Genomic DNA, 144,179 nt, shown 5'->3' with positions numbered 1-144,179 from the left:
TATGTGCAGTGTGCATAGGGATTTGTTCATAGTTTTTTTTATAGTCCGGCCCTCCAATGGTCTGAGGGACAGTGAACTGGCCCCCTGTGTAAAAAGTTTGGGGACCCCTGTTTTTAGATAAGCTGGATTATGAAGACAGTTAGTAGTTTTAACAAATAATAGTACAGATGCTCAGAATTCCAGGCATTGGTTTGCAATTGAGCTGTTTCTCACAGGGGCAACTTTGCTGCCTACTCAAGGACTAATTGCAGAATTTTGGCAAGGATTTTAAACACACACACATACACAAATCATTGTTAATGATTTTCCTAAGAAAAGTTGGAAAGTGCAGCTAAGAGAAAATATACCTGTTATTCAGCATTTAAAATACTGACCTCACCCACATCTTGCTTTCGCCATCAACACGTCAAACTGGTGTGACTCTTGCCCTTCGGACTGTTGACTTTGTCTTGGATGGGCTACAACAGAGGCATTTTAAAAAGCCTCTTAAGAACCTCCTGGTCATCCTCCGCCAGCCATGGTGGTGGCCAGGAGAGGCTGGGGTCTCACCATCAGGCAGCCCAGTGCTTTCTTCTTGGGTTCTACTCCCGCAGCTGGTGTTATGGCTGCTGGGTGTGGGGGGGGGAGCGCACAGAGTCAGGCTGGAGCTCTGGGCTGCAGGCAGCATTCATGTTCTCTTGGCTGGATGGTGGAGCACTGGCCCTGCCCTCGTGGGTGGATGGTGGAGCGCCGGCCCGGGAAGCTGGGTCAGATGGTGAAGCACTGGCACAGGGGGCTGGGCCGTATGGTGGAGCTCTGGCCCGGCACTTGGGGCTGGATGGTAGAGCGCTGGCCCAGGACTTGGGGCTGGATGGTAGAGCGTTGGCCCGGCACTTGGGGCTGGATGGTGGAGTGCTGAGCCAGGACTTGGGACTGGATGGTGGAGTGCTAAGCCAGGACTTGGGGCTGGGTGGTGGAGTGCTGACCCAGGAGGCTGGGCCAGATGGTGGAGCACTGACTCGAGAGGCTAGGCTAGATGGTGGAGTGCTGGCCCAGGAGGCAGGGCCAGATGGTGGAGCACTGGCCCGGGACTTGGGGCTGGCTGGTGGAGTGCTGAACCAGGACTTGGGGCTGGGTGGTGGAGCGCTGACCCGGGAGTCTGGGCTGGATGGTGGAGTGCTAGCCCAGGAGGTGGGGCCAGGTGATGGAGTGCTGGCCTGGGAATCTGGGCCAGATGGTGGAGCACTAGCCCGGGAGGTGGGGCCAGAAGGTGAAGTGCTGGCTCGGGACTCTGGGTTGGACATACCTTCTCCTGAGATACTGGCAGAGTTCTCCTCCACTGAAACCTGGGCTGAGGGAAGGACAATGTCAAGAGTCTGAGGGCAGGGCCTTAAGGTTTCAGTGCTCCCCTTCCTCTTATATTTCCTGGCCTCCAAGAGGAGGTAGGTCCCCATTATGTGGTCGTATGACTGTCCCATCAGCGCCTTTCGTATCTTAGGGTGCTGGAAGCCAATGCAGTTCATTTCTGCTACAATTTCGGGGTCCAGGTTGCCCCGGGGCACGTCTCTGTATGGCTCTAGTTGTTCCTTTTGGCTGTTAATTACCCATGGATGTTGGAAGAGTTCATCAGCAGCTGACCTCTCACTGGGATTGAGAGCCATTAAGTTCTTGAGTAAGGCTTGACATTCCACTGACAAATAACCTGGTATTCTGAAGTTCCCAGTCATGATGTTCTTTTTCACTTTACTTAAGTCCTGGCCCCTAAATGGTGACCATCCCATTACCATGTGAAACAGAATTACACCGAGGCCCCAGATATCCACCTTCCGGCCCTCATAAGTTTGCTCCAGCAGCATCTCAGGCGCCATACAGTTCACAGTCCCACAGTATGTTTTCAGTTTGTCCCTTTGCACCTTCCTCCCTAAACCAAAATCTGTTATTCTGATATTTTTATCCGCATTGACCAGGATGTTCTCCAGCTTCAGGTCCCTGTGCACGATATTCAGCCTGTGGCAGTACTGAAGTGCTGAAAGGAGCTGTCTAAAAATGCATCATGCTTCTGCCTCAGTGATCGGGTGGTCCCTTAGTAAATAGTCAAAGAGGTCACCACCACTGACATACTCCATGATGATGTATAGTTTGGAGTTTCTGACAATCACCTCCACCAGCTTGACCACATTTGAATGGTTTAATGCTTTAAGGAACACAACCTCCTGGATGGCGTTTGGGCAGTCCTTTAAACTTACAATTTTTATGGTGACATATATGCTCGTTAGGATGTGCTGGGCCAGCTTAACTGTGCCAAAGTCCCCTGTGCCCAGGGTACAAACAAAGACATGATTCCCCACATCGCCCATCATCCACCAACTTGTTGCTCCATAGTCACCAAACATGGTGACTTGGTGATGTTGTAAATTCATGCTTTAACCAAATCAAGATCCAGATAGACTAGTCCAAGTCACAGTCCGAGTTCCAAATACAATACAATAAATCCAAGTCCACAAATCAAAATCCAAAGAGAATTGTCCAAAACAGTCCAAATCCAAATCACAGTCCAAATGTGTCTAAAACCTCAGGTCACTGTAATGCTCCCTGGGCCATAACAGACAAAATGCTCAGCCCAGCCAGGGCCTTATATAGGTTACTTTGTAATTCCATCATAATGGTGCCCTTATGAGGTCAGAGCCAATCACGGCCAATCATGGCTAAGCATAAACCACAGTGTTTTTTCTCCCTTTTGTGTTCCATGACCCTTTTACTAAAAAAAATAAAGAACCCCCAAAAAGCTTTCTGTTTATGTGAGATAGTAAATAATGATTAATATTGACTATATTGAAAATAAAAATCTATGATGCAAAAAAGTAAAATAAAATAAATAAAAGTAAAAAGTCTGGCCCTTGCCTTTGGGGCATTGAGGACAGTTGTTCCAGCCCAAGGACATCAGTTCCAATATGAGGTTGCCAGTTTGACCTTGGAATCATCCATGCTGAGGTCATTAGCTCTAACCCTGTGGCACTGGCTAGAGCCCCAGTCAGGGCACATATGAGAAGCGATCAATGACACAACACAGTGGAACAATCAGTTCATGCTGTAGTGTTCCCTGTGTCTAGCACAGTGAGTGGCAACACAGTACAAAATACTGTGTTTCCCCATGTATACAACATACCTATGTATAAGATGCACCTTAATTTTGGGGCCCAAAATTTGAAAAAAAATGTATTACATAAAGTTATTGAACTCAAGTTTTATTCATTATAAAATTTATACAATTACTTATCACTGTCAAAACTCCCGTCTATTAGCTTGTCCTCATTTGTGTCTGATGACGAATCACTGTCTTCTTATATTGCCTCGTCCTCAGTTCACTCTTCCATTTCACGGAAAGCCCGGGTCCACATTTCAGGGACAGAGGTCGAGAGATTCCATCATGTTGGAAACCAAAGGGCTTTTTATTTTGGGCTTGAATGTTTCCTATTTTGAATCTTACAGTTTTCATATTATTTATCTGGTGTTTAAGTTGGCTTCTAGTGGTGGCACCCTTTGAAGAGAATACAATATGACTGTTCTTACTCTGTCCCTTCTCAGAGGAAACTTCAGGATACAGATAGCAGAGTATGGCTCTCACATCCCCACTTCCCATATCCGTGCCCAAAGCAGACATCCCTGATCAATCACAGCAGTCTTTGTCCCAGGTAAGACCAACATGGGACCCCACACAGACCATAACAATCCATCTGAGTTCCCAGGGCCAGAGAAATGCACTTGTCACCCTGCCCAAGGGAAACATGGAAAATAGCAGACACTTCATAAATTCCTGCTGTGCAGGAAAGCAAGAGAGAGGCTGCATTTTCAACCAAAACTCTCTCTCATACAACAAACCCAGGATGTTTCATTCCTGGACAGACCCACCTGGTCTTCCCATAGTTGTCTAAGAATTAGACATCTCGACTTTCCCAGAAAGTCTGTTTTTCCTCCAAAATCCAGTAAAACTCTAAGAGCAAGCTTTAGCTCTGTCCCCATGTCCATGTATGGCAGACATTCCTGGGCCATCATTCCCATTTGGAGTTCTTGATTTCTGGCCCAGATGCTGCCATCTTTCCTTCTGCGTCACCATCCTTTACCCTACGGATTTAAAATTCTAGCTCCACCTTATTGCTCTCCTGCTTAAAAGTCTCTCGATGATTTTGTTCTCCACAGAATAAAGACCCAGTGCTTTAGCATGACAGAAAAGTTCACCTATTATCCGACTTCTGACCACCTCACAAATACCCCTTCTTGCCACTTTCACTCAATAGAATCAAACTTGATTTACCTACAACTTAACTGACTTCATGATGGGATGACATTTTCAAAAGGTCTCTCAAGGTGCAGAGTAGAGAACAGGTATTTTGGGGGGAAGAATGCAGGAAAGAGGATCAGGGGAGTCTGTTGCCATAGTCCTTGCATGAAAGGACAAGGGTCTGAATGGAGATGGAAGGTGTGGTTATGAGGAGGAAGAATTAGAAGCAGTATCAATAAGGTGGCAATGACAGAGCTGGGGACTGAGGTGGAGGCTTAGAGGGGGCAAGTACTGAGTAAATGACACCCCGAGCGCCAGCTGGGCATCCATGTGCTGGTGGCATGTGCTCAGAGAGACAGGCACACAGAGGAGGGGCGGGTGTGGGGGGGAGATGGAGGTGAGCTCGGACAGGAGGAACTTCAGGGCTGCAAGGATGTCACCATGCAGATGTCCAGGTGCAGTTACTCTTCTTTTTTAAAACTTTCTTTATTTTTATTCATTTTAGAAAGGGGGGGTGGAGAGAGAGAGAGGAGAGAGAGAAGAGGAGGAGGAGCAGGAAGCATCAACTCCCATAGGTGCCTTGACCAGGCAAGCCCAGGGTTTTGAACCGGTGACCTCAGCATTTTAGGTCAACGCTTTATCCACTGCACCACCACAGGTCAGGCCGGCAGTTACTTTTCAGGATCAGAAGTTCAAGAAAAATTCATGTCATTGTAGCTCTGATGGTGGATGAGATCATTTAGAGAGGATGAGAGGGCCAGGGAGGAAGGCAAGGGGGAAGAATTTTTGGAAACCAAGCTAAGGAGGAGAAACCGAGACTGAAGAATGAGGTGGCCCTAGTGGGGAGAAAAAAGGAGTTACAGTGGCAGAGGGGGTGTGGAAGTCACAGTAGGAAGGACTCATGCAAGCCTCACCTGATCGGTGATGGTGAGCACCTTCTCATGCATCTGTTGGCCATGAAGATGTTTTCTTTGGGGAGAAAGATACCTATTCAAATTCTCTGTCCAGTTTTAAATCAGCTGTCAGTGTTTTTGCTATTGAGTTTTAGGAGGTTTTTATATGTTTTGGATATTAACCTATGATCAGATGTACGATTTGCAAATATTCTCTCAATTGAGTAGGTCTCCCTTTCACTGAGTTGGTGGTGTCCTTTGCCAGGCAGCCCCTAAACGATACTATTTTCTGTGTAGTAGCCCTACTCTGTGCCGCACAGACAGCTGGTTATGGCTGCTGGGGAAAGGGGGCCAGTACAATTTTCCCTCCACTAATGACACTGTTGACACTTGCACTGTCCCCTAGGTGTATCCCTGAGTCCCCAAGATGGCTAATCTCCCAGAACAAGAATGCTCAAGCCATGAGGGTCATTAAGTACATCTCAAGGAAAAACAGTAAGTCAATACCTGCATGCCTTCAGGTGAGCCAGCAGTTGCAATGTCAAGTCCTGTGCCATGAGGAGGAAGATGCAGAAAACCTGGTCCTGTCACCAAGGGCTGGTCCTGTCACCGAGGGGCCGCCACGTGCCGCAGGGTGCTTCTGTGGTACAAGATTCGTGGTTCTCAGGTCAAATGTCTTACATAGGTGGACAACATAAACCTGAAAGGAAACCCCCCCAAAATCATTTAAAAGTCAAATAAGGAGCCTCCGGACTGCCCAGGCCCCTGTGCCTGACGATCAACATCTGGTTTACCTGCATGTCTTCCAGCGGCCCCGTGGATGGAGGTCTAATTCAGAGGGAAGAGTCCGATCAGGGGACAGACTTTCCAACAGAATCACATCTTAGAATTCAAACACTGGGGATAGAAACTGTTCCGAGAATTATTCAGCACCCCTTCCCTTCCAGAACAGAAGGCCACCGAGAGGTCCGTTCTCTGGGCTGTGCATGGTTTGTCCTCAGTAGACCTCCCTGCTTTAACTTAAAGCTTCTCATCTGGCAGGGGCTGGAAAAGAGAAAATCAGGCTTATTGGGAAAGCATGTTGCAATCAGAGTAAATCATTTCTGACCAAGGAGCTAAGATGGATAAACAGTGGGAATCTGAGATTTTATGCGACACTCAGATTGAGGATTTGGGAGCTCAGAGGACTCTTTTCTTCACTCCCTCTCTGGTTTCCTGGGGGGCATGAGGAGGGGGCTGGAATACACATTCTATTCCAGTAATTACTGGCAATAGCACTGGTTCTTAGGTTTTAGATTTCTGCAGACATTAGTCAGAGAAAAAAGCAGGCAAGGGCCATTGTCAGGCCAGAGGTCACCGCTCAATTACTGGTGATAAGTCTGGTCAGTGCTGGACCTGCTGGAGGTTTGCTCCTGATTCCTCGGTCTCTCACACACCATCCTGTGAGGCTCGACCACCCCATCATGCTTTCCCTATATAGGGTCACTTTAAATGTGTGTGTGGGTTACCCCACCACCCTGAGTCCGGCTTCCTCACCTAGGAAACAGGCAGCCCTGTGTGTGCAGGGCTCTGCTCAGTCCTGGCACATTACCAGCGTGCAAGGGACTATGATTACTCCCTGTATGACCCAGGGACACCATCACTGAATATAAAAAGTGGTTCTTATTGTTTCTACTCTTAGATCCTCAGAGCAGATGAAGAAGTTGGCAAGAAGTTGAAGCCTTTGTTTCTCAACCTGGTCAGAACCCCTCAGATAAGGAAACACACTTTAATCTTGATGTACAACTGGTAATGAACACTTTTTACTTTAAACCCTTCCCAATGCCTTCAACCCCTACCATCCACTTTGGGGAAGGGAAAGCCATAGCCCAGTTCCAGTTTTGGCAGTGATGGTGGAGAGCCGGGTGGGCTTATGGACAGCAGGCTTCTTGATACCATATTTGTCAGGCAGACGCTGAAAGCAGCTTCCAGGTCTAAACATCAGCCAGTGTGTTCTCAACCTTGGCTGCACCTTGCAATCACCTGGGAGATTTTTAAATATTAAGGCTGGACCCATTCCCGCCAAGGATATTGTTTAATTAATTGAGAGGAGGACCCAGGAACCAATATTATTAAAATATACAGCCAAAATTTGAGAGCGAGTGGTATAGATTAATTGATGATGGGTGTGGAGATCTCCTGATTGTGTAGGGCTGGCAATGAAACACCCTTTTTTTTCTCTTTTCTACCTGGAGAAACAACTTTTGAACAAGAATAAACCACAAGAATAAGCCAGAGCCTCAGCAATCCAGCAACTTCAGCTTGAAGGCATCTGTGGTCTGAGAGCTCTGAGCAGCAGCCCTGTGCTGAGCCCTCCTCCCAAGGTCGACAGGGGGACAGGGGTGGGGACAGGGGCGAGGACAGGGGTGGGGACAGCTCACACCAGCCAAGGGAATGTCTGAACCCCTGGCAGAGGCAAAGCTTCTCAAAAATTAATTAAGCAACCATCACAAATCACATAGATTGGCCTCCATGTTCTTCCTTTCTTGCCTGGATAAATTGTGACCCTTGAAAATGATCCTCATGTTGTCCATTACAGACAATGCACACTTTCAGCCCACATACTAGACATGTTGTCAAACTTTGGTTAAGAAGAGAAGCCTTAACCATTGGCTCACCTGGTTTCACAAAATCCGAATTAAGTAGTCAATTTTTGAGTCTCAACGGCAGGAGCAGACCTTCGAAAAATCATGGACAACCACCGACTGTCTGGTTTTATTAAAGCAATCACTCTATTAAGACATTTCTTCTTGCCTTTCAAAGTTGACCAGGGAATGATACCTTTTTCATTAGACAGGAGCTAGAAAAGAGAAACTCTGGCTAATACCGTATTTCCCCATGTGTAAGTCGCGCCTTTTTAAAAAAAATTTGGGGTCTAAAAACTGGGCATGTTTTATACAGTTGTTGTAGTTTCCTTTTTTTTTTTTTTTTGCATTTCCCACTTTTTCACATGGATGAAGAGTGGTATGAATTTTATGATGAATAAAACTTGAGTTAAATAACTTTATGTAATACATTTTTTTTTCAAATTTTGGGCTCCAAAATTAAGGTGCATCTTATACATGGAAAATATGGTATATTGGGAACTCAGAGTAAGTCATTTCTGACTGAGGGACTAACGGAACCCATGAGAATGTGAGATTTTACATGATATTTAGATTGAGGATTTGGGAGTTCAGCCATTTTTCTTCACTTCCTCTCTGGTTTCCTGGAGGGTATGGGGAGGGAGCTGGGATACACATTCTTTTCCAGTAATGACTGGCGTAGCACTAGTTCTTAGGTTTTAGATCCCTGCAGAGATTAGTCAGAGAACAAAGCAGGCGTGGGCCACTGTCTGGCCAGAGGTCACCGCTCACGTACTGGCAATAAGTCTGGTCAGTGCTGGTCCTGCTGGAGGTTTGCTCCCGATTCCTCTGTCTCTCACACACCAACTTGTGAGGCTCGACCACCCTGCTGTGCTGTGTCTACACTGCTCACAAAAATTAGGGGATATTTTATAGCTTCATATTCATGTTGAAATATCCCCTAATTCTTGCGAGCAGGATATATGTAAATATATATATAGCATCGCTTTATATTTGTGCATAGTTTCTTCGCCTCTCCTGGTTCTGAAGTAACAGCCAGCCACCGCAGTGGGTCAGATGGTGTAAAAGCAGTGGATAGAGGGAACAGCAGTAATAAGATGACAACGAAAGGTGACTACAGCCAACCCTTGTTTTTCCAGAAGTCTCCTTGCGCCAGTGACTTGCTCTCAGAGCCAGCCCAGTCCTGAGCTCTCCTCCCTGTGCAGGTTCTCGGGCTCTGCCCTTTACCAGGGCCTCATCATGCATACAGGCCTCACGGGGGCAGTGTCTAGCTGGACTTCTTTATCTTGGCCCTGATGGAATTCCCAGATACCCTCATCATCATCCTCTCCATCGACCGCGTGGGTCGCCACTATCCATGGGCTGGATCAAATCTGGTGGCGTGGGCAGCCTGTCTGGCCTCGGTTATTATTCCCGATGGTAAGTGTCAGGCCCAGCTATGGTCTTGTTCTCCAAGATCCTAAGAAGAGGGGTGTCACAGCCCTTTGATAGAAAGACCATGTCATTTACCATCCAAAGTAGTTTGGAAAAAATAAAAAAATATCTAGGACCTTTTTGACACACTCATTGGCCTTTGAGAACAATCGCAGCCAATGGCTGCCTGATGTCACACGATAACACCCAATTGCTACAAGCCATCCAGCTGGCCCAGAGCAGAGAGCATGGGCTTTGGTGTGCAGCTGGCTCAGAGTTCAAGTCCTTTTCCAGCACAGCACTTATAAGATATTATTTATGCAACTCCCTTGGCCTCCCCACATTGTCCTGCAGAATTAATGAGAAAATGGCATCAATGAATAATTATTCAGCTCCTTTCCTTTCTTGTAAAATACTTTCTCAGTGAAGGGGAGTGAAACTGTTACAACAGAATTCTCTTAGCAACATGGAGCTTTGCTTGAATCCTTCAGTTATTAGCAACTATTTTGAATATGCCCATATGTTGCTATTTCTTTAGTGTGACTAACAGACTCAAGTTGGCCCAGCTTTGGAAACTGATATAATTCTGTTGTCATTAATGGCCGAGGTCTCAGGTTAAAGGAGTATTAAAATTGTGTCTAAAGTTCAAACTAAACAGATGTGTAGAATTTGCTGGCATTGTCCTGACTGTGAGAAGAACGAACTTCACTGTCTTGTCCCAATCTGGAACCTGGGGTTTCCCCTTGCAAAGGCCCCTGGAGCACAGTTTGAAAACCAGGGATCATGCAGTGCATGAAGTGCTGTGTTTCCCTCAGATCCCCAATGGCTAAGAGTGACAGTTGCTTGCTTGGGTTGAATGGGGGTTACACTGGCCTACGAAATGATCTGCCTGGTAAATGCGGAACTGTATCCCACGTTCATCAGGTGAGCACATCTTCCTCCACAGGAAGAGGGTGGGGAGGAGGGGCATTTGCTCCTTGGCTAGAACACCACAGGCGCCGGTAGAAGACACTTGACTTTTCAAAACACAGGTGCAGGAAGATGAGAACATTGAAAGGCAGTAGGAAGGTCACATCTCACACTTACAGGCTGGGGTAAAGCACAGAAGATGAGTGGAGAGTGCAGGAAATCTGAGCGGTAGGAGAGGACCAGCAGAGGCCGCAGGCAGAAACAGCGTGAATGGGACCCCAGACACAGGAAAGGCGGGGATGACAGTGCAGGGAAAAATCAGCCCCCAGCGTTTCCATGGGAATGAATATAAAACCAACCTCACAGAATAGAAATGAGAGGTAGACCATGTATCGTTCACGTGTACTGAAAATAACACAAACATGTTTCTCAGTTCACGTACATCGTACTTACTGATTTGGGGCATCATTTACTGGAGGTGGGATGAGACATCACACTACACTGTGATAGGTTAAAAGGTTAAATCGGCCCCCTGCCTTTCAGGAATCAGGGTGTCCTAGTCTGCTCCTCCGTGTGTGACATTGGCGGCATCATCACCCCGTTCCTGGTATACCAGCTCACTGAGGTCTGGCATGAGCTCCCTCTGGTAGTTTGTGGTAAGAAATCCTAAGAGATGTTGAATGAAAATCTATTTTTCCAGGGAGATTCCATTCTTCTACCTCAACAGAGGTGCCTGTTAGTAACTACTCAGTACGACTAGTAAGTAGTAATACCGTCAATGTCAGTAATACTAGTTTTAGTAATCGTGTCAATAGCTCCTGATGCTCAGGTATGGGAATCATTAGGACCCCTGCCCGGAGAGGTGTGAAGCCAGAGAAGAATGCGGTGGAAGGAAGTGTCCCTGAAGAAGCCCCTCGCTCTCTCCTCCCTGGTTTCCACCCTCCTCGGATCTCTTTGTCAAAGAGCTCATTCGCTCTGTCTGCCTCCTCCAGAGCCAGACATAGAAAAGTACAGACCTTCACTTCACTGCTTTAAGAAAAGGCTGTGGAACTTGACAAAGAGGAGCTGCAAACCCAGCAGAAACAGAGACCGTGCACGAGCACTCGGAGCCCCTGTGGGGGTTGGGGCACCGCCTTCAGCTCCCTCCAGCAGTGAGGTCGAAAGGGGTATGTGCTTCTCCCCAGGCTGCACGAAAGCACCACACAGAGCCCTCCCTTCCCCTGCCAGCCTGCCGGACAGACAGTGCCAGGGACATATCTAATGATCAGGAAGGAACACACAGAGGCCTTTGTTGACACAAAGTCCACAGACTGTGAGAGGGGGCTGGGCACCTTGGCAATTCCATTCCTTTACACCCACAGCCTTCACCCACAGCTGTAGATGATGGGACAGTCCTCCTCTCGGTGGCCACCGAGATGCGGCCTCAGATTCACACACAGCACATTCACCTTTGCACGCCAGCCGGGACTTCTCAGCACCCTCTCTTGTCCCATTTAAGACTCATTCTGAGCCAGTTCCCATGTGACAAAAACATGCCACTTGTCACTGCATGTGGGAGGAAGAAGGGACCATTGCTTTTCTCCTCACTCTGACGTTGTCACACACAAGTGTCCCTGCTCCTTCCTCTACTCAGGGGATCTGTGAGGGGACATTCTCACTGCTGTTGTCCTGCCAGTTAAAGCTCCAGGCCATATGAATGCCACCCCATTCCAGCTTAACAAGATGGCCAAGGTTGGGAGCTCTTATCCTGAGATAACCACAACGTGGTCACAGAATGTCTGGCACTGTTTACGGCAGGGGTCCCCAAACTTTTTACACAGGGGGCCAGTTCACTGTCCCTCAGACCATTGAAGGGCCATACTATAAAAAAAACTATGAACAAATCTCTATGCACACTGCACATATCTTATTTTAAAGTAAAAAAACAAAACGGTAACAAATACAATATTTAAAATAAAGAACAAGTAAATTTAAATCAACAAACCAACCAGTATTTCAATGGGAACTATGCTTCTCTCACTGACCACCAATGAAAGAGGTGCCCCTTCTGGAAGTGCGGTGAGGGCCGGATAAATGGCCTCAGGGGGCCGCATGCGGCCCGTGGGCCATAGTTTGGGGAACCCTGGTTTACAAGATGTGCATGCCCCAGATGCCTTCCTCCCCCAGCACCATCTGAGGGACCTGTCCCCAGAGCCCCCTTCCATCTTGAGAAAGTGCCATCCCACCCTCGAGACTCCTTCCCTTCTGGGAGGACACTGGAATGAGCTCCCTCTCAACCACTCCCTTAGGTGGGCAGCAAGTCGTCCATGGGTACCTGGGATATTTCTGGGCAGAGAATGGCTACTTTGAGTGTCCTTAAGTTATTTAAGAAAGCAACGCAAAGCCCAGACCCAGGGGATCCACTGGTAGGTTGTAGCTGCATTTCAACACTTACAGTAACTCTGTGATGACTCTCCATTTTATTTTTGCTAGTACAGTAGTTTCATCTTCTTCCCTCACCAGCTTTTAATCTGAGTTGCTAATGGGAGTCAAAACTAATGGTTTTACATTTCAACTTCTTTCCCTTCCTTTTCCACACAATCATAGTGTACCAATCCCGGTCTTGAAACGACCAGAAATGAAAACCTAGAAGCCTGAAAATCGGCAAACTGGCACATTTGGATAATTGTCATGAAAGAGCAGGGGGAAGGGGATAAGGGGAGCACTGGTGAACTAGGCTGATCTTTGCAAATACAAAATACTAAGTGGATGGTAACAACTAGAGTGTCTTATCTTCATAATTCAGGCCAGAGACTCAGAGCGGCTGAGTAAGTTCACTGTTTGTGCGAGTTACAACCAAGTGCGTCTTCAGAGGTTTGGAGAGGTGTTTGAGGGGCTGGCTATTTAGTTCACTCTATGCGGCAGGCACTGTTCTAAGTACTTAACAAATTGAGCCTCAGACTGGGAGGAGGGCATGTCTCCCCATTCTCTGGAAAGGAGTCCGGAGCCTCGGGGAGTGGGCAGAGCTTCCCAGAGCACGAGGACCAGTCAGCAGGTGCCCAACTGGAGGCAGGCCCCCAGACCACTGAGCTCTGGGGCCTCTACCCCCACCATTTCCTAAGGACCCAGAAGTGGGAGTCCAACATGCCTCTTTCTGAAACTCTGAGACTAGTGAAGCACCTACATCCCACTTCCTGCATTCATAACAAAAAAACATATAAAAATGTAAGCTTAATATCTCAAACCTTTAATGAGAATTTAAGAAACAGAAACACAATGTTTGCTATTATGCCCCCCCCATATACCAAAAATTAGCGATAGAGACAAAAAAAATTAGGAATTTATTAAACACCTGAACTCGAGATCAAAGTCCTGGCTATACTTTTTAACACTGTCTAACAGTAACACTTTAAAATTGACTCATTACTTCTACTTGCCAGTGATGATAAAAGTTTCTGACGCAGTTTTCCTTTCTAAATGCTTTATGTTGGCAAGGTTATGTTCTTTCTTTTCTTAGAGTTGATTTTCTTTTCCACAGTTATTTCTAACTCCAAAGTTCCTTACTCTTATGGCAAGGTCTTCCAGCCCAGAATAACTTGACTCAAAATGTGAAGTATTTCATCTCCCTATAAGGCAGTGTCATCCAACGGAGTTTGGGATCAGCCAAATATTTATTGGTGGAGAGTAGGGTTGTCAGGTAGCAAAGAAATTTGTTAAGTATAAAAAAATTACACACACAAAAAGGGTTTTTTTTAGAAATAAGGGGAGTTCTAACTATAGACCCCACTGCTTCCCTGCTTAACGTGCTGCGCCTCTGTGTGGCTTCCAGCTGTGGTTGGCTTGGTGGCCGGAGGACTGGTGCTGCTGCTGCCAGAGACCAGAGGGAAGACCTTGCCCGACACTGTCGATGAGGTTGAAAACATGCGGAGGTACGGAGCTGGAAGTCCCTCCTGAACTAACTCACGTGTGTGTTCTGCCTGCGCGGAGGCCGGTCAGAAGGAAAGAGGAGGGAGACCCTCTCTCCTATCACACACGTTGAGATCAATCCCAGCAGAATCAGGCTTGTGAGTACAAATGAAGAAACAGAAAAATAATAAAGAAACTGTAGGAGAAGACCTTTCTTCCACCTTTGTAGTGGGGGAGGTCTTTGTAAATACGGCCAAAAATCCAGGACCCGTTAAAAAACATGATCAGTAAGTTGTAAGTTCGCTTTCACAAAAAAATGTTAAAATCTGCATTAAAAAGTTACTCTAAGCTTTCAAATACAGCAGACTTTAAAATATACAGCAAACTTAGATAAAATATTTACTCCTCTCTCCAAAGGACTAATTTCCACAATTTGTAAAGAGCTCTAACAAAATCAAAAGAGTAACCACTCAATAGAAAAAAAAAAAGAATAAATGAGCAAAGGATTTGAACAGATAATTCAGTGAAAAAGAACTTTTTTTTATTTTTTAAATAATTTTATTTTTTTTAATTGGGTGACATCAATAAATCAGGATACATATATTTAAAGATAACATGTCCAGGTTATCTTGTCATTCAATTATGTTGCATACCCATCACCCAAAGTCAGATTGTCCTCTGTCACCTTCTATCTAGTTTTCTTTGTGCCCCTCCCCCTCCCCCTTTCTCTCTCCCTCTCCCCCCTCCCCCCGTAACCACCACACTCTTATCAATGTCTCTTAGTCTCACTTTTATGTCCCACCTACGTATGGAATAATGCAGTTCCTGGTTTTTTTCTGATTTACTTATTTCACTTCGTATCATGTTATCAAGATCCCACCATTTTGCTGTAAATGATCCGATGTCATCATTTCTTATGGCTGAGTAGTATTCCATAGTGTATATGTGCCACATCTTCTTTATCCAGTCATCTATTGATGGGCTTTTTGGTTGTTTCCATGTCCTAGCCATTGTGAACAATGCTGCAATGAACATAAGGCTGCATGTGTCTTTATGTATCAATGTTTCTGAGTTTTTGGGGTATATACCCAGTAGAGGGATTGCTGGGTCATACGGTAGTTCTATTTTCAGTTTTTTGAGGAACCACCATACTTTCTTCCATAATGGTTATACTAGAAAAAGAACTTCTAAACATATGAATATATGCTCCCCTTCCTGAATCAGAGACGTGCAAATGCACACCGCATTAGGGTCCCCTCGGATGCTTGATGACCAAGCTGCTTGGGGACACACTGTGGCGGGAAAGACTGTGGAGCAAATGTCTTCAATGGCCAGCAGGGGGACAGGCTGGAAAAGTCTACAAGGGGCAATCTGACCACAGTATAAAAATTGCCAATGTCCATACCCTCTTACCTCGCAATTCCACAAGTCTAGGAGTCTGGGTGGGCAAACTAGCAGAGGCTCAGGACTGTTCTTTAAGGCAGTTTGTTAATATGTAACAAAATTCTGTCCATTGATCTGGAGACCAGTTATATAAGTTATAGTAGATCATTCAATAAAATATCATACAGCTATTGAAAAGACTAAAGCAGCTTTGTAGACACTCAGAAGGCAAGTTCTCCAAGACATGTTATTAATGAAAAAGGCAAAAAATACAAAGTATAAATTCTACAGTTTGTGGGGAAAAGAGGAAAAATGCACATGGAGTAAATAGATAAGCATATTTACTTGTATCTTTGGATACAAGACCCATAACACTGGCTGTCACAGGATTGGGTGACTGTGGGACAGAGGGGGAGGGAGACTTGTCAATGTATACTTTTTGCACTTCCTGAATTTGAAGCCATATCAACCTATTCAAAAAGTAAACTTAAAAAAATGCAGAGAAACATATAGGAGACACTCCCTGCAGGTTTTTTCATGCAGTAGGCTTAGATATCTTCATTTTGTCCATTCTCCATTTCTGGCCTCCTGGTGCCATGAACTGACCTGAATATCATCAGCTCTACAAAGTGTTTCTATTGAACGCGTTCAGTATTTGGGCAAATCTTGCGGTGAAGGATCGCCAGGGTTTGAGGCTTCCCCTTGGGCTCGAAGCTTAGGGTTGGGAGAGGCCTTTGAATCCATCCAGAGGTCACATGGGCAACTCGCCAGAGCAGGGTCTCAAGGGCTTTGCTTGGCCCACTAGGTACTTTTTAAAGTGGGAAATTCCACATGAACTGGATTTCCAGGATCTGTTCACATAAATAAACCACCAGAAGATGGGTAACCCCGAGAAGGCACTTCCTCTTGCGAACAAGTTGCAGGAGCTGCGTGATGGCTCAGCAGTTGGAGTGTGTGCCCACGGGAGTCGGCCCCTACCCCCCAGGCCCTGTTCTCCTGTGCCTGGTGTGTGTGCACTTTCTGCCTGGCACATGGTAACATTTGAGTGTGAGATCCTCGATCTAGACAATCCTTCCCCCGCACCCTGATCTCAATGAAGTGTCCCCTGCACACAGGCCCCTCCCCTTGAGGACAGACTGTATAATGTGTAATGTCCTATCCCAGAGTGTAGCCCTGAGCAGGTGCTCACCAATAGTTCCAGAATCAATGCTGAGTTCCTTCCTGAGTCCCTGACTGAGGTCCCTGTGGCCAGCTCTCATTTCAGGAAGGAGGAGCCGGGCCCTCAGGACAGGCCTTCCCGTTTCCTGTCCCTGTGGTCTTGCCTCCTCCAAGCCTCAATTCTTCATCCGTAAATGGGACAATAGTTCCTGCTCCTTGGATTTTTGTAATGACTAGGTGAGGTAACACAGACAAAGTACCTGGCTGGTACACATCTAATAACCACTGTTATTAGTCATTAAATTTTAGTAGCTGTTGTATAAAACAGAGAATATGCACCTAGATGTTTTATTGGAAATCCATTTTAAAACATGTTCTGCATATTTTGAGACACATACACCTGTACTTACAAGGGTTTTCCATTTTACAAGGTGGTTCAAAGAGGCTAAAGAGTTATTTTGAAGATTAACTCTGTTATTTTTCAGTCTGTCTATTTCTGTGATTAACACATACTTCTATGAAGACTTTCACTTTCCTTTTTCTGCATTACTGCACTCAGCTTCCTTTTCAAAGATAGAATATGGACCTGCAGAGACCTCGGGGAACTGCAGAGGGGCGTGGGTGAGGCAGGGTTGGGAGGGTACCTGCAGACAGACGAGGACAGCCTGAGTGAGAATGGATGTCTGGGAACAGCAGGCAGACCGCACGTGGCACCTGGGGGTTGGCATCTGGGATACCTCACTCAGGAGAGCTGACACCAGGCAGAGTGTCACACACTGAGAGAGACCCAGCAAGAACATCATCTGTTGGAAGCCCCTGCCCACCACCCAAGTCATTCGGTTCCTAAGGGCACTAAGCCCGTCCTAGTTACAAAGATAGACTGACTTTTAATGTGTTCTGTATTTCATCTCATGAGCATGTTTTCTTTTCTGTAAAATTGGGAGCAATAGCTAATATTTACTAAGTGCTTTCCACCAGTGCCTCCCAAGGCCTCTCGTTCAACTGTTGCAACAAACAACCTTTGCAACAGGCATTAGTAGTGACTCCATTTGACAACTGAGAAAACTAAGGCAAGAGAGATTAAAAGACTTTTCCAGGGTCACACAGCCAGTAAGTGACAAAGCCAAGGTTCTAGTTCTGGCAGCCGAGTCCAGGGCCCATGCACACGTAGGGCTGGGCAGGTGGGACAATGACAGTGAGGTGCCCAGTGCCAGGCCGCACTTAGTTACCAGCCAGTCAACATGGTGGCTGTTGTTGCTGCAGATACTTTTATTGGCTACTGTTGTTTCTTCTATTGTGGTTCCTGTTGTTGAGGCTGTTATTGCTTTTGTTGCTGTTTTCACTTCTGTTGTTTCTGCAGCTGTTACTGCTGTTATTGTCCCTGTTTTTGTTGTTTCTGCTCTTGTTATTGTCGCTGTTGTTATTGCTATTATTGCTATTTTTTCTGCCACTGTTTCTAATGTTTTTGCTGCTATTGTTATTCCTGTTATTGCTGCTTTTGTTCCTGCTGTTATTGCTGCTATTGATGTTGTTACTGCTCTTATTCTTGCTGTTGTCATTCCTGCTGTTGTTGCTGCTGCTACTGTTGTTGTTTCCACTGCTGGACTTGCTGCTGCTGTTCCTGCTGCTGCTACTATTGTTATTATCTCAGCTATTATTATTGCCACTATTGTTGCTGCTGCTGCTGCTGATGTTATTGCTATTGCTGCTGCAGTTGTTTCTGTTGCTGTCATTACTGCTGTCACTGCTGTTGTTGCTGCTGCGACTGCTGTTACTTCTATTGCTGCTGCCATTATTTCTCTTGCTGTCCTTCCTGCTGTCATTGCTGTTCAAGTTGCTGTCATTGTCGCCACTATTGTTGCTGCTGCTATTATTGATGCCGCTGCTATTATTGTTACTGCTGCTGCTATTGTTCCTCTTGTTGCTGCTATTGTTGCTGTCATTGTCCCCAATATTGTTGCTACTACTATTGTTCCTGTTGTTGTCCCCACCATTGTTGCTGTTGCTATTATTATTACTGCTGCTGCTATTGTTCCTCTTGTTGCTGCTATTGTTGCTGTTATTGTCCCCACTATTGTTGCTGTGGCTGTTATTGTGACTGTTGTTCCTGCTACTATTGTTTCTGCTATTATTGCTGCTGCTACTGTTCCTGTTGTTGTTGCTGCTATTGTTGCTGTTGCTGCTGCTATTGTTGCTGTCATTGTCCCAAATATTTTTGCTGCTGCTATTGTTGCTGCCATTGTCCTCACTATTTTTGTTGCTGCTATATGACACATTCCAGCCGCAACGAGTCTATAACTGGGTCCCAAACGGAAAAAGAAATGAAATTCAATAAATTATACACAGAAACTTAAAGATATACACACACACAGAGATGTGTTCCAGAGGACGCCACGGCAAACAGTCTCTACTGTTCCTCAACCATAAGGTAACTGCTCCCAAAAGTGCATCCACCTTTATTCATGAAAAAAACATGGTCCATTCAATTAAGTTTCCAAGGCAACCTAAAGACAACCCCACCATACCATTCAAGTCCAACTTTACACTAATAAGAAATGAGCTTCCAGCCTCTTCTGGAGAACATGAATGAGACAAATGAAAATCAGGGATAGCTCTTTGTTCACTAGGAAGTTGAGGTGGGGGTTGGGCCCAGCACCTCTATCCAGATTTGCAAAAATACCCTGCTTATTTATTCAGTCCCCCAAAAAGAATCATAAATCCATGTTAGATTTATATATTTATATCTTCCCACAGTGGAAGACATGCTCAACTGATGAACGTGGGGTACAGTTCCGCATTGACCAGGCAGACCATTTTGTAGGCCAGTGTAACCCCCATTCAACCCAAGCATGCAACTGTCACTCTTAGCCATTGGGGATCTGAGGGAAACACAGCACTTCATGCACTGCATGATCCCTGGTTTTCAAACTGTGCTCCAGGGGCCTTTGCAAGGGGAAACCCCAGGTTCCAGATTGGGACAAGACAGTGAAGTTCGTTCTTCTCACAGTCAGGACAATGCCAGCAAATTCTACACATCTGTTTAGTTTGAACTTTAGACACAATTTTAATACTCCTTTAACCTGAGACCTCGGCCATTAATGACAACAGAATTATATCAGTTTCCAAAGCTGGGCCAACTTGAGTCTGTTAGTCACACTAAAGAAATAGCAACATATGGGCATATTCAAAATAGTTGCTAATAACTGAAGGATTCAAGCAAAGCTCCATGTTGCTAAGAGAATTCTGTTGTAACAGTTTCACTCCCCTTCACTGAGAAAGTATTTTACAAGAAAGGAAAGGAGCTGCATAATTATTCATTGATGCCATTTTCTCATTAATTCTGCAGGACAATGTGGGGAGGTCAAGGGAGTTGCCTAAATAACATCTGAGAAATGCCATGCTGGAAAAGGACTTGAACTCTGAGCCAGCTGCACGCCAAAGCCCATGCTCTCTGCTCTGGGCCAGCTGGATGGCTTGTAGCAATTGGGTGTTATCGTGTGACATCAGGCAGCCATTGGCTGCGATTGTTCTCAAAGGCCAATGAGTGTGTCAGAAAGGTCCTAGATATTTTGTTTATTTTTTCCAAACTACTTTGGATGGCAAATGGCATGGTCTTTCTATCAAAGGGCTGTGACGCCCCTCTTCTTAGGATCTTGGAGAACAAGACCATAGCTGGGCCTGACACTTACCATTGGGGATAATAACTGAGGCTAGACAGGCTGCCCACGGCACCAGATTTGATCCAGCCCATGGATAGCGGTGACCCACGCGGTCGATGGAGAAGATGATGATGAGGGTATCTGGGAATTCCAACAGGGCCAAGATAAAGAAGTCCAGCTAGACACTGCCCCCATGAGGCCTGTATGCATGATGAGGCCCTGGTAGAGGGCGGAGACCGAGAACCTGGACAGGGAGGAGAGCTCAGGTCTGGGCCGGCTCTGAGAGCAAGCCACTGGCACAGGGAGACTTCTGGAAAAACTAGGGTTGGCTGTAGTCACCTTTTGTTGTCATCTTATTACTGCTATTCCCTCTATTCATTGCTTTTACACCATCTGACCCACTGCGGTGGCTGGCTGTGACTTCAGAACCAAGACAGGCAAAGAAATTATGCTCACATATAAAGCTATGCTATATATATCCTGCTCACAAGTATTAGAGGACATTTCAAAATGAAAATGAAGCTATAAAATATCCCCTAATTTTTGTGAGCAGTGTAGACACAGCACAGCAGGGTGTTCGAGCCTCACATGATGGTGTGTGAGAGACAGAGGAATCGGGAGCAAACCTCCAGCAGGACCAGCACTGACCAGACTTATCGCCAGTACCTGAGCGGTGACCTCTGGCCAGACAGTGGCACATGCCTGCTTTGTTCTCTGACTAATCTCTGCAGGGATCTAAAATGTAAGAACCAGGGAGAAGGGAAGGGGGATTGGGAGGGGCACAAAGAAAACCATATAGAAGGTGACAGAGGACAATCTGACTTTGGGTGATGAGTATGCAACATAATTGAATGACAAGATAACCTGGAGATGTTTTCTTTGAATATATCTACCCTGATTTATAGATTTCACCCCATTAAAATTAATAAAAACTTATAATAAAAAAAGAACCAGTGTTACACCAGTCATTCCTGGAAAAGAATGTGTATTCCAGCCCCCTCCTAATGCCCCCCAGGAAACCAGAGAGGAAGTGAAGAAAAAGGAGGCCTCTGAGCTCCCAAATCCTCAATCTGAGTGTCACGTAAAATCTCAGATTCCCACTATTTTCCATCTTAGCTCTTTGGTCAGAAATGATTTACTCTGATTGCAACATGCTTTCCCAATAAGCCTGATTTTCTCTTTTCCAGCTCCTGCCAGATTAGAAGCTTTAAGTTAAAGGGGGGAGGTTTACAGAGGCAAACCACGCACAGCCCAGAAAACAGACTACCTCGGTGCCTTCTGTTCTGGAAGGGAAGGGATGCTGAATAACTCTCGGAACAGTTTCTATTCCCAGTGTTTGAATTCTAAGACATGATTGTGTTGAAGAGTTGTCCCCCTGATCAGACTCTTCCCTCTGACTTAGACCTCCATCCAAGGGGCTGCTGGCGGACACGCAGGTAAACCAGACCTTGGTGGTCAGGCGCAGGGGCCTGGGCAGTCCTGAGGCCCCTCATTTGACTTTTACATAATTTTGCGGGGGTTCCTTTCAGGTTTATGTTGTCCACCTATTTAAGACATTTGACCCAGGTCCATGAATCTTGTATGACAGAAGCACCTTGGGCACATGGCGGCCACTCCGTGACAAGACCATCCCCTCAGTCACAGGACCCACCCTTTGGTGACAGGACCAGCCCCTCGGTGACAGGACCAGCCCCTTGGTGACAGAACCGGGTTTTGCGCATCTTCCTCCTCACAGCCCTGGACTTGACATCACAGCTGCTGGCTCACCTGAAGGGATGCAAGTACTGACTTTCTGTTTTTCCTCAAGATATATGTAATGACCCTCATGGCTTGAGCATTCTTGTCCTGGGAGATTAGCCATTTCGGGGACTCAGGGATACATCTAGGCGACAGTGGAAGTATAAACAGTGTCATCAGTGGAGGGAAAATTGTATTGGCCCCCTTTCCCAGTGGCCATAACCAGCTGTCTGTGAGGCACACAATAGGTCTACTACACAGGCAATAGAATTGTCCAGGGGCTGCCCGGCAAAGGACACCATCAACTCAGTGAAAGGGAGACCTACTCAATCGAGAGAATATTTGCAAACCGTACATCTGATCATAGGTTAATATCCAAAACATATAAGGAACTCCTACAACTCAATAGCAAAAACACCGACATCTGATTTAAAACTGGACAGAGAATTTGAATAGGTATCTTTCTCCCCAAAGAAGACATCTCCATGACCAACAGGTGCATGAGAAGGTGCTCAACATCACCATTCAGTGGGGACATGCAAACTAACCATGGCGAGGGACACCTGTTAGAACAGCTACTCACCAAAAGACAGGAAATAACAAATGCTGGTGAGGATGTGGAAAAAAGACAACCCTTGTGCACTGTTGGTAGAAATAAAAAGTGGTGCAGCTACTAACAAAAACAGTGTAAAGTGTCCTCAAAAATTTTCAAAACAGAGCTACCGTATGATCTAGCAATTTCACTTCTGGGAATATATCTGAAGAAAACAAAAACATTAATTCAGAAAGATACGTGAAACCTCCCATTCATTGTAGCATTATTTCCAACAGCCAAGATAGGGAAACAACCCATGTGTCCATCGGTGAATGAACGGACAAAGAAAATGTTACACACACACACACACACACACACACACACACACACACACAATGGCATATTATTCAGCCATAAAAAGAGAACAAAATCTTGCCATTTCTGACAATATGGAGGGACCTGAGGGACATTACAATGAGTGAAATAAATCAGACACAGAAAGACAGTTGTATTATGATTTCACATAGATGTGGGATCTAAGGGGAAGAACAAGTTCACTGATACAAGGAACAGATTGGTGATTCCCAGAGGGAGGGGATGGGGGTGCGTGAAATGGGTGAAGGGGGTCAAAATCGACAAATTTCTGTTTAAAATAAATAAGTTGTGGGGATGTCGTGTATAGCGTGATGACTATAGTTCACAATACTGTGTTGCATATTGAAAAGTTGAAAGGGAGTAGGTCTTTAAATTCCTCATCACAAGAAAAAAATTCTGTGAAATCGTGCAGGGGAATGTAGAATACTTTTCTCCTTCTAATGCGTACTTCTACTCAGCCCTGTGCAGGAAGCCGCAGGTCTCCTCTCCAGAGAGTCCCCACGGACACCCTGGGGAGCAAACTGCACAGAGGGTGCAGGTGAATACCCAGGTCTGAGACACAGGTCAGCTCAGGGGGGCTCCAGGCCTTCTATTTGTGAGAACTGGTGGGAGGTGGGAGGTGGGAGTATGTGGACCATCTCAGGGAAAGTGGACATGTTATCTATGTATCATTCTGAGAGCTGACTTCTTAATGGAATGAGCTGAGAGTGTGAGATTGGAGGGCAGGAGAGCTGATATGCCAGACTGCACAGAGTGCACCTGCCTAGAGAACATGGGCACCTGTGCACATCAGAACTAGAGCCACTTGGGTCTATGTCTGCAGAGGATTCTGATCGGCTGGGCCAAGGGTGATGGGAGGAGGGGCCGTCTGGACTGCTCTGGGTCATTCCTCAGGGACAGAGGGTGGCTCTGCGAGGCTGGGCTCGGGTTGGAAGTTTTTGTAGGAGCGCGATGGAGAGAGGAACCAAGGATGATTCCTGGGCTAAGACCTGATATCAGAGACAAAAGGCTAGCTTGCTCAGTAACAGTCAAGCCACAGCTCCCAGCATGGTCCTCTTCACTGTGACATTACCGGGAAATTTTCTAGATCACACGGGTCTCGCGTTCAGCTCTGGCCACTCACACTTCAGGAAGCATAGTCGGTTTGGCCAACTGCTGTCTGAGCTGGAGGACCAAGAAAGTGGAGGATGTGGAAACTGGGTCCGAGAAGGCAGGAACTGGAAATGGCTAGCCCAGAGGTGGTGTGTCTGGACACGCTTTGAGGGCGTATCCAAACAGTCAGAGGACTGACTGGTGGAAGAGCAAGGAAAGTAACTTATTTGAAACTCTAAGTGCAAAGTTAGTAGTACTGGGTTAACTCGACAGGGGTGTGAATTCTGGCTCAGTGAGCAGTCTCCTGGACCCGAGCTTTGGGTTCCGATGTAAAAGGGCTCACTCGATGTGGACTCAGTGTTAGCCATGATGGTGTTCTGGCAGAGGCTGGGAGGTCATTTGTTAGGGGCACTGCTATGGAACCCTGGACCACAAGAAGGACAAGAGGGCCACTAACATTACCTGATGTCAAAGAGCTGAGAGTCTTCAGGGACATACAGTCAGGTCACACAATGTCACGTCAACAGTTGACCCCAACAAGCAGTGAGATGTGAGAATTACAGAGATGTATGCGTAATGCCACCTGGTTGGCTTCAGGGAAGGTGAGGCTTGCACGGGTTCTTCCTCTGTGACTTCCACACCCCCTCGGCCCCTGCACCTCCTTTTTTCTCCCCACTGGGGCCACCTCATTCTTCAGCCCCGGTTTCTTGTACTTAGCTTGGTTTCCAAAATTCTGCCCCCTTGACATCCTCCCCTGGCCCTCTCATCCTCTCTAAATGATCTCATCCACCATCATAGCAACATGATGTGAATTTTTCTTGAACTTCTAATTCTGAAGAGTAACTGCCCCTGGACATCTGCATGGTGACGTCCTTGCAGCCCCGAAGTTCCTCCTGTCCGAGCTCACCTCCATTTCCCCCCCACACCCGCCCCTCCTCTGTGTGCTTGTCTCTCTGAGCACATGCCACCAGCACACGGACACCCAGCCGGTGCTCGGCGTGTCATCCACTCGGTACCTGCCCCCTCTAAGATTCAACCTCAGTCCCCAGCTCTGTCATTGCCGCCTTATTGATACTGCTTCTAATTCTTCCTCTCATACCTACACATTCAGTCTCCATTCAGACTCTTGTTCTTTCCTGCAAGGATTATGGCAACAGACTCCCCTGAACCTCTTTCCTGTGTTCTTCCCCCCAAAACACCTGTTTCCTACTCTGCACCGAGAGTGACCTTTTGAAAATGTCATCCCATCATGAAGTCAGTTAAGTTGTAGGTAAATCAAGTTTGATTGTATTGAGTGTAAGTGGCAAGAAGGAGTATTTGCGAGGTGGTCAGAAGTCAGATAATAGGTGGGCTTTTCTGTCACGCTAAAGTACTGGGTCTTTATTCTGTGGAGAACAAAATCATCGAGAGACATTTAAGCAGGAGAGCAACAAGGTGGAGCTAGAATTTTAAATGCGTGGGGTAGAGGATGGTGATGCGGAAGGAAAGATGGCAGCATCCGGGCCAGAAATCAAGAACTCCAAATGGGAATGGTGGCCCAAGGGTGTCTGCCGTACATGGACACGGGGACAGAGCTAAGGCTTGCTCTTAGAGTTTTGCTGGATTTTGGAGGAAAAACAGACATTCTGGGAAAGTCAAGATGTCTAATTCTTAGACAACTATGGGAAGACCAGGTGGGTCTGTCCAGGAATGAAGCATCCTGGGTTTGTTGCATGGGAGAGAGTTTTGGTTGAAAATGCAGCCTCTCTCATGCTTTCCTGCACAGCGGGAATTTCTGACGTGTCTGCTATTTTCCATGTTTCCCTTGGGCAGGGTGACAAGTGCTTTTCTCTGGCCCTGGGAACTCGGATGGATTGTTACAGTCTGTGTGGGGTCCCTTGTTGGCCTTATCTGGGACAAAGACTGCTGTGATTGAGCAGGGATGTCTGCTTTGGGCACGGATATGGGAAGTGGGGATGTGAGAGCCATACTCTGCTTCAGGGGTCCCCAAACTTTTTAAATATATTATTTCAATTTCAACATGATCACCTCCTTGTGTGGGCGTCTTGGAGTGTAGCTGAAAGGAATGTTGGGGTACATCCCCAAGATCTAATTATGATGCTATTTTTTTATGTTGCTTTAAAGATGCTATGCTGTTAGAGTCCAAAAATCCTCCTCTACTCCAGGGATCTGACGCCTGACTCTGGCTACCAATGAGCAGGGTGGAGAGGACATGCCTGGTCCTACAAAAGGCTGAGGAACTGAGCCTGACCAAGCACTGGCCTTCTTGGTTTTCTTGTATCTAATTTGGGGCACACCTTTGGTTTCCCATGGGTTTATGCAATGTACTAAAGCCCCTTGTGACTCTGACCTCTCTTTCGTCATTGAATTTTCTCTGTATATAGCCTTGTTGGGCAGATTTCTCTCTCTGTGTAATACCCCTGGGTCAGAAACCCTGACTTTCTTAAGAGCTATATAAGAATCTGGATGGTGTGATGTTTACCTCATTCCTGACTTCACTGTTTTCTGTACAAAAGGAATGCAGAATGAACTGATTGAAAAGATGACACAAGGTCTTCAGAAACAGAATAAATATGCCTCTTACCATGGTCTTGAAGCCAAGTTCACTGTTCTGTGTGGCTACCCCTGCCTCACTCTATTTGGGCAGTGTGACCTCTGTTACCCCAGCTGCAATCACAAGCATTCTTACTCAGGATGTAGCCTATTAACCAGCCTGCCTTGCTGACCAGCCCTTGGGTCAAGCGAAAAACTAACATCCATGTATAGGTAGTGGAAATGGCCATGAGAACTCCAGATGTTGCATTGATGAGGATTTTAACCAAGAGGCAGAGCCTACGGCCAAACCTGCAGGGTGAAAAACAGAGGGAAGAGCATTAGGTCCAATGCATGAATGCTGCAGAAACTCCATGGAAGTTACGGAAATCTAACTTCTGAGGGACAGAATTCGGGAGGCACACATTAATAGCCACCAGGAGAGTCCGACTTCAGGTCAGCCTGTTCAAAACTTTTCCTCAGTGCACTCTGCATACATTTTAGACACAGGAGCCCCATTCACTGCAAGACATCACCCTCTCAGTCCCACACTGAAGGGTATGGAGGGAGAGGAGGGCTCTTCCAGGCCACACGGAGCTGAGTGCCCTGGGGGCCTGCTGAGGCCTTCCATTATCTGTGAGCTGGGGCCCATCAACCAGCTGCCCACCTGGGAGTTCCTGCTTTGGAGAAAGCAAAATTTTTTGCTCAGTGTATTTGCCACACATTTTTAAACTTTTATTTTTCCTTTTTGCACTTTGTGGTATGTGCACGTCTCCATAGAAATCTGTCTTGTATGCGTGAGTTACTTCATGTATTGCCATCCTTAGGCCCCTGTGAATGAGCACCCCAGAAGGAGAGCTCCCACACCTCAGTGCAGGGCCCTGGGGGCTCAAGTGTCTGTACACAGAGCAGAGGGACACTCGGAAACCTGGGGTGATCCAAGCCTCACCACATGCTATGATGTGTGAGTTAGTCAACTTTTCTCGGTGCCCTCACTTGGAAAAGACCTGACCTGGCTTACAAGGGTTAAGTGAATGTCTCTACATTGAACGAGAAGATGCCTAGGGTCCTTGTCCCATTGGTCTTCAACAACACTAGTCAACACTGCACATCTTCCAGACAAGGAATTAAAGTGTTGCCTCTGAAGTAAGTGATTGGCACAATTGTATTTGGAGAAATGACCTTCCATAACCACCAAAATGTCATCCCTCAAAGAATCCTACTGTGAAGACCTTCAATCAGAAGCCTGTGTCTCTGTCACAAACACGCACACAAACTGGCACAGAGCTCCCAATCAGCTTTCCAGAGCCTCCTTCTTAAAAAATAATTAACACTGTTTTCAATTACTGTTTACAGTCAGTATCATTTTGCATTATTTCCCCATGTACAGTGTAGTGCTTAGACAATCAGACATTTTACAAAATGATCCCATACTTTGTCCAGTATCCACCCTATGCCCAACATAGTTATTAAGCTCTAATTGACTCTGAAGGTGTGAACAGGCGAGTAAGGAGCATCAGGCACTTCAGAAATGCCTCCGATGGGATATGTATCTAAACCAAGCGGAGGGCAGGAGTAAATATCTTTTCATGAGAGGTTTCCGAGTGTTTGCACAAATGGACATGAACCAGCATCATCGTCGCTTTTCTCCACAGACATGGTTCTTTAAGTAACATGGAAGTTTACCTACACAACCTACTCAAGGTCACCTGAGAAGTCCTTTGTGTAATTTGGAAATAGATATTCAAAGTGTGTACCTTGTAGCCTCACTGCAGATCTGAATTTACAGCATCCTTTGGCGAGTGCTGGAGGGAACAGTCATCTTCAATGTTCACAGAGAAGCTCCAATCAGCTGGCCGTCCCTCAGCCTCTGCAGGTGCTCACAGGCCTGCAAACCCAGGCTTCAGCCCTTTTCTTTTCTAGCATATCTGCCCCAGAAGCTGAGTGAGGACAGAACAAGGATGTGTGTTGTAAGGTGTTTTCCCCGCCGAGAAAGAAGGGCATAGCCACCAAGTGTGGAACAGCAAAAGCTTTACTTAGTAGAGCGCTTCATGGACAAGGTTCTCTGGTCTGGGGGACTGGGGCCAGAGAGTCACGTGGAATATTCCACATGGGGGTAACTTATAGGGTCGATAGGGTGGTCAGGTTAATATGACCTGGTGAAATTTCATTGGCTGACGGACAGTCACTCTTTTTCAAAGGGCTCCTGGGAAGTTTCATTTGTCAGGCATGGGTGTGGGTGGTTCCAGCCAAAGTTCCTGAGCCTGGTTCATCACGTGACCTTCCCTCATTGCCAACCAGCCTCACATTTCGACCTTTTATGTGAGATAGGGGTGCCACTATTCATCTGGCTACTTCCTGCTGATTAAGGGTGTCGTGGGGAAGGGAGGTCGGAAGGTGGTGATTCTGAGGGGAGTCACATGTACAGTTTAAGGAACATCTGTTAGACCGTGACTTGAGAAACTTCATGGATGGGGTCCTGTAAGAATCTAAAAAAGAGGAGCAAATATGAGTGATATGCTGATAATTAGAAGAGGATCAAGGACAGGGTCATCCCAGGTGAGAATGGGTGGCTGTCATTAGGAGTTAAGCAGGTTGTAGAAGGAGAGGTCCTTCTGCAGTTTCTCTTACAGATGGTGGAGGACCCCAATACTTTCTTCCATTGGCCAATCTCATTGAACAGCATTGCTTTCTGCTTTAGCTCACTCTGGTGGCAGGTTCCCGGTGGGAGGGACAGGAGCAACAGGAGGGTCTGCAGGGCGCAACCTTTTGGTGAGCAGGAGACAGGTAGGGCCCAGTGGTTCTGACTGCCAGCGGTCCTGCATGGGGACAAGTTTGAGGCGAGAGACATGGTTAGAAATGAGGGTAGTATTGAGTATGGGGGAACCCTTGGTAGTGAGGAAGGTGTTGTCAGCTGGATAGTGGCTCTGAGACTTTGTAAAATGTCCCGACACAGAAGGGGTACAGGGCATGATTGCATAACTAAGAAGGAGTGTGAAAAGGGGGTTCAGTTCAAACTGCATGTCAGGGGTGGTGTGTGAAGAGAAAAAGAAGGGGTCCCATCCACTCCCATAACCTCAGCCTGTGAGGGAACTAGAGGTCCAGAGTGTGATGGCAAACCAGAGAAGGTAGCCCCCGTGTCCACAAGAAATGAGATGGACTTACCTGCTATTTGCTGCATTACCCTGGGTTCAGTGAGGGTGATGGGGTCTTTGAGTTTGAACCCTGTCAGTCATCCATGAGGACTAGGAGTTCAAGTGGTGGGCCTTCCTGGCTGGCCAGGCCTCCTATTGGGGTGGATTTTCCTCCACATAGAGGACTGAGGAAAAGCCTGTTGCTCAAAAGAGGCAATAGCTCCTCCAGTGACTGGGCTGCTTGCAATTAGGGCAGGGCTTACTGGGGGGTCTGGGGCAGGGTCACTGTTGGGACCAGTGACCCTCCTTTCCACATTTAAAGCAAGCTTCTGGTGGGATTCCTCTTTGTGGTATGGACTTGGTGGGGCACCTCCCGTGCCTTGCCCCTGGTGCTCTGCTGGCCTCAGGGTTGCCACAAGAGCCTGGATTTGGAGTGTTAACTTCTACTGCATGTGGGCCTGACCGACAGCCTCGTTCTTTTCCTCCCATTAAAAACCTTAAATGCCATGTTTATCAGGTCTCAGATAGGGGTTTGGGGTCCCTCTTCCGCCTTTTCAAGTTTCCTCTGAATATCTGGGGCAGATAGGGAAATGAAGTGTGCAGCTTTTACAGTGGGCCTGGCACTGGAAGTAGGATCTGTATGAGTATGGAGGACCATAGCATCAGTGAGGTGATTTAAGAAGATAGCCAGATTTTCCTCAGGTCTCTGAGTAATTTCCCTTAATTTGTCATAGATAACTACCTTTTGAGCTGCGTCTTGCAAGCCAGCTCTAAGACAGTAAATCATTTGGTCTCATTGTCTCCTGCCTGTTTCTCCCGTGTGGTAATCCCAGGTGGGGTCCATGTCAGGGACTGCCTCTGGGCCTGTTGGCATTTGAGGGTTTGAGATGTGGACCTTATCTGCATGAGCCCTTGCTGCCATCTGGATCTGGTCCCGTTCATTGGAGGTAAGGGTAGAAGACATAATAACATAGAGATCATGCCAAGTGAGATCATATTCCTGAGTGAGATATTGGAATTCCCTGGTATTGGCGGTAGAATTAGTAAAGTAGGAGCCTAAATGCGATTTGATTTCAGGCAGATCAGAGACAGAGAAGGGGACATAAACCCTTACAACTCCTTCTGTTCCAGCCACCTTGCGGAAAGGGCATAGGAGGTTGGCTCCCTCCAGTGGCCTGGAGCGGGATCTGGTGTGAGCGCTGACTGGGGAAAAGAGATAGAGACTATTATTTGCAACCAGATGAACAACTGGATCTGACAAAGGGAGAGAAGGAATCTGATAGGACTGAAGGATTCGTGCATGTGGGAAAGAGAGTTCCTCAGGGAAGTCAGCAAAGCAAGAAAGACCTGAAGCAGAGGCTTTAGCTGAGGTTTCTCTGGACAAAATGACCTGTGCTGTAGTACAGCCAGCACAGAGATGAGGAGAAGAGCACCAATGCCAGAAGCCCTGACTGTAAGGGATCTCTGACCATTTCCCAGTTTCTTGGCAATAGTTCCATAAATCAATCAGGGTATTAAAATTGAAAGTCCCTTCAGGAGGCCACTTTGTCTGGTTATCTAGTGGGTATTGTGGCCAGGGTACATTGCAGAAGAAAATAAGTTTCATTTTTAGGGAGGGATCAATGTTTGAGAGATTCTGGATAAGGCACCCTAGGGGTGTTTTAGGGTCAGGTTTGGATTGTTTTGCTCCCATGGCCACCCTCAGACCTCAGAGTGGTCAGAGAGGAGAATTGGCATCCCGCAACTCAAGCTCTGGCCACCGACGATTAGGTAGAGTGGATGTGTCTAGGACATCATGGGCTAACATGCACTTGAAACATAAAAGAAGTCCCTGATTCAGCTGCAATTAGGGACAGGGAGCCTTGGTGGAAAGAACTGAGGGGAGGCTGGAGGCAAGCACTTACTGCATCATGTGCAGAAGTGGGTAGAATGTCAGAAGTCCTGGTTCTTCCTCAGAAGGGAAGGTGATTTGGATTCACATTGAGACTTCGACTATTCTTTTTGGATTTTGATTTGGTTTAGGCACCTTAGATTTGGTTAGATTCAATTTTTAACATCGTCACATCACCATGTCTGGTTACTCTGGATTAACCACTTGGTAGAAGAGAGGCAATGTGGGAAATTATCTGTTTGTTCACACCCTGGGTAAGGGGGTCTTTGGCATGGTTAACCTGTGTTGGCACATCCCAGCAGGCTTATAAGTTGCTGTAAAAATTGTAAGCATAAGGGTCTTCCCCAATGCCTTTTGGGAGGATGACTTCCTTAAAGCATTAAACCATCCTAATGTAATAAAGTTGGTGGAGCTGATTGTCACAGACTTTAAACTATACATCATTATTTAGGATGTGAGTGGCGTGACCTATTTGATTATTTATGTAGGAACTGCCCCATGCACCGAGGCAGAAGCACCACACATTTTCAGTAGCTCCTTTCAGCACTACAATACTGCCATAGGCTGTGTATCATCCACAGGGACCTAAAGCTGGAAAATGTCCTGGTCGATGCAGACAAAAACATCAGAGTAACATACTTTTGTTTAGGGAATAAGTTGAAAAAGGACAAACTGAAAACCTACTGTGTGGGATGTGTAGTATATATGGCGCCCAAGATGCTGCAGAGCTGAACTTATGAGGGATGGAAGGTGAATATCTGGGACCTCGGTGTAATCCTATTTCACATGGTGAAAGGATGATTGCCATTTAGGGACCAGGATTTAACAAAAGTAAAAAAGAACATTATGACTGGGAAATTCACAATACCAGGTTTTTTGTCACTGGAGTGTCAAGCCTTACTAAAGAACTTAATGGCTCTCAACCCCCACGAGAGATCAACCCTTGACGAAATCCTCAAAGATCGTGGGTAAATAATGGCCAAAAGGAACAACTAGAGCCATACGGCAATGTGACCTGGGGGAACCTGGACCCCAAAATTGTAGCAGAGATGAACTGCCAAGGCTTCAATCATGACAACATCCAGAAGACACTGAGCGAGCCTTCAGTGGTACAGTCACATCCTGGGGCACTGTCTCTTCTTAGAGTCCAGAAAGCAGAAGAGGAAGGACCACCCAGTCCCCACAAGGACCTACTGGCTGTCTTCACATCATCCTTCCTTCAGCTCAGTTATGGGGGAAGAAGACTCTGCCAGCGCCCCAGGAGAGGAGTGTCAGACAACCTGTCAGGGTCCAGCGATCCAGGATCTGGCCTAACGTTCCTAACCTGCAACCCAGGCTTCAGCCCTGCTTGCCAGGCCAGCACTCCAACATCGGCCCAATGTCCCTAACCTGCGACCCAGCCTCCTGCCCTGCCTGCTGGGCTGCCACTCCAGCATTCAGTCCAATGTTCCAGGCCACACTCCACAACCCGACCCAACATCCAGGGCTGGTGCTTCAGCAACCAGCCTGCCTTCCGGCTGTCACTCAATTTCAGGTCCAATGTCCCTAATCAGCTCTTCAGCCTCTGGCCCTGCCTCCTGGCTGTCATTCAACATCAGGTCCAATGTCCCTGGCCAGCACTCCACTATCTGGCCCCACCTCCTGGGCTGTCATTCAAGCATCTGGCCCAATGTCCCTAACGGGCGCTCCAGCCTCTGGCCCCGCCTCCTGGCTGTCACTCAGCATCAGGTCCAACATCTCTAGCCAGCGCTCCACTATCTGGCCCTGCCTCCTTGGGGGTGATTCCAGCAGCCACCCAACGTCCCTAACTGGCGCTGCCTCCAGCCCCGCCTCCTGGCTGTCACTCAACATCAGGTCCAATGTCCTTAGCCAGCTCTCCACTATCCGGCCCCACCTCCTGGGCTGTCATTCAAGCATCCGTCCCAAGGTCCCTAAGCAGCGCTCCAGCATCCGGCCCTGCCTCCAGTCCCGCCTCCTGGCTGTCACTCAGCATCAGGTCCAATGTCCTTAGCGAGCACTCCACCATCCAGCCCCGCCTTCTGGGCTGTCACTCCACCACCTGACCCAGTATTCCTAGCCAGCACTTCAGCAATGGCCCTGCCATCCTGGCCAGTGCTCCAGCATCAAGCCCAACACACCAGCCAACACTTCGGCATCCAGTCCCGCCTCCCGGGCCAGTGCTCCAGAATCCAGCCCCAGGACCACTGCTCTATGATCCAATCGGGCCCCAGGACCAGCACTCAGCCTCCTGGCCCAGAACCCAAGGACTCCACCTGCAGCCCAGCCCTCCAGCCTGACCCCACCCACAGCAGTGGGAGTAAAACCCCAGGAAGGGCCTCTGAGCTGCTTGATGGGGGGACTCCAGCCTCTCCAGGCCATTGCCAGGCTTGGTGGAGGGTGACGAGGGGAGTGCTAAGAGGGCTTTAAAAATGTTTTGCTGCATCCCAACAGATGCACAGTCATCAGTCAATAGAAAGCAAGTCATGCCTGCATGACAAACTTGTTGAGGCCCAGGCAAGATGCGGGTGAGGTCAGTATTTTAAATGCTGGAATGGGAGGTGCTGTGTTCCAGGAGGTCCACCCATGCTGCAGGAGAAGAGCCAGGGGCTGGAAGCCACCAGACTATTTATTCTCTTTGGACGCTGACTTGGCTCAGACAACTTGGATTCAACATAGGGATAGTTTTAGGACTTACACCTTTGTGTTTTCATTTAGTTATTTTCATTATTTAGAACAAGTCACCATGTCTGATTACTCTAGTTATAGTCACCCCTAGTGGAAGAGGTGCAGGATGGGAAATTACCCTGAGCACAGGGAGCTTTGCCTCGGTAAAGCTGGCCCAATGTCCCTACAGGCACATTTGTCGCAGTGAAAATTGTTAAGTACAAGGGACTGCCCTTATGCATTCAGGGAGGCTGACTTCCACAAGGTTTTAAATGATCCAAATGTGATCAAGTTAGTGGTGGCGCGGACTCAGAATCATTCATCATTATGGAGTATGTCAGCGGTGGGGATGAATGACTACTGAGACAACACAGGCTGGAGGAGCGAGATGGCAGCGCGGTGCATCTTTTGGCAGCTGTTTCAGCTCTCCGGTACTGTCACCCGCATGGCATCATCCACAGGACCAAAACCAGAGGATGTCCTGGTGGATGAAGATTTCAACGTGAAGGTAACAGACTTCGGGTTAGGGAGGGAGGTGACAAGGGAAGAACTGACAGCTTACTGTGGGACTGTGTGCTACATGGCACCCGAGATGCCGCTGGGCTGAAGGGATGAGGGCTAGAAACTGGACGCCTGAATCCTTGATATTATACTCTACCAGGTGGTGACTGGATAGCTGCCATTCACAGGTCAAGACTTAAAATATAGAGGAAAGTTATGACTGGGCAATCCATGATACCAGGTATTCTGTTGGAGGAATGTCAAGCCTTATTAAAGAACTTCATGGCTCTAAACCCCAGCGAGGTCAGCCTTTGATTAAACCCTCAAAGATCTGTGGGTAAATAATGGCCAAAAGGAACAACCTGAGCCATCCTGCGATGTGCTCTGGGGGGACATGGACCTCGAAGTGGTAGCAGAGATTAACTGCCTCAGCTCAATCATGACAACATCCGGATGGCACTGAGCGAGCCTTCAGTGGTACAGTCACATCCTGGGGCCCTGTCTCCTTCTAGAGTCCAGGAAGCTAAAGAGGAAAGACTGCCCTGTACCCACAAGGACCTACTGGCTGTCTTCACATCATCCTTCCCTCCGCTCAGTTATGGGGGAAGAGGACTCTGCCAGCACCTCAGGAGAGGAGTGTCAGACTCCCAGTTGTGGTCTAGCACTCCAGGATCTGGTCCAATGTCCCCTAATCTGCGACCCAAACTTTGGCCTCGCCTGCCGGGCTGGCCCTCTAGCATCCGGTCTAATGAACTGGGCTGGCACTCTATGACCCGACCTAACATCCAGGGCTGGCACTTCAGCAACCTGCCCTGCCTCCCGGCTGTCACTCCAGCATCCGGTCCAACATACCATCTAGGACTTCAGCATCCAGTCCCACCTCCCAGCCTGTGCTCCAGCATCCAGCACCAGGACCACCGCTCTATGATCCGATCCAGCCCCAAGACCAGCACTCAGCCTCCCAGCCCAGAACCCAAGGACTCCACCTGCAGCCCAGCCCTCCAGCCTGACTACACCCACAGCAGTGGGATTAAAACCCCAAGAAGGGCCTCTGAGCTGCCTGATGGGGTACTCCAGCCTCTCCAGGCCATTGCCAGGGCTGGCTGAGGGTGACGAGGTGAGTGCTAAGCATATTTTTAAAATGTTTTTGCTGCATTCCAACCGATGCACAGTCATCCGTTCAAAGGAAGCATGTCATGCCTGCATGACAAACTTGTTGAGGTCAAGGCAAGATGCGGGTGAGGTCAGTATTTTAAATGCTGGAGTGGGAGGTGCTGTATGCCAGGAGGTCCACCCATGCTGCGGGTGGGAGCCAGGGGCTGGAAGCTACCAGCTGCAGGTGAGGGTGATGCAGAAATGCATGCGGTGTGTGCAAGGGAGAGGACTTACTGGTCCTTTTCTATCGCAACATATTGTAGACTGCAGCAGGCAGGGTGGGTTTCTTCTCATCACTGCCTGTGAGTTAAGAACTGTATGTGTTTTTCCCACTTGAATCCCTGAGGCCAACAGGATGGTAGAGGTGTGCACCTGCCAACAATCGCGCATCTCCATGGACGTCAGGAGCAGGTTATTGAGAACCCTTCCTGTGTCTAATGACAGCCTGGAGCCCCTGAGGGTCAAGAAGAGAGTCTGCCCTCACAGTGCGTCCACCCCTCCACCCTGTCTGAATTCAACTGGACAGTTTTCCTGAGGTCCTTCTTCCCGACCTTGATCGTTATTCCCATGTTTGTGGGGTTATTAAAATATATTATCTTCTCAAAATTTGTCATAAACTCTTTTTGGTTTTTTTGGTCGTATTTGTTGAATTCTCTGTTTTTCATCCCCTATGCACAGAATTGGAGTCTGGCTCCTGTAGTTGGAGAAGCGTGGAGTAATGTCATACTTGGACTTTGGTACAGGAACTCCACCTCATAATGACTGCAGTTGTGAAGGGAAAAGGCCATTGCTCGGCATGCAGGGCTGGTTCTAGATGTGCAGGTCAAGGGTGAGTCAGGAGCATTCTCGTCCTGCTGTCTTGTGGTCCTAGACATTTCTGCCTGTGGTCAGGGTGCCCCGTCAGCATGGTGTTGGGTGCGCCCAGATGCCAGGGAAACAGATGACCCATCTTCCTGGGGGGCGAAAGGATTCTGGCTGCATGGGGGACCTGCCCTGTGAAGGTGGCCTGTTGGTACCTCTACATGTGAGAACAGCAGATGTCGAATCCACTTTTCTTTCCTCCTTTTCTTCTGCTGACCAGTCAGTGGACAGCAGCATGCTCAGAGCACTAACCTGGAGGTCCTCCTTTCCATCGGCACTGCTGCTTCCTGTTTTCTTAAAGAAGTGGGGAGCAGGGGGCCCGGGGAGACCGGCAGGCCTGCGGCACACTTGCCTGGCTCACACAGGTGCCATGCTCAGGGCTTCCAGGACATGATGGGGGAACTTCTGCCCCTGCGTGGGCCGGTTTACCTCACCTCAATGAGTGGGTTCAGGAGACAGGGCCGCCCTTTGGGGGAAGCATTTCTGGAACAGAAGTTGTAGTTACAAAGGTCATCCAGGCAATGATACCCCTGACTATTCAGTACAGAAAGGCAAATGCACGAGAACGAGGTTAAATTCCTGGGTGTACGGTAAGTCCTCCCTCCATATCCTCAGTAGGTTCTGCTACTTGAAGCAAAATGACGGGCAACAAAACCGACTTCACCTGAGGGTGATTGATAGGAACAAGAGTGACGTTCTTACAGCATCTCACCAACCTTATAAAGGAACCATGTTGAACAAAACAGTGCTATTCAAGGGACCTGCTGTACTGTGACCAGCCAAGGCCAAGAGTAGGCAGCAGGGGACAGGGGTTTCTGATTTGAAAGTAACAAACCATTGGCAGCGCTGCCGGCTGACTTGGGGAGACTGAGGTGGTCTCTGGTTTCTTCTAAGAGTTCAACGTGCCCATCCCCAGCTTTGGTCTTAGCGCCACAGCCTCCACCTCCAGCCTGTTCTCAGATCCCAGGCCCTAATGGCCCAAACCAGAGGAGGACATCAAGGGCACCACTGCCCATGACAGACAGCATGGCAGGAAGGGGGCATGGAAGAACGCTCACACCTGCTGAGCTGTGCTCAGTCCCAGGTGGCTTTGAGGAGCTGCGTCCCTGTGGGGTGGCTGCGGCTGCTCCCATGTCACAGATGAGGACACCGAGGAGCAGAGCCAGTTGAGGGCTTCCTCAGTGCCAGCTGACAGGTAAGAATGAGTGAGAACCTGAGGGGTGGTTGTCCCCACACTTCCCCTGCCTTCTGTCCTTTGCCAGAGGTGCTGTGGGGGGCCGCTTAAAAGTGGCCAAGGTCATAAAACCTGAGCTGGTCCTGGGGCCCAGAGCTGGTCCTGGCTGCCTCTCACTGGGAAGCTTTACACACCTGCACCCTGGGTTTGACTCTGTTTCTAGACACCAGGACAGCATGCCCCGAGCAAGGGGGCACCAGGTGAGAGGCAAGGAGAGTGTCGCTTGCCAAAGAGAAATGATGTTGGAATCTATTGGGGATTACTTATGAAAATGATCAGCTAAGGGGGTGGTGAGACTGCAGATCACTTACAGCGCTGAGTCTGCCTAGTCATTCTGTGCTTTTCCATCCACGAACTCACACAGGAGCAAAGCCCGCCATGGGGCTGCCACGAGCCTCTCCTCCTCAGTTGACCCACAGAAGCAGTGCGCCCCTGGGGGGAGATGCCGCAGAGATGGGGGGGGCTCACGTGGAGCTGCCTTACAGTATGAATCCGTCTCTCAGGCACGGATCACTGCACTGTGGGGAGTGGGTGCTTGCGTGTTCAGGAGTGTGACCAGAGGCTGATCCGATCCAGGGCTCCATGGTCATTTAATCCACCTAATTGCATGAGTCACTGTAATTCATGTCGGAAGTACTTCTCAATCGTTTATCGGGTTAATTTGTGCTGTAAGTCAATACTGCCCCCAGAATACTCTCTTCTGGTAGCACGGAGGAAGCAGACCAGTTGTGCCTAGACTAACTTTCTTAGGTCCCCCAGCAGAGGACAGGGAGTGGTTCAGGTGGGCAGCTGTGAAGCCTGCCCAATGACAAGCCAGGCATCCATTCGGCTGAACAGAAGCAGGTGACCCATCAGCAAAGCAGAGGGGGTTTTGCCACCATGTACTATGCAGGATGATGTTAGCACTAGGTACCTGGATTAGAGAAAGAGCACTGTGCAGCCTCAGATGCTGGTGCTCAGATAAGTTTCAGGCCATCAAAAACGTGGATGATGGCACGCAGACTGGCTCAGAGTGAGGTGTCTTATAGGGTCCCTAGGCAGCTCACGGGGATCATGGCCACTGGCCAGGCAGGACTGGGGGAGAGTCCACACAGCCAGACTGTAGTCCAGCCCTGCCCGAGAGCATCCATCTCACCTGGGCAAGCGCCTTACTTCTTTTGTAAATGGCAACGCTACTCAAATTAGAGCTGATGTGGAACACCATGCAGAATGCCTGAGCACGTGACTCACGATATTCAGTTGTCACTCAGAAGACAGCCCTCAGTCCCTCCCTCCCTCCCTTTCTGCCTTTTCCCTCTTCCCACCCTGTCTGCTTCAGTTCTTCACTGTCACCCCCAGGTGTTTGAGTGCCGGGCCCTGTGGCCGTGCATCGCAGGAGGAGATGGGCCTCCACCCAGAGCTGTGGACACCTGGGCGGAGGCGACCTCAGAGGACGTTAAGCCACTGTCTGAATGCCTCAATTCCTCAACAACGTCGGTGCCATGTGGTCGAACACAAGCGCGTGTCCCCTCAGATGAGCCTGCTTCCTTATGGACCTGACTGGTCGCTGGGAAGAGCTTCCTCATGTCGCATCGGGATTCATCTTCCAGAACCTGGCACACACTTGGACGTTATTCTCTCTCTTAGGGTCAGATAGGTTAAGTTAAAATTTTTCTGGACAGAACTTGAGGTATTTGAAGATAGGCTTGCTTTGACCTTAAACTCTTCTCCTTGCAAGCAAACGTCCCAGCTCCACACAGAGCAACCATTCCATGCCCTGACCAGCTGGGGGACGATGCCGGGCTCTGGTTCCCCTCCCCTCCCTGGGAGTGATCCAGGTCCCACACACCGTGCAGGGTGGGCAGCACATGCATGCAGTGGAGCTGGGTGGTGGCCTTCTCAGGCAGGGATGGGACTGGAGCCAGCAGAGGAGGCCACGTCTCGTCAGCCCATGGCAGTGCCCAGCGGGCTGAGGGAGGCTGAGGAAGTGCTGACTGCAACACCCTATGGGCTTCCTCTATGCACAACATATCTCATTTTTCCTTACCTTTCTCACCCAGCCCCCCAACCCCTCCCCTCTGTCACCCATTAGTCTGTGTTTTGTATTTATGTGTCTGTTTCTATTTTGTTTGTGCTTTTTTGTTTTTTAGAGTCCACATATAAGAGAAATCCTATGGCACTTATCTTTCTCTGTCTGATTTATTTCACTTAGTGTAACACCCTCTAGGTCCATCTGTGCTGTTGTAAATGGTAAGAATTCATTCTCTTTTCAGAGCTGAGCAATATTTCACTGTATGTACCACAGCTTTTTATCCACTCGTCTGTTGACGGACTCTTGGGCCACTTCCATGTCTTGGCTATTGTAAATCATGCTTCAATAAGCATTGGGGTGCAGATATTCTTTCAAATTAGTGTTTTGTGTTTCTTCAGATATATTGCCTTAAGTGGACTTGATGGGTCATAAGGCAATCCCATTTTTTAAAAAATTTTGAGGAAACTACACTTTTTCATGGTATCTACACTAATATGCATTCCCACAAAATGTATACAAGGATTTCCTTTCTCCACATTCTGACCAACACTTGTTTGCTGACTTATTGATGAGAGCCATTCTGACAGCTGTGAGGTGATGTCTCGTTGAGGCTTTGATGTGCATTTCTATGATGTTAGCGATGTTGAGCAAGTTTTCATATGTCTGTTGGCCATCTGTATGCTGTCTTTGGTTAAGTGTATATTCAGGTCTTCGGCTCACATTTGAACTGGGTCCTTCATTTTTCTGGTGTTGAGTTGTCTGAGTCCTTCATAAATTTTGGATAGTGACCCCTTATCTGAATCCTCCTTAGTGAATATCTTTGTCCATTCAGCAGGTTGTCTTTCTATTTTGCTGATGGTTTTCCCTCTTCTTTGCTTTCATCACTTCTGTTTTCCCTGCAAGATGATGGCTCTGTGCTTGTCTCTCTGAAGCCAGGATATAAGAGGGAGACTGGTCAAGGCATTGGGAGGCCTTTGTTAGGAGGGGAGGGGAGGACCCAGTGCTGTTGGGTCAGGGTCCCTCCCTGCAGATGGCACTGCCTCTCTCCTCCAACAGGCTGAGTCTCCTCACCCAGGCTAGATGGGCTGGCAGTCACAGAAGGCCCCCACACTGTGCTTTAACATTCAAGCCTCGTGCCGGCCACCAGAACACAGGCAGCCCAGCCGACCTCACAGGCTTCATTTGAAGAGCTGCAGAAAAAATCAGCTTGTAATGGAACTGGAGAGTAATTCCTGTTTTCTTCCTCATGGATAGCACTTGTCTTTAAAGACTATTATTTCTTATGTAGAAGCCAGAGCAGAGCGCTTGGCCTGGCCTTAGGCTTCCACGCCAGCTTGGACATGCAGCACACACAGATGTGCAGGGCACATGGGTGTGCAGCACACATGGGTGTGCAGCCTTCAGTGTTCAGAGCTCTTTGATCCAGCAGTTCGAGGCATTCATGCAGTTCTGTTTGTCAAGCAAATGCCTTATTAATATCCGAATATACTAAGAACTTTTCTGGGCATTTAACTTCTCCAAACCATGGGGCGAGTCAACTTGATTGAACTGCTTTCCTTCAAGACATAGTGAACCCAGTAGGGATAGGAGGAGTGTTAAAGGGAGTACTACTAGGGAATTAGAAGAATATTTTTTTTTTCTTTTTAACATTTTTATGTCCATACTTCTCAGTCTTTTTTTAAACTTTGGATTAATGACCAATTGCCTCCTTTGCAGAGTGATTCTCTCCTAAGACTGTTTGTCCAGAGCACGGAGGGTAACAGGAGTCCTCTCACTGGCCATGTTGCCAGGATTCCTGCTCAGGTGTGTGGGTCAGAGTCACAGGGATACAGGACTCCAATGTTCATTAATCCCAAACTGACTGAAAAAGAAAATACACAGGTGTCAGGAACAGTTTGTCATTCACAGCAAAGCTGTTAGCTTAGTCACTGGAGCACAGTGTTTGAGGTCAAGGAAATCTGGTGAGACAGGAAGGGAGGAAGGACCCTGATGGTTTAAATTTCCTGTGACCTCAGCTCCTTGCAGGGGTGCTGTGGATGAAGAGGGCTCCTCGCTAGACAAATCACTGATTCCAGATCAACATGGTGAGCCGGGACAGTTTGTTGGGCCAGAAAATATAAAAACTAAGACTTCTGGTCATGTCAAAAGGACAGAGGGGCCCCCTGAAGATGCTCCCATTGGCCTCACTTGGGACAGTTGGGCTTCAAAAAGGAGAATGATGGCAAGTGACTTAAAACAATGGAGCATGTTTTTAAAATCTACGAGTTCATACTGATTTTTAAATATCCCGTGAAACAATAAACCTAAGCGTCGATCTTCAATAAGCACTACACTAGTTATGTGAACTGATGATGAGGAGTTGCAGATGGAGGGGTGATGCTGACACCACCTAACGCCGTGGACCAATCTTACCATCACAGTGTGCCACGTGTTGTCATGTAGTAAACGGTACATGGCGCAGAGCCTGAATCGTCAGCTGGAGTCCCAGCAAGCCTCTAGGCCTGCAGTCTGCAGGAAGTGTCAGCATCAGTAACACATGAAGTGACAGCAGAAGGGACCAAATCAGCCAAATCCAGGAGGCAGAGTATTCTCCAATGACCCAGTTTTCCCCTCCACCCCCCAAATCATGAAAGAACAGTCGAGAGAGGGACTGATGAAGAACCAATGAGACAGCAGAGACGTGGAACCAGGTATAAGGAGTGGAACTTCAGGCCGACCCAAGTGTAAAAACAATCTTGAGACCGTTCGGGAAACTTGAACAGGGGCTGAGTGCATATTTGGTGATGAAGAATGATTTCAGTTTCGTTAGGTGTGACCATGGCATTGTGATGATGCTGAGGAAGGAGGTCTTGCTGAGGAGGAGACAGCAGGCTTGTGTACTCACGGAGGACATGGCGGGCTGTCTACTGTTTGCTTTAACACTTTGAAATCTGGAAGGAAATGGAGAGAACCAGACCAGCACAGTTAAAGCCACTGGTGTCATGCTGACTGCTACAGAGCACATCAGCGAGCCACTATGGGCTGCCACATTCTTCTGTCGGCAGCACCATCCTTGGCCAACTTCCTATGGCTTTCATGATTGTTATTATTGTTGTTACTTTCAAAGACCTTCGTCAAGGCCGCCACATTTTCTTTATGTTTTTGCAACCCGACCGCCCGCGGCGGCTTTGGGTCTCCTCTTTGCACCCCGATGGGCCATCTTGCGTATTCCTTTTTTTTCTGCTCAGGAATCTCTGTCTGAAGGTATTAAGCCTAATCATCACAGCAAGAGGCATCAAGAGGTTATTGATATGTTTTCCCCAAAATCTATACTGACGTCCTAACCACCAGCACCTCAGCATGTGACCTTATTTGGATGTAAGACTATTGCCAATGTCATTAGTAAAGATGCAGCCACGTTGAAGTAGGGTGGCCCCTAATCCAATATGACCGGAGTCCCTGCAAGAAGAAGACACATGGAGGGGAGAGGCCATGGGAGACAGAAGCGCAGACTGAGCACTACAGCGGCAAACCAAGGCTGGAGGGCCATCCTCAGAAGCTGGGAGCCAGGGAGGACCCTGCCTTGCAGGTTGCAGAGCAATCGTGGCCCGACCGATGCCTCTATTTTGGACTTCTGGCTGCCAAAACTAGGATATAATACATTTCAATTGGTTTAAGCCACCCAGGCTATGGCCCTTTGTCATGTCAGCCCTAGAAAACACGCAGCTGCCACACGGAGATCTGGTGGTTCTTTCCGGTCTACTCCACATGCAGGAAGGAGCCTCTGTTCTGACCGGCTTCCCAGGATCTCTGGACCCTCCTGGTCTCACGCTGGTTTTTGGTGATGGGCCCATGCTGACACTTCCGTCCCTGGCTTGCTCCACTCCAGCCTTGAGTCATCTGTCTCTAGATGGAGAAATGCAAAGAGGGAGATGAGGGATGACCAAGTGGCCCTGGACTGTTGTGGGTGATGTGGATCAGGGAACTGAGCCAAGCCCTCCCTGGGCCTCCCAGGCCCACCAGAACTGCTCTACCCTGCTGTCCCTGGTCTCTCTCCTTCTCTGGCCTCCACCTTTGCATGGGTGGGGCCCCGCTGGTGTGTGTGAAGCCTATGGTTTCTGGGTCCACAGCTGCCACCTGCCTAAATTAATTGAAAAAATCACCAAGCACATTACTGACATCATTCCTCCAGAAACGCTTCACTTTCTTACAAAAGGCAAATTCAAGTAGAAAGACAACTAGGAGCTGACTTGCAGACTTCAGGGTGACATGAGAGACATTCAATGCTACCACTATTGTGGGGTTCTATAGAAGCCCCCAGGAGGGAGCCCCTGACTTGGGCTTTAGGGGAAGGGCAGGGTCAGTGAAGAGAATGCGGGTTTTTCTGAACAAAGCCCCTGTTGGAAAAGATGAATGTGAAAGGTCACGTGGGGAAAATGGTTTCTGCTTTATTTTGTCTTTAAAATCCGTGTGCGGGCCCCACACCCACGGTCAGATCCAGAAGTCCTTCCTACGTTGTTCCCACAGTTGGGGACTTTCACAAGCTTCGCGTTTCTTTCAGCACCAAGGATGTTATTTGATGAACCACTGATTTCACAGACGTCACCCAAACAGCTACTAAGGAAGCCTCCTAAAAGAGATGAAGTTTTCCCTCCGGCATGTGTATTTACACTTTGGAAATCCCTGAGCCCGTCTCAACCACCATCGCGCATGTCCATGAAGAAGCCATTCCCGAAGACTTAGGTGCTTCATTCCGTTGGTGTTGTTCTAAACATTTTTAAAAAGTGCTTATTACTTGCATATTTTTGGTAATACGTGAAAATGTTAATTTATATGGAAGATAAATAATTTGGGATAGTTTAAAAATAAGGGAGCCGGAGTGGAGGAAAGACATTGCAATACTCGCTATGGAACTGGCGGAGACTGGCGGCGGTGGTCACCTTGTTGAAATCTAGTCCAATCTAGTTGAAACCAGGTTCCGCAACACAGCGGCATCCTGGTCTCTACCCATGAGGTGCCAGTAACACCCCTGTCCCCCTTTGTATTGTGACAAAAACATCCCGGACACTGATGACTGCCCCCAGGTGAGAAGTAGTGTTGCAAACCCTTTCTTTCAAAGATGAGGAACTGAGGCACAGAGAGGTATGAGATGTGCCTTAGGCTGCACATCTAGTCAGGGCAGACCCTGGAATAAATACCATCCCTGTTTCACTGCTGCCTCTTTCCAGCTCTTCTCACACAAACTGCACCAGAGCTTTCTGGCAAACACACGATTCTGTTTGCACCAGAGGCTTGGGCTCAGGCTCCCGACATAATGAAGCTTCTGTTGGAAACCTCAGGCTTGGCAAGCCTGTGCTGAGTTGCCTCCAATTAATTTGAGAACCAAGATTTTTGTGCAATTTCAATGACACTCACTGAGCCGACTCTAAGTAACCAGCAGGTTCCTCCCAAGCTCACATTTTCTGTTCGGGAAGGTGTCTGTTTCTCTTCCCATCCCCTTTCCTCGTGACGTACACATGCCTGAGCCCGTCCCAGCGGTGGTTGTACATTTGATCATTTTCTATGGCACTGGTGATTGGGGACCCTGTGCTTGCCAAGTCATAAATAAATCCATACACAGTATTTATTCATTTGATAGTTGGGTGCAGTAAATGCAAAGTTGAAATTCCCTGCATGAAAACCTCTGGTTTTATTTGGGATCTTTTCTTCTGCTCTGTTCAGACTCCATTCTGCTCTGCACATTCAGATGCTTGGGGAGGGGGGAGAAAAGAAAAAGAAAAAGGAAACCCAGATAATTCACAATTTTGAAAACCTGTGGTCCTGTCATTCGCCTCTTATTCACCATGTTGACAGGTAAGTAAAGGAAACAGCAAAGGGACAGTGAAGCCAGGCTCCAGAATGTTCTTTCCCAGGGACTGTACCACAGAGAAGCAGCCCTTCCTGGCTGGCTGGAGGCTCACTCCCTTCCAGGTTGCTCCAGGTTACTTGGCGGGCCTGGCGTGGGCTCTGTCCAGCTGCCTGTGGTTGGAAAAGACCCCCCCCCCCCGCGATCCAGCAAACGGCCGGTGACATTCAATCCCGACTCCAATTTATGTCAGTGTGCCAGTGACGAAGTTCGCGGCTCTCCTGCAGAAGCGTGGCGTGTCTGTCTGATGGGCAAGCCCTCCTGGGGACCAGTGCCAGTGGCCTCAGCAGGTGCTCCTCCCTGCCATTTGTTGCAAGTGACCCGGAGCTTGGGAGATCGACCAGGAATGCTGCTGACACCATGCGGAGCTCAGCACGCCACCTGCTTATGCTCCCGCTCTGCCAGCGGGTAAGAGGACCTGTGCCCTGTGTTGCCAGATGTCCTCAGTGCCCCAGAGGATGAACTCGGTGCTGGCTGTGTGCAGAGCCCAGAAACGTCCACAGCCAATGGGGTGGACACGTGTCGTGTGAACGCGGCACTGTCGGATCGCCGTCTCCTGCCTCTGAGCCGTGATGGCTTCTGCATGGCTCCCACACTGAGCTGTGATGAAGCCAGAAGCCTGGTGAGCAAGGCCTGCCTCCTGGTCCCTTGTCACATGCAGCGCACTGTCCAAGGAGGCCACGTGGGACCCAGGGAGGCCCTGACAGAAGTGAGTCTGCAGAGAGATCCGGGTTCTGACGGCTGTCAGAGGGGCGGGGGTCCGGGGCTGGGTGGGGAAGGTGACAGGGTTATGCAAAGAACAAACTTCTAGGTACAGACAACAGTGTGGGGACTACCCTGAGGAAAAGGGGGGCGACAGCAGAGGGGAAGGGGGTACATGGTGATGGAAGGAGACTCAGCTTGGGCTGGTGAACAACAACAACAAGACTGGGTGCCACCCATGCCGGCAGTTATGAGTTTTGGTGAGCGGCTCAGCAGCTGGGACCTCATTTTCCCACAATTCTCTGCAACTGCAGCTTCCCACTGCCCATGAGGGTTGAGTGTGCAAGCTCACACATTTCCTCCTAACCTGGCCCACACTGAGTCACTTGGCTCCCAGACACTTGCTAGCTCAGACAGTCACAGGTTCCCCAAGGGCTAACCTGGCCATCCTCCCTCACAGCTGAAGGAGCTAACTGAATCCCAGGTGACCCACTCAGGGTCATGTCACCCGTGTCCTGAGGACACGGTCCCGCACACGCAGCTTGTCTACTTTACATGCCACATATATCCAACACGTGGTTGAGGCATGGTGTAGAAACACAAAGCTTCACAGTGAACTCAGATTCAGAAGATGTAAGTCTTTTGGCAGAATGACCTATTTTCTGGGGATTCCCAAACGGGGCCCCATGAATATAATTCTGTGAATGTAGAGTGAGGACAAGGGGGCCCCAACCGGTCATCTCTTTAGTTCTCTGGGACGCTCCCAGCATGTCCATCATGATGATGTGTCTCAGGTTGGGGACCATCTCATCAGAGGTCACAAGGTCACTAGAACACACATGGAATGGAGCAGCTGGTCTCTCCTGCCTGGGCAGAGCAGGCAGCGGAAGCCTACAGCAGCTGTCCAATGAACTGTCTACCTTGATGGACGTGCTCTGCGTGAGAGCTGCCCACGATGGTAGCAAGATGTGAATGTGGCTACAGAGCCTTGGAATGTGGCCAGTGCATTTTCCAATTTGCTTCAATTTTAACAAATTTAAATGTAAAGTTACACAGCCACGAGGGGTGAGTGGCCACTGTCTTAGACAGTGCTTAGGGAAACCCCTCACCTGGGCTCCTCCGGGGGCTCTGGTGGTTAGCTGGGGCATGCCAGGTGCCATTCAACTAACACCACAGGCCCTGGTCTTGACCATGCCTCAGTCTGAGCATCTGTCCTCCTTGGGCTCCCAGTTGTCACTCACTCACTCACTCACTGCCCAGCATGAATGCACGATCCCTGTTCCTGAGAATAAACTTTATGCCTGGGGGGGGCAGTTGGCACCTCTTTTCTCTCTGTCCAGCCTCTACCTATGAGGACCAGCAGCTCCTGCCTTCTCGGGGTCAAGTCCTTGCCCCTTCTTCCCCCAAAGGCCTCTGCTTCCCCCTCCACTCTCCCCATCTCAGCTGCTCCCCTAGGGACATGGTGACAACCTGTGGCCCTGCGGCTCGGTTTTACATGGGGGACAGAAGCCATGAGTGAATGAAGAGGAAGTGATACGATGCAGAACTCCTCAAAGTATCCGTCTGCAAAGCACTGTCCCTGCGCAGACCAGATCCATTCCGGCTGCAGCTGAGACCAGCTCTGTGTTAACATAATGACCAGAAAAAAGAGCGTTTCAGTTTCAGATGTTTCACTAGCAAGTTCTCTCCTTTGATGTGACCGGTAGCAATGCTCAAGCAGAGAGCGAGTCAAGTAGCAAAGGAGCTAGTTTCATGTTTAAGGTTGAACTATTGCTATCAACAACCTGAAAAAAAAAAAGCTAGCTCAGATTTTCCATTCTTCGAAAAAAGTTGTGAAGCCGCCCACAAACAGAGACACCCGAATTCTGCGTTAGCTGCAGGTTCATCCTTCCGGTCACTCAGGCCAAGGCCTTGATGTCCATCTGGACCTCTTCCTTTGGAGCACACAGGCAGGCATCAGCGCCACCTTCACCAAATATGCAGATGGGGCACTTCCTCATCTTCACTGTCCCTGCTCTGGGTGCAGCCACCGCCGCCTCTCACAGGGTTACCACACACAGTCCCTCAGCCATGTCTCCCTGCTTCCCGGGCCCTAGACAGTGTCCATCCAGCCCAGCAAAGGAAGGGGTCCCGTTCCTCTGCTCTAGCTTCATCCCATTCAGAATAAGTCCAGCATGACCTCCCCCTCTCCCATCCCAAACACTCATCCTCCCCCCCACACACCCCTGCGGGGCTTCCTGCCTGCTTCCAACTTCCCCATGCAGGCCCGCCTCATACACGCCTAGCCTGTCCCTCCACTCTGTCAGGGCTCCGTGCTCCCTCAGCAGGCCTGCCCACTCTTATCTGAGGTGAAAGCATGGCCCCACCCCAACGCACAACGCAGACACACAGTCCCTGCTTCTTTCTGCAGTCATTCTCCAAGGCAGGGATTTGCAACCTGTGTGCCCACAAGAGTCTTAAAAATGCTCAAGACTATTTAGTCAGGGTCACTGACCTCTTTCCCCTTAAACCAGGAGTCCCCAAACTTTTTACAAAGGGGGCCAGTTCACTGTCCCTCAGACTGTTGGAGAGCCGGACTATAAAAAAAAACTATGAACAAATCCCTATGCACACTGCACACATCTTATTTTAAAGTAAAAAACAAAACAGGAACAAATACAATACTTAAAATAAAAAACAAGTAAATTTAAATCAACAAACTGATCAGTATTTCAATGGGAACTATGGGCCTGCTTTTGGCTAATGAGATGGTCAATGTGCTCCTCTCACTGACCGCCAATGAAAGAGGTGCCCCTTCTGGAAGTGCGGCAGGGACTGGATAAATGGCCTCAGGGGGCCGCCTGCAGCCCACGGGCCAGGCCGTATCTTGGGGCCCCTGATCTAGCATACAATTATAGTTATAACTGTTTTATGTCCTTGTCTGCTAATTCTAACATTTGGTCAGGTCTGGGTTGATTTCAATTGGTTGACTGTTCTCTCCTTTATGGATGTTTCCCTGTTTCTTTGCATGCTTGCTGTACTTCACTCCATTTGATGCTGGGTATTTTTGTGTATCTATAAATACTCTTGAGCTTTGTTCTGGGATGCGGTTAACTAACTTGGAAAAAGTCTGGCCTTCTGGGTTTTTGCTTTTAAGGATTTAGTAGGAACAGAGCAGGGTGTGGTCTCGGACTCACTATTCCACACTCTGGACAAAATACGACTGTGAGTACCCTCCCCAGTGACATGAACCGCGATGCTTTCTGGTCGCGCTGTGGGGACTGGCACTCTTCCTCTAATTCTCGCAGGCAGTTCCTTCGCAGCCTCGGTGTCATCACATGCGTCTGCCTCTTGGTTCTCTGCTGAATTCTTTTTTTTTTGTATTTTTCTGAAGTTAGAAGCAGGGAGGCAGTCAGATTCCTCCATGCGCCCGACTGGGATCCACCCAGCATGCCCACCAGGAGGCAATACTCTGCCCATGTTGTGGCCGGAGCCATTCTAGCACCTGAGGTGGAGGCACCAATCATTGGCAGAATCTATACCAGTGGTAGTCAACCTGGTTCCTACCGCCCACTAGTGGGCGTTCCAGCTTTCATGGTGGGCAGTAGTGGAGCAACCAAAGTATAAATAAAAAGATAGATTTAACTATAGTAAGTTGTTTTATAAAGATTTATTCTGCCAAACAGCAAAAGTCCAACATAAAGTACTTGGTAAGTAATTATTACTATATGCTTTAACTTGCTGTAACTCTGCTTTATAAATTTTATAAAGTAAAGTTACTTCCCTACTTTGTAAATCACCATTACTGTGGAACCGGTGGGCGGTTAGAAAATGTTACTACTAACAGAGATACAAAAGTGGGCAGTAGGTATGAAAAGGTTGACTGCCCTGGTCTACAGTGTTGAGACTGCACTGAAGGGCTAAACGGAGAGACCCGGCCTAGAGGTCAGGCAGTAATCTGGGTGGGAAAAATGGTCAGTCCTGGTGCTATTTCAAAGGCACAGCCGCCAAGGCCAGCTGGATTGGACATGGGAGTTACACACATGAGGCCAGGAGGTCATCCAGGCTAGAAGCCCTAACCCCCATTGCCCCGAGGACCTGCCTACTGAAAGCCAGGGGGCTGAGCTCTCTGGAGAGCACACCCCAAGCTGTGCCAATAGCTGTGCACCTGAGCGCGTTGCTGTAGCAACACCTCTCTGAGTGCCAGGGTCCTGCCTACAGAGCAGGTTGGAGCAAGGCTTCTGTGCCTCCAGGTTGCTGCAGGGCCAGGTCAGCTGTCTCCATTCTCACGCATCCAGTGCCGTGGGCCAGAGGCCGCAGAAAGCCAACTCGACCCGTCTTAACGTTTTCCATCGCCCTAGAAATGGAGGAGCTGCACCTGACCTTCCCAGAAGGCGACCCCGCCCCACCCGGACCCCTCCTCCCGACAGCGCCATCCCTGGGCCTTCTCTGGCCTCAGACCTCACCTCTCTTCTCACCCTTAGCCTGAGAGCCCGGGAGGAGGGCGGGGGGACTACCCAGAGGCACTGGCTTGACTTCAGCTGACCTTGATCCCTAGAAGGGAAGGTCTGTGAAACCCAGAGCTAAGCAGGGTCCCATCTGCCTCCTTTCCCCTCAAGTTCAGTGCTGGAATCAGCTGGAGGGAAAAGAAGGAAGGGCCTGAAATTGGACAGCCTTGGGTCTGAGGGCAGCCCCCAACCTTAGCCCAGCCCAGAGGGAGGATACGGAGGGGGTGGTGGGGGTGATAGAGAGTGCCACTAAGCCGCAAGCTCCTTCAAGACAGGGACCTGAGCCCTGGCTGGTTGGCTCAGTGGTAGAGTGTCAGCTTGGCATGTGGAAGTCCTGGGTTTGATTCCCAGTCAGGACACACAGGAAAAGCACCCAAATGCTTCCCCACCCTTCCCCCTCTCCTTTCTCTCTATCTCTTTCTTCCCCTCCCACAGCCAAGGCTCCATTAGAGCAAAGTTGGCCTGGGCACTGAAGATGGCTCCGTGGCCTCCAACTCAGGTGCTAGAATGGCTCTGGCTGTAATGGAGCATCACCCCCTAGTGGGCTTTCTGGGTGGATCCCAGTCCGGCATATGCAGGAGTCTGTCTCTCTGCCTGTTATCTCCGCCTTGCAGAGCCGGCCCAAGGCATCCGCTGCCTAAGGAGGAAGGAATAAAAATGTGAATGTGCAACTGTGTGAATGTGAGAGCGAGGATTCTGACTCAAAGGAAAGTTACTGCAGCTGGGGAGGAGCACAGTTGGCTGGAGAATGTAGTTTTAAAATAAATAAAATTTAAATTATGTAATGTGTTCAGTGCAAAAAAATTGGAAAACACAGGAAAGTATGAAAGTCCTTGATCCCATCTCAAGATCTAACTACCATTAACATTTCAGAATATTTTGTTCAAATCTTCAGTGCCTTTATATTGCCTACTTTTATTTCAAATAAAATTTATAAGCATGCTCCATCCCCCATGGACCCCTATACATGAATGGGAGTGGAGGGTACTGATATAATTGAGCAGTTCAATTTTGTCCCCAACACACACACACACACACACACACAAACACACACACACACACACACACACTAGCAGCCTCAGGACTCAAGTTCACACAAAAGTGCAGTGATGCAGGTGATACAGGTGGAGCCTAAGGTTCCCAAAAGTCTACCTTACTCATGCTTAGGGGTTTCTCTCTCCTCCATGTTCTTTTTTACTTTTTTTTTAATAATTGGCTTAAAATTTTTATTTTATCTTTTCTCTCTTTTTTTTAATAATTTTATTTTTTTAATGGGGCAACATCAATAAATCAGGATACATATATTCAAAGATAACAAGTCCAGGTTATCTTGTCATTCAATTATGTTGATTACCCATCACCCAAAGTCAGATTGTCCTCTGTCACCTTCTATCTAGTTTTCTTTGTGCCCCTCCCCCTCCCCCTTTCCCTCTCCCTTTCCCCCCTCCACCCATAACCACCACACTCTTATCAATGTCTCTTAGTTTCACTTTTATGTCTCAGCTACGTATGGAATAATGCAGTTCCTGGTTTTTTCTGATTTACTTATTTCACTTTGTATCATGTTATCAAGATCCCACCATTTTGCTGTAAATGATCCGATGTCATCATTTCTTATGGCTGAGTAGTATTCCATAGTGTATATGTGCCACATCTTCTTTATCCAGTCATCTATTGACGGGCTTTTTGGTAGTTTCCATGTCCTGGCCACTGTGAACAATACTGCAATGAACATGGGGCTGCATGTGTCTTTACGTATCCATGTTTCTGAGTTTTTGGGGTGTATACCCAGTAGAGGGATTGCTGGGTCATAAGGTAGTTCTATTTTCAGTTTTTTGAGGAACCACCATACTTTCTTCCATAATGGCTGTACTACTTTACATTCCCACCAACAGTGTATGAGGGTTCCTTTTTCTCCACAGCCTCTCCAACATTTGCTATTACCTGTCTTGTTAATAATAGCTAATCTAACAGGTGTGAGGTGGTATCTTATTGCAGTTTTGATTTGCATTTCTCTAATAGCTAAAAAAGATGAGCATTTTTTCATATATCTGTTGGCCATTTGTATTTCTTCCTGGGAGAAGTGTCTGTTCATGTCCTCTTCCCATTTTTTTATTGGTTTGTTTGTTTGTTGTTGAGTTTTATGAGTTCTTTGTATATTTTGGATATTAGGCCCTTATCTGAGCTGTTGTTTGAAAATATCATTTCCCATTTACTTGGCTTTCTGTTTATTTTGTTATCAGTTTCTTTTGCTGAGCAAAAACTTCTTAGTCTGATATAGTCCCATTCACTAATTTTTTCCTTCACTTCTCCTGCCTGTGGAGTCAAATTCATAAAATGCTCTTTAAAACCCAGGTCCATGGCCCTGGCCGGTTGGCTCAGCGGTAGAGCGTCGGCCTAGCGTGCAGAGGACCCGGGTTCGATTCCCGGCCAGGGCACACAGGAGAAGCGCCCATTTGCTTCTCCACCCCTCCGCCGCGCCTTCCTCTCTGTCTCTCTCTTCCCCTCCCGCAGCCAAGGATCCATTGGAGCAAAGATGGCACGGGCACTGGGGATGGCTCTGTGGCCTCTGCCCCAGGCGCTAGAGTGGCTCTGGTCGCAACATGGCGACACCCAGGATGGGCAGAGCATCGCCCCCTGGTGGGCAGAGCGTCGCCCCTGGTGGGCGTGCCGGGTGGATCCCGATCGGGCGCATGCGGGAGTCTGTCTGACTGTCTCTCCCTGTTTCCAGCTTCAGAAAAATGCAAAATAAATAAATAAATAAATAAATAAATAAATAAATAAATAAAACCCAGCTCCATGAGTTGAGTACCTATGTCTTCTTCTATGTACTTAATTTTTCAGGTCTTATGTTTAGATCTTTGATCCATTTTGAGTTAATTTTAGTACAGGGGGACAAACTGTAGTCAAGTTTCATTCTTTGGCATGTAGCTTTCCAGTTTTCCCAGCACCATTTATTGAAGAGGCTTTCTTTTTTCCATTGTGTGTTGTTGGCCCCTTTATCAAAAATTATTTGACTATATATATATATGTGGTTTTATTTCTGGACTTTCTATTCTGTTCCATTGGTCTGAGTGTCTATTTTTCTACCAATACCATGCTGTTTTGATTGTCGTGGCCCTATAATAGAGTTTGAAGTCAGGTATTGTAATGCCCCCAGCTTCATTCTTTTTCTTTAGGATTGCTTTGGCTATTCGGGGTTTTTTATAGTTCCATATAAATCTGATGATATTTTGCTCTATTTCTTTAAAAATGTCATTGAAAGTTTGAAGGGAATTGCATTAAATTTGTATATTGCTTTGGGTAATATAGCCATCTTGATTATATTTATTCTTCCTAGCCAAGAACATGGTATATTCTTCCATCTCATTATATCTTTTTCGATTTCCCTTAACAATGGTTTATAGTTTTCATTATATAAGCCCTTTACATTCTTTGTTATGTTTATTCCTAAGTATTTTATTTTTTTTTGTTGCAATCGTGAAGGGGATTATTCTTTTGAGTTTGTTCTCAATTGTTTCATTGTTGGCATATAGAAAGGCTATTGACTTCTCTATGTTAATTTTGTATCCTGCAACCTTACTGTATTGACTTATTGTTTCTAGTAGTCTTTTTGTGGATTCTTTGGGGTTTTTGATGTATAGGATCATATCATCTGCAAAAGTGATACCTTTACTTCTTCTTTTCCGATATGGGTGCCTTTTATTTCTTTGTCTTGTCTGATTGCTCTGGCTAGAACCTCTAGTACCACATTAATTAAGAGTGGAGAGAGTGGACAACCCTGTCTTGTTCCTGATTTAAGGGGGAAAGCCTTCAGTTTAATGCCATTTAATATGATGTTAGCTGATGGTTTATCATATATGGCCTTTATCATGTTGAGATATTTTCCTTCTATACCCATTGTGTTGTATTTTATCAAAAGCCTTTGCTGAGTCTATTGATAAGATCATGTGGTTTTTGTTCTTTGTTTTGTTGATATGGTGTATTTACGTTAACCGTTTTACGTATGTTGAATCATCCTTGAGATTCTGGGATGAATCCCATTTGATCACGATGTATTATTTTTTTAATATGTTGTTGTATTCGATTTGCTATTATTTTGTTTAGTATTTTAGCATCTGTATTCATTAGAGATATTGGTCTGTAGTTTTCTTTTTTTGTGCCATCCTTGCCTGGTTTTGGTATGAGGGTTATGTTGGTCTCAAAAATGTGTTTGGAAGGATTGCTTCTTCTTCAATTTTTTGGAAGACTTTGAGTAGAATAGGAACCAAGTCTCCTTTGAATGTTTGATAAAATTTACTGGTATAGCCGTCAGGGCCTGGACTTTTATTTTTGGGGAGGTTTTTAATGGTTTTTTCTATTTCTTCTCTACTAATAGGTCTGTTTATGCTTTCTGCTTCTTCTTGACTCAGTCTAGGAAGGTTGTATTGTTCTAGGAATTTATCCATTTCCTCTAGGTTGTTGAATTTAGTGGCATAAAGTTTTTCACAGTATTCTACAATAATTTTTTGTATATCTACGGTGTCCATGGTGATTTCTCCTCTTTCATTTTGGATTTTGTTTATATGAGTTCTTTCTCTTTTTTCCTTGGTAAGTCTTGCCAAGGGTTTGTCAATTTTGTTGATCTTTTCAAAGAACCAGCTCCTTGTTCTATTTATTTTTTCTATAGTTTTTCTGTTCTCTATTTCATTTATTTCTGATCTGATTTTTATTATCTCCTTTCTTCGGCTGGTTTTGGGTTGTCTTTGTTCTTCTTTTTCTAGTTCCTTAAGGTGGGAAGTTAAGTGGTTCACTTGGGCTCTCTCTTGTTTGTTCATATATGCCTGAAGTGATATGAACTTTCCTCTTATCACTGCTTTTGCTGCATCCCATAGATTCTGATATGTCGTATTGTCATTTTCATTAGGCTGTATATATCTTTTGATCTCTGCACTTATTTCTTCTTTGATCCATTCATTTTTTAAAAACATGTTGTTTAGTTCCCACATTTTTGTGGGTTTTTCCCCCTCTTTTTTGCAGTTGAATTCTAGTTTCAAGGCTTTATGATCAGAAAATATGCTTGGTACAACATCGATTTTTCTGAATTTGCTGATGTTGTTTTTGTGGCCCAACATATGGTCAATTCTTGAGAATGATCCATGTACACTGGAGAAAAATGTATACTCAGTCACTTTGGGATGAAATGTCCTGTAGATGTCTATCATATCCAGGTGCTCTAGTGTTTTGTTTAAGGCCACTATGTCTTTGTTGATTCTCTGTTTGGATGACTGATCTAGAGCCATCAGCGGTGTATTGAGGTCTCCAAGTATGATTGTATTTTTGTCAGTTTTTGTTTTAAGATCAATAAGTAGCTGTCTTATATATTTTGGTGCTCCTTGGTTTGGTGCATATATATTAAGAATTGTTAAGTCTTCTTGATTCAGTGTCCCCTTAGCCATTATGAAATGGCCATTTTTGTCTCTGAGTACTTTTGCTGTCTTGTAGTCAGCATTATCCGATATGAGTATTGCTACACCTGCTTTTTTTTGGATGTTATTTGTTTGAGTATTGTTTTCCAGCCTTTCACTTTGAATTTGTTTTTATCCTTGTTACTTAGATAAGTTTCTTGTAGGCAGCATACAGTTGGATTTTCTTTTATAATCCATTCTGCTACTCTGTGCCTTTTTATTGGTGAGTTTAATCCGTTTACATTTAGTGTAATTATTGACACTTGTGAGTTCCCTATTGCCATTTTATAGATTGCTTTCTGTTAGTTTTGTGTCTTGTTTGATCCTTCTTTTTCGTTTTTCTATCTTTTGTTTTTATTTGCTTTTATTCCATACATCTTTCCTCTGTTGCTATCTTTTTTATCTCATGTGCTTCTGTGGTGGTTTTTTCAATGGTGGTTACCTTTGAGTAATGAAAAGTGTCCCTACCCTGTTCATTGTAGCAAACTATTTTGTGATTACTTTTGCCCTCCATCGTCCTTTGCTACTGTTAATCTCCATCTTCTCCCCCCCCCTTTCTTTTTGTTTTTGTCACAGTTTAAATTTGGTTTTATTGTGTTCTTCTTGGAGCTTTTCTTGTGGCTCTGTTTTTTTTTGTTGTTGTTGTTCTTTGTATCTGATTGGAGAACCCCCTTTAGTAATTCCTGGAGTGGGGGTTTTCTGATGATAAATTCCCTCATCTTTTCTGTATCTGTGAATGTTTTTATTTCTCCTTCATATTTGAAGGATAGCTTTGATAGGTATAGTATTCATGGCTGAAAGTTCCTCTCTTTCAGGTCTTTAAATATTGGGGTCAACTCTCTTCTAGCTTGTAGAGTTTCTGCTGAGAAATCTGATGATAATCTAATGGGCCTTCCTTTATATGTTGTATTCTTCTTTTCCCTGGCTGCCTTGAGAATTTTTTCTTTGCTGTTGGTTTGTCAATTTTATTATGATATGCCTTGGAATAGGTTTGTTGGGGTTAAGAAAACTCGGAGATCTCTTTGCTTCTTGAACTTGAGGCTTTAGTTCTTTCCACAGGCTTGGGAAGTTCTCATCTATTATTTGTTTGAGTATGTTCTCCATTCCATTTTCTCTCTCTTCTCCCTCTGATATACCTATTATTCTTATGTTATTCTTTTTGATGGAGTCAGATAATTCTTGTCGGGCTATCTCATTTTTTTCTAATTTTTGAGTCTCTTTCTTCTTCTCTCTGTTGTGCCTCAAGTTGCTTTTCTTCTATTTCACTAATCCTCTCTTCTATCTGACCTGTTCTATTAGCTAAGCTTGTTATTTCGTTTTTCAGCTCGTGAATTGAGTTTTTCATCTCTGTTTGATTTGTTTTTATAGTTTCAATTTCCTTGGATATATATTCTTTGTGTTTATTGAGTTGTTTTCTGAGCTCCTTAAATGGCCTTTCTGTGTTTTCTTGTATATCTCGGAGGATTTTTAGGATTTCTATCTTGAATTCTCTGTCATTTAGCTCCAAGGTTTCCAATATATTAAATTTTTTCTCCATAGATTTTTCCTCATTTATCTGTGTTACCTCTTTTTCTTTTGTATCCATGATATTCGATTTTCTCTTCCTTAATGGCATCTGAGGGTGGTTTTGTTGATAGTATTAATGAGATTTAGTAAGGAATAAAAAGTTAAAAAAATAAGAAATTGAAAAGAGTTGTTTTTTTCAAAAAAATTAATAATGAAATAAAGAAAAATAAAATAAAATATAAATTTTAAAAAAAGGAAATTATCCCCCCTCCTTTTTCCTCTCCTCTCTTCTCCCCTCTTTCTTGAGAAAATCTTGTGGTGAATTGTGAATTATAACAAACAATGCCTGTAATGGAGGGCCTGAATTGGTGAAAAGTAATAATGGGGCAAAAAAAAAGAAAAAAAGAAAAGAAAAAAGAAGGGGGTATGGACCCACAAAAAGGAAATAAGGAAAAAAATTGTGTCAAAAATAAAATGATTTGCTTTTAGGTGTTGGTTGACTAAGAGTTATGATGAGAGGAATAAGAGGAATACAGAAAAATGGGGGGAGAAATTAAAAAATACTATTGTATTTAGTGGAACAAGAACTAGATAAAATGGAGAACCAGGGATGGGAGCACTGCTAGTGAGTTAAAAAGGTGAAGTAAAAACCCCCCAAAATGCCACAAACATAAGTTTGGGTCCCAGATAAGATAATTTTTTTGTTATTGAGGTTTGAATGAGAGGAGATGTAAAGGAGAAAGGAAGAAACTAATATAGAGGGAGAAAAGAAAGAGAGAGAGAGAAAAAAAGAGGGAACCACTAAAAGAAGAAAAAAGAGGAGAGAGAGAGAGAGAGTTAAGGGCTTTGGAGTTCAACCCTCATAGAGAGAAAGGAAGAGGAGAGAAAAGATAATGGGAGATGTAACACTTATGGGTAGTGTAGTTCAAAAAGAGGAGAGAGTAAGACTGGAAGAGAGTTAATCGGCCAAATTGGAGGAGGAAAATAATATCAAGAATGAAGATAATAGAAACAAACGAACAAATATAATAAAATGGGATAGGTTATAAAGTCTGCGGATTATTCTTGATTTTGAGAGGTTATCTTCTTGCTTTTTCTTTTCTCTCCCTCTTCCTGGTTGGTGACTCTGTACCCCGGGGTCTGCCCCTTTGGCATGCTCAGGTATAGGTTTGCAGTTGATAAGTCTCTATGGCAATGTCATGTATTGTGCTTTAGTCTCGTTGGCAGTCAAGGCTCATTAGCATTTATAGGCTCCAACAGTGAGAGAGTCCGTGTTCCTGGAGACTTTCTCCTAGTCTTTCCTTCCTCAATTAGTAGCCTGATAATCCAGCTATGGGGTTGCTGCGGCCTCTGCCTGGATACTAAGAGGCTCAAAAGCTGGCAACTCCCCACTCTATTTCCACTCAGCACAGGGCTCTGGGTAAGGTTCAGTCAGTCAGAGCTGCTAGCATAATCAGGCGGGGTTTCTGCCCACTCAAAGACCTCTGGCTCTGCCACTCTGTCCGGTAACACAGGCGGGCGCCCACTTCCGGGGCACTTCGAGGAAACTCTCGCTCACTATCTGTGCGCGCAGACCAGGATATCCGGCCAGCAGTCTCACACTCTGAGTGAAATCCCCAACTGCATGGAAAAGTTGAAGCGTTGGAATTGGCTCTCGCTCCATCCCCATGCGTGGCTTTTGCAAGGCGCTGGGGCAGTCCAAGATTCCGCTTTGGCCCACACAAAGGCCCCTGACTCTGCCCCTCTGTGCGATAACACGGGCGCACACTGCCGAAGCACTCGGAAGGATCTCTCGCTCACTATCTGTGCGTGCAGACCAGGATATGAGGCTGGCCGCGTTTCCCTCTGAGTGAATCCCCTACCAGCATGGAAAAGTTCCACCGTTGGAATTTGTTCTTGCTCCCTCCCATGCGCTGCTTTCCCAGGGTGCTAGGGCTGCCCAGAGATTCTGCTTTAGGCCCACACAAAGGCCTTTGACTCTGCCTCTCTGTGGGGTAACACGGGCACCCACTCCCGGGTCTTAGGAAGAAATCTCTCACCCACTATCTGCACGTGCTGACCATGAGATTGGGTAAAATGGCTGCCCTGCTTGTCTTTCTTTGTTTGGGTTTGGCGTGAGTGTTATCTTGTATTGCCCAGGTTGCCATAGGATCAGTTTTTCCTCGGCTTGGATCTCCATGCCACAGCCTGGTTCGGCCGTTTGTGCCGCGGCCTGGATCTATTCACCCCCTTTGCCCACCTCAGTTTCTATATTCACGGATCCCAGAGAAAGCCTTTCTGTTTAGGTTAGTGAGAAAGGTGGAGCATTTCTTACTTCCTATTTCCTTCGGGGTTTGGTTATATATTTAGCCAATTTTTCGCTCGACCATACCTTCGGGTGTATTGCGAAACATCTGGAGGCTCCAAGGATAGGTTTTTCTGTTTCTGGTTGAAGATCTTGTTGAGTTTTCGGGGAGACTTATCGGTATTGCTTCCTACCCCACCATTACTCTGACGTCATCCACCTACTTTTTTTTTAATTGACTATTTATTTATTTATTACAGAGACAGAGAGAGAGTCAGAGAGAGGGACAGATAGGGACAGACAGACAGGAACAAAGAGAGATGAGAAGCATCAATCATCAGTTTTTCGTTGTGACACCTCAGTTGTTCATTTATTGCTTTCTCATACATGCCTTGACTGTGGGCCTTCAGCAGACTGAGTAACCCCTTGCTCGAGTCAGTGACCTTGGGTCCAAGCTGGTGAGCTTTTTACTCAAACCAGATGAGCCTGCGCTCAAGCTGGTGACCTCGGGTTCTCGAACCTGGGTCCTTCCGCATCCCAGTCGAATGCTCCATCTACTGCACCACTGCCTGGTCAGGCTCCTCCATGTTATTTTCTAGGGTTCCCAGTTTTCTTGACCTTCTCCTTCTAGGTAAGGGTGGGGGACATGGTCAGGATGAGACTTGAGGAATCTTCCAGTCCAGGTGAGGGAGATGGAGTGCATGGGTGGCTTTGACCAGACAGATCCTCAGCCTCCCCTTTCTCTGGGGCCAGCAGCAATGGTGACCCCTGAGCCCTACAGAACAAGGAAGCTGGAGCTCAGAATCCTGTCTGCCCTCCTCTCTGCCCAAGGAAGGTCCAGCTCTTTGCCTCAGGACCCAGGCGCCACCTGGTGTTCCCAATTTTCCAGCCTCAGGGACTTCCTTTCCTTTGTGACTAAAATAGAAGGACTTTAGCCTCTTTATTAGTTTCTTGGGCTGTCATAATGAAATGCCACAAACTGGGGGTGAGGTGCTTAAAACAATAGAAATATATTCTCTCTCAGTTCTAGAGACCATAAATCTGAAATCATGTTGTCTTGGTTCCTTCTGGAGGATTTGAGAGAGAATCTGTTTCATAACTTTCTTGTGGCTTCTGGTGGCTGTGAGAAATCCTTGGTGTCCCTTGGCTTGTAGACGAATCACTTCAGTCTCTGGCTCTGTCTTCACATTGCCTTCTCTCTGGGTCACTGCACCTTTGATCAAATTCCTCTCTTCTTATAAAGACACCAGTCACTGGATTAGAGCCCACTAATTCAGTATGACACATCTTAACTAATCACACTTGCAAAGCCCCTATTTCCAAATAACATGGAATTCATAGGATCCTGGTGGACATGAATGTGGAGGGATACTGTTGAACCCAGTACAGCCTCCATCTGTATCTGGTGGAAAACCCACTGTCCTGTGAGGGTTTTCATGTTTCTCCTGCTCATCCCTCCTTCACTTGCCTGCTTCTGCTGCATACTTCATGGGTGGTCTATGCACTGGACACCATCCAACTCGGTCATTCTGGGCAGCTGGCATTCACTCATGGTTACAGTGACCGAGAAGCATATTACAGATGACAACATAGGGCATTTCTCTTTTTTTTTTGTATTTTTCTGAAGTTGTAAACGGGGAGGCAGTCAGACAAACTCCTGCATGTGCCCGACTGGGATCCACCCGGCATGCCCACCAGGGGGCAATATTCTGCCCATCTCGGGCATCGCTCCATCACAACCAGAGCCATTCTAGTGCCTGAGGCAGAGGCCATGGAGCCATTCTCAGTGCCCAGGCCAACTTTGCTCCAATGGAGCCTTGGCTGCAAGAGGGGAAGAGAGAGACAGAAGGAAGAAGAGGGGGAGGGGTGGAGAAGCATATGGGCGCTTCTCCTGTGTGCCCTGGCTGGGAATCGAACCATGGACTCCTGCACACCAGGCTGATACTCTACCACTAAGCCAACCAGCCAGGGCCCACAGGGCACTTCTTGGCAGCTGGGTGCTCCACCTCTAGCCCGTCTTCTCTTCCAGAATGCCTGTGAGAATTTTAGTCCCTCCAACTTGTGCAAGTAGTTCAGCATTCTCCTCTTGTCACCTTTTTTCTTCTTGCTAGACCCCTGGAAGCCTACTTTCCAGACCCACAAAAGCACTGGGTATTTTCCTAACTGAGTCAAGGTGGCCTATGAGTTATGCTGGCCCCTAGTATGTAAAAGCAGTCAGTGCTCATTTTTTTTTAAATAAATTTTTATTAATGGTAATGGGATGACATTAATAAATCAGGGTACATATATTCAAAGAAAACATGTCTAGGTTATTTTGTCATTAGATTATGTTGCATACCCCTCGCCCAAAGTCAGATTGTCCTTCGCCATCCTCTATCTAGTTCTCTGTGCCCCTTACCCCTCCCCCTAACTCTCCCCCTGTCCTCCCTCCCCCCACCCCTGGTAACCACCACACTCTTGTCCATGTCTCTTAGTCTCATTTTTATGTTCCACCAATGTATGGAATCATGTAGTTCTTGTTTTTTTCTGATTTACTTATTTCACTCCTTATAATGTTATCAAGATCCCACCATTTTGCTGTAAATGATCTGATGTCATCATTTCTTATGGCTGAGTAGTATTCCATAGTGTATATGTGCCACATCTTCTTTATCCAGTCTTCTATTGAAGGGCTTTTTGGTTGTTTCCATGTCTTGGCCACTGTGAACAGTGCTGCAATGAACATGGGGCTACATGTGTCTTCACGTATCAATGTTTCTGAGGTTTTGGAGTATATACCCAGTAGAGGGATTGCTGGGTCATAAGGTAGTTCTATTTGCAGTTTTTTGAGGAACCACCATACTTTCCTCCATAATGGTTGTACTACTTTACAGTCCCACCAACAGTGAATGAGGGTTCCTTTTTCTCCACAGCCTCTCCAACATTTGCTATTACCCGTCTTGTTGATAATAGCTAATCTAACAGGGGTGAGGTGGTATCTCATTGTAGTTTTGATTTGCATTTCCCTAATAACTAATGAAGCTGAGCATCTTTTCATATATCTGTTGGCCATTTGTATCTCTTCCTGGGAGAAGTGTCTATTCATGTCCTCTTCCCATTTTTTTATTGGATTGTTTGTTTGTTTGTTGTTGAGTTTTATAAGTTCTTTGTAAATTTTGGAAATTAGGCCCTTATCTGAGCTGTTGTTTGAAAATATCATTTCCCATTTAGTTGGCTGTCTGTTTATTTTTATATCAGTTTCTCTTGCTGAGCAAAAACTTTTTATTCTGATGTAGTCCCATTCATTTATCTTTGCCTTCACTTCTCTTGCCATTGGAGTCAAGTTCATAAAATGTTCTTTAAAACCCAGGTCCATGAGTTTAGTATCTATGTCTTCTTCTATGTACTTTATTGTTTCAGGTCTTATATTTAGGTCTTTGATCCATTTTGAATTAATTTTAGTACACGGGGACAGGCTGTAGTCGAGTTTCATTCTTTTGCATGTGGCTTTCCAGTTTTCCCAACACCATTTGTTGAAGAGGCTTTCTTTTCTCCATTTTGTGTTGTTGGCCCCTTTATCAAAGATTATTTGACCATATATATGTGGTTTTATTTCTGGGCTTTCTATTCTGTTCCATTGGTCTGAGTGTCTATTTTTCTGCCAATACCATGCTGTTTTGATTATTGTGGCCCTATAATATAGTTTGAAGTCAGGTATTGTAATGCCCCCAGCTTCATTCTTTTTCCTTAGGATTGTTTTGGCTATTCGGGGTTTTTTATAGTTCCATATAAATCTGATGATTTTTTGTTCCATTTCTTTAAAAAATCTCATAGGGATTTTGATGGGAATTGCATTAAATTTGTATATTGCTTTGGGTAATATGGCCATTTTGATTATATTTATTCTTCCTATCCAAGAACAAGGAATATTTTTCCATCTCATTGTATCTTTTTCGATTTCCCTTAACAATGCTTTGTAATTTTCATTATATAGGTCCTTTACATTCTTTGTTATGTTTATTCCTAGGTATTTTATTTTTTTTGTTGCAATCGTGAAGGGGATTATTTTTTTGAGTTCGTTTTCTAATATTTCATTGTTGGCATAAAGAAAGGCTATGGACTTCTGTATGTTAATTTTGTATCCTGCGACCTTACTGTATTGGTTTATTGTTTCTAATAATCTTTTTGTGGAGTCCTTCGGGTTTTCGATGTATAGGATCATATCATCAGCAAAAAGTGATACCTTTACTTCTTCTTTTCCGATATGGATGCTTTTTGTTTCTTTGTCTTGTCTGATTGCTCTGGCCAGAACTTCTAGCACCACGTTAAATAAGAGTGGAGAGAGTGGACAACCCTGTCTTGTTCCTGATTTAAGGTAGAAAGTCCTCACTTTTATGCCGTTTAAAATGATGTTGGCTGATGGTTTATCATATATGGCCTTTATCATGTTGGGATATTTTCCTTCTATACCCATTTTGTTGAGAGTCTTAAACATAAAATTGTGTTGTATTTCATCAAAAGCCTTTTCTGCATCTATTGATAAGATCATGTGGTTTTTGTTCTTTGTTTTGTTGATATGGTGTATTACGTTAACCGTTTTGCGTATGTTGAACCATCCTTGAGATTCTGGGATGAATCCCACTTGATCATGATGTATTATTTTTTTAATATGTTGTTGTATTCGGTTTGCCAGTATTTTGTTTAGAATTTTAGCATCTGTATTCATTAGAGATATTGGTCTGTAGTTTTCTTTCTTTGTGCCATCCTTGCCAGGTTTTGGTATGAGGGTTATGTTGGCCTCATAAAATGTGTTTGGAAGTATTGCTTCTTCTTCAATTTTTTGGAAGACTTTTGAGTAGAATAGGAACCAAGTCTTCTTTAAATGTTTGATAGAATTCACTAGTATAACCGTCTGTGCCTGGACTTTTATTTTTGGGGAGGTTTTTAATAGTTTTTTCTATTTCCTCCCTGCTGATTGGTCTGTTTAGGCTTTCTGCTTCTTCATGACTCAGTCTAGGAAGGTTGTATTGTTCTAGGAATTTATCCATTTCTTCTAGATTGTTGTATTTGGTGGCATATAATTTTTCATAGTATTCTACAATAATTCTTTGTATATCTATGATGTCTGTGGTGATCTCTCCTCTTTCATTTTGGATTTTATTTATTTGAATCCTGTGCCTTTTTTCCTTGATGAGTCTTGCCAAGGGTTTGTCAATTTTGTTGATCTTTTCAAAGAACCAGCTCCTTGTTTTATTGATTTTTTCTATAGTTTTTCTGTTCTCTATTTCATTTATTTCTGCTCTGATTTTTATTATCTCCTTTCTTCGGCTGGTTTTGGGTTGTCTTTGTTCTTCTTTTTCTAGTTCCTTAAGGTGTGAAGTTAAGTGGTTTACTTCGGCTCTCTCTTGTTTGTTCATATAGGCCTAAAGTGATATGAACTTTCCTCTTATTACTGCTTTTGCTGCATCCCAGAGATTCTGATATGTCGTATTTTCATTTTCATTTGTCTGTATATATCTTTTGATCTCTGGCTTATTTCTTCTTTGACCCATTCATTTTTTAGAAGTATGTTGTTTAGTTTCCACATTTTTGTGGGTTTTTCCCCCTCTTTTTTGCAGTTGAATTCTAGTTTCAAGGCTTTATGATCAGAAAATATGATTGGTACAATTTCAATTTTTCTAAATTTGCTGATATTGTCGTTGTGGCCCAACATATGGTCAATTCTTGAGAATGTTCCATGTACACTAGAGAAAAATGTATACTCTGTCGCTTTGGGATGAAGTATCCTGTAGATGTCTATCATATCCAGGTGTTCTAGTATTTCGTTTAAGGCCACTTTCTCTTTATTGATTCTCTGTTTGGATGACTGATCTAGAGCCGTCAGCGGAGTATTGGGGTCTCCAAGTATGATTGTATTTTTGTTAGTTTTTGTTTTAAGGTCAATAAGTAGCTGTCTTATATATTTTGGTGCTCCTTGGTTTGGTGCATATATATTAAGGATTGTTATGTATTCTTGATTCAGTGTCCCCTTAATCATTATGAAATGACCATTTTTGTCTCTGAGTACTTTTTCTGTCTTGTAGTCAGCATTATCAGATATGAGTATTGCTACACCTGCTTTTTTATGGGTGTTGTTTGCTTGGAGTATTGTTTTCCAGCCTTTCACTTTGAATTTGTTTTTATCCTTGTTGCTTAGATGTGTTTCTTGTAGGCAGCATATAGTTGGATTTTCTTTTTTAATCCATTCTGCTACTCTGTGTCTTTTTATTGGTAAGTTTAATCCATTTACATTTAGTGTAATTATTGACACTTGTGGGTTCCCTACTGCCATTTTATAAATTGCTTTCTGTTAGTTTTGTATCTAGTTTGATTCTTCTCTTTTGTTTTTCTATCATTTGTTTTTGTTTGTTTGTGTTCCATACTTCTTTCCTCTGTTGCTACCTTTTTTAAGTCAAGTGTTTTGTGGTGGTTTTTTCTAGGGTGGTTACCATTAAGTAATGAAAAGGGTACCTACCATATTCATTGTAGTACCCTATCTTATAAGTATTTCTGCACTTCATCATCCTTTGCTACTGTTAATCTCCATCCTCTCCCCCCTTTTTTTCCTTTGTTGTCACAGTTTAAGTTTGGTTTTATTGTGTTCTTGGTGGAGCTGTTACTTGTGGTGTTGTTTTCTTTTGTTCTTTGAATCTGGTTGGAAAACCCCCTTTAGTATTTCCTGGGGTGGGGGCTTTCTGTTGATAAATTCTCTCATCTTTTCTGAATTTGTGAATGTGTTTATATCTCCTTCATACTTGAAGGATAGCTTTGATGGGTATAGTATTCGTGGCTGAAAGTTCCTCTCTTTCAGGGCTTTAAATATTGGAGTCCACTCTCTTCTAGCTTGTAGAGTTTCTGCTGAGAAATCTGATGATAATCTAATAGGCCTTCCTTTATATGTTGTACTCTTCTTTTCCCTGGCTGCCTTGAGAATTTTTTCTTTGTCATTGTTTTGTGTCATCTTTATTATGATGTGCCTTGGAGTGGGTTTGTTGGGGTTAAGAAAACTCGGTGTTCTGTTTGCTTCTTGAATTTGAGGCTTTAGTTCTTTCCACAGGCTTGGGAAGTTCTCGTCTATTATTTGTTTGAGTATATTCTCCATTCCATTTTCTTTCTCTTCTCCCTCTGATATACCTATTATTCTTATGTTATTCTTTCTGATGGAGTCAGACAATTCCTGTAGGGCTTTCTCGTTTTTTATTATTTTTGAGTCTCTTTCTTCTTCTCTCTGTTGTGCCTCAAGTTGTTTGTCTTCTATTTCACTAATCCTATCTTCAATCTGGGCTGTTCTGCTAGCTAAGCTTGTTACCTCGTTTTTCAGCTCGTGAATTGAGTTTTTCATTTCTGTTTGATTTATTTTTATAGTTTCAATTTTCTTGGTAATATATTCTTTGTGTTCATTGAGTTGTTTTCTGATCTCCCTATATTGCCTTTCTGTGTTTTCTTGTATATCTCTGAGTATTTTTAAGATTTCTATTTTAAATTCTCTGTCATTTAGCTCCAAGGCTTCCAATATGTTAAGTCTTTTCTCCATAGATTTTTCCACATCTATTTGTGTTACCTCTCTTTCTTTTGTATCCATAATATTCGATTTCCTCTTTCTTATTGGCATCTGAGGGTGGTCTTGTTGATAGCACTAATTAGAATTAATAAAGAGTAAAAAGTAAAAAAAAAAAAAAAGGTAAAACACCCCACAAAAAAAAACAGTAATAATTTATTATTTCCCCCTTTTTTTCTTTCTTCTCTTTCCCTCCTCTGCCCTCCTCAGGGAAATATCGTGCCTATAATGGAGGGCCTGATTTGGGGTGAAGAGTTCAAGGGGCAAAAAAAGGGGAGTAGGGACCTACTAAATGCAAAAAAAAAAAAAATGGAAGAAAATCTTAGACAAGCATAAGATGATTTGCTTGTGAGTGATGGTCAACTAAGAGATATAATGAGAGGGATAAGAGGGAACCAGAAAAAAGTACAAAAAAAGGAATAATAAAGAAGAAAAAAATAAAAATGATAAGTAAAAATCTGTTGTATTAAGTGGAGCGAAGACTAAATACAATGGAGACCTTGGGTTGGGAGGACCCAAAATGCCACAAAAATAAACAAACAAGAAAAAAACAAAAACAAAAGCGAAAAAGAAAAATAAAGCCAAAAAAAGCCTTGAGTCCCAAATTAACTAATTTGTTCGTGATTGAGGATTAAATGGGATGAAAGTAAAACGAGAAAAGAAAAAACGAATAGAAAGGAAAAAATAAGAAAAAGAGAAAAACGAAAGAAGAAATAAAAAAGGAAGAGAAAAAAACAAGATAAAGCAAAACAAAATAAAACAAAAGAGGAGAGAGTGAGAGTTAAGTGTTTTGGAGTATAACCTTAAAGGAGGGTGAGGATGAAGAAGAGAAATAAAATGTAACACTTATGGGTAGTGTAGTTCAAGAAAAGGGAAGCATAAGATGGGCAGAGAATAGAAGGACCGAGGTGGAGGAAATAAAGGCAATAAGATAGAAGAAACAAACAACAACAACAAAAAAATTAGTGGAACAAGTTGTAAAGTCTGTGGATTTTTCTTGATTTTGAGAGGTTAACTTCTTCCTTTTTCTTTTCTCTCCCTCTTCCTGGTCGGTGACTCTACCCCAGGCTCTGCCCCTGTGTCACACTTAGGTAGGGATTTGCAGTTGATGGGATTCTATGGCAATGTCATATAATTGGCTTTAGTCTTGCTGGTAGTCAAGGCTTGTTGGCGTTTGCAGGGTCCAACGATGAGAGAGTTTGCTTTCCTGGATTCTCTCTCCTAGTCCCCCCTTCCTGAATTAGCAGCCTGGTGATCCAGCTATAAGGCTGCAACTGCTTCTTCCTGGGGAGTAAGAGGCTCAAAGAGCTGGGAAACCCCCACTCTATCCCACTCAGTGCAAGGCTTTGGGAAAGGCTCTGGCAGTCAGAGCCTCCAGTGTAATCAGGCGGGGGTGGGAGTCAATTGTTGTCAAGGTGACTGTTCAGCGCCTAGCATTCAGTTGGACCTCTCAACCCAGGCTTTCCACACTTTGTAGCCTGTTTCGGCTGGGAAGAAGAGGCACTAGTCTCTGCTTGCGACTAGTGTAGTATAGATCTTATTATCTGCCAAGTCCTTCTTGTTAGCGTTTATCCCTGAATATGGAGGCTCTATCAATCAGAAGTTGCCCCCGCCCCTTTAGCGAGAGGCACTAAAAAATATCACGCCTCTTGTCTTGGGTCGCTGAACTGAGAGAGATCTTATCAATTAGAACCGAGGGTGCGCAGATTTCATGGGTTAAGCTAATTTCAGTGATTGGGTCGCAGCTGTGCTCCTGAAGGTATTTCAGGCTGCCTGCGTGCGCTCCTCCCCCAACGCTTGATTGTTAGCTTGAATGGCTGGGTGAGGTGCCCCGCCCACGGAGAGAATCTCCCAAGTAGGGAATACCACCCTGGGGCCTCTCCCGCTCCCCCCGCTGCTGGCGGCTGGGGCGCACCGGGCGCAGGATGATGGGGCACCCTGGGTGTGCGGGCCAGCAGGGCGCTCTGGGCGCGTGGAATGCCCAGGGTACACGCGCGAATGGGGTGCTCCGGGCACCGGTGGCTGGCGACTCTCACTCGCAGTGCGCGGGCCACTGGGAACGTTAGCGGTGCTTGCTCTGCAACTGGACCGGGCACGCCAGTGGCTGCTCGCCGCTCCGGAGTGTGGGCGGTGCTTGCTCTGCAACCGAACCGGGCACGCGCCTGCGGCTGCTGCTCGTGGCTGCTCGCGGCTGCTGCTCGCGGCTGCCGAGTGTGGGCTGACTCACCACAGGCGCTCTCCCTCACGGCTTGAATGAACGTCCCTGCGGTAGCTTCCTCCACACCCTCGTCTCTCAGATTCAAGTGATAACAGTCCTTTTGCTTTCAGTTTGTGTGAAACTCCGGAATGCTCCGAGGATAAATTTTCCTGTTTCTAGTTCATAAATTTGTTGTGATTTTGGGGAGATCTGTCGGACGCGCTGCTCACGGCGCCATTTCCGTGACGTCACTCCTCAGTGCTCATTTGAAAGAGCAGTTTTTCTTTTCTTTCTATACATCTGTGCTAACATTCTGTGATTCTTAGAGAATAAAAATTCTGAAGAGCAAAGCCCAGAGCCAAGAACATGCAAGCCAGAAGAGGCTCTTATAAGGAAACACCATGGTCCCTGCCCACCTCAGGTTCTGGTGTGGACCAAACATGCATGGCCAGCACCATGCAGTAAACATGGCTGTGATGACACAAAATAGCACGGAGACCATTCACAAGGGGGTTGAGGTACGTATGATGAGTTGGATTTAATCAAGCAAATTATTTCTTGGTTATGGCACCAGAAGTACAGACAATAAAAGGAAAAAAAAAAAAGATAAGTTAGGCTCCATGAAAATTAAATACCCTTTGACTATCAAAGGATACCATCAGAAGTGTGAAAAAAGATCCTAAAGAATGGGAGGAAATATCCACAGTTGCACATTTGATAAGGGGTGGATATCCAGAATGTATAAAGAACTACAACTCACCAACAATAAAACAAACACCTGATTTAGAAACAGGTAGAGGAGGCCTTGGCCAGTTGGCTCAGTGGTAGGGTGCCGGCCCAGTGTGTGGACTTCTCAGGTTTGATTCCTGGTCAGGGCACACAGAGAAGTACCCATCTTCTTCTCCACCCTTCTCTCTCTCTCTCTTTCTCTACCCCTCCTACAGCCATGGCTTGATTGGAGCTAATTGGTCCTAGGCACTGAGGATGGCTCCATGGCCTCCACCTCAAGTGTTAAGAATAGCTTGTTTGCTGAGCAATGGAGCAATACCCCAGATGAGCAGAGCATCTCCCCTTAGTGGGCTTCCCAGGTGAATCCTGGTTGGGGTGCATGTGGGAGTCTGTCTCTCTGCCTCCCCTCCTCTCACTGAATGAAAAAAAAAAAAGAAACGGGCAAAGGAGCCTGACTGGTGGTGGAATAGTGAATAGAGCATTGACCTGGGATGCTGAGATCCCAGGTTCAAAACCCCCAAGGACATCAGCTTGAGCACAGGTTCACTGGCTTGAGTGCAGGCTTACCAGCTTGAGTGTGGGGTTGCTGACTTGAGTGTAGGATCATCAACATGATCTTGTGGTTCTACCACAATTTTCTTTTTGTATTTTTCTGAAGCTGGAAATGGGGAGGCAGTCAGACAGACTCCCGCATGTGCCTGACTGGGATCCAACCGGCATGCCCACCAGGGGGTGATGTTCTGCCCCTCTGGGGCGTCGCTCTGCTGCAATCAGAGCCATTCTAGTGCCTGAGGCAGAGGCCACAGAGCCATCCTCAGCGCCCGGGCAAACTTTACTCCAATGGAGCCTTGGCTGTGGGAGGGGAAGAGAGAGACAGAGAGGAAGGAGAGGGGGAGGGGTTGAGAAGCAGATGGGTGCTTCTCCTGTGTGCCTTGGCCAGGAATCAAACCCGGGACTCCCGCACACCAGGCCGATGCTCTACCACTGAGCCAACCAGCCAGGGCCTCTACCACAATTTTTAAAGCCCCAAAGGTTTCTGTCTTGAGCCCCTATGTGTCTGCCAAGACAAAAAAGACAAAACAAAACCACAAAAAAATGGGCAAAGGAGTGAAATTGACATTTCTCAAAAGAAGATACACAAATGGCCAATAAACACTCAACAATCCTGATATCACTAATAATTTTTGGGGAAATGCAAACCAAGACCACAGGGAGATATCATCTCACAGACACACATGGGCTGGCTACCATCAAAAACCAAAAACAGGCCCTGGCCAGTTGGCTCAGTGGTAAAGCATCGGCCTGGCCTGCGGGAGTCCTGGGTTTGATTCCTGGCCAGAGCACACAGGAGAAGCTCCCATCTGCTTCTCTACTCCTCCCCTTCTCCTTCCTCTCTGTCTCTCTCTTCCCCTCCCACAGCCAAGGCTCCATTGGAGCAAAGTTTGCGTGGGCGCTGAGGATGGCTCTGTGGCCTCTGCCTCAGGCACTAGACTGGCTCTGGTCGCAACAGAACGACGCCCCAGATGGGCAGAGCATCGCCCCTGGTGGGCATGCCAGGTGGATCCCAGTCGGGCACATGTGGGAGTCTGTCTGAACTGCCTTCCTGTTAACAACTTCAGAAAACTACAAAATACCCCAAAAAAAACAAACAAAAAAACAAAACAAAGAAAACCCCAAAACAGAACAATGTGACAGCAGAAATAACAAATGTTGGGAATATAAGATGCTGTAGCTGCCACAGCAAACAATTTGGCAGTACTTCAAAAAGCTAAACATAGAATTTCCATGGGATTCCATGCCTAGGTATGTACCCCAAGAGTCAAAAGCAAGGACTAAAAACATACTTATGCACCCATGTGCACAGCAGCATCATTCACAGCAGCCAAAAGGCGGCCTCAACCTGAATGTCCATCCACAGATGACTAAGAAACAAGCTGTGGTCCATCCATAGAGTGGAGTATTATGCAGCCATAAAAATGAAGGAAAGTCTGACACCTGCTACAACACAGATGAACCTTGAGGACATGATTCTCAGTGAAAGCAGCCAGACACAGAAAGATAACTACTGTGTGATTCCACTCATATGAGGAACCAGTCAAATGCAGAAAGATAGGAAGTAGCTTAGAGGTTTAGGGGTGGGGAGGGGGGGTTTAGGAGTTAGTATTTATGAGGACAGTTTCTGTTTGGAGTGATGAAAAATTTTTGGAAATAGTGGTAGCGGTTGCACAACATTGTGAATATAATCAATGCCACTGAATTTATACACTTAAAAATGTTAAATATATTTACCATGATTTAAATTTTTAAAATTTATTTTATATTTTAAAATTTTTCTTTTTTTTTTTTTCAGAGACAGAGAGAGAGAGAGAGAGGGATAGACAGGGACAGACAGACAGGAATGGAGAGAGATGAGAAGCATCAATCATCAGTTTTTTTGTTGCGACACCTTAGTTGTTCATTGATTGCTTTCTCATATGTGCCTTGACAGTGGGCCTTCAGCAGACCAAGTAACCCCTTGCTTGAGCCAGCGACCTTGGGTCCAAACTGGTGAGCTTTTGCTCAAACCAGATGATCCCGTGCTCAAGCTGGCGACCTCAGGGTCTCAAACCTGGGTCCTCCATATCCCAGTCCAATGCTCTATCCACTGCACCACTACCTGGTCAGGCAAATTTTTATTAAGTGAGAAGCAGGGAGGCAGATATACAGACTCCCACATGCACCCCAACCAGAATCTACCCAGCAAGCCCCCTACTGGGCAATGCTCTGCCCCTCTGGGGCCATTGCTCTGTTGATTGGCAAATGAGCTATTTTTGTACCTGAGGTGAGGCTATGAAGCCATTCTCAGTGCCTGGGGCCAACTTGCTCCAATTGAACCAGGGCTGCAGAAGGGGTAGAGAAAGATACAGAGAGAGAAAGGAGATAGAGAGGGGTAGAGAAGCAGATGGGCACTTCTCCTGTGTGCCCTGACCAGGAATTGAACTCAGGAGATCCACACATAGGGCTGACACTCTACCACTGAGCCAACCAACCAGGGCATACCACAATTCTTAAAAATCAGTAATGTAATAGACCACAAGACATTGATTTGCACACTTTAAATGAGTGAACTGTGTGATACATTAAGTATATGTCAATAAAGCTGTTAGCCCTGGTCAGATAGCTCAGTTGCTTAGAGCATCATTCCAAAATGCAGAGGTTGCTGGTTCGATTCCTGATCAGGGCACATACGGGAACAGATCGATGTTCCTCTCCCTCTCTCTGTCTCTCTCTTTCTCTCTCTCTTTCCCTCTTCCCTCTCCCTCTCTCACTGAATTCAATAAATAAAGTTTTTAAAAATAAAATAAAGCTGTTAAAGGGGGGGGATCAGTGCAACCTTCATGCAAAGGCCCCTAAATTTTAGGACGGGGTTTGATGAATTGGAGACACTGGGCAGTCTGGGACTGGAGCCTGGCAAGGGTGGGTGGGGAGTTCAGGGATGTCTCTGCTGCTCTCATGACACCCCCAGCCCTGCACTGTGCCTCCAGTAGCCCCTCTGCAGGCTAGTTGTGCACTGAGCATGTGGCCTCCCCTTGGAAGCCAATTTTCCACACAGCGAAAATGTTTTCTCTTGCCCACTTTAGCAGATGGTCTCCTACCTCGGCCTGAATTGAGAAATCACACAGGGGACAGATGGCCTCCTTGGCAATGTCTTCCAGGCACGTAAGCTTACAAACTCACCTCCATCTTCACCCTCGCCATTTGACTTCATTGTTGCTGTGCCCTGGAGCTGGCCAGGGATACCACCAACAGGGCAATTGGCTCAGATGCTGCTCAGGAAGTATGAGGGAGGGAGGAAAGAAAGTAGGCAGTTTTTGAGGGCTTGGTTGAGGCTTTTTGTTTCCTTAACACCCTTATCTGCTCTGTTCCCTCCACCCTTCCCAAAAAGGAGACTGCTGAGATCCAAGTCATCCTGGTGGTTGGCAGTAGAGGGGGGTGGATTCCTAGCTCACAGAGGATGAATTCATAAGTCATGGCAGGGACTCAGGGCCTGGACTTCCACAGTGCAGTCCTCACTCAAGTGTCCCCTGATTTAGACAGCAGAAGAGATTCTTCTGGGAAGAAGACGTGACTTGGGTCTTCTACGGATTATCAGAAATATGAACTTCACCTGACCAGGCGGTGGTGCAGTGAATAGAGCATCGGACTGGGAAATGCAGGTGTCTTCTTGGAGAAACTGAGAGTTGAAGTCATTATACAGGTTTCAAAGATCAGACAGTTCCAGACCATTTATTTGAACACCAGGAGGGGTAGGGGCGGGGCAGGTGGGGAGCCCGCAAGGAGGGGTAGGAGCCGGCGAGGAGGGGTAGGGGCGGGGTGGGGAGAGGAGCCAGCGAGGAGGGGTAGGGGCAGGGTGGGAAGAGGAGCCGGTGAGGGGGGGTAGGGGCGGGGTGGGTGGGGAGCTGGCGAGGAGGGGTAGGGGCAGGGTGGGGAGAGGAACCGGTGAGGAGGGGTAGGAGACAGCGAGGAGGGGTAGGGGCGGGGGGGGGGGAGCCGGCGAGGAGGGGTAGGAGGTGGCGAGGAGAGGTAAAAGCAGGGGGGGGTGAGCTGGCGAGGAGGGGTAGGAGCGGGATGGGTGGGGAGAGAGCTCGGAGTGTGTGGACTGGCAGCCACTCTGCAGCTGTTCACCGGGGACCCAGTCCCTCCCGTGCGCCCGAGTGAGGGAGAGGAAGAGATTCCCTTAGACACAGGCGCACACAGCTGGGCCCGTCTCTGGGAGGCGGCTGCAGAGTGGGCTGTGACAGCGCCCGTCATGGTGAGCGAGGAACCCGCACACCTTGGCACCGGTGGCTCCAAGACCCAGGAAGGAAAGAACCCAGGCACACAAACACTTTTGGGCAGACTGGGAGAGAGGAGGCCGGCCAAGCAGCTGTCACTGAGGATGCCACGGGATGCTCTGTCGTCATCATTCAGACGCGCTGGTACCGGCGGGGGGGGGGGTGCGCCCCCCCCCTCCCGCAGAGCCGCTGCGGGTCCCAGCACTGCGCTGTCTCGAGTTCCGGCAGCCGCCCGTGCTGTGCCCGCGCCGTGGGAGCGTGCCCTGCCGAACCTGGCTCCAGTCTCCCAGGGAACTGCAGGAAACACTCCCTAAACTCCACTACCTACTTCTCGCCGGCTTCCTTCTTTTCTCTGCTCCTGCCGGGGACCTCGCAGCCACCGCCCGCCATGTCCTGCGTGAGGGGCCCGCTTGCCTCTTTCTTTCACGCGCGCACGGACAGCCCTGCTCGCTCCCATTCATGCCGACTGGCTCTGCGCCGCGCTGAAGCCGGGGCAGCCGAAACTTGGATTAACAGCCCCCGGGAGTGCTGGAGCCGCCCAGTGGTCTGGTGTGACCCGCTGCCCGGCCTCGCATCCTGGGTTCGCTCCCTCCCGCACCGCGGCCACCACCGCCACCGCCTCCAACGCCAAGGAGAATGGTGAGCTGGGCGTCCGCCTCCCGCTGGGGATGGGATCTAGCACAGGGCAGAAACCGCTAGATTTAGGGTGAAGTGACAAGGGGGGAAATCAATTAGGGAAGACAGACCTGGGATGGCAGCCACAGTACTTTTTTGAGGCGCAGTACTGCTGGGAAATGCCTGGGGAAGACTTTTTTTTTTTAATATATTTTTTTTTTTACAGAGAGAGTGTGTCAGAGAGAGGGATAGACAGGGACAGACAGAAACGGAGAGAGATGAGAAGCATCAATTATTAGTTTTTTTTTGCGCGTTGCAACACGTTAGTTTTCATTGATTGCTTTCTCATATGTGCATTGACCGAGGGCCTTCAGCAGATGGAGTAACCTCCTGCTGGAGCCAGCGACCTTGCGTTCAAGCTGGTGGGCTTTTTTTTTTTTTTTTTGCTCAAACCAGATGAGCCCACCCTCAAGCTGGCGACCTCGGGGTCTCAAACCTGGGTCTTCTGCATCCCAGTCCGATGTTCTATGCACTGCACCACCGCCTGGTCAGGCATAAATAAATTTTTATTAATGTTAATGGGGTGACATCAATAAAGCAGGGTACATATATTCAAAGAAGACGTGTCCCGGTTATCTTGTCATTCAATTATGTTGACTCATACTCATCACCCAAAATCAGATTGTCCTCTGTCACCCTCTATCTAGGTTTCTTTGTGCCCCTCCTCCTCCCCTTTTCCTCTCCCTCCTGCCCTCCCCCGCCTCCCACCTCCCCCCCACCCCTAGTAACCACCAAACTCTTGTCCACTTTTATGTCCCACCAATGTATGGAATCATGTAGTTCTTTTTTTCTGATTTATTTATTTCCCTCCATATAATGTTATCAAGATCCCACCATTTTGTTGTAAATGATCCAATGTCATCATTTCTTAGGGCTGAGTAGTATACCATAGTGTATATGTGCCACATCTTCTTTATCAGTTTTCTGTTGAAGAGCTTTTTGGTTGTTTCCATGTCTTGGCCACTGTGAACAATGCTGCAATGAACATGGGGCTGCATGTGTTTTTACATATCAGTGTTTCTGAGTTTTTGGGGTATATACCCAGTAGAGGGATTGCTGGGTCATAAGGTAGTTCTAATTTTAGTTTTTTGAGGAACCACCATACTTTCTTCCATAATGGTTGTACTACTTTAAATTCCCACCAACCGTGAATGAGGGTTCCTTTTTCTCCACAGCCTCTCCAGCATTTGCTATTACCTGTCTTGTTGATAACAGCTAGTCTAACAGGTGTGAGGTGGTATCTCATTGCAGTTTTGATTTGCATTTCTCTAATAACTAATGAAGATGAGCATCTTTTCATATATCTGTTGGCCATTTGTATTTCTTCCTGGGAGAAGTGTCTGTTCATGTCCTCTTCCCATTTTTTAATTGGTTGGTTGGTTGGTTTGTTGTTGAGTTTTATGAGTTCTTTGTATATTTTGGATATTAGGCCCTTATCTGAGCTGTTGTTTGAAAATATCATTTCCCATTTTATTTGGCTGTCTATTTTGTTGTCAGTTTCTTTTGAGACATTCGCTGGGGCTTGAGGTTAAACTAGTGCAAGATGGGCACGAGCGAGGTGATTCTTCGGGTGAATTTAGAGTCATCGGTGTCAGTGTGTGTCTTGCCCAGAGGTGGGTGCAATGCTCTGGGCTTTCTTTGAACTGTGCTCAGCAGAGTTTGGGGGCTTGCACTGGGCCACTTCCCGGGGTGCCCTTGGGGGCTGTCACTTGCTGTGCAGATGGCTTTGGGAGAGGTAGGAGTATGTGAGGCCCGAGCTGATTGAGGGCAGAGGACAAGCAAGGATTAGTGAACTTGAAGGTGGGGTGTATTCTCCTCCCCAGCCTGTCCCCACTCCTCTCAACTGCAATCCTGGCCTCCTGGTAGCTCCTGTTCACGCAACCCTCCACCCCACACACACTCACTCACACACTCAGAAGTTGGATGCCACCGAGGGGATTGTCATATAATTACTACTAAGAAGTGCGCGAGATCTTGTGACTCGCTGGAGCGTGAGACTCCTGCTTTTAGAACTTGTGTGAGAGCCTGTTTTCCAGACGAGTGGAATGAGAGCCCAGCCTTGGGTGGATGCCTCTACCTGGCGTTTGCCTGTATCTGTGTACAAATGGTCCTTGATTAAAGTGATTGAATGAGCAGCAGGGTAGACTTCTTTACTTTAGGAATGTGAAGTCACTTACCAGTGAATTGATGGAGACACCCAAAGATATTAAAAGAAACATAATGATGGGAAGGAAAATGTTGCTTACATGTTACTGCCTCCACTGCAGGGAGTTTTAACAATGGAGCAATGAAAACTGCTCTGGCCCCTTTCAATTACTCTCTGCTCTTTTAAAATAGTCTCTTCTCAATTAAGAGAATATATAGAATATCATAAATAATGTAAAACAATGTATTTAAATAACTGCCTAAATCAGATTACCTGGGAGACTATGAGCATAGTATTCAGTGGAGTTTCACACAAGTACTAGGATCATGGTTTGTAGATTAAGCCAGACCTCATGCTTAGGTTTTAATACTGGAAGTTGCTTCTCTTTGACATCTCTGTGAGAAGGTGTGGCTGACAAGGTGCTGATTATGCCTGCATCATTGTCCTTATCATTTTGCAGGCATACACAGATGTTTTTGAATGAATAATCTTCTTACTCACTGAATTTTCACTCATTCAAAAAGTATTTATTGAGCCAATGAGCACATAATATACAGAGCTGAGCTGGTTGTTATTTTTTTATTAATTTTAATGCATTGATAAATCAGGTCAATATGTTCAGGGAAAACATTTCCAGATTATTTTGACATTTGATTACGTTGCATATCTCTCACCCAAAGTCAAATTGTCTTCTGTCACCTTCTATCTGTTTTTCTTTGTGCTCCTCCCCTCCTACCACCCCCTCTCTCCTTCTTTGCCCTCCCTTACCTTCACATTCTTGTCCATGTCTCTGAGTCTCATTTTTATGTTCCATCTATGTATGAATTTATATAGTTCTTTGTTTTTTCTGATATACTTATTTCACTCCATATAATTTTATCAAGGTCCATCCATGTTATTGTAAATGACCCAAAGTCATTTCTTATGGCTGAGTAGTATTCCATAGTATATATGTACCAAAGCTTTTTAATCCACTCATACATTGATGGACACTTAGGCTGTTTCCAGATCTTCATTATTGTGAACAATGCTGCCATAAACATGGGGGTACATTTCTTTTTTTAGAACAGTTCTATGGTTTTCTTAGGGTATATTCCTACAAGTGGGATAGCTGGGTCAAAAGGCAGTTCAATTTTTAATTTTTTGAGGTATCTCTATACTGTTTTCCAGTGACTGCACCAGTCTGCATTCCCACCAGCAGTGCAGGAGGGTTCCCTTTTCTACACATCCTGGCCAGCACTTATTCTGTGTTGTTTTGTTGATGAACACCATTGGACTGGTGTGAGGTGATATCTCATTGTGGTTTTAATTTGCATTGCTCTAATGATTAGTGATGTTGAGCATTTTTTCATATGCCTATTGGCCATCTGTATGTCCTCTTTGGAATTGTGTCTATTCATTTTTTTTGCCCATTTTTTGATTGGATTGTTGGTCTTCCTGATGTTGAGATTTACAAGTTCTTTATAAATTTTGGTTATTAACCCCTCATCAGACGTATTGTCAAATATGTTCTCCCATTGTGTACTTTGTTTTTTTATTCTGTTCTTAGTGTCTTTAGCTGTGCAAAAGCTTTTTAGTTTGATATAGTCCCATTTGTTTATCCTGTCTTCTATTTCACTTGCCTGTAGAGATAAATCAGCAAATATATTGCTGCGGGAGATGTTGGAGAGCTTACTGCCTATGTTTTCTTCTAAGATGCTTATGGTTTCATGCCTTACATTTTGAGTTTATTTTTGTGAATGGTGTAAGTTGGTGGTCTAGGTTCATTTTTTTGCAGGTAGCTGTCCAATTTTCCCAACACCATTTATTAAAGAGGCTGTCTTTACTCCATTGTATGCCCTTACCTCCTTTGTCAAATATCAGTTGTCCATAGAGCTGTGGATTTATTTCTGGGTTCTATGTTCTGTTCCATTGATCTACTCCAGGCTGTAAAATCTGACCCAGAGATTTGTTGTCTTTTCTATTTTCTCAGAGTAAGTGATCTTTACTTATGTACAGACATAGCATTGACATAGTTGAAGCTATGCCATAAATATAGTTTACTTTTCCTCTAATTATTTTTATTTTGTACCTTTCTTATCAAGGAAAAATATCCCAGAATTTTCACACTAGTTATGTTGAGACACCTGGGAAGCTGGAGACACAGTATTGTAAACTAAAGGTAAGTTTTGACTAACTCTCCTGTGTTCTGTTCATGGAGAACCTGCTTCCCTCCATACAACTCTGCCTTAACTCAGAAAGCTCTGAGTTTGGCCCTGTTTTGGTTTTCTTTTAATTAGATTGTATTATTTACTCTGCAGTTGTTCATATGTAGTATAATATTTTCTTAATGGATCAGAACCACTGCCCCAGGAAGTTTTAAGTAGAACCTGTCTGAGCTATCATGCTTTACAAAGCAGTGGCTTGTTTGTGTGCTCTGAGACACCATACTGAAAGTTTGAGGTTGATTAGGAGGTGACTTCTGTGTTCTTCATTTCTATCACTCAGTGTTGCACAGGTAGGACAAGCCCAGGATCATTTTTTATCCAGGGAGCCCCACAAAGGCCTGGTTAGTTCCAGCTTTTAGTTAAAATTGACAAGGGCTCTCTCTGGGTGTCCTGTACCAGACTTGTACTACATTTAAGTCAATGGAGAAGCACCCAGAGATGTAAAAAGAAAGACAAAATTCATTTCCTGAATTATTCTTTGCTTGGAATGCAAATGTGCTATCTTCTGTAGATGAAAGGCTGATGGTTTCACCTTGTAACCCTTGATTTGTCTAGGGAACTTCTAGCTTCTGGATGAGGCACCTTCAGAGCCTGCAGAAATTTGTTTCCAGAGCTACAGCTGAGTTGATTTGGTGAATGAGAAGGAAGAGGAGGAACTAGCATATGATTGGAGTAACAACAATACCAATATCTCGGCCAAGAAAAATTACTTCTCTGTGAGTCTAGCACAACATGCCTGTCATATTTCTGTAATAGCAGCAGAAGGAGACAGAGGGTCTAGTCTGCTGAGAGCTTGGGTTTCTGGGTTTGCATTCTGCTAGGTAGAAATAAGGATACTGTTTAATGCATCTGCGCATGGGAGAAGTGGATGTGGAGAGAGAGAACTCGAACACTATAATGAGTTTGTTTAGAAAGGCAGTGTCTTGGGTTCACAGAGCAGCAGCCTGCAAGTTGAGTCATTTCAGAAGCAACATAGCTTGTGGTTAAGCTTATAGTCTTTGAAGTGAGCTAATTCTAAAGTGACTTCTTATTCCTCTGCTTACTAGCTCTGTGACCTTGGCAAGTCATTGAATCTCTCTGGACCTCTATAAAATGGGATAACAGCACTACTTTAAAGTGTTGTGTAAAAGATTCAGTAAAATTTAATAAGCTAATAATAGTATTGTTTAACTGAGGCCTCTCAGAAATGCTGAATTCTCTAATTTATTAAAAAAAATTTTGGTCTCAATCTCTTCATTTGTGAAATGGGAAGGAAAATTCAGCATTGGACTATGTGACAGTACTTTGTATTCTTTTCAGTGCAAGATGGACACAAGTTAATAGGGTTACTTTTTGGTATTTTTACTATTTCTACATCGCGGAGGATTTTAAAACATTTTGTAAATCCTATGCAAATAGAAAACTTTTTAACTAACATTTACATTATATATCTTTTTTGTTTTTTTATTTTATTTTATTTTTTATTTTTTTATTCATTTTTTAGAGAGGAGAGGGAGAGACAGAGAGAGAGCAGAGACAGAGAGAGAGAAGGGGGGAGGAGCTGGAGGCATCAACTCCCATATGTGCCTTGCCCAGGCAAGCCCAGGATTTCGAACTGGCAACTTAAGCATTTCCAGGTCGACGTTTTATCCACTGCACCACCACAAGTCAGGCTATATATTTTAATTCCATGAATTTAGAGTTTATTTTAAAATATAGGCTTTTCCTGAATAGAGAGTGGCATAGGATTCTTCTGAGGTAAAGGAGACAGAATAGATATAATAATTCCTAAAACAGTCTGTATGAGAACAGACTATATAGATATAAAGAAGGTGCTTGGAAAGCATCAAGGGAGAGGGGTCAAATCTGATAGAAGAGCTGGCATCTAAAGTAGGTCTTGTAATGTTAATAGAATTCAGAGCCAGAAGAGGACACTACAGGCTGTGGGAATAGTCTTAGTGAAGCCAGCCACTCAGGGCCTCGGGTCCACTGGTGTGTCAGGTCCTGTGTTAGGTGGGTACAGGCATGAACTAGCCACTCTAGCCCAGTTTTGTCCTTTCTCTGCTTTCAGTGCTCGTCCTATGTTCCCTCACTTACTCAGGTCTGGTGTGGGTCCCACATCCTTTGTGAATCATTCATCAGTAATTCCAGTATATTTGCTCCTTTCTGAAATTTTTTGGCATGTACTGTTCATGCATCTCATTTTGGCTGTAACCCAGTGCTGTAGGCTTTTAAAAAGTAGGGCAGGAAACAGAGCCTTTTCTTCACTGATACTGTCCCTTTAATAGTGCTTATTGCATAAACCTTTATTCCATTTTCAGGAGTTGAGAATGGAACTGGAGGAGAAACAGGATGTGTTTCGGTCTCTACAAGATCCAGCAGAGCTGCTATCACTTGAGAACCACCCAGCCAAGCAGACTGTGGAGGTATGGACTGGGGGGTGTGTGAGGGCCAAGTGCTCAGAGGCAGTTGTTATAAAAGTGTTCAAATCAGTGGCTTTGTTCTGCTGAAAGACCTGGAGGAATGATGGGAACATTTGTCTTGGTCTTCTCCCTTTTTGTCTCAGCCCTCAAAAGACTGCAAACAGTTAGATGGTCTAAGAAGAATACTATGAAAAACAAGAAGGGATATTGACTCCTAACTTCACGGGGAAAATGACTTGGACCATATTTTTTCATGTAACTGCCCAGACAGATCCTCTTGTTGATGTGGTAGCATTTCCCAGAGAGGAAAGATGGTAGAGGAACTCAGGAGGGGTTTGTTTATGCCTGAGTTTTGCTGCCTAGATCCTTTAGTTGCAACTGAGTGTGGAGAGGCCTTTTCTGTGTAACCCCTTTTTACAAGACCATGTTAGATAAAAGACAAGCCTCTTGCTTACGGGAAGCACTGAGCAGGTGCCAATCAAGTACCTCCATGTATCTTCTGTAGTCCTCCCTATCCTTAGGAGATTGTACTTGGAGGAGAGCATTGTGCGTGTATTGAATGTGTTGATTTCATGCTGCTCTGCCTGTATTTGGTGGTTGCAGGCTTACAGTGCCGCTGTCCATTCCCAGTTGCAGTGGGTGAAGCAGCTGTGCTTGTGTGTCGAGCAGCATGTGAAGGAGAATACTGCTTATTTTCAGGTATGTGGGCTGTGTGTTTCTCTGCGTGCGTGCCTTTGTTTAAGTATGTGTGTATCAGAGACTGAGGAGAATATTTTCATTCTGGCAAGAGATTGTGTGTGCACGTGCATATACATGGGGAAGGCAAAGTTAATCTCACCTGTGTCAGTTAGCTTCTATTGTATAAACCAGCACCCTAAAACTAAGTTGCTTAAAACAGCAATCATTTAGGTAGTTAATGATTCTATGTTTTGACACTTAGGGCTCTGCTCAGCTGCGTGGTCTTCTCATCTTACCTGGCTGAATCATGACTGCAGGCAGCTGGCAGACAGGCTGGGGTTGGTGGGTCCCTAACAGCATCACTCCATGTCTGACGTCATCTGAGGTGAGGAGCTACAGGTCTGTACACAAGTCTGTAGCACCCAGCAGGTTATTCTGGACTTCTCCATGTGGTGCCTCCGTCCACAAACAGCCAGAGAAAGGGAGCCCCAGAGCACCAGCGCCTGTCTGCTGCCTTGCTTAGTAACAGGCCAGTGGCCAAAGAAAGTCATGTGGCCATGCCCAGCTTCCAGGGGAGGAGAAATAGACTCCATCTCTTGATGGCAAGACCTATAGAATAACAGGGCCATTTTTTTTTCTACAGTCTCTCACAGAATGAAGGATATGCTATTTGTATTCAAATGAGGGTAGGCAGAGACAATAAATTATTATCTCTTTGGTTTTGCCCTAAGTTAAATATTCTTCCTGATGATTTTGTAATTATACCAACAAATTAAAACATTTGATAACTCAACATCTAGGCTTTTGGGAACTATACCTCACAGCCCAGTGCTGTCCCTAGTAAGAAGTCAAGAGGAATAAGCAGAGCTTTCTGGGGGGGGGGGTGAAGCCAGCTGACTTTTCCACAGTGCTCAGCAGGCTTTGTGCTAGTCACCAGTAATAGTTCTAGGCCACAGCATCATAAAAGCTCCTGTTTATACTTTCATGGCCATTGTAATGAATGCTCACTGAGTCGAGAGAGTGTAATCGGCTCTGCTCGGCTCTGCGCAGTAGGCTGTCTCAGTTAAGGCCTTGGTGTTGTGTTGTAGTGAGCACAAGGTACCCCTCCCATCTGTCCCCACAGTTCTTCAGTGATGCATGAGACCTGGAGTCTTTCTTGAGGAACCTCCAAGACGCCATCAAGTGGAAATACTCCTGTGACCATAACACCAGCTTATCCCACCTCGAGGACCTGGTCCAGGACTCCATGGTGGGTGTTGCATCAGTGGGATGATTACATAAAAAAGCTCTGAGAAACAGGGTAAATCTATCAGCTGCTGCTGTTTATATATCCTTGAAAGCTCCAGGCAGTGGGTCATTGTTTTTATGTTTGGCTCACATTCAAATAGAGTTTAATCAGTTTGTTCCCTTTCCTTTTTTCCTTTCTTTCTTTAAAGACATTGCTAATAAGATTCCTTTGGGTACATTATTGAAGTAAAGGCCTAGTCATCTCCCCTGAGCCTCTTAGCACTCATCATACTTTCTTTGCCTTGTTCCTGTCTGTTTCAGTTATGTAGTTGGAGCCAGAGATGAGGTGTAGAGCAACAAAAGTAGGGTTGAAAGGGATTAACTGACATCAGATTCTTCTTCACTCAGAAAACCCCTATGAAACTAGACTTGAGCTAAATTTCTCCTCCTTGGCAATTTTCCTTTGGTAATGATGAGGTACTAGAAAATTGAATTTAATTAAGGACATTAAAATCTTACTTAGAAGTAATGCTATATTTTCTAATTTATTTATGTAGCAATATTTACTTTAAAAAATAGTATTGCATTTAGTATTTATCCCAAATCAATTTTACCTTCATTTCCTCCAATGAACTATCCCTTCAGGAGTGCTGTAATGAAATTAGCAGCAGGACTATTTCCATTTATTGAATGTCTATTATATAGAGTTGGCAAGACAAGGCTCAAGGTACATCTCTCAGTAAGATAGAAATATGTTTGTAATAGAGAAATTACTTTTCCTGTAGGAGAAGCCGGGGGACCCTCACACTTCAATAGAAGATTATAAATAAGAAAAGCAGAATAACTCAAAACAATGCCATTTGTTTTGTGGGTAAGACTTGGGCACTTATGAATGTTGGTTGGTGGCTTTATATATATATAATATAAATATATAATATATATATATAGTTAGAGGAATTATATATATATAGTTAGAGGAATTATAAACCTATGAATGAGTTTGCATTCAGTGTTTCACCTGGACAGATAATCTGTTAATTTGGAATGAAGGGTAAAAACCTGACTTTTCAGATGTTGTCTCTACAATGTCTCTTTTGGAGGTACTTCAGGTATGAAGGAGGATTATAATAATCCTTGGCTGTTATCTCCTCCCTCCCACAGAGTACCTTCCTGTCATAGGGTAACTCCTCTGCAATTGTTGTCATATCTTCTCTTCTCGAGGGTCGCTGCTCTGTTCCCTCCTCTCCAGGTCAGGGGCATCGGGTTGGCGGCATCCTCGGGGCATGGAGTCACCTGGGTCTGCTCCTAAGGTTGTCCTCAGCTTTCCTCAGGTTCGGGAGCATCTGTCCTGGCTTCTGGTTCTTTTCAGAACTTTTACCACGCTGAGCACTTGGTGTCTCGAGTTTGAGATATTTGGCTATGGGTTAGACAGAAATTGACATCTTTATTGCAAGGCAAATGACATGGGTGGATGAGCTAGCAAGTATGGAACAGTGAGGCTGTCTCCCTGATAGATTCCATTCCTCTTTGTTAACTAATAAGTCAAAGTTGTATTTCTTCCAATCATGCTCCCCAGGACAGACACAGGTAGTTTATTTAAGCATTTCTTTTTTTAACTTGCATATTCTTAATTCCTTAATGACATTTCATAACATTATTAACTCTTTACTCTCATTACATTTATTTCCATCCTAAGAAAGCCCTCTTCTGGGGAGTTTTTGTACCTTGAAACAGGCTCAAAACATTCTGGTTAATCTTTTACGTTAATGGAATTGGCAGTAGATCGCTATCAATTTTGTTGACAAGAGGTTCATTAGTTTTTAAGATAATTGGGTTTGCAGAGACTTGAGAGTTTTAATTTTGCGTGGTACTGCTTTCAAACCAATCAAATTTACATGATTGTCACACAGCAAGGCACTAAAAGGTGAATCCTAAATCATTTGTCGCAATGCCTTCACCAACAGTATTAATTTGTAGATTGTTGGTTGGAGAGCTAAGATCTTTCTGGAGAAAGTTTGACTCAATTTAAAAAAGTAAAACATTTGTGGTGGATATAATTTAAAATTTTTAAAGAACTTAACTCTAGCTTTTCCTAAGCAGAAGGCAAGAATGGGCTTTTCCCATTGAGAAGTTGAATAACAACAACAATAACAACTTGGTTGTTATTGTTTTTAATTTCTGTGTTCTTTGAACTTTATTTGCGGAAATCCTTTGCTAGCTTTATAGTTGTATTTGGCAGCTAGAATTTCTTTTTGTTTTATTTTTGTCTTTTATTTTTATTTTTTGCATGCAGCTTTTATGGTTCCTTGAAAGGGCACAGGGAAAAAGCTGCAAAATTTGAGTCCAAATGCACTTGGTGGAAGACAGAAACAGTCTCTCCTTTTTCCTCTACCCCGGTGTTTCTAAGATGGCTCTACCAACAATTCTTGAACTGAGAAATGACATTCTCTAAGGGAGTGGAGCACTCAGTTTTTGTTAGTCACTCTGAGTAGCAACATTAGTGTCTTTTTTATTTTCTTCTCATTTTGTAGGATGAAAAGGAGCAGCTTATACAGTCCAAGAGTTCTGTTGCCAGTCTTGTTGGGAGATCAAAAACAATTGTTCCGATAAAGCCATGAAGTCCTGACCATGTGCTAAAGAGCGCCATTTCTGTGCAGGCCAGCTGTGACTACCGGCAGAACGAGGTAAGGAGGGGGAACAGGTATTCTGGCTCTAAAGGGAGGTGAGGGACAAGGGAAGCTTCCTCATAGAGTTATGACAGTAAGAAAAAATCAAATGATAAAGAGTGGGGTTTTTTGTCTGTTTTTTAAATTTTTATTTATTTATTTTTTAAACAGAGACAGAGAGTCAGAGAGAGAAATAGACAGGGACAAACAGGAACGGAGAGGTGAGAAGCATCAATCCTTAGTTTTTCATTGGGCTTTGCAACACACCCTAGTTGTTCATTGATTGCTTTCTCATATGTGCCCTGACCGCGGGTCTTCAGCAGACCGAGAAACCCCTTGCTTGAGCCAGCGACCTTGCATCCAAACTGGTGAGCTTTTGCTCAAACCAGATGAGCTCACACTCAAGCTGGCAACCTTGGGGTCTCGAATCCTGGTCCTTCCACATCCCAGTCTGATGCTCTATCCACTACACCACCACCTGGTCAGGCAAGAGGCTTTTTAAAATTTAGAAATTTTTAAACTTTTTTATTTATTGACCTTAGAGAGAGTAAAGAGAAAGAAAGGGGGTGAGGGGAGGAGCAGGATGCGTCAACTCATAGTAGTTGCTTCTCATACGTGCCTTGACCAGACAAGCCCAGGGTTTCGAATTGGTGATCTCAGCATTCCAGGTCAATGCTCTGTCCACTGTGCTACTACAGGTCAGGCTAACGTTTAGAATTTAGACATGCTCAAATTTCTTCTGTCATTTTCTTTTAAAAGCTTCAACTCTATAATAATAATTTGCTCCTGACCTATGTGATTGGCTTCATCATCTACCCAGCTGCCTAAGTGGTGACAGAAATGGTACTTGGTAGCACCTGGGAGATACCTTTGACTTCTCTCTCATCCCCTATGGCTAGTAGGACTGCCAAGTCAGTACTGACTTATAAATAAATATCCCTTAGCTGTTCCTTTTTCTATCCCAATTTTTTTTCACTTGGATCATTTTATCAGCTTCCCCATCCAATGCTTTCTTTTTCTTCTTCTTCTTCTTTTTCCAAGTGAGAGGAGGGGAGATAGAAAGACAGAGTCCCACATGTGTCCTGACAGGGATCCACCCAGAAACTCCTGTCTGGGGCTGATGCTCTTCCCATCTGGGACCATGGCTTACAACCGAGCTATTTTTAGCACCTTAGGTGGAGGCTCCCCAGAGCCATCCTCAGCACCCAGGGCAATGTCCTCAAACCAGCCGAACCATGGCTGCAAGAGGAGAAGAGAGAGAGAGAGTGAGAGAGAGAGAGAGAAAAAAGAGGGAGGGGTGGAGAAGCAGATGGTCACTTCTCCTCTGTGCACTAACCAGGAATTGAACTGGGACATCCACATAATGTGCCAACCATCTACCACTGAGCCACCAACCAGGGCTCTAATGCATTCTTTATCCTACCACCAGCATGATCATTTACAAAGAATTGTCACTCTCCTCCTTAAGTCCTACAGCAATTCCCCTTTCTATTTAGAAAGTCTAAATTCCTTAATATGGCTTCAGATGTCTGAAGAATTTTTCTTTACGTCTCTGGCCAAGGTCATGTCTCTTCCATGCATTCTCAGTAAATTTTATTATTCACACAGTATTGTAACTGTATACCCCTTGAGAATATGTGGAATATAGACCATGTTTGTCAGATTTCCATTTTACCATTTTTATCTCTAGTAGCCTAGCACACTGTCAGGTACATGGCTGGCTTGATAAATATTGGTTATACAAAAGAATGTATGAAATTCTCCTGCACTTTTCTGTCTCAATATTTGTCTATAAAATAGTGATAACACCAGGTTACTTATCTTCCAAGAGAAACTCCTGATAATTCCAAATACTTAACTGTTTTCAAGGATTTGGGTGGGATGACAGGAAGGGAGGAGGAGGAAGTATCACAAAAGCAAAGTTGTGAGTATTCATTATGTCTATTTCATTTTTATTCTACTGGTTGATTATGTGAGAAATTGCTCTTGGAGGTCTTAACAGTTTCCTTCTACCCTTCATTTACTGTGTTATTTGACATGTACCAGGCATTTCATAAACACTCGCTTTCTTGATTTATTTGACATCTGTACCATATCCTGTGTTTTGTATTTTTACATGTTATCTTTTTGTCTGAATCAGGAACTCTCCCTAAGTGATGGCAGATCTCCAAAATGATTTTTTCTTACAGATTTCATAGCCGTGAGGTCAGGCCCCAGGTTATAATGGGTTGTTGATTTATCCATTAGCAATTATTTCTAAATTTGTCTCTTCAGATCACTATATGCAAGAATGACAAATGTGTATTGGAAGATAATTCACAGAGGACCAAGTGGAAAGTGATCAGCCCCACAGAGAATGAGGCAATGGTGCCATCTGTTTGATTCCTCATCACTCCACCCAATAAGGATGCCATTGAGATGGCCAGCAGGTGACTTTGCTCAGCTGTCCCTGTGTGCTTCCACCTCTGCTGTTTGTCCTGGGAGCACAGATATAGGGACAGTCTGCATTTATGATCTTTAACAGAAGGACCAAATTTTAGTTTCTTTTGGGAAAGACCTTCTATTAGAATTTCAAGTCTTACTCTCCCAGCCACAAGTAGAGTTTCAGTAAATGCTTATGTTCAGTTGAGACATTTTCTTTTTAGTTGTTTTTTTTTTAATTCATGAGAAAAAGGGGAGGCAGAGACATACTCCTGCATGTACCCCAACTGGGATCCACCGCAGCAAACCCACTAGGAGGTGATGCTCTGCCCATCTGGGGCCATTGCTCTGTTGCTCCAGCCGAGCTTTTCTTAGTACCTAAGGAGGAAGCCGTGGAGCTATCCTTACTTAGTGCCTGGAACCATCTTGCTTTAACTGAACCGTAGCTGCTGGAGGCAAAGATAGAGAGAGAGAAAGAAGCGAGAGGAGGTGAGTGGAGAGGCAGGTGGTCACTTCTTCTATGTACCTTGACCTGGAATTGAACCTGGGACATCTACATGCTGGGCTGATGCTCTACCACTGAGCCAACCGGCCATGGCTGGGACATATTTAGTAATAATTCTTTTTTTAAAAGAATTCTTGGTTATAAATAGCTTATTCTCAGATTGATATTTTAATGATAGCTAAATTTTTTCTTTAATTTATATTTTATTAGAGTAATATGTACATATTTTTGATGGTTGAATTATACCAAAGAGTTTATAATAAGACCTACCAACCACCCTCCCCATCCCAGAGTTCTGCTTTCCAGAGTCAACTATTTTCAACTCTTTGAAGCAGATTTTTCTGTTTTTAATTCCAAGTTTCTTAATCATGTGTTTTTTTTCCCTATTTTCTGATTTTTTTCAACTTTGTTGACTTCCTCCTCTTGGAAATTAACATTTAGCTTCCTACACATACACCTGCATACACTTCTTTTTCCATCTTCCAAATGTAGTTATGTCACAAGTTTTGTTTAAATTGATACTTTTGTGTTACCACATTAAATGGTTTATGGCTGAGCCACAGGTTGATTACTGTGGGGGATTGCTGTGAGGTGTCTTCTCCTTGGGCCTTTCTGCTCTGAGCTCATCCTTAGCCACTCTCCTTGCTTGTGCTTGGCTCTGGTACTCTCATTTTTTTCCTGTTTCTCAGGCACCCCAAGCATACCCTTGCCTCAGGTCCTTCTCTTTCTGTGAATATTGATGGGATTTACTCCCCTACTCACTGCCTGTCAATTTCTGTCTCCTTTATTCATCTTTCTTTTTCTCCATGAAACTTAACACAAACTAGCAGATAATATATTTGTTTATTGCTTCTCCCCTCCTCTTAGAAGTTCCAAAAGAATAGAGGTTTTGTGGTTTTTTTTTTTCTGTTTTGTTTACTTTGTAGCTTTAGCACCTAGAACTAGTGCTGGAACATAGTAGGTGCTCGGAGGTGGTTGTTGAAGGAAGAATGAATGAGTAGGTGATTGAAAATATGTATAAGTAGATTACTTCATTTACTTTCTTGTATGGCTTCATGTTTCCTTGAAAGTGATAATTGTTTTGCTTTAAAGTTTGATTAGTTTTTGTCTATTTGCATATTACAGATGTAAGGCCAGTGGCCATGGCCATGCAGGTTTAAATTGGATTTGGGCAGACTTAGGTAAAGGAACTGTGGAGCCAAAAAATGCTAGGCCATTCTGTTTATTAGAGTCTTGCAACAGCTGATGAGCAAGCCAAAAACAGGCCAGGGTGGGGAGAACCCCTTCCTTGGCAAACTGTAGCAAACAATAGCCCTTCCCAAGCTGGCAGGCAATCCGCAATTTGCAATCTGCTGCCCTGAGGGCAAGCGCCCGCAGCCTTTCCTAGACTAGACACACCTGGCTCTGCCCTGTACTCATGCACCAATCAGGCAAAGTACAAGCAAGCAAGCATACACACTTACCACACACTTTTTTGCCCAACAATGACTTTATTTTCAAGCTCTCTTATATTTCTCTAAATGACATCACAATATGGCCAATCACCATTGATAATTTTCATTTTTATATTCTCTTGGAAACATCTCTTTTGGGTCATCCTGTCTTCCTTTTCAGTCTGAATCTGCGGTGCAAGCCTGCTTCAGTACTGCCTCCCTGGCTTGTACTTCATCTTCATCCCGAAGATCTTCTCTACCTCTCTTCTGGGCTGGACCCTCTGGTTCCTAGAAACCAACTCATTTGTTGGTGTATTTCATGGATTGGGAGAGTCCACTCTCTAGGAACCTCCTGAGAAAAAGTCCATGGGAAGTAAATTTTTTGAGACCTCTCATATCTGAAACTGTCTTTCTTCTCCCTTCATAATGAATTGTCCAGTTATGAATTTCTATAACATGAAGGCACTGTTCCACTGTTGTTTAGCTTCCAGGGTTTGCTAAACTGTATTTTGAGAAGTACAGTTCTATTCTCATTCTTTATCTTTCTTTTTTTTAAGTTTACTTACCTATCAAATTCTCCCTTTGTAGTAGTGAACAGTACTATGGTTTTGACAGATGCACAGAATTGTATATCCTCTCATACAGTCACAGTACAGATTGTTGACCGAGGGCGCACCACGAAGACTCTAGACCCAAGTGTGTGGGTAAAACAGAAGAAAAAGTTTATTACACTCGTGAGCGGGCTCAAGGCAAGGAGGTGGCCAAGAGCACTCTCAGTCTTTTTGCAAGGGCTTTTATACTTTGGTAGGCAAGCAAGCAACCGTTTACAGAAGCTGAGTTGGCAGTTAGTCGTTAACCCTTATCCTATCTCTATCTTTATCAGGAACACATACCTATTCGCGTAAGCAGGTTGGGGTCCAGCTGCCTCCTGTGAACTAGCTCTAAGCAAATTTCTAAGTGGTTTATGGTAGGGAGCGGTCAATTCCTGCTTTCTTTAATTTTAGTCAAAAGGTCAAGCAGAATTTTTCCACTCACGGTTACATTTCCTCCTCTGTCTCTTGCATATCTCTAATCCTAGAGATCTGAGTCCTGGTTTAATCTTTCATAATGCTGTCTTACAATCATGAGCTTTACGGTCCCTATTTGCCCCTGCAGGAAGGTGGTTAGTCTATTTAAGACACACGGTCCAATAGTGACAACTAGCAGTAGTACTATAAGGGGTCCTGCCAAGGTGGAGATGAGGGTAGTCAACCAGGGTGATTTGGTATACCATCCTTCAAACCATCCCTGCTGGTCCTGTAGTCTCTTTTCTCTAGCCTTCAGCCTTTTTTAAATTTGCTCATGGAGTCTCTTACTACTCCAGTGTGGTCGGCATAGAAACAGCATTCTTCTTTCAAGGCAGCACACAAACCACCCTCTTTCAGAAATAACAAGTCTAAGCCTTGTCTATTTTGCAACACGACCTTGGAGAGGGAGGTTAGTGACTTTTCTAAGGCTTCTATCGACTGCTCTATGGCCTTTAAATCCTGGTTAATAGCAGACTCTAGCAAGGCCATTTGTCTGGGTCCTTCAACTAGGGCAGCGGTTCCTGTTCCTACTCCTGCCAATACCCCGGCTCCCAGCAGTACTGCTAGGGTGAGTGTGACAGGCTCTCTTTTATGTCTGGTCCACCCCTCAACCGTCTCTTCAAAGTCCTCATCCCCATGATATATAAGGCGGGGGAAAACCCTAACCATTACACAAAAATCTTGAGAGTTGTTAAATGCCTGAGTGGACACACAGGGAGTTAGACCTGTTCTGCATGCCCATTGAGTTCCTTTTTCAGGGATTAAATAGGAACTGTTAGGGGAAATTGAAATAGTCTGCAGGCATCGGGCCTTGTCTGAGGCAGACGGGGTTCCTAGACATATTACAAGGAAGGGGTTTAGCAGGGTCCGTGGTCGGGATGTCCCAAATCTCCAGCCCTGCCGCAAGCTGACAGAGGTCTGGATACAGGGACGGCCACCAAGTCCTGGGGGGATGGTCATTGGAAGTCACTTCCCATACTATGTCACTGGTCCCCGATATCACCTGCCATGTCTGCTAGGTTGGTTGGTGGGGATTTGTTGCGGCGGTGGACACACAGCTTGAGGGGATTATCTGTTTTCTCCACTGTCCACTGGTCATCAGGAGCAGGAGCAGGCTTGAGGTGTGAAGTATGGATCGAAGCAGCGATGCCATCGACCTTTACAGCGGTGGGTGTGATGAGGAGGACCTGGTAGGGTCCCTTCCAGCAGGGTTCGAGTGTCCGGTGTTGGTGTCTCCGGACGTAGACAAAGTCCCCAACCTGGTAGCGATGCAGGGTCCCATCTCCTGCCGGCTGGTAAAGGTCAGACTGCTTCCATAGGCAATGTTGCACTCTGACCAGGGCCTGTAACCTAACAGACAAGGGAGTATTCGGGATATTTATGTCAGAGGGGGATAAATCCCGAATAGGCGGAGGGGTTCCAAAAAGTATTTCAAAGGGAGTTAGGTTAGTTTTAGCGGAAGGGGTATTTCGAGCCCGGAAAAGAGCGTATGGTAGGAGCATTACCCAATCTCTATGGCCAGTCTCTATGACTAATTTAGTTAAGGTCTCTTTAATTGTTCTATTCATTCTCTCTACCTGTCCTGAACTTTGGGGTCTATAAGCACAATGTAGTTTCCAATTAATTCCCAATATTTTGGCTACCCCCTGGCTTACCTGGGCCACAAACGCCGGTCCATTATCAGACCCTATTACCTTTGGAAGGCCAAATCTAGGAAAGATTTCTTCCATAATCTTCTTAATTACCACTGCCGCCGTCTCATGTTTGGTAGGAAAGGCTTCTACCCATCCTGAAAAAGTGTCTACAAAAACTAAGAGATACCTTAGTCCATACTCGGCAGGTTTTACCTCAGTGAATCTACTTCCCAATATTGGCCTGGTCTGGGGCCTCGCAGACGGGTTCCTCTGGTTCCTTTGGCTGGGTAGGCATTTACCATCTGGCAGGCCTTACAAGCTTTGACTACTTCCTTTGCCATTTGCCTCTTCTCGGGGGTGGTCAATGTTTTATCATCCTGAAGCAGTTGTACCAGTTTGTCAGTCCCAAGGTGGGTGAGACGGTGGGCCATCGTCTCAGAGAGAGTAGCCCAGGAAGGTGACTTTGGGTTGGCAGATCTGGGCCTTTTTGGCAGATGCCCGGTATCCCAGTTTGGCCAGTTCGACAAGCAGTTTCTCAGTTCCCTGTTCGCACTGCTCTATGGTGGCGGCTGCAAGTAACAGATCATCAACATACTGCAACAGAGTTACCTCAGGGGTGGAGGCTTGGTAGGCATTCAAGTCCTGGTACAGGGCTTTGTCAAAGATGGTGGGAGAGTTCTTGAAGCCCTGGCGTAGCCACGTCCAGGTGAGCTGTCCGCTGAGTCCGTTCTCAGGGTCAGTCCATTCAAAAGCAAACAGGGGTTGGCTGTCCTCATGCAGGCGCAAGCAGAAGAAGGCATCTTTCAGGTCCAGTACTGTATACCACTTCCTGTCAGGACTGAGGGTACTGAGGAGGTTGTAAGGGTTCGGGACCGTTGGATGTATGTCCATTACCCGACTGTTAACCTCTCTCAAATCCTGGACTGGTCTATAGTCCCCTGTCCCTGGTTTCTTCACTGGTAGCACAGGGGTGTTCCACCCTGATTGACAAGGCCTCAGGATCCCTTGTCCTAGCAGCCTCTGGATGTGAGGTCTAATGCCTTCCCGGGCCTCTTTACTCATGTAGTATTGTTTGACCCTTATGGGGGTGGCAGAGGGTTTTAAGTATACTACCATCAGAGGCCTTTGTACTGCCAATCCTGGCCCTGCCGTTTCTGCCCAGGCCTCTGGGAAGCTCTGAAGCCACCTGTCTTCTGTTGAATGGGGTCCGGAGGCAGGGGTCTCATACAGTTTATACTCATCTTCAGCAGACAAGGTCAGCATGGTCACAACAGGCTGACTGACAAGAGGGTTACTGAATCTTACTTCTGGTCCCTGAGGTTTGAAATCAATACTCGCCCCCAACTTGGTAAGCAAATCCCTCCCCAGCAGTGGGGCAGGGCATTCTGGTATGACCAGAAAGGAGTGCTGTACTTTTCCCCTCCCCAGGTCCATTGTCCTTTTAGTTGTCCATGACCTATGCTGGCATCCATTTGCCCCCTGGACCAAGGATTTTTTTGTTTGAGAGGAGACCCAGCAGGCTCTGCAAGGTGGAGTAAACCGCTCCTGTATCCACCTCAAAGTCGATTGGTGTCCCCTCTACATTGAATGTTACCCTGAGTTCGGGGAGGGGGTCCGAACCCTGACACCCCTAATCTCCTAGGGCAAGGATTTCCTCAGTCTTCTTTTTCTTCTTCTTAGGGCAATCCCTGACCCAGTGTCCTTCTTCTTTACAGTAGGCACACTGGTTAGGTCCTAATTTTGGTTTTTGGTTTGGGCCCGAGGTACTATGCTTTCCTCTTCTATCTTGTTTCTCTACTACGGTAGCCAAAATCTTCGTTAACTCTTTATTTCTCCGTTTATCTCGCTTACTTTCCTGCTCCTCACGTTCTTTTTCTAATCCTTGCTCCTTTTACTCTGCTGTCTCTCTTTTATAGTATACCTTATCAGCTTCCTTGACTAAATCTCTCAGAGCCATGTCCTGTAACCCATCCATCCTCTGGAGTTTCCTCCGAATATTAGTAGCTGACTGTCCTATAAAAGCCATAGCCAGTGCCCTCTCTGTTCTTCAGACTCAGGGTCGAAAGGGGTGTACCTCCTATAGGCTTCTATTAGTCTCTCTGGGAATCTGGATGGGGATTCCTCTGGCCCTTGAATTACTTCTCTTACCTTAGCCAAATTAGTGGGGCGTCTCGCCGCCGCTCGGAGACCCATCATCAGAGTCTGGCGATAGAGTAAGAGTCGCTGCCTACCTTGAGGCATATTAGGGTCCCAGTTAGGCCGCCTCAGGGGAAAAGCCTCATCTATAAGGTTGGGGAGTTGAGTAGGACGACCATCAGGTCCAGGAACCAATTTCCTGGCCTCGAGGAGAATTCGGTCTCTTTCTTCGGAGGTGAAGAGGATACCTAAAAGCTGCTGGCAGTCATCCCAAGTGGGCTGATGGGAAAACATAAGAGACTCGAGAAGGTCAGTAAGTTTGACAGGGTCCTCTGAAAAAGGCGGATTATTGTTTTTCCAATTGTATAGATCTGAAGAGGAGAAGGGCCAATACTGAAGCGCCGGCATGTTCCCCCCTTGGCCGTCAGGGACAGGGTGTCTGAAAGGTCGAAGGGGCAGGGTGACGGCCACGTCATCTGTGTTTTGTGCTCTCCGGTTCTGGGTACCTTGGGCTGGACCCTCCACTGATGGTCCCCGCTCATCCTGATGTGGGGCCCCAAGCTGGGGACCTGCAGTGCTGGCAGGGACATCCCTGGGATAGGGAGGCGGGAGTCCTGAATCAAAAAGAATAAGGTCAGTTTGAGATTCAGGGAGAACAGAGGAGGGAAGGGGAGGATACAGGGATGAAGCAGGCACTGTTGGCTCCGGAGGTTTGAGTGGAAGCATAGAGCAGAGGTCTGGATGAGTTAGAGCAGGTCTGGGAGGGCCCGGAGTGGTGGAGAGGGTTATTGGAAGGGAGGGTGCAGGGGGAGGAAGGAAAGGTCGGACCCAAGGAGGAGGGTCATCGGCCAGGTCCTCCCAAACCCAAATATAAGGCTGTTGATCCGGATGGCCATGAGGTCCTGGATTGAAGACAACTGCTTTAACTGCCTTTATGGTGTCCTTGTGAAAGGTTCCAGTGGTCAGCCAACCTACTCCAAAGGTGGGCCACTCGGAGGCACAGAAAGTCTGCTACTTGCGCTTCTTAACAAGAAGAGACAGATTATGGGCTCAGGCATCAACCTCAGACCAATGAGACAAAGTCAGGGACAGTGGGGTGGAAGTTTTCTGTCCCATTTCAAACCCAAAAAGACAATAACACACAAATAAGACAATAACCAGGACAATCACAAAGACGAATAGACTAAGCTGGCTGCGCCGTGAATGGCAAAATGAAACTAAAAATAAACCTAGCGGTCCGGACCAACAAGCTCAGTTGGAAACTGGCAACAAATCTACAGATTCTGTCTGAGACAGCAGATGGACTTCCAAGCATCCTTGGTCGTCCTCACACTCCAGGGCGTCCCCCGGAGTCGTGGCCTGTGACCCCCTGACACGTCTGTCGGTCGCAGCCAGGAAGGACTCACGTCCCTGCCTGACAGCCACCGCCAGTTTCACTCACCAAGCGTCAGGCATGCGTCTCGTGGTCTGCAAGGAAGCGGGATCTCGGTGGGACCTCCAAATGTTGACCGAGGGCGCACCACGAAGACTCTAGACCCAAGTGTGTGGGTAAAACAGAAGAAAAAGTTTATTACACTCACGAGCGGGCTCAAGGCAAGGAGGTGGCCAAGAGCACTCTCAGTCTTTTTGCAAGGGCTTTTATACTTTGGTAGGCAAGCAAGCAACCGTTTACAGAAGCTGAGTTGGCAGTTAGTCGTTAACCCTTATCCTATCTCTATCTTTATCAGGAACACATACCTATTCGCGTAAGCAGGTTGGGGTCCAGCTGCCTCCTGTGAACTAGCTCTAAGCAAATTTCTAAGTGGTTTATGGTAGGGAGCGGTCAATTCCTGCTTTCTTTAATTTTAGTCAAAAGGTCAAGCAGAATTTTTCCACTCACGGTTACATTCCTCTCATATCTGAAACTGTCTTTCTTCTCCCTTCATAATGAATTGTCCAGTTATGAATTTCTATAACATGAAGGCACTGTTCCACTGTTGTTTAGCTTCCAGGGTTTGCTAAACTATATTTTGAGAAGTACAGTTCTATTCTCATTCTTTATCTTTCTTTTTTTTAAGTTTACTTACCTATCAAATTCTCCCTTTGTAGTAGTAAGCAGTACTATGGTTTTGACAGATGCACAGAATTGTATATCCTCTCATACAGTCACAGTACAGATCAGTTTGATACTTTAACCTCCTGAATAAAATCTTTATCTCTCTGATGCTTTTGAAATCCTAGCTTGTCTTTAATTTTTGGAGGGAATGCTTTGTTTTCAGGGGAAGCTTTATGCTAATTCTGAACACAGACTGAAAACACATATCTTTGAGATCTGGGGAAAATTTTCTTGGACTATTTCTTGAATTGTTTCCTTCCCTATGTTCTGTTCTTGCCTTTAAGAACTCTCATTTGTCAGATATTGGACCTCCTATACTGATTCTCTAATTTTCTTTCTGTTTTATATTTTTCTGTGTTTTTGTTCTTTGAGATTTTCTGAACTTTTATTTCAACTTTGCTGATATTTTAGTGGGGTTTTTGGAAAAGGGGAAGATAAATTAATGAGTTTAATGTCTTTTATTTAACTGTCAATCTTGGCTTCTAGTTTTTCAACCTACTTTGGTATCTCATGTTTCTAAACTTGAAGAAATTCATGGTAATTTGATATTTGTTGCTTGTGTCTGAATATCTGTGAGTTTTAAGTCTTCCAGAAGTTGAGACTGAATTAGGGAATGGGATGATTACAAAAAAAGTCTTCTTCTCAAGCAGTTTTCTTCAATCTGCCAGATAAACTTTTAAATAGCCAATAGCAATCATTTTTGAAGTGTTGAGGTTGACATTTTCAACAATTCTAAATGAGGTTATTTTATCTCTGATTTTCTCTGTAATTGTTTTCCCTGGGTATTCCCTCTGACTTCTCATAATTATATTACATGCAGGTAACATTTATGAGATTGCTAAATGTGTGCTGATATAAAATACATGATAGCATAGCAAATCCAAATTGTTTGAGGATCTCTATTAACTTAGTTCTAAAGATTCCTGGGTTTTTAGTGTCTGACTTACTCATTTTTCCAGCTCAGCATATACACTCAGTTCTGCTAAAGTAATCACATTTATTCCTTAGAGAGTCCCTAATGTGAAGCTGAAGTCTTACAAAAGCTATGCCCTGGCTCTGTGTTGTTCCTAGAGTGGAGTAGTCTTATCAGAAGGCCATGGCCCTTTGGCATCTGCTACATGTTAATACCAAAAGCCTTATCTCCTGGAACCTGAGGAAGGACCTTGACCTTATAAAGACCTGGAACCTGGAAAAGGTGATTATGAAAGAAAGCTTGAGCCCAGGCTCATATCCTATTGGCAAGTTTTTTCCCTACTCACCCAATCAGAAAACAAAAGTGTCAGGGAGACTGGTTCAATGTTAAGGGCTTGTGGCTTTTAATAGTTTGAATGATATGGAAATTTTTGATGAAAATATATAACATATCTGGTCCTCTTGGCAGAGAGAGAAGGGTGCAGGCTTCTTACTGCAGGATAAAAATCTCTTCTGCATAAGTGTATGTCACAGGGGACTATGGTGAATTAACCATTATTAAGGGTTATGTCCAAGGGGGCACAGAGGGTGCTTCTGGGTGCTAGTGATGTTCTGTTTCTTTTGGACAAGTTCAATTTGTAAAAAATCAGCATGTTTACAGTTATGGTTTGTACATAATTTTGTGTCTGTTAAATGTCAATAAAAAGGAGAAAGAAAGTATTATGTTCCCATTGTATTGAAATTTCTTGTGGCTTTTCCTGCCTAGCTTGGGTCATCAACCCCAGGCGACTGGCACCAAGTGATGAAGACCCTGCAGGCCCAGAACAAGGACTTCCTTCAGGACAGCCGGGACTCGGTGCTCTTCTCAGTGGCAGACCGTCTGCATTTGGAAGAGGAAGTGAAGGCTTATAAAACCCACTTCCAACACCTGATGCAATCCATGGAGAACGGTGTGTGCCTGGGAAGAGGAAGGTTCTGGTGGAATGAGCCCTCATGGAAACTAGAAAGTGCTGTCAAGACTCAAACTAAGCCTTGAAAGAGAGAAACTTGTAGAGATGAATTCAGATCAGGGAAGAAGAGGCCATATTTTAGTCTATGTTGCTAATCAATCCTTCACCTTGTCTTGTGGAAATAAAGTATTTGGATCCTTAAAGATCATTATATAATGCAGGGAATTTAGGCCCAGGCATAAGGTTGCCCATGTAAGGACTTGCTTTCATTGGTGGACTGTCAGTTCTGCCGGAACCATTGGTACCCTGTGTCTGAGGGTGGAGCTGCTGTGCCCAGGTTTGCTGATCTCTGGTGTGGTGCTTGTTGGTCTTCTGTGCTTGTGCATTCACAGAGGACAAGCACAGGTGCCTAGAATGGCTAGAATGCCTCCTGCTGCAGCAGAGCAATGCCCCAGATGGGCAGAGCATCGTCCCCTGGTGGGCATGATGGGTGGATCCCAGTTGGGCATATGTGGGAGTCTGTCTGCCTCCCCGCTTCTAACTTCGGAAAAATAAAAAAAGTAATTTTGCTATAGGATTTAATCCAATATCACACGTTGCATTTAGTTGCTGTATCTTTTTAGATTATTTAACCTGATACAGTTTTTAAATTTTTTTTTATCATCTTTCATGAGCTTAACAATTTTGAAGAGTGCAGGCCATTTACTTTTCAGAATGTCCCTCTGTGTTTATCTGAGGCTTCGTCATGATTAGAAATACTGTATTTTCGCCCCTGGCCAGTTGGCTCAGTGGTAGAGCGTCGGCCTGGTATGCAGGAGTCCCGGGTTTGATTCCCAGCCAGGGCACACAGGAGAAGCACCCATCTGCTTCTCCACCCCTCCCCCTCTCCTTCCTCTCTGTCTTTCTCTTCCCCTCCCACAGCCAAGGCTCCATTGGAGCAAAGATGACCCGGGCACTGGGGATGGCTCTGTGGCCTCTGCCTCAGGTGCTAGAATGGCTCTGGATGCAACAGAGCAATGCCCCAGAGGGACAGAACGTCTCCCCCTGGTGTGCATGCTGGGTGGATCCCGGTCAGGCGCATTCAGGAGTCTGACTGCCTCCCCGTTTCCAGCTTCGGAAAAAAAAAAAAAAAAGAAAGAAAAGAAATACTGTATTTCCCATGTGTAAGATGCTCCCATGTATAAGACACACTTTAATTTTGGGGCCTGAAGTTTGAAAAAAAAGTATTACATAAAATTATTGTATTCAAGTTTTATTCATCATAAAATTTATACAACTCTTCATCATTGTCAAAACTCCCATCCATTAGTTTGTCCTCATCTGTGTCTGATGATGAATCACTGCCTTCAACAATGAGTGCAAAAACAAGTGCAAAAAAGCGGGAAATGCAAGTAAAAAAATCGACAACCAGTGTATAAGACACATCCAGTTTTTAGATCCCAAATTTTTGGGGGAAAGGTTCATCTTATATGTGGGGAAATACGGTAGGTTACCCACTTTTGGCAAGAACACTGTGGAAGGGATATTGTGTCCTTGCTAGATAATATCAGGAGGCATATGATATTGATTTGTCCTATTACTGTTGATAATTTTTATCACTTGTTGCTAATTTCTCCTCTGGAATTACTTATTACTTTCTGGGGAGATACTTTGAGGCTATGTAAATATCTTGTATTACCTCAAGCTTTTACCAACTATGTTTAGCATCTGTTGTTGCCTTTTTTAAAATTCATTTTAGAGAGGAGAGAGAGAGGGAGTGAGAGGGGAGGAGGAGCTGGAAGAATCAACTCCCATATGTGCCTTGACCAGACAAGCCCAGGGTTTTGAACCAGCGACCTCAGCATTTCCAGGTCGATGCTTTGTCCACTGTGCCACCACAGGTCAGGCTCTGTTGTTGCCTCTTGAGTGAATAAATATTAGTATGACTGTTGCCAAAAGATTTACTAATTCTGTCATTCCTTTTACATTTTTAAATTTTTATTCTAGCAAATGGAAAGAGCTCCCTCCCTCTCTCCTTTCTCTCTTATGTCAGTAGAGATTTATGAATTCTTATTTTATTCAGTGGTTTGTAATTTGCTACTATCCTTATTTTGATGTTCAAAATTTTTCAAATTTAGCCTTGGGAGCCCATGTTATCATTATCCTTTGAGTGCTTTATTATTTTGCAACAAAACAAGATATTCCAGGTTTATCTTGCACTGGCCATCCCCATCCTGGAATCAGCCATTTCTTAAAGTAGTCCTGCTTCCTTTCCATAGAGAATGATTTTTAGAAACCAGCATCTGGGTGGTCATTGTTGTTGGGGTGTCATTGCTGTAAGACTGCTCAGCAGATAGAGCTAGAAAAATACATGGTTACATATGTATATATGCATTCACACATACAAACACACTCCTATGTTATAAACACACTTATTTATATATGTGCATATTTATATGTATACCTGTATATGCATGTCTAAGTATGTATATATAATTATATCACAAAGGTAGATCAATGTATTTATCAGTCTGTCACACAAAACTATGAATTCATATATCTCTTATCTCCATCCAGTTCCAAACTAATACCATAGGGCAGTGGTCCCCAACCTTTTTTGGGTCACAGACTGGTTTAATGTCAGAATATATCAATATTTTCACGGTCCGGCCTTTAGGGTGGGACGGATAAATGTATCCCGTGACTGAGACAAGTGTCAAGAGTGAGTTTTAGACGGATGTAACAGAGGGAATCTGGTCATTTTTAAAAAATAAAATTGTTCAGACTTAAGTATAAGTAAAACAGAAATAATGTAAGTTATTTATTCATTCTTTGCAGATTGGTACCAGTCCGCGGTACCGGTCTGCGGCCTGGGGGTTGGGGACCACTGTCATAGGGTTTATTCTAACCTTTCCTCCTTCCCTTCCACAAGGTTGAAAAATCTACTTTACATTATCCACAACAGATTTACTTATTGCCCAGTTCTTACACATGCAGAGAGTACTTTCAGGAGTGTTAACTCATACTACTATTAAAAAAACCCTATTGACCTGTGGTGGTGCTGCGGATAAAGCGTTGACCTGGAAATGCTTAGGTCGCCGGTTTGAAACCCTGGGCTTGCCTGGTCAAGGCACATATGGGAGTTGATGCTTCCAGCTCCTCCCCCCTTCTCTGTCTCTATGTCTCTCTTTCCTCTCTAAAAATGAATAAATAAAATTAAAAAAAATCTATTAACCGGAGCTCAACATGTATTTATAGTCTTTTTGTTGTTCGCCTGAAGGTGTGTCAATAGGCCAGATACATTTTCCAGAAATTACTTGTGTCTGTTTTTTTCCTTTCATCCCCTTCAGTGCTGTTTCAGAGTTTATTCAATCACTCTCTTACAGATGGCATTTAGGTTGCTTCCATATTTGGCTATTACAAACAAAGACTTCTTTGTTTAATTCTGTCTTCATCTTTGTTGTATGATTTAGTCCTGACAGTGTACCCAGGATGATTTGCAGCAACTGAGGTCAGACTTGGATGCCTTTTCCATGAAGTGCAACAGCTTTCTCCATCAGTCCCCATCTGGTTCAAGTATTTAAACTCTGCACTCAGAACTCAATCTGCTGGTGGAGAAAATGGACCATGTATATAGTCTCTCCATTGTCTGTCTGAATAAGTGAGTGAGCCGAGGATTTGGGTCCAAATGGCAATGTTTTCCATTGGAATGAGAAAGGAAAGTTCCTGGAGTGTTTCATGAACAATCCAGAGGGGTTGTAGATCTTGAAGAGCATGTAGCCATGACAAGATACCAGGGCTTTAGTTCCATGTATGGAATGCATTCATTTGGGCTCTCCTGAACAAATGCCAATGGGGTGGGAGTTCATTTGCAGTGTTAGGACTCTTTCTTACCTCATTTTTGTTTGATTAGATACCTCAGGACAAAAAGAAAGGGAGTCTCTGGCCAGAGGCTCAGTAGATAGAATGTCAGTCCGGCGTATGAATGTCCCGGGTTTGATCCCTGGTCAGGGCATACATGAGAAATGATCGTCTGCTTCTCCGCCCCCCATTTCCCCCTTCTCTCTCTCTTTCCCTCCCCCAGCCAGTGGCTGTATTGGTTTGAGTGTGGCATGGGGCACTGAAGATAGGTCCCTTGGAGCACATCAGCCTCATGAGCTAAAAATAGCTCAGTACTTGAGCATCACCCCCAGATGGGGTTGCCAGGTGGATCCCAGTCAGGGCGCATGCAGGAGTTTGCCTCACTATCTCTATTCCTTTCACTTGAAAAAATAAAGAGAAAGAAAAGGAAAGAAAGGGACACTAAAGAACAGGAGGAAAAGTTTTGAGTAAACTAGGCCTTTGAACCTCTTTTTTTAACCACCGATCTCTACCCCTGACCTTGAGGAGAAAAAGGTCTTAGATGTTTCACAATGTTGAGTGGATTTCAGTTCTTGCACCTTTTCTCCCCCAAGTTTACCATGTGTGTGCATGTCTCAGTGCCACCTAGAACTTGATTGTGAATTGGTTTAAATTGTTACCACATATGCCATGCCCCCATTTTTTTTTGAAATTCACTAATCAATAGTGATGCTGAAATTGATTTGGGCAACTAGTTATGTTTTGTGACCCTCTCCTTGGGACTCCCATCCAAGTGTTAACAAGGGCCGACCCTGCTTAGCTTCTGAGATCAGACCAGATTAGGTGCTTTCGGAGTGGTATGGTTTAGACACTCCTTGGTGCTCTGGATCTGTAGCCCAGCTCTTAAAGTGCATGTGTTAATAAAAGTGATTTTATCCTCACAGGCTCAAGACAATTGATGTCATTGTGCGTAGCATTCAGGATGCTGACCTCTTGGTCAAAGGTTATGAGATCAAGCTGAGTCAAAAAGAAGCAGTACCAGCAGACCTCTCAGCCCTGGAGTCCCATCACTCTACATTACGGGTTGGTTGCACTGAGTTTCTTAGGAGGTTGACTTAATATAAGGATGAGCAAAAGTAGGACTACAGTTGGGAGTACATGAAACACAGAGTTTATTCTTGTATTATTTACTTGTATTACAACTGTGAACCTCCTTTTGCTCACCCCTGTATATCCAATGCTTTGAGTTGGTGAAGAAATACAGTTTTGGATGGCATGACGTTGATTTTAAGTTTTCATTTGAACTAGGCAGAATATCATATTTAATATATTGTTATATGGATTCAAAGAAGGGACTGAGAAATATGTCTAGCTAGAAAGGGGAGATAAGGAACTATGCCTTTCCCTTTTCTCTCTCTTCTCCCCAGTAAAATCATGGCTTAATTGGATACAATCAATGGCTTTGCTGTAAGTTTGTAAATCTCTTAGCTGTTATTTCATTTGATTTTCCCAGGCAACTCTGTAAGGGGGATAGGGAAGGGATTTTTATTTTCATTTACAGGTAAGAAAACCATGAGTCAGAATGGCTAAATGATGTATGTTATTTTCAAAAATTATAGATGATAGAGCCAGGTTCCCAACACAAGTTCTTTGCCCATTTCTCTGTGCTGTGCTGTCTGCCTGTGGCTGCCCAGTGTGCATGAGGTCTGTGGAGGCATTTCTGGCACAGATGTTATAGGGTCTAGCTTCTGAATCACAGCTATAATGGGAGCCAGCTGTCGGCCATGTCCTTGCTGCCTACCTTAGTCTGAGTCTTTTTTACTTTTCAGTGTGGAATATTTTTAATCTTGTGTTGCTCTGCTTGTGTTTCTATAGCACTGGCTTAGTGATGTGAAAGACAAGAATTCAGTGTTTGCAGTCCTGGATGAGGAAATTGCCAAGGCCAAGGTGGTGGCAGAGCAGCTGAGTTGTCTGACCCCAGAGCAAAACCTGGATTTGGAGCACTATCAGGAGAAAGGCTCCCAGCTGCAGGAGTGATGGCACCGGGTCATTGCCCAGCTTGAGACCCGTGAGTGTCTCAGGGTAGTGACCCTACCGTTTTCTCCTATCAGGGTTCAGGGAGTAGGTTTTAAATAAAAATAATAATATCTGCATATTCTTGTTTAAAAGCAGGAATTGTAGGGAGAGGTAGAAATGAAATGTCACAATGAATTCTGGAAAAGATGAGTAACAGGAAGTTTAGACCACCAGCCCCAAAGCAGACTTGAGTCTTGCTTCTGAGTCAGCACTGATAGTTCTATTAAGTAGTGCCTCTCCTTTGTCCCTTGTCTTACCTAATTAAGTCATGATGACAGTGCTGACTTAGAATACAGACTGGAAAGGTGACCTGGTGATCTCTTAAGGATAGAACCTGAGGTTCAGGTCTTGTTTTACTAGCTTTGAATCTAAATATAAACCATTTTCATAGTGGGCCTTTGCAGAATTTCTTGCTTCCTTTCATTTGCTAACTAGGTGGTTTTTATATCAATAACTTAAGGTCCTATTTCTGATGACCAATTTGAATAGGAAAGACAGAAAACTGCCTATCTGAAGCTTGGCTGGTTAAGCAAATACATAGGGTGAGAAGTTATAGAAACTCAAATAAGTTTGGATTGATTCTGTATAATTGAATTACTATTCCAAGGATGGGCTAGGCTAACAAAAATGATATTTTAAAAAATGCACTGAAATTGCCTGACCTATGGTGGCGCAGTGGATAAAGCGTTGACCTGGAAATACTGAGGTCGCCGGTTTGAAACCCTGGGCTTGCCTGGTCAAGGCACATATGGGAGTTGATGCTTCCAGTTCCTCCCCACCTTCTCTCTCTGTATCTCTCTCCTCTCTTTCTCTCTCTCTCTCTCTCTGTCTCTGTCTCTCTCCCTTTCTCTCTCCTCTCTAAAATGAATTAAAAAAATTTTTTAAATGCACTGAAATTAATAGTAAATAGGTACTATTTTTCACCCATTCTTTTATCATCCTCCCCAAGAAATGACAGTGATTCATAAATTATAGCTGGGGTAATCTGTCCCATCATTCAGGGACAGAAGTGTACAGTCAGTACTACCTATTGGCAACCCTGGTAATCCTGGGAAATCTCATTAAAAATTTGACAAGGATTATCATAGGATGCCAGGTCTCAGAGAGTTCCCAGAGCCACTTTTTACCCCACAGGGCACTGGGCTCCTACGTAGCTCTCAGGATTGTACTGCTTTCTCCCACAAATAGAGATGTATCCTGTGTGGTCAAGCTCAGCTGGAGGCACAGGCCAAGAAGGGAATTCTCATTTACTTTATTACCTTGACACCAAGATAGCTCATAGCAGTTTTTCTCTGCTCCTTCAGCCAATTGGAACTAGAAAGTATCCAGGAAGTTCTGGGAGACTACCGAGCCTGCCATGGAACTCTTATCAAGTGGATTGAGGAAACCACTGTCCAGCAGGAAATGATGAAGCCAGGCCAGGCAGAGGACAGCAGAGTGCTCTTAGAGCAGCTCAGCCAGCAGATGCTGGGTGTGGCAGTAGCATGGTGGAGATTGCGGGAGGGTTAGCTCATCATAGCTAAAAACAATGTACTTGCAATTATGCTTCCCCTAAATGTGGGATTCTGAGCCCTGTCTCCTGAAAAGAATTCAAGCAGAATTGTCTCAAGATGCTGGTGTTACATTCAGGCCAGATGACCTAAAAGGTCCCTTTTAATCCTAAATTTCTGAGTATCTATTGAAATCATTTGATGGACAGGTTAAAAGGACTTTGGTTTATTTTGTTTCTTGATATTAAATTTTATTTTACTAGGATTAAAATATGGGGAAAAACTATGAGTGAAAGAAAATGACTTCTTTCAGAGAAGTTTTTATTTTTTGGTATTTTGGGGTCTTTTGTTTTGTTTAGCATTACAGTTAGGTTGCGTGGATACCAATCCTGGTTTACTCACTTACTATGATCCTTTGAGCAAATTGCTTAATCTCTCAGTATTATATTCCTCATCAATAAAATGGACACAGTCGGTTATTTGTTCACCTGACCTCATACAGTTGTAGTTGTTAGGATTAAATGAAGTGATGCACGGCCCCTGGTGGGCAGAGCATCGCCCCTGGTGGGCGTGCTGGGTGGATCCCTGTCGGGCACATGCGGGAGTCTGTCTGACTGTCTCTCCCCGTTTCCAGCTTCAGAAAAATACAAAAAAAAAAAAAAAAAAAAAAAAAAAGGAGTGATGCGCGTAAAGTACTTAGAACAGTGCTTTTTGAAGTGTGTGCCCCAGACTAGCATCTGGGAACATGTTAGAAATTCAAGTTCTCAAACCCAAACCCAAACCTACTGAGTCAGAAACTCTGGAGTTGGGGCCCAGCATTCTGTGTTATAGGCTGTCTTCCAGGTGATTCTGATGATGCTAAGGTTTGAAAACTGCCTTAGAACCTAATAAATGTTCTTTCATTATTTATTAAATTTTCCCAGCAGTTCTCCACTATTGTAAAGGTAACTACCACGCCCCAAAGGGAACGTAGTGATCGCCAGCATAGGAACACCTGCACTGTCGCTGCAGGTTTTTCACTGTCACTCCTCTGCTCCAGGCTGGCCCCTCCCTCAGCTGGTGCAGATGTGCACTGCTCCTGGCCCTGCATTTCAGGATGCTCAGGGAGGTACCAGACATAAACCGTGATTCGAGGAATCTTCATTTGGATGACCCACAGGCCTCTTAAACTTAACATGTCAAAACAGTATTTGGGTTTTCTCTCCATGTTGCTTATATCAGGATAGAGTGTCACCATTTTCCTACTTGCTGAGACAAAAACCCAAGAGTCACCCTTAACATTTCTCTTTGCTCTAAGCTTTGTGTTCAGTCTTTGGACTTAACAAACTGGCTCCATCTTCCAACGTGTCTTGTATTTGACTACCTCTCATTCCCCCCCCACACCATTTCCCTGGTTTACATCTAAGCAAGGACTCTTTTTAAACTGCTCCACTGCCTCCAAGCTGGCCTCTTGCTCCTGCCCCACAGACTGTTTTTCCATACAGTCCAGACTCAGCCTTAGAACATACTACCTGGCTCGGAGGTTCAGACACCAGCTATGATATGCACTACCAAACAAAAAAAGAAACTGCTAATTGTGCAAATGCCATTGATTGTAAGACATATTTCAATTTTAGAGCTACTAAAATGTGAAATTTTGTACCTTACAATAGATGAAACATAGAAAATTGGATCACGTTGTTCTTCTGCTCACAACTGTCCAAAGGCTTCATATCATACTTATAATAATTTTTTGTGTGTGTGAGAGAGAGACAGAGAGAGGGACAGACAGACAGGAAGGGAGAGAGATGAGAAGCCTCAATTCTCACTGTGGCACCTCAGTTGTTCATTGATTGCTTTCTCATATGTGCCTTGACCGTGGGGCTACAGGAGACTGAACAACCCCTTGCTCAAGCCAGCAACCTTGGGACCAAGACGGTGAGCTTTGCTCAAACTGGATGATCCCACGCTCAAGCTGGTGACCTCGGGGTCTTGAACTTGGGCCCTCTGCATCCCAGTCCGATGATCTATCCTCTGCGCCACCGCCTGGTCATGCTAATTTAGAGTTTTAATACTAGATTTTCGATGCCTCTATATTATTTTAGGTTTTCTCTTTGCACGCCAAGTCCTGTATATATTGAGTTATTCACACTTTCATATTCCAAAATTAGTGATGAATCAGAAAGACAAATTAGGGCCAATTTTTTAAAATGAAATTTTAGTTTAATATTAATCTTTAAAATATTATGTTATTGTTTGCCACAGAGAAAGAGACCAGTGAAGCATCAACTTGTAGTTGTGTCACTGTAGTTGTTCATTGATTGCTTCTCATATGTGCCTTGACTGGGGGACTCAAGCCAAGCCAGTGACCTTTGGCCTTCAAGCCAGTGACCATGGGATCATTTTGATGATCCCATGCTCAAGCTGGTGACTCTATGATCAAGCTGATGAGCCTGTACTCAAGCTGGCAATCTTGGCATTTCGACCTTGGGACTTCAGTGTCCCAGGTCAACCCTCTATCCATTGTGCCACCATCGGCAGGCTAGTCATATTAATTAAAGATATATTTTGACAGCTGGTATAAACTAAGAGAGGAAATTCTATACTTTATTTTGACACTTACAAATGGCATCTAGAAATGTTTTTTTAATATTTAAACATAATTGAATTTCCAGATAATTAAAAGGACATACCTTTATATTTAAATCATGTCTTATTAAAATAAGTGGCACAAAGGAGCTCTTCGGTAAAGATTTGCTGAACTAAAGTGCATCTTATACCCCTGAGCCTTTTCAAATGATAGAGGAGTTAGTCTGTTCTTAACACTTTAAAGCAGTGGTTCCCAAACTTTTTTGGGCCATGGACTGGTTTAATGTCAGAAAATATTATCACGGACCGGCCTTTAGGGTGGGATGGATAAATGTATCATATGACTGAGACAAGCATCCAGAGTGAATTTTAGACGATGTAACAGAGGGATCTGGTCATTTTTAAAAAATAAAACATCGTTCATATTTAAGTATAAATAAAACATAAATATTCTAAGTTATTTATTCTTTCTCTGTGGACCAGTATCAAATGGCCCATGGACCTGTACTGGTCCACGGCCCAGGGGTTGGGAACCACTGCTTTAAAGTCATCATTATGGCCTTTATTATTAATCTGTGTTCCAATAGAGTTCTGTGGTGGCTCTCCTTATTAGACTGCCTCCAAAATTCAGGCTTCCTTTCCCCTTTGTAATTTGCTGTTTTTAATCTGAGGGAACTTGAAATCCAAGCTTAGTATGGATTGTTATATTAAATAAGATTTAAGATTCCAAGTGAGCAGTAAAGTCCATGATTCTGCCATTTGTGTTGGCAAATTTAACTAGTCTGAGGTGGTGGTGTTGTTTTGTTTTATTTGTTTGGTTTGGGGTGGGTTTTTTTTTCTCTTTTTTTTTCCTTAAATTTGAATTCAAAGTTATGTTCTGGGGCTTGAAATTACTAGAAGCCTTACTGGATTTGGAGAGATGGGAAGGAAGGTCTAGTTCACAGTCTGCCTTTGCTTTTCAAATGCTCTATTCTCTTCACTCACAAGTGAAGGTAGTAGTGACATAGAAAAATGGGAACTGATGCTTTTCCTACTCCTTTAAACTGTATTTTGCTCTCATGTTTTGATGATGCATGAGCTACATTCCAAAGCAGAAAGAGCATTAGAAGGTCTGATATCATCTTCATTGTACTTTTTCAACTCACTGGGCACCTTGGACAAATCCTTAGGCCTCCAGGGTTGGTTCTCTCTTTTGCAATAGGGAGATAATAATTCTGCCTACACTGCAAGGTTATGACAAAATCAAAATAAGGTAATACTTTTGAAAACCTTTAAAACAGCAGAATGCTATATATGTGTGTTTTGTTTATGATTGGTACTCAAAATGTGCCTGGGTAAGATTGATCTTTTACTGAATATAGTAATGTTATACTGTTATCCATTTCAAATTTTTTTTAATTTTTTATTTATTCATTTTAGAAAGGAGAGAGGGAGAGAGAGAGAGAGAAGAGAGAGAGACAGAGAGAGAGAAGGGGGAGGAGCAGGAAGCATTAACTCACATATGTGCCTTGACTAGGCAAGTCCAGGGTTTCGATCTGGCGACCTCAGCATTTCCAGGTCGATGCTTTATCCACTGCGCTACCACAGGTCAGGCTCTGTTATCCATTTTAATGTGACATTTTTGCCTTAGCAGTTTGTTCTATGTATTTGCATAGGCAAAAACACCTGGAAGATATCCTGGTTCTAGCCAAACAGTTCCGCGGGACAGCTGAGCCTATTTCTGACTTCTTGTCTGTCACAGAAAAAAAGCTTGTTGACTCTGAACCTGTTGGCACTCAGACCGCCAAAATACAGCAACAGATCATCCGGCACAAGGTAGGAGGTGGTAGTTACAGTAAGTGAAAACAAAAACTGGAATCAGAAGCCCTGGAAATTAGGAAACTGCCTTCAACATGCTAGAATATGTATTTTGAGGGGGTTTTTAAGTTTAAAATATGGTCACATTATTAACTGGAGTAGTCACACCTTTGATAGATATCTACTAATAGTCTACCATTTAAAAGAGAAACACAGTTCTTGTGTTATTGTTGCCCTTCAGTAGGTAAACTTTTTTGTATTATTATTTAATTTATTACATCATTTATTCATTGTTCCATGTTTACTTTTCATTTATTTTGTTTCTGTTATTCATTTTTTTCAATCTGGATTTCCAACTCTGGAGGAGGAAATAGAAAGCCATGCAACAGATGTGCACCAGGCAGTGAAAATTGGGCATTCCCTCTCCTCCCTGGCATGTTCTGTGGAACAGGAAATGCTCTCAGAAAAGCGAGACTCCTTGCAGGCCCAATACAGTGAGATTCAAGACCCGTGCTGTCGAAAAGCAGCCCTGCTTGAACAAGCACTGTTTAATGGTAGACGGTTCAGGGAGGATGAGGAGGTGCTCAACTGGCTGGCTGAGTTTGAGGACAAACTCAGTTCAGTGTTCGTAAAGGATTACAGACAGGATGTCCTGCAGAAACAGCATGCTGACCACCTGGTATTCATGTTTTCCATTCTTATTGGTTGTGTTTCTAGTTATTTTGTCATTTTGATTCATGTTTCTCTTAATTTCTTTTCTTTTTATTCCTAACATTTCAACTTCAAACACAAGTGCATACTTACAGACTTGTTGCTAAGAACTTAGCTATTTTCTGATGAGTCCATGGAAATATCTGTACTTAACACTCTGGATTAGGAATTCTAGAAAATGGTTCAGAGTATAGTCAGGGGCCATCTCAATTCCAACTCCGTTTACCTCATTAGGTAATGTACCTCTCTGTTTCCATTTGAAAAGCAGCTCTCATAAAACCAGATTACCTAAACAGTTCCCAGGGTTTGAATTATACAGCTATAACTCTTAAAATAGTTCTAGAATCTCTATGCTAAATTCCAGGGGTTCTGCATTGTCTTAGAACAGTTTGCCCTTTTCAATTCATCAAGTGAGGTTCATTAAATTTCATTTCATGACATTTTTTTGGGGATGGCAAAAATAAGCAAAGCAGGCAGGGTTTTACTTTTGTGTCTCATAATCTAAACTCCATCTACTTCATTGATTTCAGATATTGAGAGTTTTTAACCAGGATTAAAATCTGCCTGTTTTTTGCTTTCTTCTTTTGAAGTGTCTTATTCTTTGTTTCACATATAAACAATTTTGCTGAATTCTACTTTACCTTTCTTGGGCTCGGGTTTGGTACCAATAGATTGATAAAACTGATTGAATCCCAAAACTTTTCTCATCAGTACAAAAAGAAACCTTGCCTGTATATATCTGATTTAATTATTTTAAGTAATTAATGGTATAACTAAAGAGATAATGAAGGAGTCAAATATCTGATGTTTAAACTAGCTGATACTCATCTGTTTACTTTCAATTTCATCTCTTAAAGGTCTGATTTCTTTTTTTTTATTGTGCCATAGTTTTAGGATTAATAGTATTCTTTCCATTCAGGCTTTGAATGAAGAAATTGTTAACAGAAAGAAGAATGTACATCAAGCTATTTAAAAATGGTCAGGCTATTCTAAAACAAACCACAGGTACTTTGAAACGTGCATCTCGTAGCACTCTGTATGTATATACAATCACATAACGTAGGGAAAGAAGCACCCTGCATTAGCCACTTCCCTAGATATACAAGTTTACTTAATAGTTCACTGATTTTTTTTTTACAGAGACAGAGAGAGAATCAGAGAGAGGGATAAATAGGGACAGATAGGAAAGGAGAGAGATGAGAAGCATCAATTATTAGTTTTTCATTGCGACATTTAGTTGTTCATTGATTGCTTTCTCATATGTGCCTTGACCATGGGCCTTCAGCTGACTGAGTAACCCCTTTCTCGAGCCAGCGACCTTGGGTCCAAGCTGATGAGCTATGAGCTTTGCTCAAACCAGATGAGCCCACACACAAGCTGGCAACCTCAGGGTCTTGAACCTGGGTCCTCCACATCCCAGTCTGACACTCTATCCACTGTGCCACCACCCAGTCAGGCCTAGTTCACTGATTTTACTACCATGTTGTCATGGCCTCCACCTCACCCACTCACGCCCACTCTACCCACTGGGCAGCCCTCAGCCTGGGTTCCTGTTTCTTGCTTAACCTTTTGAAAATGAAAAAGACTTTGTTGTGGTTATAGATGATGACCCCACTTCACTCCAATATATTGAAAGCCAGTATTTACTGGAGGGTTCTGGGAACATCTAGAAACACTTGCATTTGGACTCAAATCTTAATAATCTTGCAAGTGGCTTCTTTTATCGATTAAAGGGTTTATTTCCCTCCTACTTTAATGTGGGATGGTAGGTGAAGTCACTATCATAGAAAGAGAGCATCTATAAAATGTAAGCACTGCTCTGAAGGAAGGGGAATAAGGGACTCCCTCATGCCCAGAAGGTGAGTTCCTCATGTTGTCTTTAATACAAATAATTGTGTGCAGTCTCCCACAGGTGAAGAGGTTTTGTTTATCTAAGAGAAACTGGATGGAATAAAGACCCGCTACGCAGACTTCACAGTCACTAGCTCCAAGGCCCTCAGAACTGTAGAGCAAGCCTGGCAGCTGGCCACCAAGTTCCAGTCTACTTATGAGGAGCTGACCGGGTGGCTGAGGGAGGTGGAGGAAGAGCTGGAAGCTAGTGGAGGACAGTCCCCCACAGGGGAGCAGATACCCCAGTTTCAACAAAGACAGAAGGTAAGCTGACATTTTATTTCACACTGTAGAAGAAGAAAAAAATGTTTCCCTCTTAGCCAGAATCCTTAAGTTTAAATTCTGAAGTTTTTTCACAAACCTTGTCTACCTTAAATCTAAACCAAAAATGTCTTCCTGCCTCCTTTCTTGTTTATTCACTCACAGTAAGATTTGACATAAATAGAGACCAATATAAGACCACTTGTTTCAGTCTGAAGAAAAAAGATTGAATCTCAAATCCCTGGGAAGTTTGCTTTGTATATAACATTTTAGAATTTGCTTTCCTGGTTCATTCTTTAAACTAGAATGCTTCATGTTGTGTTTGATTCTCATGCAGGATCTAGTGCAGTTCTAAATTCACTGAAGTAGGTACTTACTGAGTTAAATGCCTAAGGGTAAAGAACTATCATTTCTATTGAAGTAAGGGGAAAAAAGAAGAAACACTATTTTTTTATGCAGACAGTCTGGCTCAGGAAGTCTGGCAGACAGTTCTAAGCAGCATCTAAGCCTAAAGTCAGGGTTGGAATGATTGCAAAATCTGAGACAAGAAGAAATAAGTGAAGGAAGGAGGTCAAAGCCCTGCTGGGATGTGTGGCAGAGATACCACTTTCCCCCCAGCACAGCTGATAATGTGCTTAATTTAGCAAGGTTTGGCCTCAAACTGTTTTTCCTTCCTTAGGAATTAGAGGAGGAGGTCATGGAGCACAGGCTGGTGTTGGACACAATGAATGAGGTGAGCCATGCTCTCTTGTAGCTGGTGCCCTGGAGAGCCAGAGAAGGGCTGGATAAACTGGTGTCCATTGCCCATGAGCAGGACAAGCTGGTCACTGACACTGTTGGACAAAGTGTGGATGAAATGGATGCTGCTACTCAGCGATCACAACAGGTAAAGTTTTTTTTTTTTTTTTTTAATTTATTTATTAAATTTAATGCAGTGACATTGATAAATCAGGGTACATATGTTGTGAGAAAACATCTCTAGATTATTTTGACATTTGATTGTGCTGTATACCCCTCCCCCAAAGTTAAATTGTCTTCTGTCACCTTCTATCTGGTTTTCTTTGTGCCCTTCCCCTCCCCCAACCCCTCTCTCCTTCTTCACCCCATCCTCCCTCCCCCAACCCCTCTCTCCTTCTTCAACCCATCCTCCCTCCCCCCACCCCCCACCCCTGTTGCCATCACATTCTTGTTCATTTCTCTGAGTCCCCATGTTTGTGGCAGCATTGTTTACAATAGCAAAGATCTGGAAACAACCCAAGTGTCCATCAGAGGACGAGTGGATTAAAAAGCTTTGGTACATATATACTATGGAGTACTACTCAGCCATAAGAAATGATGACATTGGATCCTTTACAATAACATGGATGGACCTTGATAACATTATATGGAGTGAAATAAGTAAATCAGAAAAAAAAACTAAGAACTACATGAATCCATACATAGAAGGGACATAAAAATGAGACTCAGAGACATGAACAGGTAATGTTTATAAACACCTCTGCATTAATACTTTCAACAGTGGAGATACGTGTAAGATACAAAATTATAACCCACATAAATAAAGGCTCAGGAATAGGAAAAAGAGGATGAAGGTAAATCCAATGCAACAGATTATTTCAGTGATGGGAAGTGATTGGGTAAATTTATGTGAGGATGGATTTGGTTTGTCCCCACATCCTTTACCCTTTTGAGCAGGGAACTTGCGGAAGAGTCTGTGAGTCCTCTCCTTAGCTAATGCCCTGCTAAAAGGCAGGTGGGGATTGGAATAGAGAATATCTAGACCCAAAAGGTCCAAATGCATCACAATCTTAGTTTGACATAATCAATTGTTTTAGCATTAGATGGGAGAGATAAAGGAACCAAGAACTATAATTACTATCAAATATGCCAACAGAATAGCAGAGCCATCCAAAATAGAACTCCTCCCAGTAAACATAGGTGTCATATTTTTCTCCATATTTTTTCCCTCTTGCTTTCTTGAAAAAGTTTAGTTGCTTTTCTTTGTAGCAGGATATGCACCTATTAATGTGCTGGAGTCTAAAAAATAATACAACACGACTCCTTGGATTCATCGTTATAAATAAATGCCTTGTGAACCACACAGAAGTTTGCCCTAACTCCAGATGCATTCCCAGTATGTCTTTACTGAGATCATTTATCTTGGCCAGATAATTGAGTATAAAATGTATTGTGCGTGGGAGCTTTCTTTTCTCTTTAAATATTAGTGTAGGTTAGCAGAGTTGAAGAGGAAGAGAAGAAAGATTGAAGGACCCTTACAAACAACAGTCATGTAGAACATGTTCTTACTTTTTCTTTGTTACTGCATAACTGTGTAAAGGTTGTGTTGTTCTGAGGGTCTTAAGCGAATTCAAGTAAGTATTTCCAAGTTAATTTCACTCAGCTGTCTGCTGTCATGTTAGTTTATATTTCAACATGACTAAAACTATTGTTCAGGATTGACAGAAAGTCCACAGCCTCCTAAAAACACTGATTAGAATAAGATCAACTCATATTTGTTGAAGTATAAGCAATTCTAAAGTGTCTGCAACTTGACTTGAATTCTAAAAAGGAAGACTGTGGCTGTATATAATGTCATTTTTCTTCAATATGTGTATAGTGTGAGCAAGCTGCTGATGCAGAACTAGCTTGGGTTGCAGAAACAAAATGGAAGCTGATGGCCCTGGGTCCAATTCACCTGGAACAGGACCAGACCACAGCTCAGCTGCAGGTAAAGAAGGTAAGTATAACACTGATGTATCCAGCGTGTTCTGAACTAATGTAATCATCTTAGCTTAGTATGTCTAGGGGAATTTCTGCCTTCTCTTCCAAGTCGAGTGGAATGATGCAATGTGATGATGGTGAATAGAGATTAATATTATAAATATTTGGTTAGGATGAGGAGTTTTTTTGCTTTGTAAAAAGGAAGAAATGGGATTATTAATCCAGGAAAGATTAATAATTTTCTGGATGATTTTTATGAGGGAAGATATTTTTCTAAGCTATTAAAAGATAAGCATTGAAGATGTGTAGATAGGCAAAATGTCAAGCTAGATAAGATCAAATTTTTTTAATTTAGAAATTAAATTTAATGGAATGTCTGCTCAATAATAACACATAGGTTTCAGGTAAACATCATTATAGCAATTTTATTTATTTATTTTTTGCAAGAGAGATGAGAAGCATCAACTCATAGTTGTGGCACCTTAGCTGTTCATTGATTACTTCTCATACATGCCTTGACCAGGGGGCTCCAGCCAGCAAACATGGAATCTTTTTTTTAAATTTTATTTATTTATTTTTTACAGAGACAGAGAGAGAGTCAGAGAAAGGGAGAGACAGGGACAGACAGACAGGAATGGAGAGAGATGAGAAGCATCAATCATTAGTTTTTCGTTGCACGTTGCAACACCTTAGTTGTTCATTGATTGCTTTCTCATATGTGCCTTGACTGCACATCTTCAGCAGACTGAGTACCCCTTGCTGGAGCCAGTGACCTTGGGTTCAAGCTGGTGAGCTTTTGCTCAAACCAGATGAGCCTGCACTCAAGTTGTTGACCTCGGGGTCCCTAACCTGGGTCCTCTGCACCCCAGTCTGACACTCTATCCACTACACCACCGCCTGGTCAGGCAACCATGGGATCTTGTCTGTGATTCCATGCTTAAGCTGGCAGCCTCACATTCAGGCCAGTGATCATGAGGTTTCGAACCTGGGACCTCAGTGTCCCAGGTCGATGTGCTGTCTGTCCACTGTGCCACCACTGGTCAAGCTCAACAACAATTTTTTATGTGGCTTTATTAAAGCAAAGAATTTTTATAGGTGTGTCTGACTTTTTGCTGACACAGCCTTGGGGTTCTTTTACTTCCTAACTGTAGTTTACTTTTTTCTTAAAGGCTTTCTCCATTCACAAAATTTGACAAAAAGATTCAATGGATGAAGTCTTCGGTTATCGTGGTGAAATCTTTGGCACATGTGGAGAAGAGCAAAAAGCTGTGTTACAGGTAAATTGTATTTATTTATTCACGCTATATTCTTGTCTTGATTTTGGTGAATTAGAAATACAGTTGTGAAATTATAATAAGTTTTAGTTTAATTATGTTTTATTTTTCCTCCATTACTAATAATTGTGTTAAAGACCAAACCTGATGTTCTGGGGCATTCATACTCCTAACACTGTTCACAAATGTCTAAACAGCCATACTGTATAATGTGAAATGTAGTACAGATCCATCTTCTTTAAACCAAGAAATTGCTACTTGTCCTAAGTCCGTAAGGAGTGACCTTTGAGTTACTGTTTCAAAAATCTGTGATAGATTTTTCAGAATCGTATGCCGATACTATTTTTTTTCAGGTCCTTCTAAAATATTATACTTATTTCTAAAGCTTGGCCAAGAGTTAGTTTGTATATCAGTTTCTTTTTATATAAAGGGTATAGGTAACCATTATTTCCTCAGAAATATTTGTAAGTTGATTATGCTACTCATTTTAAACATATAAAGCATAAATGCCAGGTTGGTGGAGACTTTTTTTCCAGTTACATCTTACATTCAGTATTATTTTGTTAGTTTCAGGTATACTGCATAGTGGTTAGACAGTCATATACTTTACAAAGTATGTCCCTCGATATTTTTAGTACCCACCTGGTGCCGTTAATAGTTCTTACAATATTATTGATTATGTTTTCTATACTGTGCTGTCTATTCCATGACTATTTTGTAACTATCAAACTGAACTTCTTAATCCCTTTACCTCTTTCACCCGGTCCTCAGAAACCCCCCACCACACCCCCACTGGCAACCATCAGTCTGTATTCTGAAACATTGTGTTTCTGTTTTGTTCATTTATTTTGATTTTTTTAAGTTTCACATATAAGTGAAATCATACGGTGTTTATATTTCTCTCACTGACTTATTTCACTTAGCACAGTGCTCTCTGGCCAAGAGGTATTCCACACACACTCACATGTCTGTACCACTAGTCTGCTGATGGGCACTTAGGTTGCTTCCATATCTTGGCTATTGTAAATAAAGCTGCAGTGAACATAGGGATGCATAGATTTTTTCAGAATAGTGTTTTGGGTTTCTTTGGATAAATCCCCAGAAGTGAAACAATTTTTAATTTTTTGAGAACTCTTCATACTCTTTGTGGAGACTTTTTTATCAGAGGAAAAGAGACAAGGGAAACTTGATGGCCAAAGCTTCATCATAACCTCTGAGATGTTCAGTCTTAAACTGATTGTTACAATAATGCTGTATTTAAAGTTGTAAAAGGTTATTTGCTAAAATGTTAATTTTGCTGTGTTGAGTTTGTGCTATTTTACTATATTTGAAACAACTTTTATATTTTAAAAGTTATACAAATAATACATATATATGAGTGTGTGTGATAGAAAAGTTAGAAAATTCAGGTAACTATAATAAAAATAAAAATAGCTTATAATTTAGGTTAGTTTATAATGTTTTAACAATTTAGTATTTCTTTTTTTAGATTTTTAAATTTATATATACCTGTATTTTTGTTGTTATTGTTCATAGGAAAAGACGGAGTCTCTAATACAGCAATATGAAGCCATTAGTCTGCTCAATTCACAGCGCTGTGCTTGCCTAGAGTGAGCATGGGTCTTGGTGAACCAGTTTTGGGAAACTTACGGGGAGCTCACCCCTGGATTGAGGAAAGTCGGGCACTAATAGCACAGTTACCTCCACCAGCTATTGATCATGAGCAGTTCAGGCTGCAGCAAGAGGAAATGAGGGTAAGGAGCATGCCGAGCTTTAGGTAATTGCAGAACTAAGAATGGGCTCCACAGTCTATTTAAGTTCTGCATTATGAAATTCCTAATCAGTTAAAATTTCTTTGCACAATAACAATGTATGTCTGAATTATTTCCTTTGTTCTTTAATATGAGTCAAGTAAAGAACACTTTTATATATCAGGAACCTGTGTTGCAGAAGTAACCAAAGAACTAAGTAAACATCCAGGGAACGTAGCATCTTTCCAGTGATGGCGGGGTGCTGTTAGACTTTGGGGGTGGCTGGTGGCTTTTCATTTGGTCCGGCCCCAACTGGCCCTGGGAAGGAATGTCACAAGGCATTTGCCACATGTGGGTAAGATGGAAGGAAGATTTATAGCATCCACAAATGCTATGACCACTGTAAAAAGGTTCTTTCTTAATGTTTATTTTATTTGGTTATGGCTTGTGCTTATCCCTATCCCTGTCTTTCTGTAAGTGGAAGGATGTAAACTAGAAGTAGCCATCAGTTAAGTCAGGGAACAGCTGGAGTACCAGAAATATGACTCTTTGTAGCTTGTCCTGCTTGGTTGTCTCAGTCTCAGGAGGAAGGCAGCCACTAACCCATGAAAATTGCAATTAGTACACTTAAGGATTTATGAGTACAGAGGATGGTGGGATAAATTTGTACTGGAGGTGAGAGTGAGAGAGAAGACATGATCTGGGAAGGCTTCCTGGTTGGTGGGACATCTGAACTGGCTTTTAGCAATGTAGAGAATCAGAACCCAAGGCAAGGCTTAGCTGCTTTTCCCCTCTGTAAATGATGAAATGCTCGGACATTCAGTAATTCCATTTGTTTTTCTCAAAGTTGGTATAAGCTCTTAACAAAATATTTAAGCACATAAACTGGTTTAAAAATGCTTATTTTAATCTGTATTTCTTTACATAGCAACTAAGGGAATCCATTGCTGAACACAAACCTCATCTTGATAAATTGCTAAAGATAGGCCCTCAGCTAAAGGAGTTAAACCCTGAAGAGGGTGAGATGGTGGAAGAAAAATACCAGAAGGCAGAAAGCACGTATGCCCAAATTAAAGAGGAGGTGCGCCAGCGGGCCCTGGCGCTGGATGAGGCTGTTTCCCGGTTGGCTCAGGTATGTGTGTGGCTTGACCTTGTAACCCTTCATTTGCCCTTTAGTCTAAGCAAGAAGTTTCTGTATCAGATACACCTCCATGCTCAGGATGTCTAGACAAGCATGCCAATGGTAGTGTCAGACTAGGAACCTTGGCTGATGTGCATTTTCATTGTAAGGATCAGTAAAAATCCATTGTGATGGATGGGTGTGCTGGTGCTGAAAGGAGGGTAAAATGTCTTAGTCGGTACATGCTGTCTGTTGATAGTTTCCCTTAAAACTTTGTTGTGATGATCCTTCAGCAGGGATAGTTCTGGGTAACAGTTCCTATTGAATCTGTTTTCTTTGAGACTTATAAGACAGAACATTAAGATTCTCTCTCTCAGGAGGCCACCAGCTAGCTCCTCCTAGCTCAGAGAAGGATGCTTGAGTAGAGAGAAGTATGAGCCAGAGGGAAACAGACCACCAGCAGTGAAGTTTACAGCATGTAACTACATACCTTTCAACTAATATAGTACCGTTAGTGGTACTTTTGTCATGTCTAGGTATTTTATTCCTATGTTTAGTCAATATTCTTGGTTAATATTTGTACTTACTCAAGTTCCCCCCCCCACCCTCCATCCCATCTCTCACTCACATTGTGGAATTGTTACTTTGTTTTCTTGCTGCCTGCTCCTGTCTTCCCCACATCCTCACATTTCATTGTTGTGTTGACTGCACCCACCATTACAGATTACAGAGGTCCCACTGGGACTAGGGTATTCTTATGAACCTGAGAATTGAGGATGACCTATCAGGAAATTTCCCTTTACTTCAGAGGAATGAATTTTATTAGCGTAGTTTATTATGCCAGTTTCACTTGGGGTGGTACCTAGAAGTGAGGAAGTGATGGAAAGTGATTTTGTTAAGAAAATTCCACCATGTCTTTCTCACAGGACACATACAGTTGATAAGCCTAATTCTAATTCATGAATCCAGAGTTGGTTTTAGATAGCCTTTTTTAGGGGGCAAGCTTATCTGTTTTGCTCCTGTTTTTCCCTCTCTCTGCTTCACATTGTAAGTGAAATTTTACAATAATAGTCACGTTATTCAAAGTGCCAGAGAAGTGGATAGGTAATTGTTCTTTTAGAATAAGGTTAGATTTGGCCTGCCTTAATTACCTTTCATCACGCCAACATTTTCCTTTTTCACTGTTATATACGGCGGTTATTAAATTGCATGTTATGATGATTTTAAACTTGAAGTCATTTAGCAAATTGAGTTCCCCATCCATTTATATAGTTGGTGGAGGTCATCTAACTTGTTGGTCTCATCTTTTGCATGCAGCTATCATCTGAGATGTTGACACACTGAGTCTCACCAGTTTCATAGTGTTGTCCCTTTCATCATGTTCCTGGTATATTACTTAATATCTTTTTGATTCTTAAACATTTATTTTCTATTTCTGGTGGGCCAGCTCCAGTGTACTATGCCCCAAACAGTTCTTAGCCAAACCCACAGCCATCAGACAAGGCTATATGCAGTTTATCCTCAGCAGTAGTAGATGTATGCCTTGGCCTTGTTCCCTAGCACTTCCTCTAGAAGTGAGATGAAGTATTGCTATGGTGGCTAATGGTCTGGCTTGTATTCAGTTCCATGATAAAATTAAGCCCATGTTGGAGACTCTGGAGAATCTTTCCTCTTGCCTACATATGCCAGCACTGATCCCTGCTGAAGTTGACAAGATCAGAGAGTGCTTCAGTGACGATGAGAGTGCCACCATGGAGCTAGAAAAACTTCAGCCTGCCTTTGAGGCCCTGAAGTGCCATGGAGAAGAGCTTATTGGGAGATCTCAGGGAGCTGACAAAGATCTGGCTGCGAAAGGTGCTTGATGAATCTAATTATTTTTAAAGAAAACCAATAATATAAGTTCTAGGCTGTGGTTACCTCCAGCACTCCACCAGATGTAGGTACGGTGCTTTGTTGAATGTGAAGTCCCCAAGTAATGAGTATTCCAGAAAGTCATTTGGAAATCATTTAGAATTCAGAACACATCTCCCCATTGAAGCAAGGTTAAAATTGGTAGTTAGATTCCCAGGCCAGGAAACAAATGCTCCTTTAACCCCTAATATGAGTGAACTGCAGTATCAATAGTACGTAGAACATAATTATGTTTTATAACACTTTCCATGGGAAACAGCAAGTTGAACATGGAACACTGGAAATCGAGTTCTCATCTCAGTCCCTTTGTAAGTTATGGGGTTTGTATCTGAGCAGTAGTACCTTTCTGTTAGATGGTAACTCATTCCAAGAATACCTCTGTGGTCTCTTTATGTGAGAAACCAACATAAGTGGAAAATGTGAATGTAGAAATAATAATAAAACTGAGATAGATAAATATAAATTGTTAGAGCTTTTTAAAAGATAATTTCAATGAAAAAGTGAGAAGTAGATGACATTTCTGATGAGGCTGATTTCCAGTACTTAGAGAAGTCCTAGTCATACCTCTTTTTTGCCCCTCAGAAATCCAGGACAAATTGGATCAAATGGTATTCTTCTGGGAGGACATCAAAGCTCGGGCTGAAGAGTGAGAAATTAAGTTTCTTGATGTCCTTGAACTAGCAGAAAAGTTCTGGTATGACAGGCAGCTCTCCTTACCACCATCAAAGACACCCAGGACATTGTCCATGACTTAGAAAGCCCAGGCATTGACCCATCTATCATCAAACAGCAGGTAGAAGCTGCTGAGGTAAGAGAAAGCAATCCCCTTCTCTGTGTTTGCCTGCTACAAAAGCACTTTTTCCAAGTATGTTGTGTTAACAGCTTAGCCAAGGTGAGTGTCTGAAAAGTTGTTTGTATGTGTTTTTAAGTTTAGGAGGATATTTTCCGTTTAAAAAAATACCTGTTCCTTATAGTAGATTTCTTATTTTATTACAAATACAAGTTTTACCATTTGTAGATTTGTATAACTTCCATCAACTGGGATATATAGCAGTTGAATTACACAAAACTAATTTTCTCATCAATTTTAAACTTAATTCAAATAAATAAAATAGGCTTAGAATATTTAGTTTTGATTTCATTTCTGAATATAGCTTTTGCTATAGTGTACATTATTTTGTTTCTCGAGTAAATTTCTTTAATGTAGAAAAATAGAAGGTAGAAAAGAAAATAAATTCTGGATTCGTCATGCAAAAGTAACAATCGTTAACACTGACATACCTTTTTCTGGTCTTTTGGGAAAGCCTAGTTTTTATTTTTACTAAATGCATTTCTCCCCTCATTTTGTCCATTTACTATAAGCCAACCCTGTCTTGCTATTATCTTCTATTTTAGCCATTTTTCTTCTCCCTACTCCTGTCTTTTTTAGAAATTGGCAAAGAACTGACTTTGTTCAAGATTATAGCCCAGTGTTCCTACTGTGCTAGTCTCTCAGCTCTTAAATTTGTGACTTGTGCTGTATTATTTCTCCCTTGTTGACATACTTCTCTGCAATAGAATTCTGGCTATAGATTATAATTTCCTTGGAGGTAGGGGAGATAAAACCTTTGGTAAATTATTGAAGGCCCATGTACCTTTTCCCAGACTGTTTTACAGATATTGTTCTATATGATATGTATGTGTGTGTGTGTCTGTGTGTTTGTGTGTATATATATAGTTATATATAAATATATTTGATACATACATTTTTGGTATACATATATATGAAAAATAACCAGAGTCTAAAGCTTCACTGTTTAAGTGAAATATAACATTGAAAGGTTTTTTGTGAAATTGACAGGTTCTGTTCAACATCTGCTACTGATGGGGATGTAATTTGCAAAGTTTGGGAAGTTCTGCTCTGCTTCTGTTTCAGCTTATGTTTTATTCGTTTACACGTAGACTATTATAGAAGAGACAGTTGGCCTGCATGAGGAGTTGGAGTTTATTCGAATCGTGGGAGCAGATTTGATTTTTGCCTGTGGAGAGACAGAGAAGCCCGACGTGAAGAAGAGCATCGATGAGGTGCGAGACCTGGATAAGGAACTTAGAACGTTGGTGGACTTAGACTGACCAGTGGTATTAATTGGAGAAACTGATGTTTCCTCTAGATGAATAATGCCTGGGAGAACTTAAAACGTGGAAAGAGAGGCTAGACAAGTTTGAGGATGCCATGCGGGCTGTGGTGCAGGACCAGGACACGCTTCAGGTAAGAAGCCAGAGGCAGCCTCCACAAAAGTACGGGTTCCGTGCTGCCACATTCAGGACCCAGCGGAGAGGGGTCCCTTCGCAGAACCTCAGCACTGTCTGTATATCTAACTACAATTTCCCACTGCTGACGTGAAAGGCGCTGACACCTAAATTTCTAGTCTCCTCACCATGTTGTCATCATCGTGTGTTCACCATATTTGTTCTCATGGTGGGTACACAGTGAAGCAGGCCATACTGTGGAAGCTGTCTCTCGCCAGAGGTTGCATGCCCAGGTCATCTGAAGCACAGCTTGGCACTGTAGCTTCAGCACATCACCAGCTTTCCTGCTGGCCATGAGAAACAGTAGCTTTTATTCATATTTTGTTTTTCTAGATCGTAGTTTTTTGTGGACTCTGTCCCAGTAATGTTTGCTTTTCTTCTTAAATCTTCATATTAGAATAAGGATAATTTTTTTTTACCTGTTCTCCACAACCTGAAAACACAGTGTTTGGCACTTTAATTTATCTCTGCTTATATTGACAGAGATGATACTTATTCTCTCCCAATTCTGTATGTTTTTTGTTTTATGACTACTAATTTGTGTTTTCATTTTAGGTTATGTTTGACTGGCTGAATAACACTGTGATTAAACTCTGCACCATGCCCCCTGTCGGCACTGACCTCAACAATGTTAAAGATCAGTTAAACAAAATGAAGGTTTGAATCCAGGAATGGCTTTTGAAAGAGGATAGCTTCTTTTTCATTTTTAAAGACTCGTTATTAACATTAAGTTTGTCTTTGACAGGAGTTCAAAGTGGAAGTTTACCAGCAGCAAATAAAGATGGAGAAGCTCAATCTCCAGGTGAACTGATGTTAAAGAAAGCTACTGATGACACGGACAGAGACATTATATGAGAGCCATTGACAGAACTCTGACACCTCTGGGAGAACCTGGGGGAGAAAATTGCCCACAGACAGGTAAGGGAGCTGGTGGACTACATCAGTGGACTACTACTATCTGCTGTTTTCTAATTTCCTAACACTTGTTCCCTTTATATCTTCTGGGTAGCATAAGCTTGAAGGTGCTCTCTTGGCCCTTGGCCAATTCCAACATGCCTTAGAAGAACTAATTAGTTGGCTGACTCACACTGAAGAGTTGTTAGATGCTCAGAGACCAATAAGTGGAGATCCAAAAGTCATTGAAGTGGAGCTTGCAAAGCACCATGTAAGTATTTTTATTTTTCATCTCTAAGCTTTTTGGTTTCAGACTAAATATTGTCACCAGAAGCCTTTCAATGTTGTGTGTACCTTATAGAATCAGGTTTAATGTTATCTATAGGAATAAATTGTTCAACATTTTTTTAGGTTCTAAAAAATGATGTTTTGGCTCATCAAGCCATGGTGGAAACAGTCCACAAAGCTGGCAATGAACTTCTTGAATCTAGTGCTGGAGATGATGCCAGCAGGTGAAGGAGCCGCTTGGAAACTATGAACCAATGCTGGGAGTCAGTGTTACAGAAAACAGAGGAGCGGGAGCAGCAGCTTCAGTCAACACTGCACAGGTACGTGCATTCCCACAGTAACCAGGTGGAGCTGTGCACATGATGTTTTGGGGAAAGCCGTTTGGGGTAGAGACCCCTGTGTCTTGAGAGGAAGGTCATTTCTGTGCTGGAAGTTGGCTGGAAAGAACAGCTGTTGATTCAATTGTGCATTTCTTGGATTAGTTTGTAGCCTAGTCTCTTAACTATCCAAGGTTAGTAGATTTTTTTTAAAGATAATTTTTCTTTTTTTTTCTTTTTGTATTTTTTAGAAGTGAGAAGTGGTGTGGGAGGTGGTAGACAGACTCCCGCATGCGCTGTACCAGGATCCACCCGGCATGCCCACCAGGGGGCGATGCTCGGCCTGTCTGGGCTGTTGCTCTGCTGTAATCAGAGCCATTCTAGTGCCTGAGGCAGAGGCCATGGAGCCATCCTCAGCACCTGGGCCAACTTTGCTCCCATGGAGCCTTGGCTGCAGGAGGGGAAGAGAGAGAAGAGGGGGGAGGGGGGAGAAGCAGATGGGTGCTTCTCCTGTATGCTCTGGCTGGGAATTAAAATGGGAACTTTCACATGCTGGGCTGACGCTCTACTGCTGAGCCAACTGGCTGGGGCCAAGATACTTTTCTTTTTTAAATTGATATGAGAGAGATAGGAAGGGAGAGAGATAAGAAGCATGAACTTGTATTTGCTTCACTTTAGTTGTTCATTGATTGCTTCTCATACGTGCCTTGATCCGAGGTGGGTGTAAGCTGAGCCAATGATACCTTGCTCAAGCCAGCAACCTTGGGGTTATGAACCGGGACCTCATCATCTCAGGTCCACACTATACCCAGTGTGCCATCAACTGGTCAGGCATAAAGTTAGTAGATCCTTGCTATAACAAACGTGTTTACAAGGTCAGTTATTTGTTAAATCAAGACAGGTCCCTCCATATTCATACTTAGTAGTGATTTAGTCAGTCAGTTCATCAGTTATAGCAGATATTTATAGTACTGGTGTGGGCAAAAGTAGGTTTACAGTTCATATAAACTAACAGTGGTCGGCAAGCTCATTAGTCAACAGAGCCAAATATCAACAGTACAACAATTGAAAATTTTTTTGAGAGCCAAATTTTTTAAACTTAAACTATATAGGTAGGTACATTGTTATGAACTTAATTAGGGTACTCCTAAGCTGGCTTTTGCACCCACACTCAAGGGGCCAAAGAGCCACCTGTGGCTCACGAGCCTCAGTTTGCCAACCATGGGACTACAATGTTTAATAATAATACAAGAATAGACTTTCATTTGCTTTCAACTGTAAACCACTCATGTATATTACTGTGAGGTTTGAAGGATTCTGCTAGATTCTAAAAATAAATAAATGTATTGGCCCCATGCCAATCCAGCAACAAAACAGCTCTGCCTGAGAGCAGCCCAAAATTTCTTCCTCAAGATGGATTCCTCATGTAGTTTAGAAAGTTTACTTTCGAAGCTAGAATTGACTCTTGACCTTGCTAATGTATCTTTTCTCAAAAGGCTAGGGTTTCCACAGTGAAATTGAAGATTTTCTCTTGGAACTGACCAGAATTGAGACCCAACGTTCTACCTCAAAGCCCACAGGAGCACTTCCTGAAACTGCTAGGGAACAGCTTGACACACACATGGTAATAGAGAGTTCCTGAAATTGAGCATAAGCATCCCGTATCATATTCGTAGCTCCTGTCTGAATTCACAGAGAGATGTATCTGGGTCTGCAAGTAGTACCTTTTTACTGACAATAGGATACAACCTTGAGAACTGCTGCCTGTGTATGGGCTTATAATACCTTACCACAGACAGCTGTGGTGATGGGATGCATTGGTGAGCTGGTTAATTTTGAGTTGGTCAATTCAGAGGGCATAAGAATAATGACTTGAAGGTGAGAGCATCAAATAGACAAGTACATAACATGGACATGGTTGAATTTAAGGAAGAGACTGCTTCAATGGGTTGTAAAGAAGCCAAATAGATACTAACAGTATTTCAAGAAAGTGAGAACAAAAGGCATGATTTCTAGGAAAATCATTCAGGAAAAGGAACTAAATTATGGGGGTCTATTTTTATGATCTATGGTCCATCTACTCAGTGACAAACTTATTTTCATATTAAGCTGGAATGGTGGGTTTCTTTTCCCTAGTTACTCAGCAGTTGATCTGAATTTAAAAGAGAGGGTTTTGGAAGAGCTTTCCCAAGCTGCACTTGTAAATCTGTGTGGGATATCTTTCAGGAAATTGGCAATATTGATATCTTTCCTATCTTTTCTTGTAGGAACTCTATTCCCAGCTCAAAGCCAAGGAAGAGACTTACAATCAACTACTTGACAAGGGCAGGCTCATGCTTCTAAGCCGTGATGATTCTGCATCTGGCTCAAGGACAGAACAGAGCATAGCACTCCTGTAACAGAAGTGGCATGTGGTCAGCAGTAAGATGGAAGAAAGAAAGGTATCACCACAAAATACAGGGTGCAGTTATGGTATCAGAGTAGTGTGCTTGGTGATGGCATGTAATTACTGCTTAGTGTGTGTGCAAAAATTTTTTTAAGGGTCATATTTTGTACCGGAAGTTGCAAAACTGATGTCCTCAGAACTGCCTTCATATTAATCATCTATCTTTTCTGCTGTTAAATTTCTATTTTCTATCCATGTCAAGTTGCATTAAGGGTACTAGTTTTGGCTAGAATTTGCTTTTATTATTTACTCCTTTTCTGCATCTACCTACCAGTTTAGACATTTCTGCCTAAGACTGCTCAGTGGTGGACCCTATATCCATTATTAATCAGATTTGTGTTCCTACTTAAAAACAAGGTTATGTTGGAATTGGTGACTTGAGATTTGGAGGGTGGGGGCACAGTATGCATGGAGTATGACAAATAATGCCACCCAAGGAATTTGGATTCTAGTGTAAGTACAGTATGCAAAGAATTTTACTAAAAATCAAGAAAGCAGTAAATTATACACCCTATTCCTCAAAAATCAAATTCTATTTTATTTACTTATTTTTTTACAGAGATAGAGAGTCAGAGAAAGGGACAGACAGAAAGGAAGGGAGAGTAAGAGAAGCATCAGTCATTAGTTTTTCGTTGCACATTGCAACAACTTAGTTGTTCATTGATTGCTTTCTCATGTGCCTCGACCATGGGCCTTCAGCAGACAGAGTAACTCCTTGCTTGAGCTAGCTACCTTGGGTCCAAGCTGATGAGCTTTGCTCAAACCAGATGTGCCCACACTCAAGCTGGCAACCTCCGGGTCTTGAACCTGGGTCCTCAGCATCCCAGTCCAATGCTCTATCTACTGCATCACTGCCTGGTCAGGCTCAAATTCTATTTTTTTTTTAAAAAGTGATTAGGGATCAAAACACTTTTTTATGAGTACTGAATTTCAGAATACCTGTGCACAGAGTTTCTGTGCTGGGCAGATCAAATAAAACATGTTCAAATATCTTGGCCACATCCGTTTGACAAGTAGTTATTGAGCATAGAAGTGCCAGGCACTATGCTCTAGGTGTACAGTGGAAACTGTAATGGCATGGATTCTATCAAATGTAATGGGCAGAAGAACATAAAACAAATATGTACACGCAATTAAACATTTTGACAAGCGTTAATATTTTAGAATTCTTCCAATGTGTGGTCTGGTAATTTTGTTATACAAAGAATGGCAGAGGACCTGGGTGTACAACTGTGTTGTAATCCTTGGACATGATGTTGCCTATAACTCCTCAGAATGGAGAACAAAGATGACCTGAGACAGCTTCTCGCTCATAATCAGGAAGTTTCTGTTGGGTTTTCCTGACAGTGGAGCAGGAAATGCTTAACAACCATTACCAGTGGAACTGGTTGAGCAAAGGCTAGGTGTCAAGGACAGTTATTTCTGATTTTGTAAGAGCATTACATTTCAGGATCACTTAAAATCATTTATTCGTTTTGTGTGGTGCTCCACTAAAGAATTTATCAATAAAACAATGTGGAGGATTTTTTGCCATCTATTGATAGAAACATTAAATATATTGATTTCTAAGCATTTCTGAGATAGATTTGATGTGGATTTTATTTTTTCACTTGCTTTATTTATTTAGATTGTGTCTGTACATTTTTATAACATTTGTCATAGTGGGTTGTTTTTTAAAGTTACAAAAGTAACCTGAAAACACAAAGAAGAAAATAAAAATCATATATAACCCAATTAACAGAAACTAACATTTGCAGTACATATCTTGGGTTTTTTTCTGTTAATATTTTTGGTGTATTCGTTTTTTTTTTCCCAAGTGAGAGGAGGAGAAATAAAAGAAAGAGACTCCTACATGCACCCCAGCCTGGATCCACCCAGCAGCACCCATCTTGGGCCAATGCATGAATCAACCAAGCTATCCTTAGCACCCAGGGTGACGCTCAAACCAGTTAGGCCACTGGCTGCGAGAGGGGAAGAGAGAGAGAAGGAGGAGAGGGAGAGGAAAAGAAGCAGATAGTCACTTCTCATGTGTGCCCTGACTGGGGATCAAAACGGGGTCGTCTGCATGCCAGGCCGATGTTCTATCCACTGAGCAAAACCAGCCAGGGCCAGGGTGTATTCATTTTTAAGTGCCTGTCATTCTTTTTTGCCTGCCTGGTAGATGGGCCAGGGACAGAGACCTCCCAGGTGTTGGGGATAGAGGTCTCTATGATGGAGCCTGTAGATTGTGCAGTGGGGAATACTCATATACAGTTGCACATGCTCTGACTGAGCCTTTGTTTTTTCACCGATTTAGTTAAAAGCATCTAAACATTTATATCTGGGGTTGTCAGGTTTTTGTGGATTTTATTATCTTCTCTGCTCATAGCATAAGAGTAAGTTTCAGACTTGGACATCTTTAGGTGCCATATTTTCTGAAAACATTTTAACAGAAGCCCTTCAATGAGTATCATCTTTATAGTGAAGAGCTTCCCCTTGGGGGTTTTTATGCCACACAAAGCACATGATGGGAAAATGAGACTTTGCCCAAAGCAGTTTGCAGATCTGCAACTGTCTCCACTAAGCTATTCACTTGCACTGTGACTGATTTTGCTCCTGTTCTTTAATGTCCTGGGAAGGGGGTGGCAGAGAAGGCAGCTCAGCCACAAACTGTGCTTTTTCCCTTTTCATATGCAGTTGTTTCAGAAACTAACATTAAAATGTTCCCTGCTTTGCAAACAAGGCATGCTTGGAGGTTGGTTAAATGAGGCTTCCCTTTTAGAGGTCATTTCATGTGGTGTACAATTCACACCTTTGTCCTTGAATCTATAATTCCTGATTTTGGCACTTTTTCTTTGTGTCTCTGTGTGTGTGTGTTTAAATTAAAATTCAGTCAAAGCTGGAAGAGGCCCTCAACCTGGCAACAGAATTCCAGAATTCCCTGCAAGAATTTATCAACTGGCTCACACTAGCAGAGCAGAATTGAAACATCGCTTCTCCACCCAGCCTGATTTTAAACATTGTCCTTTCCCAGATAGAGGAGCACAAGGTAACTATGACATTGTGATGTTGCCTTCTTTCTGAAAGGACTCGTTGAAACAGATGCTCCATAGTCTTGTCTTAGTTTAAAAACAAAGAATATTTTCCCCCAGGTTTTTGCTAATGAAGTAAATGTTCATCGAGACCAGATCATTGAGCTGGATCAAACTGGGAACCAATTAAAGTTTCTCAGCCCAAAACAAGATGTTGTTCTGATCAAGAACTTGTTGGTTAGCATCCAGTCTCGATGGGAGAAGATTGTTCAGCGATCTATTGAAAAAGGAGGTGATCACTAGATGATGCCAGGAAGCGGGCAAAACAAGTAAGTTAAAAAAAAAGATGACTGTTTTACGTAACAACCTCAAGCTGCAAGTGTTGAGTCTCTGGATTGGTTCACATAAAAGTGTTGTATGGGCCCTGGCCACTTGGCTCAGTGGTAGATCGTCAGCCTGGCGTGCAGGAGTTCCAGGTTTGATTCCCAGCCAGGGCACACAGGAGAAGCACCCATCTGCTTCTCCACCCCTTCCCTTCTCCTTACTCTCTGTCTCTGTCTTCCCCTCCTGCAGCCGAGGCTCCATTGGAGCAAAGTTGGCCTGGGCATTGAGGATGGCTCTGTGGCTTCTGCCTCAGGCACTAGAGTGCTCTGGTTGCAACAGAGCAATGCCCCAGATGGGCAGAGCATTGCCCCCTGGCGGGCGTGCTGGGTGGATCCCAGTCAGGTGCATGCAGGAGACTGTCTGACTGCCTCCCTGTTTCCAACTTCAGAAAAATACAAAAAAAAAAGTGTTGTATAGTTTGCCGCCTCTTTTTCTGTTACAATTTATTCCTTATGTAATCGTAGTTTCATGAAGCTTAGAAAAAACTGATCAACTGGCTAGAAGATGCAGAGATTCACCTGGACTCAGAGATGGAGATATCCAATGATCCAGACAAAATTAAACTTCAGCTCTCCAAGCATAAGGTAAAGCAGTTTGTTGCTTAGGTCCTGAGCTCAGTATTCACTGATGATTGTATCTGGGTAAACAAGTCAAGATGTTGAAGCCAGCTTTTCATTTTATGTCTAGACGGTGTCTAACCTTGTTTTTTTGTAGCTTAAATTGCATTGAGGAATGAATTATATTTTCCAAAATCTCACCCCAAAAGGAAATATGTGAAAAGGTTTAAAGTACCACATTTCCTTATGTACAAAATGTCTCCCTGTATAAGACACACCTTAATTTTGGGACACAAAATTTGAGAAAATTAAAACAAATGTGAATAAATAGGAAATGCAAGTAAAAAATTCTACAACCACTATATAAGACACACCCAGTTTTCAAACACTACATTTTTCAAAAAAGATGAGTCCTATACATGGGGAAATATGATATACATCTTCCAAATGTCTCTGAGAACATTTCATTTTTTCTTTTTCTTTTTTTATATACAGAGACAGGGAGAGAGTCAGAGAGAGGAATAGATAGGAAGTAAAATACAGGATGAAGAGAGTTTTTTTTTATGTGCTAGGTCACAGAACAATCATCAGTTTTTCGTTTTGACACCTTACTTGTTCATTGACTGTTGTCTCCTATATGCCTTGACCAGGAGGCTACAGCTGTACGAGTGACCCTTTGCTCGAGCCAGCGACCTTGGGCTCAAGCTGGTGAACTTGCTGAAACAAGATGAGACCACGCACTAGCTGGCGACCTTGTGATCTCAAACCTGGGTCCTCCGCATTTGGTCAAATGCTCTACCAACTGCGCCACCACCTGCTCAGGCTGTGAACATTTTTTTCTTTTACTTTCTCTGGATTTTATTTAGTACCGTGGTTCTTAGTATAGGTGGAAAGCCTGTACATTTTAAGGTTTTCTTCCCCTAAAATGTATTTACCACTACATTTTTCCATAGGTTTTGTATTGTAGTTTTTATTTCCATTAATTTTAAAGTATTTTGTAACTTGAATTGTGATTTTGAGGGGATGTTATTTAGAAGTGAATTTCCTTAACTGAAAAAAGAAAGAACTTGTTTGTTAGTTTCTATTTCTGATTACTAGTTTAAGTGTAATGACAACAAGAAACATGCTCTATATCATTTTAAAGTTTTGAGGTAGTTGAAACTTGCTTGAATGAACAAATAGGATTGTGCTAAATATTTTTGAAGTGCACTTCTCTGCTGCCACCTCGTGTGCACCTTGAAAATAACTGCTCAGAGCAGTCACCTGAAAAAATACAGCAGTTGGGAGTTTTGCGTTATCTATCATTGTTGAATCCAAGGCTATCTAGAAGATACTTTTATAACTTGTAAATATAAGGAATTTCTAGTTACTGTTTGCTACTTGTTTCAACGTTAACTGTAGTGAAAGTAAGAGACATATTTGATATCATTTCAATCCTCTTAAGTTTGCTGAAACTTGCTTCATAGCACATACAATAATGCTCTCTGTTACATGTGCTTATCTGCTGCCACCTCGTGTGCATCTGGGGAGTCACGCCTCAGTACAGGTCCAAAGGAAAGTTTTGGTAGAGAGGATTGTGTACAAATATTGATTCCAATTTGCCATTTTTGTAAAGTTTTTGTGTATCCTTAGTGGTATGTTTTCTGGGAATTTCTCGCTTCATCTCTTTTTCTGCATTCTTTCCAGCCATGCTTTCATAAATCCTTTAAAAGTGCCCATCATAAGCCAGGCACTGTGCTAGAAATTCATATCCCTGCACTCAATGACTTCCCATATTACTATTTTTACTTCTGTCTTTTGAACTTCTTTTATTTAAATCTTCTTAATGTATTGTAAAATAGGATGTGCTTTGATTTGACAAGTATGTTGAATTTTAACAGCTTTTTTATTATAAAAACTGCATAATTATTGCAGAAGTGCAAGAAAAATTGATAAAAACAAAACAACAAATTTTCATACAGAGATATCTACTGTTAACATTATGACATTTCCTTTCCATATTCTTTGTGTACCTATTATATTCCTCTATCTATATGTACTCAGTTACAGTGGGTGTGTGTACATCTGTGTGCATAAATGTGCATTGCACATGAGCATATCTCTCTGTGCACAGCGTTTGTCATTTGTGGATATCTGTGTACATATGCAAATGACAATTTATTCATTTATTCATTCAGTAAACACATTTTTTTTCTATTATGGGCCAGAAACTGTGCTCAACATTGGTTGCCTATAGTGAATGATACAGACCCTCTTTTCCCTTTATGAATAATACACTGTCATGGGGTAGACAGAGAAATAAAAATATATATAAATAAAATAATTATAAGTTGTGACAAACACTGGATTCGGAAGCACAATGTCTTTGGAACCAGTTTTGATTAATGGAGGTGAGGTTCAGTATATCAGTTTCCCAGAAGACAGAGCTGAGACATAAGTCTCGGTTCTTCAGCAATGCGTGTACTGAGCTAAAAACCTGAGAAAATTTACAAGTGATGAAACAAAGACCCTGGGAGGTGTTCTGTGACCAAAAGACCCTAGTTTGTAAGTGGTTACCCAGCTCAGATAAATTCTGATGTCCAATGCTTAGGAGGTCTCTCAGTCTGGACTGCTGCCATGGCACTAGAAAAAGTTCATGTTAGGAAATTGGTCCCTTCGTGCTAAACAATTAGAAATAGTGTTTATGCCCCTGACTGTGAAGAGCAAAAAAAGGCCTTCTGGTTTTGTTTCCACAGCAGAGTATATTATTATTTTATTTTTTAGTTACCTCATGTTTTTTCTAGGAATTTTTTTTCCAAAGGACAATGGCTTTCTCTCACCAGAGAGCTCAGTAGTTAGAGCATCAAACCCATACACTAATTCATAGGCTTGGTCATGGGTCAAGGCACATACAGAAACAAATTGATGTGTCTGAGTATCTGTCTGTCTGATTCCCCACTCTTTCTACCTCTAACATTAATAATTAAATAAAAGAAAAAATGATAATATCATTTTTGTTGTTGTTTTTGCAGCTTAAATTGCATAGAGGAATAAATTATGTTTTCCAAATCTCACCCCAAGAAAAAATAAGTGGTAAGGTTGTAAAGTACCATATTTCCCCATGTATAAGAAGTCTCCCTGTATAAGACGCACCTTAATTTTGGGGCACAAAATTAGAGAAAATGATAACAAATACACATAAACAGAAAATGCGAGTAAAAAATACTACAACCACTGTATAAGATGCACCCAGTTTTCAAACCCCACATTTTTCAAAAAGGATGACTCTTATACATGGGGTTCTCCATGCACTATTGTTGCTGCCTCATTTCTTTGTGGCTCCTTTACATGAAACCCAAAAAACAACCACAAATGGTATCTGAACAGGGACATGAGGTGCAAATAAGCCTTCAAGACTTCTCTTGGTTTTCAGCTAAAGGGAACCATAGGGACTCATGGGGACAGTTAAGTCCCAACCCTGTGAGAGTGGAACAATGAATAATTTTCTATCAAGTGATTACAAAGCCTATGCCTATTCACAGCTTGCTGGCCAAGAAACATAAGTGAAGCAACTACAAATAGATGCTTCCTGCTCCTCCCCAACTTTCTCCATCTTCTCTTTCTAAATTTAATAAATAAAAATTTATAAATATATTTAATTTTCAAAAATGTATAAGTTTTAAAAATTAATCTTTACAGGGACCCGAGTAAGGCCATACGACTTACTGCTACATCTTGGGAATCTCAAATTAGATGCCAGGAAAGAGTTTAGGGGAATCAGCCCAGTGGCCTGTAGGTCGAACCCCTCTGTGCCGTAACTACTTTCTTCTAGAGAAGGTCAAGAGCAAGTCATAATAATGGTGGAGGTTATAAGCACTGAGTCCTTCTGCCCTTTTTCTCTGGATGACTGCCCTTATCATGTGGCCCCTCAGTGTCCCTTCTCAGACTGTAGTTTCCAAGGAATGAAGAGGCTGTGTGAGTGCAAGGACTGGGAGGGTGTCCCCAGCTAAGGTTTGCTTCCAGGTGCTTGATCAGATAAGTTTATTATTGGCCTGGATGTCAGCTGGGAATGGAAAGAACAGAGTGAAGGGGGGACATCCTGAGCTCCAAGGTCTCACATGCTATGTGGTGGTGGCTGCAAAGAGGAGGGAACTGATAGAAATGTTGTATGAGACATGGGTGAAAAAGCCACAGAGGAAAAGTGCTGGTCACATGGTTTTCAGGAGCTAATGAGCACCGCTTACCTGAAACCTCACAGCCTCCTGAGTTGCAGTAGTTTCCCCATTTGACAGAGGAAGAGACTGAGTTTCTATTTCTTTGCTTGTAGATGTTGGAGCCAGAAGTCAGCTCTCGTGTAAATTCTGAGCCTGTAGGAAACTTCTGTCAGGTTAACCCTCAAAAAAAAAAGGACACATTGGTAGAAGCAAACCAGTGCTCTGGACTGAAAAACAGATTTTAAAATGCCATCAGACAGGGAGGGGGTAGAAGTGGGCAGGACAATCTTAAAGGGATCTGTTGTTGGTTCAGCACCTGGGAGTGGCCAGACCACCTCCTTGCTCCCCTTCTATTCTATCTTATCCTTTCCCATTTTCTGCCAAATTTCCACACCAACTTTACCTTGTTTGAGGGCTTGACAAGCTGAAACATTAGCTTATATGCAGGTGTTCTTAAAAAAAATCAGTATGCAAAAATTGCGAGGACTAAATTGATGGCTGTATGTGTCCAGGATACCATGTGTGTACACTCTTTTGGCAGAACCTGGACCATCATTTCTGGGTTTTGAATTAGGTTAGAATAGGTTTTAAGTTCAAATACCTGTGAAATGCAGATAACAATCAGCCCTCTCTCATTTTGCAAATGAGAACATTAAGTGAGGTGAGGCAGGTGAGGGTCTAAATATAAGAATAAATAGAAGTTCTGGATTCTTAGTCAATGTTTTAGCAGAAAAAATGTTTTCCGTTGCCTTTTTTTTACTTTATTTTTTCTATTTTTTTAATTATTTATTTTTTTTGAATCTAGAGAGAGAAAGAGGGGTAATGGTGAGACAGAAACATCGATCTGTTTCTGTATGTGCCTCAACCAAAGACTGAACCAACCATCTGTGCATTTCAAGACAATGCTCCAGCCAAGCGAGCCATCAAGCCAGGATGATTGCTGCTGCGGTTTGCACATATTTAGGTTAACTCATCCAATGGCGGTTCTAGAAAAAAACAAAGAAAATTTTCTGATGCCATTTTATGGACGTCTTGAAAATAACAGCTAGGTAAATGTAAAAAAATTGTCTTCCTCTGCTGCTATCTAATGTACATTTTGAAATTAAAAGCTAGTACATATAACCAGAAACTGTCAAACGGCTTTTGCATCACCGATGTGTCCTCTCCCATTTTTCACTTTGCATCTCCTTGCATGTTTATGTTTTAAAGAACTCCATGTTTTATATTAGTCTTGAGTAGTTATTAAAATACAGAAGAACAGTTTGGTTGAGGGAATGATATAGAATTCTAATATTTTTTGTATTTCCTTTTCTCACAGTATTTATTCTATAATGCATTCTCTTTTCAATTAGACCTGCCCTTTATTTTATTTTTTTCTTCTCTATTAATTGCTGAAGGCACGGATAAAAGGATTGACTGCAGCTGATGCTGATAAACTCTTTCAACATGGCACCAGTGAGACAGCAGAAGTGAGAAGGATGTTTCTGTGAAATGGCTTGTGTGTCACAGAGCTTTGGAAAGAGAAGTAAAAAGATTGTAGTGCCAAATTCCTCCCTGAGATTATCAAGTTCTGGAAGTGATTGAAACTCAGACAGGTAAAGGAGCAGTATGTTTGAGGAGTGTCAGTGTTGGTAGCAACTGTGAGAGTGTGCAGAGTAGGGCATGGAAAAAATTATAAACAAGTGCTGAGACTGGGCCAGGTAAAGTGTGTTATAAAAGCAGAAGTGAGGGTGGGCTTTGTTCATGACAGGTTGGTAATGAAGAGACCAGGATAAAAAAAAATGGTTGTTGCATGGTCATCTAGAAATAAATACAGAATATGTAAGTAAGACTGTACATGAAATAGAAAAGTTATTTAGGGAACAGAGAATTTGTCAGATTTGAGGACAGAATGGAGAATGATATATGGGCAGTTAAGAATTGGGGGGAGTGAGGTTGGATGGGCAACAGGACAGTGTGATGCATAGTGGAAATAATTTGTGTGTTTATTTCCATTGGTGGAAGGAATTGTGAGTAAAGTTAAGCAGCATCAGCTGCTAAGGATTTTAATTACTAGAGCTTCCAACTTTAATAAGGTGGTAGTGGCATTAGAAAATGGTTATTTGCTGATGAAGAATTGATTTGGCTGAGAGTTCAACTAGATTTACCATGAAAGATTACTATATTACCTCTCTTGTTTGTCTGGCTTATGCAAAAATAAAAGAAAGACAAGGTAGGAAAACTTTTTTTACAGAACTGTGGTAGGAGCAAGGAAGTCATCCAGATTTCAGCAGTGCATCACAGTGGTTATAGTGTTTCTGTGTTGCAACCATATATGCTCAAGTGGAATTGTGAATGTTCGAAAAGTGAAGCAGAAACTAAAAAACTGCATGCAGGCAGAAAATGCTGGAGAAGGGTTTCCTTCCTCCACATCCTCATCATCTCTAGTTGTTCATTGATTTGTTAGTAAAAGCCCTTCAGACAGGTGTAAAATAATGCAGTTTTAATTTGCATTTCTCTACTGATTTCTGACATGGAGTATTTTTATATGCCCATTTTTAGTGTAAAGTTATTTGAATATTCTATCACTTCATTTTCTAAGGTTTATAGTTTCCAATTGTGATTTGACTTTTTTAGAAATCATGGTATATATTGTTTCAGTTCAGATTGATGTTTCACCAATTTAATGAAGTTAAGTAAAAACTGCTTGAAGAATTCAGCCACTAAACTGAGTGAGGTATAGGCTAATCTGCCTCTTAATAAGGCATAGGTTATGTGAGCTGCCTCTCTGACCCAAATGGCACTTGCATATTTTTATTATGGTGCACATGTAGGATAAGCTTTACCTTATCTGAAAATGCACCTGAAATAGTGTCTGCTACTTCTAGTCAAGCTGAGACCATTTAAATTGCTCCAGCAGCCATTTGGGAGGCATTGCCATGGAACTGACAAAAAAAGATAAGACCACAAAGAATCTATATACAAAGTACCAGCAGAGGAATGTTTTGTTTTGAAACATTGTGGGTTTTTAAGAAAATATTTTTCATGGTGTAGGGCCCTGGGTGTTTGCGTGAGAATTAGAATTATAAGTTTATTTATGCTTAGCTTTATATTACCAAGAAACTGAGCATATATGTGAAAACTAGTAAATACGTCTTCTGAAATATTAAAAATAATCTTACTACCAGTAAATACAGCTCAACCAACAACAAGATTGATTTTGTTTATGAATATTAATGTAAAAACTACTGGCATAACATATACAATTACTTAATTTTGTTTTTTACCGGATTAAAATTTTCTAAAAGGATTAGAATGCTAGTATATATCAATAAAGCTACAGAAAAATTAATAACAAAATGAACTCTGTATAAAATAAAACAAAGAAATGTTCTAATTGAATTAAAATTTATGATATACTGGGATAAGTTTTTGAGAGAAAGAGAAATAGTTTTGTCTTAAAATAAATATTGTTGTTATTGATGCAAATTTGGTTCTATTTTACCTTGTTAAAAAATAAAAAACTTTTTCTTAACTGTGTAGCACCAGAGATTATAAATTTTTATCTGCCTATAAAGCAAAAATACTATGTTTTTATAAATTATGATACTGATTTCTATTTTTCATAGAGGTCTTCAATTACTATAGGGATAGTTTTCTCAATCCTAAGAACCAAAAATATGATAATCATACATCTACCCTGTCCTAATGTGACAGGACCCTTTTCCCAACACTCAGAAATAAAAGCTTTAGTGATTGCATGCCCCACTCTTTCATGTTCAATGGTAGAATGGGTCATGCATAAAAGAGAAAGGTGTCTAGTCATTTTAGTTGTTCATTGATTGATTCTCATATATTCCTTGACTGGGGTGCTTATGTTGAACCAGGAACCTTGGGCTCAAGCTGCAATCCTGGGATAATATTGTTGATCCCGTGTTTAAGCTAGTAACCACATGGTTTCCAACCAGGCACATCAGTGTTTCTGGTTGATGCTCTATCTATTGTACCACCACTGGTCAGGCTGCCATGTTATACTTTAGATCCTCAGCTCTTTTTTTATATTATAGCAGAAAGTTTGTACTCTTGAGGGGTCTCTGGCTTGAGTGTGGGATCATAGACATGATGCCATGACTGCTGGCTTGAGCAAAAGGTCACTGGCTTGAAAAAGAGGTCACTCACTCCACTGTAGCCTCCCTATCAACACGTGAGAAAGCAATCAGTGAACAACTAAGGTGCCGCAATGAAGAATTGATGTTTCTCAGCTCTCTCTTTTCCTGATTGTCTGTCCCTATCTGTCCCTCTCTCTAACTCTCTCTCTCTCTCTCTGTCACAAAAAAGAAAAAAAAACTTACTTGTTTGATTATATGTTCTAATGTCCTGATGAGCTGTGCAGTAATAATTTGGTTATTTTGGCCTAACAAAGTCAATGTGAACACCACTGTAAAATTTGCCCAAAAATTTATTACTTTTTTCCCAACTCACACATTCTGATATGGATGAATATTAGTAAAAATGTCACAGAACATTTATGTCACTTCAATTTCCCTTTTTAAAGTATGTGTGTAATTTATGTATTTTCTTGTTTATATCTTCACCAATTTGAGTTGATATATACTTTTTAGAATTAAAACACTTGATGACGAAGTACTGTATAATAACTTTCTTGAAGAGATGTTTTTGTTTCATGGTTTACTAATTTTTTATTAATCTTCAGAAGCCTTTATGTACAAATGTTTATATAGAAAGAGCCCCCTTATGTTTTATGGCACTAAGCTCAATCCATTGATTGTACGCATACTGTTCAGTACCCTCATGAGATTTGCTTTAGGGATCAAGATTTCACCAGATCAGTTTTTAAGAATGAGAACTAATGGAAAGACCAGCAAGGACTCAATGGGGACTGAAAGTGGAGATTCATAATTCTTCTTAGAAGCCTATTAAGTGTAAAATGATCCTCTGAGAAAGGTAAGATTGGTCAAGGGCAAGCAGGACATTTCTTCTGGCTGATAATGACAAGAACCCTTGCAAGGTTGCAAAGTTGCACAGACTTTGATGATTTGAAAACCAAATGTCATCACTGAGACTTTAGAACTCTGTGTCATAGAAAATGCTAAGCTTGGCCTGTGGCATAATCTGTTTTCCTAAGCAATTATATTTCTTACTATAAAGTAATATACTAGCTTTTTACAGATAAATTTCCTTTTCCCTTTCATGGCCTGAAAAAAGCAGGATTTGTGATTCAGTGAAGATTATTGATTTGTAGCCATGACAGAATAGCCTTAGGAACAGGCTGGCTCTCTGTCAGCACAGTGGTACAGGGCCCTAACTGATAATATTAAAGCTTGTTGATAATACATTTAACCTCAGGTATAAGATTTTCAAGATAAAAACTACTTGAAGTTTTTAGGTAATAATGACTGGTAATTTAACCTATTTTTACCCACCCCTGCCTTCTTGGGGCTGACACTTTAGGGGGAAAGACCCTATGATGTAATGTAGTGGGACTGCTCTGGAAGGATTCAGGCACTCAGTCTCTTATATCCATTCTATCATAAGACTTCAAAGATGACTCCCACTTTTCTAGGATCAAACATAATGAATTCATCTTTTCTAATTCTTTCCTACAGTAAGATATTTTGGTGTCTATATAATTCTCTGTCCTAAAGTTAGAAAGAATAAAGAGATGTGGGATAGTGTGCAAATATTTATGAAAAAAGAAATGGTGTACAAAATATATAAAGAGAAAGA

The 144,179-nt window shown here is 43.7% G+C and overlaps 2 protein-coding genes and 1 pseudogene across 2 annotated transcripts; 1 reads left to right on the top strand and 2 right to left on the bottom strand.

Moving 5' to 3' along the window:
- Positions 1-599: 599 nt before the first annotated feature.
- Positions 600-2,399, bottom strand: LOC136386968 (serine/threonine-protein kinase MARK2-like). The gene is made up of 2 exons (XM_066358058.1): positions 2,101-2,399; positions 600-1,986 (listed from the first exon to the last, which is right to left on the bottom strand). Exons 1-2 carry the CDS (start codon positions 2,397-2,399, stop codon positions 600-602), a joined length of 1,686 nt encoding a protein of 561 aa, XP_066214155.1.
- Positions 2,400-80,249: 77,850 nt separating this feature from the next.
- Positions 80,250-134,286, top strand: LOC136386970 (microtubule-actin cross-linking factor 1, isoforms 6/7-like; annotated as a pseudogene).
- On the bottom strand, positions 93,929-97,895 carry LOC136386969 (uncharacterized). Its single transcript, XM_066358060.1, has 2 exons — positions 96,740-97,895; positions 93,929-94,307 (listed from the first exon to the last, which is right to left on the bottom strand). The coding sequence occupies exons 1-2, from the start codon at positions 97,451-97,453 to the stop codon at positions 94,260-94,262; spliced, it is 762 nt and encodes a 253-aa protein (XP_066214157.1). The 5' UTR covers positions 97,454-97,895; the 3' UTR covers positions 93,929-94,259.
- Positions 134,287-144,179: the final 9,893 nt, after the last annotated feature.

This window comes from Saccopteryx leptura, unplaced genomic scaffold (genome assembly GCF_036850995.1).
Source record: "Saccopteryx leptura isolate mSacLep1 unplaced genomic scaffold, mSacLep1_pri_phased_curated manual_scaffold_27, whole genome shotgun sequence".
Lineage (NCBI taxonomy): Eukaryota > Metazoa > Chordata > Mammalia > Chiroptera > Emballonuridae > Saccopteryx > Saccopteryx leptura.
This window is presented reverse-complemented; position numbering and strand designations above follow the sequence as displayed.

Excerpts from the sequence above, each read along its gene's own strand:
- LOC136386968 (XM_066358058.1), bottom strand. The coding sequence starts at position 2,399 with ATGAATTTACAACATCACCAAGTCACCATGTTTGGTGACTATGGAGCA. Across the intron at positions 1,987-2,100 it reads AAACTATACATCATCATGGA|GCTGAATATCGTGCACAGGG; the intron begins GTATGTCAGTGG and ends GTACTGCCACAG.
- LOC136386969 (XM_066358060.1), bottom strand. The coding sequence starts at position 97,453 with ATGCTTCCACTCAAACCTCCGGAGCCAACAGTGCCTGCTTCATCCCTG. Across the intron at positions 94,308-96,739 it reads GCCCCACTAATTTGGCTAAG|GTTACAGGCCCTGGTCAGAG; the intron begins GTAAGAGAAGTA and ends CTTGTCTGTTAG.